The sequence below is a fragment of the Panicum virgatum genome, chromosome 7N (assembly GCF_016808335.1).
Source record: "Panicum virgatum strain AP13 chromosome 7N, P.virgatum_v5, whole genome shotgun sequence".
Lineage (NCBI taxonomy): Eukaryota > Viridiplantae > Streptophyta > Magnoliopsida > Poales > Poaceae > Panicum > Panicum virgatum.
In genome coordinates, this window is record NC_053151.1 from 39,954,804 (window position 1) to 40,092,359 (window position 137,556).

The 137,556-nt window shown below is 47.9% G+C and overlaps 13 protein-coding genes, 1 long non-coding RNA gene and 3 pseudogenes across 19 annotated transcripts in view; 8 read left to right on the forward strand and 9 right to left on the reverse strand.

Annotated features, from left to right (window-relative positions):
• Positions 1 to 506: 506 nt before the first annotated feature.
• LOC120683607 (ethylene-responsive transcription factor 6-like) lies at positions 507 to 1,812 on the forward strand. Its single transcript, XM_039965695.1, has one exon. It carries the CDS (start codon positions 651 to 653, stop codon positions 1,689 to 1,691), a length of 1,041 nt encoding a protein of 346 aa, XP_039821629.1. The 5' UTR covers positions 507 to 650; the 3' UTR covers positions 1,692 to 1,812.
• Positions 1,813 to 10,615: 8,803 nt separating this feature from the next.
• Positions 10,616 to 13,163, forward strand: LOC120682790 (nudix hydrolase 8-like). Its single transcript, XM_039964801.1, has 9 exons — positions 10,616 to 11,108; positions 11,215 to 11,522; positions 11,627 to 11,692; positions 11,814 to 11,951; positions 12,048 to 12,125; positions 12,208 to 12,258; positions 12,362 to 12,396; positions 12,501 to 12,609; positions 12,749 to 13,163. The coding sequence occupies exons 1-9, from the start codon at positions 10,991 to 10,993 to the stop codon at positions 12,953 to 12,955; spliced, it is 1,110 nt and encodes a 369-aa protein (XP_039820735.1). The 5' UTR covers positions 10,616 to 10,990; the 3' UTR covers positions 12,956 to 13,163.
• A 2,681-nt stretch (positions 13,164 to 15,844) lies between these two features.
• Positions 15,845 to 18,339, forward strand: LOC120683479 (annotated as a pseudogene).
• Positions 18,340 to 19,279: 940 nt separating this feature from the next.
• On the forward strand, positions 19,280 to 20,513 carry LOC120680745 (tuliposide A-converting enzyme 1, chloroplastic-like). Its single transcript, XM_039962273.1, has one exon. The coding sequence runs from the start codon at positions 19,384 to 19,386 to the stop codon at positions 20,344 to 20,346; it is 963 nt and encodes a 320-aa protein (XP_039818207.1). The 5' UTR covers positions 19,280 to 19,383; the 3' UTR covers positions 20,347 to 20,513.
• Positions 20,514 to 22,879: 2,366 nt separating this feature from the next.
• On the reverse strand, positions 22,880 to 25,278 carry LOC120683753. The gene is made up of 9 exons (XM_039965832.1): positions 25,249 to 25,278; positions 25,064 to 25,145; positions 24,833 to 24,965; positions 24,573 to 24,727; positions 23,989 to 24,480; positions 23,820 to 23,886; positions 23,631 to 23,725; positions 23,445 to 23,531; positions 22,880 to 23,151 (listed from the first exon to the last, which is right to left on the reverse strand). The coding sequence occupies exons 3-8, from the start codon at positions 24,860 to 24,862 to the stop codon at positions 23,456 to 23,458; spliced, it is 915 nt and encodes a 304-aa protein (XP_039821766.1). The 5' UTR covers positions 24,863 to 24,965; positions 25,064 to 25,145; positions 25,249 to 25,278; the 3' UTR covers positions 22,880 to 23,151; positions 23,445 to 23,455.
• Positions 25,279 to 25,688: 410 nt separating this feature from the next.
• LOC120683754 lies at positions 25,689 to 32,565 on the reverse strand. 3 transcript variants are annotated; one of them, XR_005678910.1, is made up of 5 exons: positions 32,473 to 32,565; positions 32,323 to 32,388; positions 32,112 to 32,196; positions 26,050 to 26,182; positions 25,689 to 25,950 (listed from the first exon to the last, which is right to left on the reverse strand). It is a non-coding gene; the product is annotated as an uncharacterized LOC120683754 (long non-coding RNA). The 3 variants fall into 3 exon arrangements; XR_005678908.1 differs by having other exon boundaries at positions 26,050 to 26,199; XR_005678909.1 differs by lacking the exons at positions 25,689 to 25,950; positions 26,050 to 26,182 and adding exons at positions 31,171 to 31,248; positions 31,358 to 31,405.
• Positions 32,566 to 34,314: 1,749 nt separating this feature from the next.
• On the forward strand, positions 34,315 to 37,166 carry LOC120682275 (deSI-like protein At4g17486). Of its 2 annotated transcripts, none has more exons than XM_039964096.1 (4): positions 34,315 to 34,683; positions 35,745 to 36,032; positions 36,121 to 36,201; positions 36,802 to 37,166. In XM_039964096.1, the coding sequence occupies exons 1-4, from the start codon at positions 34,569 to 34,571 to the stop codon at positions 36,930 to 36,932; spliced, it is 615 nt and encodes a 204-aa protein (XP_039820030.1). In that variant the 5' UTR covers positions 34,315 to 34,568; the 3' UTR covers positions 36,933 to 37,166. The 2 variants fall into 2 exon arrangements, with proteins under 2 accessions (XP_039820030.1, XP_039820031.1); XM_039964097.1 differs by having other exon boundaries at positions 34,336 to 34,683; positions 35,745 to 36,028.
• Positions 37,167 to 48,311: 11,145 nt separating this feature from the next.
• Positions 48,312 to 56,267, reverse strand: LOC120682102 (annotated as a pseudogene).
• LOC120681254 (protein FAR1-RELATED SEQUENCE 5-like) lies at positions 48,574 to 49,132 on the reverse strand. Its single transcript, XM_039962765.1, has 2 exons — positions 49,019 to 49,132; positions 48,574 to 48,939 (listed from the first exon to the last, which is right to left on the reverse strand). Exons 1-2 carry the CDS (start codon positions 49,130 to 49,132, stop codon positions 48,574 to 48,576), a joined length of 480 nt encoding a protein of 159 aa, XP_039818699.1.
• Positions 56,268 to 60,954: 4,687 nt separating the features above from the next.
• Positions 60,955 to 80,730, forward strand: LOC120682788 (uncharacterized protein At3g06530-like). 2 transcript variants are annotated; one of them, XM_039964800.1, is made up of 39 exons: positions 60,955 to 61,245; positions 61,664 to 61,877; positions 61,960 to 62,055; positions 62,148 to 62,265; positions 62,354 to 62,527; positions 62,765 to 62,935; positions 63,059 to 63,114; positions 63,219 to 63,308; positions 63,388 to 63,530; positions 63,706 to 63,788; positions 63,907 to 64,035; positions 64,238 to 64,312; positions 64,427 to 64,598; positions 64,990 to 65,129; positions 65,212 to 65,319; positions 65,666 to 65,849; positions 66,265 to 66,362; positions 66,441 to 66,590; positions 66,684 to 66,837; positions 73,335 to 73,492; positions 73,603 to 73,684; positions 73,918 to 74,092; positions 74,183 to 74,258; positions 74,430 to 74,600; positions 74,716 to 74,787; positions 74,861 to 74,965; positions 75,554 to 75,643; positions 75,814 to 76,019; positions 76,096 to 76,303; positions 76,399 to 76,578; positions 76,867 to 76,962; positions 77,054 to 77,121; positions 77,199 to 77,532; positions 77,650 to 77,859; positions 77,977 to 78,660; positions 78,762 to 79,165; positions 79,372 to 79,615; positions 79,860 to 80,030; positions 80,184 to 80,729. In XM_039964800.1, exons 1-39 carry the CDS (start codon positions 61,089 to 61,091, stop codon positions 80,412 to 80,414), a joined length of 6,477 nt encoding a protein of 2,158 aa, XP_039820734.1. In that variant the 5' UTR covers positions 60,955 to 61,088; the 3' UTR covers positions 80,415 to 80,729. The 2 variants fall into 2 exon arrangements, with proteins under 2 accessions (XP_039820734.1, XP_039820733.1); XM_039964799.1 differs by having other exon boundaries at positions 66,265 to 66,590; positions 80,184 to 80,730.
• A 1,943-nt stretch (positions 80,731 to 82,673) lies between these two features.
• LOC120683321 (putative kinase-like protein TMKL1) lies at positions 82,674 to 85,426 on the reverse strand. Its single transcript, XM_039965392.1, has 2 exons — positions 84,582 to 85,426; positions 82,674 to 83,529 (listed from the first exon to the last, which is right to left on the reverse strand). The coding sequence occupies exons 1-2, from the start codon at positions 85,090 to 85,092 to the stop codon at positions 82,949 to 82,951; spliced, it is 1,092 nt and encodes a 363-aa protein (XP_039821326.1). The 5' UTR covers positions 85,093 to 85,426; the 3' UTR covers positions 82,674 to 82,948.
• Positions 85,427 to 88,581: 3,155 nt separating this feature from the next.
• LOC120680688 lies at positions 88,582 to 90,426 on the reverse strand (annotated as a pseudogene).
• Positions 90,427 to 94,765: 4,339 nt separating this feature from the next.
• On the forward strand, positions 94,766 to 98,572 carry LOC120680491 (adenylyltransferase and sulfurtransferase MOCS3-like). The gene is made up of 11 exons (XM_039961986.1): positions 94,766 to 95,197; positions 95,339 to 95,431; positions 95,585 to 95,640; positions 96,050 to 96,114; positions 96,204 to 96,278; positions 96,371 to 96,449; positions 96,713 to 96,751; positions 96,839 to 96,938; positions 97,441 to 97,559; positions 97,737 to 97,859; positions 98,074 to 98,572. Exons 1-11 carry the CDS (start codon positions 94,933 to 94,935, stop codon positions 98,458 to 98,460), a joined length of 1,401 nt encoding a protein of 466 aa, XP_039817920.1. The 5' UTR covers positions 94,766 to 94,932; the 3' UTR covers positions 98,461 to 98,572.
• Positions 98,573 to 102,063: 3,491 nt separating this feature from the next.
• Positions 102,064 to 103,533, reverse strand: LOC120680492 (homeobox-leucine zipper protein HOX17-like). Its single transcript, XM_039961987.1, has 4 exons — positions 103,254 to 103,533; positions 102,886 to 103,079; positions 102,679 to 102,758; positions 102,064 to 102,560 (listed from the first exon to the last, which is right to left on the reverse strand). The coding sequence occupies exons 1-4, from the start codon at positions 103,351 to 103,353 to the stop codon at positions 102,236 to 102,238; spliced, it is 699 nt and encodes a 232-aa protein (XP_039817921.1). The 5' UTR covers positions 103,354 to 103,533; the 3' UTR covers positions 102,064 to 102,235.
• Positions 103,534 to 115,069: 11,536 nt separating this feature from the next.
• LOC120681779 (probable isoaspartyl peptidase/L-asparaginase 3) lies at positions 115,070 to 119,402 on the reverse strand. Of its 2 annotated transcripts, XM_039963370.1 has the most exons (7): positions 119,243 to 119,402; positions 118,973 to 119,144; positions 117,653 to 117,717; positions 117,110 to 117,547; positions 116,980 to 117,038; positions 115,827 to 115,931; positions 115,070 to 115,540 (listed from the first exon to the last, which is right to left on the reverse strand). In XM_039963370.1, the coding sequence occupies exons 1-7, from the start codon at positions 119,315 to 119,317 to the stop codon at positions 115,321 to 115,323; spliced, it is 1,134 nt and encodes a 377-aa protein (XP_039819304.1). In that variant the 5' UTR covers positions 119,318 to 119,402; the 3' UTR covers positions 115,070 to 115,320. The 2 variants fall into 2 exon arrangements, with proteins under 2 accessions (XP_039819304.1, XP_039819305.1); XM_039963371.1 differs by lacking the exons at positions 118,973 to 119,144; positions 119,243 to 119,402 and having other exon boundaries at positions 117,110 to 117,558.
• Positions 119,403 to 119,765: 363 nt separating this feature from the next.
• On the forward strand, positions 119,766 to 122,630 carry LOC120681780 (probable transcription factor MYB58). Its single transcript, XM_039963372.1, has 5 exons — positions 119,766 to 119,777; positions 119,888 to 120,081; positions 120,262 to 120,929; positions 121,197 to 121,455; positions 121,670 to 122,630. The coding sequence occupies exons 3-5, from the start codon at positions 120,679 to 120,681 to the stop codon at positions 122,198 to 122,200; spliced, it is 1,041 nt and encodes a 346-aa protein (XP_039819306.1). The 5' UTR covers positions 119,766 to 119,777; positions 119,888 to 120,081; positions 120,262 to 120,678; the 3' UTR covers positions 122,201 to 122,630.
• Positions 122,631 to 137,140: 14,510 nt separating this feature from the next.
• Positions 137,141 to 137,556, reverse strand: part of LOC120681255 — a 516-nt gene continuing 100 nt past the window's right edge. Inside the window, exon 1 of the mRNA XM_039962766.1 lies at positions 137,141 to 137,556. This exon is cut by the window's right edge and continues 100 nt beyond it. Within this exon, the coding sequence (XP_039818700.1) occupies positions 137,141 to 137,556 (416 nt within the window).

The following is a 137,556-nucleotide window of genomic DNA, read 5'->3' on the forward strand; positions in this document are numbered from 1 at the left end:
TTTCTGGTAGAACATACATAGGAAGGGCGGGGGAGGGAAAGGAACGGAATCTAGGAAGGGTATGGACTACGGAGAGCGAAGGGGGAGCACAGCTTTTGGTGGGGCTGGACATGTGCACATCGCGCGTTGGTTTCACTTCCAGCAAGCGAATGCTAAATTAGCTTCGCGAGGGTAGCTCGATCAAGTCCGATCAATGCTCCGGACGGTTTATGCTGGATCAATGCCGGTGTACGTAAGGTAGGTTGTTTGTTTGTTAAGTAAATTATGCCTCAGCGCTAGTTCTTCTTAATAAAAAAATCAAAGCTCCGGATGAACTCACTAGATTTGGAGAATCAAGGTTAATCATAAATTACGACCCAAAAGACTGGACCCAGTCTACCACTACTACTCAAGCTACAGGTTCGCAAAGAATTCACCAGCAGAAAATTCTTATAGTCTCTGCCTCTGCGCCCGTTATAAATACGAATTGAGCACCGCCCAAAGCTTTGTCCTTCGCCTCACATCGAGTAGCTCTCGCCGACAGCGCACGCAAACAGGCTCACACACGGGACACACCTCCATAGCGGTCACTTCACCCGAGAGTGAGTTCGAGTCGTCGTGAGATTCCTCCTTGCTACGTACAGTCCGGCAGCTCCAGCAAGAAACGGGGCATGGACTTCGCCGCAGACTTCGACGGCTTCGCCCTCAACTTCATCCGCGAGCACCTGCTCAGCGGTGATTGCGGCGGCATCGCCGCGGTGGATAGCCCAATGGTTTTCGACGACGTCACCTTCCCCGAGCTGCCGCCTCAGCCGGAGTTCGAGCCCATGTCGTTCTTGCTGCCGCCGCAGGAGCAGCAGCATCAAGTTATCATGGGCACGGACCTGACCCACGAGTACATGGGCGGTGCCCCCGCTGCACCCGCGGTCGGCGAGGCGGCGGCGCTCCAAGAGCAGGAACCAGTGGCACCCGTGATCATTAAGTATGGGACCGAGCGCTCGTCCGCCGTCAGGAAGCCGCTCACCATCTCCGTGCCCCCAAGCTCGTACGGGTGGGCGGCAACGGCGTCGGCGTCCGCGGCCGCGGCGGCAGCACCGGCGCCCGCGGCAGTTGTCGAGGACTTCCGCATGTACCGCGGCGTCCGGCAGCGCCCCTGGGGCAAGTACGCGGCGGAGATCCGCGACCCGAAGCGCCGGGGATCGCGCGTGTGGCTCGGCACGTACGACACGCCCGTCGAAGCCGCGCGCGCCTACGACCGGGCCGCGTTCCGCATGCGCGGTGCCAAGGCCATCCTCAACTTCCCGAACGAGGTCGGCACCCGGGGCGCCGACTTCTGGGCCCCGCCGCCCGCTCCGGCGACGAAGGCCGCCGCCGCGACGAGCAAGAGGAAGCGGAAGCAGCTGGAGGACCCCGACGACGTCGAGGTGGTCGCGGTGGTGAATAAGGCAGTGAAGGTCGATGCGCCGTGGTCATCGTCGCCCCTGGTGTCCTCTTCCATCTCGCCGTCGTCCATGTCGACGCGCGAGACCACCGCCTCATCAACAGTGACGTCCACTACATCAGAGACGGGCGCCGGTGCTGAGTGGCTTCCCGTGACGCCTTCGAGCGGGACCTGCGAGCAGTACTGGGAGGCTTTGCTCAGCGGCCTGCCGCCGCTCTCGCCACGGTCACCGATCCCGACGTTGGGGTTTCCGCAGCTCCCCGTTAATTGAAGACCCCTGTTTATTTGGATTGCCAAGGATTTTGGCCTAACCAAGGAAATTGTCTCAGCTCCCTTCCAATCCTAGGGAATCGGCACTAAACCTCATCCGCCAAGATGCTAATAAGCTTTGTATAAACGAGGAACAATCTGAAGAAACATGCCGAGAGGTACATACGTGCAGATCGTTCGATACTTGTAAAGAATAAGTAAAGGATGTGGCGTTTATAGGATCTACACGACTGCATTGTAAGCCGACTTAAATTTACATCTTTTTTCCACCAATGTAATTCATGGCTTCTACTCTTTAGTCATATGTATTCACTAGTATAAAAGGGGCAATTAGCACCGGTTTTCCAACCTGTACCACAAGACTAAGTCTCGATCTTCGTCACCTGGTAAAACACTTGGTACCAAAATATTTTTAATCAAAAAATATATTTGACCTAGGTAGTGGTCCGCGATTTTTCACGCGAAATACGCGAGTGTGCGGTGGCCGAGATGCAAATCCATGACTAGGGGTGGTAAAGAGCCTTAATTTTTAACCTAGATAATCTAAAGGTCAGATCCTAAAAGAGCTGAGCTCTAATCTTATACAATTTTGAGGCAAAAATATTAAGGGCTAAGTTGGATTATGAAGAGATTATTAGAACCATGGCCTATTACCACCTTTACCCACGACCTCTTGCCTCGCACGTACCTCCATTATCATCTCACCTACGTAGCCATTGTGATTGGGGAGGGATACTTTCATTTTGATTTGAAATAACCAGTGGAACACCCTTTTAGTACCGTGTGGTAACACCACCCGGTACTAAAAAGGATCCGGACCCTTCGATCCATTCCTAAAAATACTGCTATGGACTATATCTTAGATCTAGTACTAATGTCTAATCCATACCGGTACTTTTGGGGTGAACCAATAGCCCCTTTTCTACCGTATTATTTCATTCTTTGAGGTTATATGAACTCGTCGCACTTGCACACCAATGCTTATTTTACACATGGTAGTGCAGAGGCTGAAGAATACCCCTATTGTCAGTTTTGAACTAGTAGTACCACCTTTGCATGGTAAAAGATGTTTCAGATGCGAATTATTGTAGAGTTCGCGGTCATTAATATTTCATATAGGACAACCCACAATAAATGGTTGGTAGCAGAAAAAAATTAAGGCCAATTTAGCCGGGCTTCAGGGGCTCCCGCTCCTCCTTTTGCCAATGCATTGTAGCGTACAGTGGTGTCAGAGGAGCTGAAGCCAAAGGAGCTACAATTGTGGCTCCTCTTGCTCCTCCTCCAGCTGTGAGAGGGAGGGAGAGCGGAAATGAGCTTCCATGAACAGTGATGCTGCAGTACCGTGGCAGGTGGGTGTCCGGAGGAGCCGGAACTAGTGAGACCTGCACCAAACATGCCCTAACTTGGGTAGCATAGAAAACTAAGAGCCTGTTTGGGGCTCCTTCGGCGGCTCCGTGAGCGGTTTCAGGCGAAGCCCTCCCAAACAACATTTTTTGCTGCGGCTCCAAACCAGAAGCCAGACATTGAGTCAGTTTGGGCTTCCACACGAGAGGTGGAGCCACGCAACCAGCTCCACCCCCCTCTGACCCGCGATACCCCTCCACCCAGCGCACACACAGAAAGAAAAAAAAGACTCGCCCTCTCTCTCCCTGCAGACTCCCCACGCGAGGGGCGGAGCATGAACCCGCTCCGGCGACCGGCGGCGGCGCGTAGGGAGGGCCCTCCGGGCGGCGAAATCGACGGATCCCTTCCGGTGGATGCCGATTCGGGGATTCGGGGCGGCGGAGGATCCCCATACAGGCCGGATGGGAGCCTGTGCCTGGGAGGAGCTTCGGCGGGCGGCCAAGGCACGCCGGCGCACGGGGTGCAGGCTCCGTGGGGTCGGTGCACCATTGCCGAGCTCCCCAGCGGCCGGCCCAACTGCCATCCCAACTGCAGGGGCCGGCGTCCCGGCCTCCGGTGTGGGTGCCGGCGGGCTGGGCATAGTGGGTGCCTTCCCGGATTGGTGGACCAGCGTAGCTGCGCCGTGGCCGAGCAGCAGCGAACGGAGCTTGATGCGGGGCGGATGACGACGGCCTTGATGAGCGACCGGAGGAGGCGCAAAGGGGTTGGACCTGGGGCGCGAGGAAGGAGACGGGGCGTCGGGAGAGGAGCGAATGGATAAGAGGAGAGGAGGAAAAAAAGAAAAGGGAAATAAAAAAATGGAGAGGAGAAAAAAAGAAAAGAAAAAATAGAGAAGGGCAATTTAGACATTTTACAACCTCAATCAAACAGGCGAAACTGTTTTGCCAAACGTTTTACAAAACGGCTTCAGCTCCAGCAGAGAAGCCGCTCCACCAGAAGAGCCGGAGCCGGAGCCGTTTTTGAAGGAACCGGAGCCCTGCCAAACAGGCCCTAAAGGAGTGCACTTGCCCACGGATGAACATTATGTGGGCCTATCTATTAATATCACCGTATACTGCCACTGTTTTCTTTAAAATATTAGTATAAGTCACTCATTTAATATTAGGATGATAAAAAAAATCAAATACATAAAGGATTTACCCAGCTTTATTAGGTAGCTTAGATTCTTATCCGCTGTATTTTTTAAAATATCTTCTAAAAATTCTATTTAAAATAAAGAATAGATTATTTCCCAGGTAACTAGGAGGTTGTAGATATGAAATGTTTTCGGCTTGGTATATATCTTTATTGGGTACTAGTAGACTCACACATCAGAAACTTTGAACTATATATTATCTTTCGCTCCCTTGCAGATGCAGCGAGCATCTCGGTTCAGATATATCCAGAAGAGATTAGGTGTTGCTATTTATTAGCAGGTACATCACTGAACTAAAAACATATCTAATATTAAGAAAAAGTGCTAGACACGCCGATGACCTTGATCCAGTTCACCCTTCACGCTAGAACAGGGGGCATGTCAAGGCCGTGTTTGGTTGGTGGTGAAAAAGTTTTTATAAAAACTTTTCGGCTCTTTGACCACTAATTAGGGGTATTAAATGAAGTCTAATTACAAAAACACCTCCACAATTATGGTACTATAGCAGTTATTGTAGCTAATGAGGTCTTTGACCGTATGATTAGAAAATGATTAGGCACAGTTACTGTAGCATCACTGTAGCCAATCATGGTAGAACTTAGCTCATTAAATTCGTCTCGAAAAGTTACACTCATTCATAAAAAAGTTTCACAAATAAATTTCGTTTAGTACTCCATGCATGCATTCGTTTTTTTTGAAATTTTTTTCATGAAGTCATCCAAACACAGCCCAAGCACATCCAAACTCACAATATAATAGAGAAATGAGTATTATAAGATGGAAGGGATTAGCAATTAGGAAAATCGAGGCACGTATAATGGTATAGGAGTTTGAACCGATTTCAAAATTTTATTAAGGCCCTGTTTAGTTCCTTTTACATGTGAACGCAAAATTTTTTTCTTGGGAATCTTGCCAATTTAAAGTACTAAATGAAGTCTATTTACAAAACTTTTTGCACAAATGGGTTGTAAATCGCGAGACGAATCTAATGATGCTAATTAATCCATGATTAACCGATAATTAGTGGATGGTTACTGTAGCATTACTATTGCAAATCATGGATTAAATAGGCTCATTAGATTCGTCTCGCGATTTACAGTCCAACTATGCAAAAAGTTTTGTAAATAGGCTTCATTTAGTACTTCAAATTAGCAAAATTCATTTTCACTTTTTTGCGTTTACGATTTTTTTTGTTTACGGGGTGGGAACTAAACAATGCCTAAGGTCCAAAGATAGTATAGTAAAGTCAGTACGTGCGGCTGCGGAAAAAGCTGGTCAGCTCCCTGGCGATGTCGACGTGTTGGATTCCACGTCAACAAATGGCACACCTGCCCCGGAAAAAAAAGATTACCGCACGACCATTAAAAACTGGTAACCTACGCTTGATGCACGCGCTAAGAATTCCACAGGTAGCTACAGAAAGCAGTGACAAGTTAGAGCATCTTCCGATTTTTACTTTGACAGTTTACTCTTCTTTCCACTGATTAAGACTGTAGCCTGACAGTTCGGCCGGTCATCATTATTACATGGTCGTCGTATATCTGTGCGTGCCTCGTCCACAGGATGTGTATAGTTTGCCCTGCTGGCCGGTCAGTCCCTGTACTGTATAGCGTACAAGTGCAGGCCTGTCGACCGCATCGATCGGCTTGACCGACGACATGCGTGCGTGCTTACTGCAAACGGCATGGCCTAATCACTACTAGTACTGATTACTAGTTTTATTAATCGTTGCAAGTCTGTAATTGTAACCCAGAGAGATGGGAGAAGGAAAACCCTGATCAAATCAGCGAATTTCAATTTTCGCTCCTTCGAGCTCCTCTTTACACGACGCATGCTCGAGGTGGAGGGGCTTACTGTCTGGCAGAAGCTGTCGCGGAGGACTCGCGGTCTCATTCAAACTTTCTGGAACTATGTTTCCAAATCATATTATCGAGTCTAGTCGTAAGAGCACTGATAAAAAATATATAACTAATTATAATTAGTCGAGATTAGTCGAATCTAGTCGGTAGTCTAATCGTCGTCCCATCTAAATCTCCTGATACTTAGGCCAGTCTCGTGGAGAGTGTCATCGTACAGTTTTCCAAGACCTGAAATTTGGTAATTGTACCGAAGATGACACTACACTCTCATCCAATGAAACTCCCCTCATAAATGACTCTGCAAATTTGCTGATGTGGTATGACATTTAATACTCATGACACTCCTATTGAGATTGATGTATATATATTAAATAAATGATCGATTATAATTTACAGTAGAGAATAATAAGTAGGCAAACAATAAAGATTAAGATTCAACTATGGTTGGTTGGTCGAAACATGTAAATATCTCACTGAACGAGTATCTCTAAGCAAATTTTCAAATGCTAATATATAGTTGCGAGAGATTAGTAATGGATTACAGATCCGAAGGAGTGTATTATGAATCAGATAGTAGTCATTCTATGTCTAATTGGATGACTAGTTATGATTAGTCAATGACTAATTGGAAAACTTGCAATCAGTCGAGCTAATCGAGTTGGTGGGCAAGAAATAGGTTTAGGAATAGGGCTAGTGAAGGAAGGGACCAAGGAAGAAATTCGTAGCCCAGAACCTTAAGCAGGAGCTCATAACTACTACGAATGTAATCGGGACTATGGAACCAGTAAGGATGGACGATCTGATAATATTGCTCTGGACGATCTGATAAGGCCAGTCTCAGTGCTAGTGTCATAAGTATTAAAGACTATGACACATCAGCAGAATTGTTGATTTGGCGACAGAGTTAAGAGGAGAGAGAGATGATCTAGGTCATCACCATGACCCTCTCATGGCATGGTTGACAAGTCATAACATAGGGATGACACACTCCCCACTGAGGCTGGTCTTCGTTGAGTCATGATATATTTGATCATACAACTATTGCACTATTAATGTTATAAGTTGTCTGAAATTGTACTATGACATTATGCATTGAGAGTGACTATATCATTTCAGTGTCAAATTGATGTGGCACTCTTGGCAACTGTGCGATGATACTGCTCACTAAGACTAGCCTGTATTGCTTTGGAATGCTGCCGTGCTGGCGACAGAATGTGACTGCAATGGAGTAATTAAGAGGGCCTCGATCGGCTGAAACCAACAAGAACCACAATTTTCAGGTTCCAAGTTGGCCTAGGACCACGAGTAGCAACCTTTGCGACTTGTGAGTCGGAGGTTCTAGTAGCTACTATAGCTAGCAGCATCTCTATCTGCAGTTCAATAAGGTTGACCACCCGGTAACCGATCGTCCAGACCGGATCAAGCAATGACTCGACTGGCCGGACGAGACTTGAAGGGAAGCACGAACAAACAGCGGCGGCGACGGCGATACGTTGCTGGAGCACGCATACGATACGATGGCAGAAACCGACGAGTCCTGCTGCAATGTACGACCAGACGCCACCGCTCCCGTCGCTGTCAAACAGAGGATCGAGAGAGAGCAGTTGACAAAGACACAATGCAGTTGCCAAACGAAGGTCGACGGTAGCGGTAGACGGACCTCGACCGGCTCGTGGCTTCTTACGGCAGCAGCTCGCGATGGCCGGCCAGACTTGGCAGATTCACTTCTCTCTTTTTTCCAAACGGGACTTGGCAGATTCTTTTATTTGAACAAAAACCTGGCAGATTCAAGAGCAGACTGGAAACCAACGCCTGCTTGGTTTTCCTAAGAAAAAAACTTGCAGCATGTAAATGATTGGCCAATGGGTTGACATGCAGCTCGATCGCAGGCCAGACTTGGCAGATTCAGAAGCAGAGATCGAAAGGCCAGAAGCGGTCCGTGGGACGCAAGGCGAAGAAAGAGAAACTCCTGGTGCTTGTTGTAAATGATCAACCCTGATGAGTTGACATGCCTCTCGCAGGCGTTGCACGGTCGAGACGACGTTACCATCAACTTCTGAACAAACCCGCTCGCCATCAACGCTCGCAGGCGTTGCAAGCTCGGAAGCATCTAGAATTAATTGATTAAATTTTCCGCTGTTTGGTTTGAGAAGCTTTCGCCAGGCATCCCGTCCGAACGGGGAAACGCATCGCGCGCGGAATTGAACGGTGGCTCTCCGTCGTCAAGGGTGAAAAAGTTTTCCAGTGTTGCAGTCTGGAAGAGGAAAATTGACGAGTTGACGGTGACGGCCTGACGGTGTTTCTCCAATCCGCCGGTCGTGCAGAGAGTGGCCCCAACCTCAAGCATGGATGAGGATCTCCTCCCCGGACGGCCTCGCACTCACCTACGACTGATGCTCGGCACCAGACGGAAACTCGCGAGCGGGAAGATCACAGAAAGCAGTTCAGTAGTTTCGGCCCAACGTTCTAGAAAACCAATTAGCAGTGGCTCCAGCTGCAAAAGAACTTGGGGCCGTATTCTTGACCCAACGTGTAGGCCCAAAAGGCATTCGTGTGTGAGAGACAAATCTCTGGCCCAAGAAATATTTTCTACAAAATCCTAGAAACCCAATTAGCAGTGGCCTCTAGGAAATAAAAAGAAGTCTGTTAGATAGCACACGGTATGGGCTTAACAACCCAACCAAATGACTCATAGTTTATGCCAGTGACATTGATTTGAACATGGAGCCGAATACACGAGGAAAACGGTAAAGAATCCAATCAAAGATAGTTGCGTGTTAGGCCATTTCCAGTGGGGTGTCATAGAAATTTCATGCACATTAGCATGTCATGTAGGATTACATGATGACATAGAATTTGAAAAGAGAAAGAAGAAATCAGTTTCATCTAGATAAAGCTCTCCTTACATGAATACTAACATTCTACGAGTCTTGAAATTAAATGCAATACAGATTTTAGAAAACCACAACATAAACTTATACATTGGAGTCATAGTTTCAAATATTACTCTCCACTGAAATTAATTTTGTGTACCATCCTTGTAGCAAAGCAACTGAAATCTGTTGCCGGGGGTCCATAGTTCACATGGATAAGTTTTGCCCCGCAAACTACAGTAAAATTCCGTATATCTCGTCGCTTCAGGCCTTTTATGCCTCGTCACGTGAGTGTGACCAGTGAGTGCTTTTGTTCGGAACACGCCAACAGTGCCGCGACCCGCGAGTGCTCGTGATGCATGTGCCGAAAGCATGGCCTGGCCGGCCCGGCCATCTGGTGGAAGCCGACGCCCGTGGCTCGCCGCCACCCTTCTATCCGAAACTCGGAGCCGATCGAGATCGGCCCGCTGCTTTTGAGCCCTGAGCCCCTGACCGACCTGAAGCCGTCTGAGCGGTTCCCTTCACGCGGCAGCCGAACACGTCGCCGGCGTGCCGGGCGGCCGGGCGCTCGTGGCGCTGGCGCGTTTGCGGAGGCAGGCAGCGCAGGCTCCTCCGTTCCCGGAGCAGGCCGGGGCGTTCCCACGTGTTGCCGCGTTGGCGCCGCGCCGTCGCCTTCTAGAGCCGTCGGGCCACCGTCCATTGACGTGGCCCGCAGGCCCCGCCGGGCGCCGGCACCACGTAATGAGGCACGGAGCAACGCCCAAACCACACGAATCCGTGGCCTGCGCCCTATCCGCGGCACACCGGCACACGCCTCCATCAGTCACGGGCGCCCTTCCTGCGACTCTGCAGCACGCTGCAGGCGATGCAACAGAGACATGAACCCGTTTCATCAGAAAAAGAAAAAGAACGGAAAAAGAATCAGACTCGATCGGTTCGCTTTTGCTTTCGGGAAAACGGTGCTTGTTTTATTTGATTGGCTGTGACTAATAGCTGATGTTGATTTATTATTAAAAAAATTGCAAAATAATAGGTGATACTGATTTGATACAAGAGAATATTACTGCTAACTAGCTAGTTAACAATCTAGCTAAACAAAGCGAATGTTCGGAGAAAATCTACGTAAATATCCTCTGCATCACTCGCGCAGTTACCACGTGCCTCTATCAGCCTGTGTGACTGTGACCCACGAGGGATATACGAAGATACAGCGACGCTAGCTATGATCTTCATCGGTGTCGGTCGAGGTGAAATGGGAGAAAGCTCAGTTCGGATTTCCGATGAGGCAGCCAAACCAATCAATATCGATCCGCTTATCGCACTCTGACTCGGAGCACAATCACGCGGCAGGGCAGGGGAAAGCAGAAGCAGCCGTACCCCCTCTACCTAATCGCGCCCACTAAACCAAAAGTGATGCGGCGCTGGGGCAGCGGCCTAACCGGTGATCAGCGTGTCCCACCCCCCGGACAGCATTTCTAGGTAGCCTGGATTATCCACGGGCCCAGCATCAGAGATCGGGATAAGAGCGCCCCCAAACCCCTCGCTAGCAGTGACGACGACGCCGCACTGCTGCTAATGGGGGTTGATTAGCTGACGCAGCCGCGAGCTACTGGGTGTTGTTAATCCGCGGGAGCTCGAGCTGATCGGTGTCGTTTGCAGGGACGCCGGGCGGAATTTCTAGTGATCTGAGCCGGGGCGCGGGGGTGGTGGTGTGGTGGTGAACTGGTAGTCCTTGCCCGCTCCGGAACGCGACAATCCCCACGCACCCGGCGTGTCCTGCTCCGGGCCTCCAGCCCCGGGGCCCGGGCCCACGTGAGGCCGACGTGGACCCAGCCTCCCCGGCGATTTTTTATAAGCTCCCGGCAGCGTCGTGTGGAGCTCAGCCATTCGGCGAGCAGGTAGTTCAGTTCAGGGACCGGTAGCGCGGGCAACAGGCGCGCAACACGGTTGCATCAGTTCGTGTGGAGCTCAGCATCCCTAGCTCGCTTGGAGTGTACTACGAGTCTACGTCTCTACGACTGAGCTGAGGATGGAGAGCAGCCTGCTCGACACCGCCGCAGCTGCCGCTAGTCTCTGCGCGGCGGCGGGCGGGCGCCGCCGTGCCGGGAGCACGGCGAGCTTCCTCAGCTGCTCCTGCTCCCCAAGAGGTACGTACGTGCACCGTTTCGTCACCGGATCGCTCTCCGGCTCCGTGCATTCGTTTCAAGCAATCTGACGACGGAGCTGCTCGTGCGTCCGGTTTTGGCGGTCCAGACTGCAGGGTGAGCGCGTCCTACTCCCGCTCCATCAGCCGGATGCTGAGCGGGGTGCGGTCGGCGGCGCGCAGGAAGCTGTTCAGGGCCGACCCGGCCGACCTGCTGGGCGTCGCCAACTGGCCCGAGGCGGGCGTCGCCGGGCACCACCAGCAGCAGCACTGGTGGGCGGCGCTCGAGCACAACTTCGTGCTGGAGTCCACCGACGACGAGTACGGCGGGGTCGTCGTCGACGCCGACAGGCTGCCGGCCGACAAAGCCGCCTTCGCGCGCTCGCTCGCCGCGTCGCTCTCCTACTGGAAGTCCGTGGTACGGCCCATCCTCCCTCCTCTCTCGCGCATCCAAGCGAGGAGCTAGCTTTCAGTAGTTCAGTTCGGTGCCTTGGCTGAATCGCGACGATTCTGGTGTTGCAGGGGAAGAAAGGGGTGTGGTTGAAGTTACCGGTGGATCGTGCCGAGTTCGTTCCCTTGGCAGTAAAGGTACAACAAAACTGGTCTTCAGATTCTCAGTCCCAACAAGTCCTGCCATGTTAAAATTCAGTGTTTTAAAGTAATAAAATTCAGAATTTACTTATGATTTTTTCTGAGCCGCTGTCTGCAGGAAGGTTTCAAGTACCACCACGCTGAGGAATCGTACTTGATGATGACGTACTGGATCCCTGACGAGCCAAACATGCTCCCAGCAAATGCTTCTCATCAGGTTGGAGTTGGGGGCTTTGTGATCAATGATCAAATGGAGGTAAATCACATGTACACCGTGCTTCTGGTTCGATGGGGACTGATATCTGAAAAGCTCTGTCTTTCTGAATTCTGATGGCATTCTCGTGAAAAACAGGTCCTAGTTGTGCAGGAGAAGTATTGCGGTTCGTCGCTGGATGGTGTGTGGAAACTCCCCACAGGTTTCATTCTTGCGGTAAGAATGTGTTCAAGGTCGTCCTCACTGTAAACTAAGCACGATACGTGTCGCTGTTACTGAAACTTTGTTTGGTCACAAGTCGGAGGAGATCTATACGGGGGCTAGCAGGGAGGTGAAGGAGGAAACCGGGGTAAGAAATGGAACTCTCTAGAATCCAGTACTTCTCTCCAATTTGTCTTCCTCGTATGGATCGATTCTCACAAGTGATGCTGTGATTGCGATGCGCTATGCAGGTCGACACCGAGTTCGTTGATGTCGTTGCTTTCAGGTAGTTAGTTACTGTACTTTCTTTGTCCAGCGATTATCCCGATATAACTGTATCTTGGTATCCCAAACTCTAGTCTGAATTGTTTGCCCCATTTGTGATGCCAGGCATGCCCACAACGTCGCGTTTCAGAAGTCCGACCTGTTCTTCATCTGCATGCTGAGGCCTGTATCGAGTGAGATCAAGATTGATGAGACAGAGATTCAGGCAGCAAAGGTGCATCATCTTTGAACTGAACCGGCCCATTAAAACATCTCATTTCCAAATACTTAGTACGATGTTCACTTCAGAGCATCAATTTGGGTCAGTGACATCTGCGAACAAAATTACTGACACTGCCAAACGGTTCTTTCAGTGGATGCCGCTGGAGGAGTTCGTGAAGCAGCCCTTCATCCAGGAAGACCACATGTTCCAGAAGATCATGGACATCTGCATCCAGTGCCTGCGCAAGTGCTACTGCGGCCTGACGCCGCACCACGTCGTCTCCAGGTTCGACGACCGGACGTCGACACTGTACTACAACGTCGCCGAGCCAGAGGACGTGAACTGCAGCGCCACCTGACGAAGCGATCGCCGCCCAGCCTATACCTTAGTAGTACGATTGCTGCAAGTGTGCAAACAGCTGAAACTGCAAGGCAATAGTGTTGCCGAGCCTGTAAATATATTTGTAGGATGACAGATCGGTAGCTGCAGTTTGGATAGTGAATATCTGTATTCAGATCCTCGGCAATAAAGAAGTCCGAAACTGTGCACCCGATCAAAAAACAAGAGTCGTCCTCCCGTATCAGCAAATCAGCAGTTTACAGCTCGAATTCAGACGGATCATTGCACGTAAACAAATCCAACGCGAATCGTAGGTGATCCAGTTTGTGCAAGTAAGCAGTTTCAGTCTGAACTCTGAACCAACTGGAGAAATAGTTGTTCGTCGGGCGATTTCTAGGCCGGATAGGACGTCGTGATTCCGGCCGGAGCAGAGGCCCGGGGGGGGACAATTTTTTTTTATCGGAAACAAAAGCAGTACGGTATTTTCAGAAACGAAAACAGCGCCGGTATTCTGGTAATTTCGAAAACGGAAATATACGGTCGAGAATACATCGATAACGGTTGAAACCCATCAAAACGGTATTTAAAAAACGATAAACATATCAAACAATAGAGCATGACATTAACTATATGACTTGACACATCTCATATGCAAGTAGTGAAGATTCGATTAAGATATTAATCCAAATATCGAACCAATCCGTGATAACTGACACATAGTAGCATGCACGATATATGGCACAAAGTTGTACACAGCGACATAGTCATACATGATCATTAACCATATTCAAATAGAGACTTAAACATATACTAGCATGTCATTAAGAATAGTACTAGTGCAGAGCCGCAGATATAGCAGGGAAGCCCGCGAGCTACTGGGCCGAGAAAATATGTGTTAGGCTTGGCTTCAAATACGATAGGATCCCTAAAATACGGTAATATCGGCGGTAAATTACCACATAAATACGGTAATTTTCGAAAACGGTCGGTAGAGGCTGAAATCATTTTTTCTTTCAGTTTCGGATAAAAATACCATTTTCGTTTTTGTATTTTCAGTAGCCGTTTTCATTTTCATTTACACCAGAATCTCGATAAAATCTTGAAAACGGCTCCCGGTAATCGAAAATTTTCGTTTTTGTTTTCAACCCTAGGTGTGAGGGGGTTGACGGGAACGGCGGCACGCAGGGCATAGGGCGAAGCAAATCCTCTGCCGTGGGGTCACTGATGCGTGGACCCAGCCCCACACATCAGTGACCAGGAATGGCTGAATGGAGGAGGAACCAGGGGTCTAAGTGCAAATATTCGGCTCGCGACTTTGGATCACGATCCAAATGAGGGGGTAAATAAAAAATACAGAGAACTTTATGCAAATATTAATATCTTTCTTAAAGTTTTGGAGGCCACCTCCACTCATGCAGCCAGCGAGATCCGGCCGCCTCTGGCGATCTCTGCCTTCCCCTATTTTATATGCTGTAAAAAATCCGAAGCCTGATGAAAAACTGAACTTCATCTGAAAGTGATATTGATCTTTTACATCGAAACAAGAACTGTGCAAAGCTTCGCTACTACGTCGCCTCAATACATGATCAATACGCCAATGCTATATATATGTAGAAATATAGGGTTTTGTATTAACAAGGATATACCAACAAATGATTACATAAACTATATATGTAAATACAAAAAAGAATATGCAATAATAATATAGAGGTTGATATCTATCTATTATCTTATTATTTGGCCAACAAACGGAGCCTCCACGTTCGCTCTCAGAGCTTAGAAATTCCCACGTTAATCGGAGAAAAATAGAAAAAATTAAATTACCCATCACTGCCATTACGAAAAAATAGCCTAAAATACCCATGTGCTTAATTAAAAATTACCCACCAATGCCATTATAAAAATAAAAACTAAAACTAACAACAATCAATCAAAATAAAACAAAAATAAGAATAATTGTATGCATAATATTATTAAAGCTCAACAAATCAAATTGTTATTATAGGTAGATCATATTTGAATTGTTTTAACCAACAATAAGACATAATTTACGATAATGAACAGGGTGATGTATGGTAAAAAAATAGTATATCTTTAAGTAAGAATATAACGACATACGAATTTTTAAATTTTTAGTACTAGCCGCGTAAATGCGCGGGCTATACGCCTAGTTGAAATGAAAATAAAATATTTTTTGACCTTGGCCCACGTATGCTAATAAACCTCGCTACATGAAAATAAACGACACACATGACATTATGGGACATGACACGCCCATCAAAAGCTGCGATCAAATAAGTCCCAAAGGACTCGTGAAGGAACAGTAGTGAACGTCTCATTTCTCAAAATGAAAACACAAAAAATGAAAATGTAAAAAAGGCAGTGGAGGTAGAGCTACTATTGAGTATCCTCCACTGTGTCTGTGTTCATGCACAGACAAAGCCAACGGCAGAGAAAGAAAGAATCTTTGTTCGTCAGTCGTCACCGCCAACAATTTTTTTTTGCTACTATGAATAAATCGCATCCCTGTCTAACTTAAATTTATTAGGATAAGAGCAAGCATTGGCTCACATGCAGGTTGATAATAGATTATATCCATGTTTTAAAAAAAAAGAAAGATTACGAGCATTAGCAATTTAGCAACTTTGGTCTCCAGCAACACAAGGAGCAAGAGCAACTGCTCCATCCCTACTACTACTCTACTAGTAGTGACTAGTGGGAGAGCTGTGTAGTGATCACTTCATTCACAGAAACCGGTGATCACCAGCGACTAGCTCTAGCCTCCCGGCGATCTCCATCGATGGAGATGGCTGGGGCTGGCCCTGATCAGCTGGTGGTGTGGACGTGGGGAAGGTGGCTGGCCATCGCCCTGCTCCCGCCGCTTCTAGCGCTCGCCATCTGCCACGGCAACGACGCCTTCCACCGCGCCGCGTTGGTGCTCAAGCGCTGGCTCCACGGCAGGCCGCGCGCGAGGCTCCCGCCGGGCCACATGGGCCTGCCTTTCGTCGGCGAGAACCCCGCCCTCAAGCGCTACTTCAGGCGCGCGCGCCGCCCCGATGGCTTCGTCCACGACAAGAAGCGCAGGTACGGCGACGCCACCGCGGGCCTGTACCGGACGCACCTGTTCGGCTCTCCCGCGGTCCTCGTGTGCTCGCCCGCGGCCAACAAGCTCGTGCTGCAGTCCCCCGACAGCTTCGGCGTGTGCTGGCCCGCGCCGGATCTCGTCGGCGCTTCGTCCATCCTCAACGCCGACGGCGCCCGCCACGCCAGGCTCCGCGCCTGTGTCGTCGAGGCGGTGAACCGGCCCAGCTCGCTGCGGAGCATCGCGCGCGCCATCCAGCCGCGCGTGGCCGCGGCGCTGCGAACGTGGGCGCACAAGAGCACCGTCACCGCCGCTGTCGAGACCAAGAAGGTGAGCGAACGATCTGATCAACCGCAGCTATCACGAATTTCGTTTCAGTAATCTAGCTAAACCACCTCTTGAATTATCGGCTCTCACTGTGCAGGTCACGTTCGAGAACATCTGCAAGATGTTCATGAGCATGGAGCCGTCGCCACTGACAGAGGAGATGGATGCGTGGTTCGCCGGCTTGCTGGGCGGCCTCAGGGCGTTCCCGCTCGACCTACCTGGAACTGCATTCCGTCGAGCTCTCAGGTACGGACCTACATTTCTACAGTCTTGTTAATCGAGATCGATCGATCTGTCATGTACTGATAGCCATAAGCTACTTGGTTTCTGAATCCTGACATGGAATGGTGTGCCTGGCTGCAGTGCCGCCGCAAGTCGAGCGCGGTGTTTAGGGATGAGCTGCGGAGGAGGAAGGAAGGGGCAGACGGTGGCGAGGACCTGATGAGCGCGCTGATGCGGACGGAGGACGAGGGAGGGAGGCTGCTCAGCGACGAGGAGGTGGTGGTCTGGTGGACAACATCGTGTCGCTGGTGCTAGCGGGCAACCAGTCCACTGCCTCTGCTCTCATGTGGGCTGTCTACCACCTCGCCAAGACGCCACATGCCCTTGCCAAGCTCAGAGTAAGCCGACTGCTCCCGAGCTTCGTCTTCAGCTGTTCCTTAGTCAGAGCTCCATGTGAGCTGAGCTCTAAGATAGCTGTGCTGTTTTTTAGGAGGAGAACGCTGCGATCAGCAGAGACAAGAATGGGGAGTTCATCACCCCTGACGACATCCCAAAGATGAAATACACTGCTAAGGTAGCACTGACTATCAATGCAACTTCCTAATGCCGCACAAATAATTTTACTACTATATTTAGCACTGAAAATTTTGGCACTCCCTTTTTCTTTACCTAGTCGAGTATCATGATCAGAGGAATCTTGCTGTCTCAGGTTGTCGAAGAAACACTTCGAGTAGCCAACATCGCGGCAATGGTTCATCGTGTAGCACTCAAAGATGTCGAGTACGGAGGTTATACCATACCTCAAGGGTGGAGGGTTGTGGTCTGGCTGCGGTCACTGCATACGGATCCCAATTACTACGACGATCCGCTGAAATTCAGCCCCAACAGATGGGAAGTAAGTTCAGTGTCTCCTTCGCTTCATACAAAACATACAGAACACACAGAGTTAGCTAGCTAATAACACCTTTGATATGTGTGAAATGAGCAACCATGATGATTCGACAATTGCACATTTTTTAGAAACCAGCCAAGCCAGGTACATACCAGGTGTTCGGAGGGGGGCACAGGATGTGCGCGGGGAACATGCTCGCAAGGCTGCAGCTCATTGTCATGCTGCATCATCTATCCGTTGGCTACAAGTAACTCCCTTTAATTTGTCTGCAAATCGCTGTTCGCCTGGCGAATTTATTTACAAAAATTCAGTCACATCTGCTTATTGTTTTGGTTGGACTTGTTTTTCAGATGGGAGTTGCTTAATCCTGACGCGGAAATCGTATACATTCCACACTCATATCCTTCCGATGGGGCTCTCATTGCCATCAGTGAACTATGAGTAGCAGCAGAAGGCGGTCTCATTGCTTCATTGCTTCAAATTCAAAGCATCGATTCAGATTGAGCTATGCATGTGCCGACTGCCGTGCATGAATTGAGAAAAGCAACGGTCCACTGCACATAAAAGAATCTCATGCCACTCTGCAATCTACATGCCTTGTCTGGAATGTATGATCAGGTCAGAGATTCAGACGCCTTCAAAAAAAGCTCAGAAATTCAGACTAGTTCGTGGACCCGAAGCACCTTTTGATGCTAATTTTTTTTGTAATATCTGAATCACCATATGATTTTGCTCTGAATGCACCAGCACACCTGGGAATGCAAGTAGCTCTGTTAGGAGCAACGGGATTCCTCTGACGTTGAGGACACCGTGACATGGGAATGTTTTTTTTTCTCTATAATTGGCGGTTACTAAAATGTCAGAGGAACTGCTTGCCTGATAGCAAAAGTGCAGCAGTACAATTGGTCGCTACTATTCTACTACAAGCACTGTTTGCTTACACAACCGTTTACACTGTTTTATACAATGTGTAAATGCTACTCGATGGGTAGCCGTGTAGGCCGATTAGCCATGTAAAACCGTGCAAAACTGTTTTGATCGTTTAAATGGCTGCGTATTATAACTTTTTTGCTAAACGATGGGTGACCAAGCGTTCACCGATTAACGTTTAAACTAATATTGGCTGCACGTCTTCTTCGTCAATAACTTCACTGTAGGTCACCCGATACCTGGAATTTAAATCTTTCTCTGGCCTTGTCAAACAAAAAGAATTCAAACATTTGAACAAGAAAAAAAAGGAATAAAGCCCTAATCTATTTTGGATTTGTGCTGCCACACTGTTAGCATTATCCCCGAATCTATTTTAGACGTAGGACCCACATAGCAGTGCACAATCATGGGGGAAAAGATAGGACGGGGAATTGAACCTAACATTGTAGTTCATATGAAAGTGGCATTTGATGTACCAGCAGACTACCAGTGTACCACTATCCTGGCGCTAGACTTTCCTCCGCGGTTCGTGAAGGAAATGTTCAAATTTCCGGTGAATCCAAATCACCCATGTCCATTTGAGCATAGCATGTCGCATTTCTTCCATCACAGACACAGTTCAGCATCATGGGGAAAAAAAACAGTAGCTATGAGCCATGTAACTGTTACATGGAAGCCATTTGACGTGTGCCTGCTGAATCCACCTAACTCCCTTTCTGCACTATCAGCACAAACTTGTTCATGAATAAATTATCTGAGTACATTGAAAAGAAACTCACGTTTGCCATCATCAAAATTAATAAACAGTGATGTACACGCTCAATGGGCTACACGCCAACTAACCCACCCGAAACCACGAAAAACGTACTAAAAGCAAATCAAATCCGCTCATATCCGTCGACGCCTTCCTTCTTTCTTCTCTGACCACCCCACCGCACGCAGCGCAGGTGCAGGAGGTGAGACCAGCGCGCGGAAACCTCACCTCCAGCCATCCATGGCCGCTTCCGGTGCCTCAGACGACGGGGTCGTCTTCGAGGCCGCGCACCGCATCCGTATTTTCAGGAGCGGGCGCGTCGAGCGCTACTGCGGCTCCGACCCCTTCCCGGCTTCCATCGACGCCGGCACCGGGGTCGCGTCCAAAGACCGCGCCATCTCCCCAGACGTCGCCGTCCGCCTCTACCTCCCGCCGGCAGCCAAGGACAGCGGAGGCAGGCTCCCCGTCCTGGTCTACTTCCACGGTGGCGGCTTCTGCCTCTTGAGCGCCTTCAACGCCATCATCCACGGGTACCTCAACTCCCTCGCGGCGCGCGCCCGGGCCGTCGTCGTCTCCGTGGAGTACCGCCTCGCGCCCGAGCACCCCATCCCCGCCGCGTACGAGGACTCGTGGCGGGCGCTCGGCTGGGTCGCCTCCCACGCCTCCGGCGCCGGCGAGGAGGCCTGGCTCGCCGACCACGCGGACTTCTCCCGGCTGTCCCTCGCCGGCGAGAGCGCCGGTGCCAACATCGCGCACCACATGGCCATGCGCGGCGGCGCCGAGGGGCTCCCCGGGGGCGCCCGGATCAGCGGCGTCGTCCTGGTCCACCCCTACTTCCTGAGCGACGCCAAGGTGCCCTCCGAGGAGAGCAACCCCGCCATGGCCGACAACTTGGCGAGGATGTGGCGCGTCGTGTCCCCGGCGACCACCGGCCTCGACGACCCGTGGATCAACCCGCTCGCGGTTGGCGCGCCGGCGCTGGGCGGGCTGGCGTGCGGGCGCGTGCTCGTGTGCCTCGCGGAGGAGGACGTGCTCCGCGACCGCGGCCGCGCGTACTGCGAGGGCCTCCGGGCGAGCGGGTGGGCCGGGGAGCTGGAGGTCGTCGAGGCGGCCGGGCAGGGGCACTGCTTCCATCTGTCCGACTTCACCTCCGGCGACGCCGTCAGGCAGGACGAGGCCATTGCCAGGCTCCTGAATCTGTAGAGACCCGTGTGGCCGTGTCATCGTTCGTGGGCCACTGGGTCTTCCTGCGTCGCATTACGCGAGCTGCTTGTCTACATGTCGTCTATCTTATACAGTATTGAGATACTGTTGGATTTGTTTGGTTGAAATAATGAAATGTTACGAGATCATGCTGTCATTTGATACGTTGTGAATTTGTGGTCGCCGGTTGCTGTGAGAAGGTTTAGCTTTGTGGGGGAGAATGTGAACAGTGAATATGTGCTAAATCAAATCCATGTGCGCAAGCACACTGCAGGTTTGCAGCGGCCATTTGGCCGGCATTCTTCTTCGACTAGTGGATCCGCGAATTGTGAACTAGTTATCGCCATACAACCTTCATGTGCTGTGTTCGGCTGGCTGTGGACTATTGCTGGTAGTTGATATTGAATTGTTGTCAGAAAAAAGTACTGCTGACTAGCTACTGTTTGGTAGCTAATGTTGATTTATTGTGAAAAAAAATACTACTAGCTAGCTGACAAGTCAGCTGAACAGAGCACATGGTGTTCTATTCAGTCCAGTTTACGTGCCATCTTGGGCAGCTCCGCGTCAAAATGCTCAAATCCAGAATTCCCAAGTGCACACCTGCAGTTCAGGATCCTGTTGATGGTCCAGGCTCCCAGCGTGCGAAGCTTCGACGTTGACGAGAAAAAGTCAAAGCGTGGTCGTGCCTCTTTCCACACGGGCCCGCACGTCAGTTCGGCCCAACGCCGGGCTCACGCCCACTTTGTGGCGCCCCACCACAAAGGCCCCGTTCGGTTGGGCAGCCCAGCTGTTCGGAAGTTCATGTGCAGCCGAACGGCTGGGGGCATAAGGCCAGCTAGCGTGTTCAAACCAGCAGACCTACCGTTAAACTAGCGAACGAGCCGTTATCAGCACAAACAGTAAAAATCTTTATTTAAAAAAAACCGGATTTATATTTCATATAAAGTTTTTGGTGGTTACATCCCAAAACATACAAGAACACCTTTGAAAGAAAAGAAAATTACAGCCCAGTTCTTGTAAACTCCCGGTCTTTCTCGCCACCGGCAGCCGGATGACGCTACCTGAAACCGACCACCTCTCCGGCGAAGCCACACAATTTTTTGTTGCTATCGACTTGCTTTTTTTAGCTGAACGAGCCGGTTGGATAACATCATCGAATACCGAGGAATACTGAGGAATCTGACGCCGCAAGTACCAGAGTCCCCAGCACACCGGATGTGTGACGACGACAAACCCCGAGGGGGACCAAAACCACCAGAAAAAGTGGTAACCAAAGACCAACCCAGCATCTCATCGAGCTGGTAAACATACCTTCCAGAGCTATTGCCGACGACGACGAAGGCAAGGAAGGAACCAAACCTGATGTTGCTGCTGCTCACGGTAACGGGGAAACCACCAAAGATGCAGAAGACGCCCACGCCAACGAACGATCTGGCGTCGACCTCTGCCCACCTCCGGCGTCGCACGCGGGAGCCGCAGCAACACAGGGAGAGACACACCCACCTCCAGGGCAGATTCAAGCAAAGATCGACGAAGACGCTAACCTTGCCAGCACCACCGAGGAGGGAACTTATTTTCCGTGGAGCAGCACCCAAAAAGAAAGCATCAGATTCACCGATGTCACCGGATCTAACGACACCACCTCCATCAGCTCCACTCCATCGGACAAAAGAACCGGCGGTCATCCTCACAGCACCACCAGAAAACTACCCTACTGTATGGCTAATATACACAAAGGAAAAACGGATCCGCCGCCGATTCAATCGAACCCCCTCCTTCTCCGACGCCAGCAAGGGCGGCAGAGACGAGGGAGGCGACGAATCGGCAGAGGAAAATGAGAATCGCCTCTCTCCCTCTCGCGTCGCCTGGATTTACTGTAGCGCCTAGAAAGAACGAGAGGAAGAAGGAAGAAACTGTATTGTTTACTTAGTGCTTGACGCGCGCTATCGCGTGCGAGCCTGTAAACGTTGTGTAACTTTTTGTTTAGTAGATGTTATATCAGCCGTATATATTTGTGTTTTTAAATTGGTTGTTGTACCCACAATAATCAATAGTTGGTAGAGTTTTTTTATTAATATATTTGGAGTCTGTTTTGGTGAACGGCCCACCGAGGTGCTACATATTGGGCTTAGCAAGAGAATGGGCCTGATCTGTACTTATGAACAGTGTTCGATTTTATCGAAAAGAAGAGAAATAGAACAGATTGTTAAACAGATTTTCTTTTTGGCGGGGAAGTGTGATGAACGATATTGTAAAATTTATGTTAGTTTTTTGTTTATACCCACAATAATCAATAGGCGGTAGAGTTATTTTTTTTATGCACAGTATGACTTGGTAAACGGCCCACGGAGGTGCTATGTATTGGGCTTGCCAAGCAAATGGGCATGAATTGTAAATATATACTACGTTCGATATCTTTTTAAACAATTTTTTGGTTGTTTATGTAGACTTAGGCATATCCATTTTTTTTCCCACAAAGGATTTGTGTTGCAAGACATTTTTGATTGGAACACAAGCTAAGATTTCTCACGCAGAGGATAAATGTTCAAGATACATAGACTTAGGCAGCATAGTTATAGAGTTCTTGAGCATACAGACATAGCTACTGATATCTATTACTGGACAGCACATACATATTAATAGTAGTTCTAATAGTCGTTTGCATACTTCATAAGTGATGCAGACAGTTATTGCAACCCAGCTCAAGTTCAGTTGTTATAGTAAACAACGTTTCATCAGATAGTTTGAGCTGTTTTGTGAGCAGCATCCTTGTAGGCTGATGTAGCTGAGCAGGTTGACAAAAGGCTGCATTTAGAGAGAAAATAATATAAGTACAAATTCAATTTGTAGAATGATAAGAAATGTTGTTGAGGAGTCGTCCGGGCGGCGGAGGAGAAGGGGAAGGAGCAGCGGACGCGCCATGGCCGCCGCCGCCGTGGCCCCGTGGAGGACTCCGCCAGCACCGCCGAGCGAGGAGGGAGGAGGGCGCAGGAAGAGATATTTTTTTTCCACCGTGAAACGGGATGAGAGGGGGGAGCGATTTTTTAACCGCGGACTGCGGGTTGGTTTCGAAAAAACATGAGGGCTTAATTTAATACCTCAGCAGTCATCATTTCTTGCTGGATTTTGTTCCTTTGCCATAAATTGTCTTTTCCTGATTGATTGGCTCTTGTTTTTCAGCCATCCTAAATGTTTAAATAATTTTAGCAGAGAAGAAGAAATGCAATCGATGGATATATGAATAATAAACTTGGATGGTTTGCTTTGGAAAAGAGCATGCTCACTTTGTAGATAGACTTGGAATGGCGGCATCATTTTTGGCAAGTTCAGTTGGTATATCAGGCATGTCTTTGTCTGACGACTTATTTGGAACTTTGGACTACAAATGATAGAAATGTAAATATCATGGCCATGATACATGGGTTATAAAGAACTGATAGGCATTACAATGTTCAAGGCGAGGATTTTCTTACCTTTTCTGCCTCCATAACAGACGTGTACAGACGTTCTTTTGCAGATTTATTTGTTGCTTCAGCATCCCTATGTGCAGGGATAAAAAATTAGATGGCAGCAGTGGTACAAACTAATTAGTGGCAAGAAATTTACGGCATAAGAATTAATGAAGTAGTATATGAGACGTACTCTACAACTTGTACATCAGCATCCTTGGAAGATAGTAGGACACTTTTTTCTGGTGTCTGTAAGTGCATGGATTGTATAGGGAGCGTCTTTGTGGGAGTAAGGAGACCATACAGCTGACTGCTTGAAGGACAACTTGCTGCAGAGATAGTTTCTACTTTGGCAATTTCTTTATCAGATGTTCCTATGTCCTGAGATGATTGTGGAGCATTCTGAGAGAGGCTTGGTGTGATCTTTTGCTTTCCATAGGCGGTAACAATTGAAGTTATTCGATAACTTTTCTTCGGCACCCGATAGCTCTTTTCAGTCATTAATACAGTAAATGTGAATTTGGAAGAGACAATGCTGGCGACATCTAGAGGTAGTAAATCATTTCCTTTTGGGGTGCGCATAACTGTTTCGACTGGCTTTCCTACAATCCGACGGCCGATCTCACCAAAACATATCATTTCAGCTTCTTCTGTACCGTCACTGGTTATAAAGTTTAGCTTGTACCTTTTTTGAAAGTATAAGAAAAGCACAGCCATATAAGATTTCGTTATTAGATGAACTTAATGGTGGTATAATGTAAAGGGGTGGCTACTTACTTGTAAGAAAATTTATTAGTAGTCCCACATTCATAACAGATGAAATCACAACCTTCTTGCTTACATGACTTGTTGCAGAAATTGCATGAAGGGAACCACCATGTTGAGGCGTCTATCAAGCGAGTTATAGTAACGGTACACATACAACCTTTTTCCTGCATAAGACCAAAGTGACAGAATGTACAAATGCGATTATTTTTATATAACACCAGCGGCATAGCATGATTGTTTTTTAAAACAAAAAAGATGTTGCTACTTACTGGGAATTCATAAGGATCAATATCTTGCATCTCCCTAAGAGTTAGGTGTTCTTTGTTCTGTTGAGTCTGAGGAACTGGAAGATCCTCCAGAGGCGTTCCTGTCTTTCGAACTGTAATATTTTGGCTCCCGACACTGCATATTTATTTCTATTGTCATTCCAATACTGACGAGCATTCACATGTTTTCGGGCAAAATAAATATCTATTAAACAGGCATTAATGTAATCGCACCTTTGGAGCAGAGTCTCAGATTCGGGAATTTCAGGATTTATATACCAGTGACAAGCAGAGTGGCCGCTCAGATAAAGTTGGCCTAAAGCAGAAATAAGCCACACTTTTATTTGTTGAAATGCAGCTGGAGGTAAGACTTTTGAGTTCTGTAGAGTAGGCAATGTGAACATGAATGACAAGCATACCTTGGAATGTTTTCACCAGGCAGCCAGTTAACAGAACTGTGGTTGGTGAAGGTCCACTTGAGTCGTTTAAATTGTCAATGTTAAATGCGGAAGCTTTTTGGCCCCATAGAGAAACTCGTACCTCATTACCGCTGTCAGAAAAAAATATTTCTAAGTGTAGTAGATGGAATGGAAATTATGAATGCAGCAAAGAATTGTGTTGGTGTTTATACAAAGATATGAGTAGCAGAGACTTACGTGGCATCTCGCAGCAAAATATTTCTACGAAGGTTTGGTTTAGGTTGATTGGAGAAAGATATCCATTCAGGTTCAGCGGCCTCAATCAGTATTCCGAGTACATCTATAAAAAAGACCAATTTAACATGATTCACTATAGCTCAAGAGTTATTAAATCCAAGACTACTTTCATTTAAGGCGTATTTACAACTTACCGTGAAATTTCTTTCTGTCACCAACGAATTGTTGCAGTTCAGAAAATGGTGTCAAGTTGTATACATAATTGGGAAATGAACCAGGCTCTTCAGTGTGTGATACACGTGTATGGCAGGTTAATTCAAGCATGTAGGGAGCTTGAACAGATTTGTAATAGTCTTTGGCATTGCATATTCTGAACCTGCTCATGATATAATTTTGACAAGGTTGTATGATACGACCATGTTTTTCAGCTTCAGTAGGTGGTATCTCAGCATAAATGGCGCTTCCCTGGTGATGTTTGTTTAGTCAAAAAAAAATGTAGGCACAGGTACATAAATTATTTGAAGTATTAAGTGGCAAATCAGCAAATAAGATTATAGGAATAACCTGAGTGTCTGCTAGAATGAGGTCTATATGCTGCAGGGGACCATCATCATTTATGCCTCTAAATTCCCATTTGCGTATGACACGGACAAAAATTGTTTTCAGCCGATCTTTTGGGGTTAGTGAAACCAATGGGCTGTAAGACATTTTGTCCTGCATATTAGACAATGAAAGTTTAGATGCAAATTCAAGTGTAATGGTAGTGCTTGAAGGGGAAAATAAGATCTAGAAGCTGTTGCTGCTAGTAACATGTAATTAAGAATGTAAGAAGGAAACAATGGGAAATTGACAAATTAATAATTGTTTAGAACGTCACCTTTGTTTCTTTTGTTTAATATGTTTTCCTCTGTTTCGGCAGCAAATAACTGATTATTAAGCTGGCAATACAAGCTGTCAGAATGTTCATTTGGAACTGATTGAAGTGAAGACTTCATTATAGACGACATTTTTAGTTGTATCACTGATGTGACCATCATCATCCTCAATAAGTATCTTAAGTCCGTTCTTTGATGTGACTCTCGAAACAGCTACATATAGTTGCCCGTGACTGAACACAGGTTTTTTAAGATAGATACCGACAGTGTCCAGTGTTTGACCTTGGCTCTTATTTATTGTCATTGCAAAGCATATTTTTATAGGGAACTGCCGCCTCTCCATAACAAAAGGTAACTTTGTATTCTTCAATATTAGACTAATCCTTGGTATTAGCACTGTGTGACCAGCATGTGTGCCTGTGAGTATGTTAGCTTGGATTACTTTACTGCCCAAGCCTGTTATGACAAGCCGAGTTCCATTACAGAGACCTATAGATTGTTTCAAATTTCGAAGAAGCATTATAGGTACACCTTCTTTTAGTGTCAGTTCATGGGTTGGAAAATTATTTCCATTTAAGGAATTCAGAAATTCAACTGGGTATAACAAATCAAATGAATCATGAAATCCTGGGGCTTTAACAATTTTGTCGCAACTAAGATATTGCCTTTCCTTCCCTGGTAGCAGGCTTACAATATGCCTATTAAGTTCATCGACTAACTCATTAGTTGGTGTGAGTATTGCGCGCCCTTTCAAATAGGAAGCATCAAGATATCTTGTAGGTAAGTCAGCATAAACAAAATTAATAATTGAGGTTATCGGTTCATCACATGGCTTGAGGAGTAGGTCTTCTGGAATTCGAATCCATGTTTTCTCAACTTCACCTTCTTTAGCATGAGCCTCAATTTTACCTTCACCTATATCAAGAATCCATTTACTGAAAGAAGATAACTCTTCGAGTGTTGTTTTGTCTAGGTCTGGCGATTTTAGGCGCATATTAGTGTGTAGTTCCAGGAAAGTCACAGATGACCATAAAGGAGAATTTATAATAGCTGCATTAACTATTTGTTCTCTACTGCCACCTTCTATAACAGGAAGTATTTGGCGCGGGTCACCACCTAAAACAACCACTTTCCCACCGAATGGTATATTTTTTGCCTCCTCTGAATGGGCAGAAAGAAGGTCTCGAAATGACCTATCTAGACTTTCTAGGGCCATACGATGTGTCATTAGAGCCTCATCCCAAATCACAAGCGATGTCTTCTCAATTAATTCGGCTAGCATTGAACCCCTCTTGATGTCACAAACAGTTCCTTCATCTAAATCACAGGGTATTCTAAATCTCGAGTGCGCTGTACGACCCCCGGGCAGCAATAAGGAAGCAACGCCGGAAGAAGCAACAGTTAGGACAATCTTTTGATGAGCTCTTATGTACTTTACTATAACATTCCATAGGTAAGTTTTTCCGGTTCCCCCATATCCAGACAAGAAAAAAAACCAGGCTTATCATTGAGCACACATTCAGTGATGCTGAAAAATGCGTTTAATTGCTCATCATTCAGGCTTGACATATCTGATTCTGCTTCAAGTAGCAATTCTGGACCATTATAGGAGAGCTCTTCCTCTATTAAACGGTTGCCGCAGATTGTGGCAGAATTATTTTGTTTGGAAGGTAGATCATGATCTTTAATACGACCGCCGTTTTTTTCAAACAAAGTAGATAAGTCATCAAGTAGTAGGTCTTTAAGTTGTTTTTCTGGTATGAAAAAACATGGATTTCCAATAGTTTCGCGTATGCGATACTGGATATCATCAGCAAGAACCCTCCAGACTTTTTCGAAGAAGGCATACTCATCAGTAACTTCACAGAAAAGAAGCATCGTAACGAATAATTGTCTTAACTGAGGAGAAGTAGCCCAAGCAGCTGCTTCATCAAATGCTTCGTACCATTCTTGGTCATTACCTAGGAGACCCCGTGCATTACAAGCTTCTTTAAATGTGCGGTAAGTATGCCCGTTATATGTTCTAACATCTTCATAGCTTTGTGCGCCTTTAACTGTCATGAGTAGCATTCTAAGATAGTACCTTTCTCCAACGGATGGATGTACGTAGTACAGACGGCCAATTTTATTTCCAGAATGACGTGGTTCCCATATTCTTTTATCCTTTATCCAACACCACTTGCTTGGGAATTCCAAATATGTCAAATCCCTAGCTGAAGGATTGTTTTTGTTACATTCGAACCATTCAGTTAGCATTGTATGGCGAAAAAAATCATTGGTTACAATTTCAGACATGTTTGCATTTTCATCGTATAAGATATTATTTTCATCTGGTAGATGTACAGGAAGCCTTTCGACAGAAGGATAGTGTCTATGGATGTCAAAACCAAAGACACGCCAGCATGCATCTTGCTCACAAATATAGCGGCAATCCAAATACTCTTTAACTTCATTTCTGGTTTGAGTTTCCTCGTCAATAGGAACTTCCTCTCCGTTTCTAATTTTTTGTAGATATGCTTTGCTGCAATCTGGGCCTTTTGTAACATATTTGAATAGATATTTGATAAAGATGCCCTTGTTGCACCACTCAACATTTATGTGAGCTTGAAATTTTTTCAGAAGGTATGGATTATAGGGTACTACCCATCTATTGTCAAGACAAACATTTCCTTTCTGTACAAAGCGGACGTTGTTTGGCCGTTTGTAAACAACAAACCCATTTTCGTCAATAGTGGTTTCTTCTTGATATTTTTTTGGATACCCCTTTGAACATTTTCCGTTTTTCATACAAGGACATTTAGGGTTGTCCTTTCCACAAGGACCATGCATCATGTGTTCAGCAACAAGGACATATAATAGTGGGTCTTCCTTAGGATCAGGAATTTCAGCACTAATAAATTTGTCAATCATAGATGGATTTGGATTTGTTGTATCCTCTAAAGTCCATAAGATTATATGGGCATGAGGAAGGCCACGTTTCTGGAATTCAACTGTATGTAAAACTGTCATAAATAAGAACAATTAGAAATTGTTTATTGAGTATAATGTACTGTGAATGGTGTGCATTTACAAAATATTGTTTTAGTAGTTTAAGGAAACGAATTATGTCTTAAGTATTAGGTTACAGATTTTGTACCTGCAACAACAGGCCCAAAAGCTTTTCCATCCTTTATATCGGATAGCATTTCTTCAAGTTTCATATTGTAAACACGTACAACTATGTCTGCTCTATCTGAAGGTTTCTGCCCATGTTCTAGAATTCCAAGTGAAATCTCAGGCCAATTGACATCGCACGTGAAGGTGACGAAAAAATCTGGTGGCCCAAATACTCTGCAAATTGCCATACCATCATGGTAGTTCTGGACCATATAGCGACGGCCTCCGGTATGGGAAGCAGGCAAGACAGTTAATTTGCCTATTTCACTTCCATCTACACATCCTCTTCCAACAGCATCTGCTATACCTTGAAGACTCTCAATGCGTAGACGAGATTGGTTCCTAAGAATAAACCATAACCTATTCTCATCAATGGCAGCACGAGCATCTATCTTAGCTTGGCTTGATAAGAGGCCGTAATTTAGGTAAGGGTTTGGCTGGTTGCGCCTGTAATGGAAATGATATCGATAATATTCATGCATTGTTACAGTAAGGCGTTTCTTTTTCCTGTGTTCAGTGGCATCACTGTAAAGAATTCCAACTTGAAAACCACGTTCACCATAAGGAAACAGTAAAGGATATTGCAAAGGCATATAAGCAGGATGTAGAGATGATATATGTCTCAATTGTCCTGACTTGGTTTGGATTATAATATCTCTTTTGAATGTATCTAAAGAAAAGTCTCCAACAATGAGCATGGCAAGATGATCGGTTGTAGGGAGGTTATATTGAACAGGATCTCCTTCTTGAGCACCGATAATCCTTATGATAAATTCATCTTCACTGTTAGACTCAAGTCGATCACGGGCCATTGTAAATTTTTTAGCAAAAGGATTATGATCGTCTAACATAGTAGTAAGACTCTGAATAATAGCTGGATCAAGAGTTTCTAAGGACCCATCATCTGGATGTAGTGCTTTTAGACGATTGGAAACTTCATTAGAAGTATCATAGATATAAAGTTGTAGAAATTTTGGAGCGCTACCATCAGGAGGCAATAAAGAACCAATACGATGGTGAACTTGTCCATTGATTTTGAAAATCGGAGGACCCCTTCCATCATTTACAGATCGGTCAATATTTGCACCCATAGATGTGAAAGCAAACAAACAGTTGTATTGACGTATATTCTTCATGAATTTGTTGGGTCTAGCACCTCCATTATGCGTAGTCAAAGAAGCAAGAGGCTCTGGTCTAGGTCTAAAAGCTGGTATTTGTATCTTTCCTTGTTTGCAGCATAAATGATATTCAATTTTATTAGAATGAGATCTGGAGCTGAACATAGCCCGTTCACGGAACCAGAACACAGCATGGCAATGTGCGCATTCATAATCTGGCGAACCATAATATGACCTGTCTTTATAGGATGCTAGAAAAGGAAAGATTTGTTGTTGTAAGTAGTGTAGTTTTTTTTAAAAAAAACATAGGAATACCTATTCATACTTAAATTATACTATACCTTTTAGAGCATCTATATATTCTTGCGGGAACCGACCGCAGTGTATTGATTCTTGGGTCACGACTCGAGCAGCTGTTTTTTTTTTTTGGTGGCGGAAGATAGAAGGGGAAAATAAACCATTTTTCCTTAGAAATTAAATTGAAAGGTAAGCTTAAAAAGGTTTGTTAATGTTATTACCTTCATGAGCAAGTCGTTTTTGGGCCATATATTTCCGGTGTTTGTTACGATTGTCATATGGATCTGAACCAACAGGATTATATGTGGAAGAGCCACCTAGAATCAAATCAAATGTGAATCATTTAGTTCGGAGCTTAATATTTTTATATTAACTTACAGCTACTCTGTGTACTTTCTTTTTAAGAAATTTCAGTAGATACATTACATTGGATTTGCGAACGGGAACGTTTATTGCTGGACGACTGTAAAAATCCTGTCATGCATACAACGTTTAGTTAATTCAGTGTGATTAAACGCATATAATCTGCAGCAGGTCATATGATTACGTACCAGAGTGTTCATGAGGATCACTCATCTTAGGAATAAGTAACTCAAACAAAATGGTAGATTTCAGTGATACAATCCAGCAATTTTAGTCTCCACTTGCAGGTGCTGTATTCATTGGGATATTATATGAAGGATAGGCCGCGTAGGTAAAGGTAAAAGTAAGCACATTCTTTAATGTTGGATTTGTAAAATAATAATTATTCGGAGATAATTCGAAGGGTGCGAGGCAGCCCCATTAAATACATATTAGTTTTCCATTAGAGGGAGGACGCCTCTGACGGTACCTTCAATGCACATTAATATGGGTAATATGTGCTCCTAAAATACTTATTTGAAGTGTGCCTCTACGTAAGTCTTCGTCTATATAATTCTCTCTATTGTGAAGCATTCTAACAACTTTAAATGTATCACATCTGAGTACAGTTCAGGAGGTGTAATTTTAGGATAAGAGAGTATTGGTTTGACTTATTTGTAAGTGTTCTTTTAAGTACTATAATTTGAGCTTGCCGTAAAAGGCATATACCAAGAAGTAGTTCGTTTGACAGGAAGTACAAATGTAGCAAAATATAGTGCAACCCATACGGCATACTAAGATTAAGCTAGACAGAGGTGAACGGGAAAGAGAATAGTACCTCAGCAGTAAAGAGGATCAAATCAGTTTCTCGCAAATAACTTTTTGTAGATAGAGCAAGATCTTTTTATATCATGCGAAGAACTCTGTAAGCATTTGGAAGGAAGCATTATAATAAGTTTGAGAATTACTGAGTTGATAGATGTATGAGTTTCGCAGGTCAGAGATAAAGAATGCTTCGAAACCTACGGCAAGTCATATGTAACACGTACCAGTGACTTCCGAGAGGGAGAGCAAAGCGAATGTCTGAGATGCAGTTGCCGGGTGAACAGAAATTCCTTGAAAACCAAAGATGAGTTTAATAGAAATGTTTAGAAATCAGAGGGCGCAAATGTCTTGAGATCTCTTCCAGTAATACTCACCTTCTGATGGAAGAACTACTCAACCTTTCCAGCGAAGGGAGACGCGCTTTAGTTAGTAGTTGGAAGATTTGAAACCTTGGAAGAGCGGATGAGGGCTATCTCCAACCATTTCCCCCATCCAACTCTCCTCAAACGTACTATTTACTATATTTTACTACCTCCCTCCAAAAGATTCCTCCCCCTATAACTCCGTCTCTCCAATCATTCCCCCATATCTATTCCCCCTATATACTATCACTCATTAACTAACTATTTATTTAACATTTTTGAATTTAAAAAAAAAATCATACAGTATTTGTACTGTCATAATACGCATTATCATCATGTTACGGGACTCAAACGGGATTAATATCGCGAAGAAACGGTGTGATTAGAGATATAGGGGGAGTTAGAACTCACACTATATGTGGGGGGAGTTTCAACTCCCCCCGTATATAGGGGAGCTATAGGGCGAACCGTTGGATCGGATTTCCCCCTATAGCTCCCCCGATATGGGGTGGGGGGAGGCATAGGGGGCACCGTTGGAGCACGCCTTATGTGGCAATGGCGACGAGCTGAAGGCGCAGAGACGAAGGAGCTCTAGAAATGGTTGTGCCGGGTTCGAGGTGGCTAGGGAAAGGAGCCGTTGTAGGCGGCCAACAGTAGCAGCAATAATTACCGGGAGGAGGATGAAGACTCTTTTTTCTACGCTGAATAGTGAAAAGGACAGACGCATCATGTGTGCACACTGACATGAGCGTGTTGAAGAAGCCACTGGCCTTACGTGTGAACACAAACATGAATTGCAGCAAGTCTTTGATGTAGGGGGCGTTTAGTTCCCTTCCCGAAATATTTTTTGTGTGACACGTCAACACTTTGACCAGATATCGGGAGGGCGTTTCGAACACTAATTAAAAAATTAATTTCAGAACTCGCTTGGAAACTACGAGGCGAATCGTTTGAGGCCTTTAACCACATTATTTGAACATGTGGGTTACGGTAGCATTTATGGCTAATCATATACTAATTAGGCTCAAAAGATTCGTCTCGACGTGTACATCCAAATTGTGTAATTAGTTTTATTGTTTAATTACATTTAGTGCTCCATATATGTGTCCAAAGGGAAAGACATGTTTTTCGAGGTGAAAATTTTTGGGAACTAAACGGGCTGTAGCAGAGATCGTCCGATCAGAATCGAATGGTGTATTTTTTTATAGACGGGAAGATTTAAAACCTTGGAAGAGCGGATGAGCTTGTGCGGCAATGGCGACGAGCTGAAGGCGCAGAGACAAAGAGGAGCTCTAGAAATGGTTGTGCCCGTTTCGAGGAGGCTAGGGAAAGGAGCCGTTGTAGGCGGCCAACAGTAGCAGTAATAATTACCGGGAAGAGGATGAAGCCTCTTTTTTCTACGCTGAATAGTGTAAAGTTCAGACGCGTCATGTGTGAACACTGACATGAGCGTGTTGAAGAAGCCACTGGTCTTACGTGTGAATACAAATATGAATCGAGGCAAGTCTTTGATGTAGTAGAGATCGTCCGATCAGAATCGAATGGTGTATTTTTTTTATAGACGACGTGGAAGGCCTACCCTTACTCCGTGGGAACAACTTTCATCTATAGAAATACAGCCAGCCATCCAGCCCAGCCAGCGAAAAGCAGGGCATCCGAACGGGCTGAAAATCAATCACCAGCCCTGCTTTTAAAGCTCAGCAGTGTCCATCAGATCATCACTATTGCAACCTCGTTCCCTCTCACCAATCGCACGACCCTTGCGCCTCACTGAACCCTCGGCCCCACATTTGGCGGGCCCCACACGACGGTGGCTCCAACAGGCGCAGCGCCACCGCCAGGCGTCAGCGCCCAACGGAAAAATATCTTCAGAGGTCAAAGGCTGGGAGCGTGCTAGTTGTTCCCCGGTTGGTTAGCGCTCTTTCCCTTCCTCGCTTCGAAACAAATCAAATTCGGAGCAGCGAAGCGAAAGATCCGCAAGCGGCCAGCCAGCAAAGCCTCTCCCCCCTGCCCTTCGATTTCGATCCAGCTCAACCCGCGCACTGATCGGGAAGCTAATGCCGCGGGATCTGTAGCGCCACCGGGCTTCTCAGGCACGCGCGGCGGGTATGGAGGCGCAGAACGGCGCCGGGGCGCCGGTGGTGCTCAACGTGTACGACCTGACGCCCATGAACAACTACCTCTACTGGTTCGGCCTCGGCATCTTCCACTCCGGAATCGAAGGTGCTTAGTAGGTTTCGTGCTTCCTTTTTGCCTTGGGCTGCCGGAATTCGAGTTTGTTTGTTGTGCTGCTGTGTGCCTTTTATGCTGTGTAGATTCTCATGCAGTAATCGTTTCGAGTTTGTTCGATAACTGCGATTCGTAGTTATTGCAGTAACTTTAGCAAATTCAGAAGGCTGGGTAGAAGAGAGGGCGAGGGAATTCCGTGCTAGGTTTGTTTGTGAATTTACGATGTGTTACCAACTACTACTGGTACTTTTCAGTGATTTATAGATACACTTTAGCTCTCCAATCCATCGCCGTCTCTCTTCCCATCCGCTGTGTTCGCTTGGCTTGTCAGCCAACCAGCCAGCAGTACTATTTTCTCATACTAAATCAGCACCAGCCACCAGCCACCAGCCACCAGCCACCAGCCACCAGCAGTCAGTGGCGGACCCAGGGCCCGGCGACCCTGGGCACCTGCCCGGGCTCCGATGCACTCGTTGCAAGGTCAAATTGTTCATCATGGTCGCAACCATGTTCTACTCGGGATAGGAATAGATTGCTATTGTAGTCTTTGCCCAGGCTCAATTTAATCTCTGGGCCCGCCACTGTCAGCAGTACTGTTCTCTCATAATAAATCAGCACCAGCCATCAGCCACAGCCAAGCGAACACAGTATTCTCTCATTGATGGATGATTAGGTAGCTATTGAAGCTTCTAGGGCAAAACTGTGCTCAACCGATCCAGGTAAACTCTGAAAACCAAGGACATTTAAAGACTAGAGAAAACGTGGACGGATTTTGTAGCTAGATAGGTGTATCAGGTATGAATTGGCAATTGTTGGAACAGAGTTGCTCGTGAGGTTTTGTTGTAGTGTGGGCCCTGGTAGGAAAACTAAAGCCCCTGATTGTAGGTTGTTGCCAAACTAAAGAAACTCTGCTCCATTTGCTTGTAAGGTTGCACGATTCAGTTTTCACTTACTCTAGAGTCTTAGCCTGCATTTGGTAGCTTGCATTGTTCTAACCAACTGATTTATATGGGCTTATACTCAAAGATTATTGTACTGTTTGCTCAAATGAACAGTCCATGGCATGGAGTACGGATTTGGAGCACATGAGTTCCCAACAAGTGGGGTATTTGAGGTGGAACCAAAAAGCTGCCCTGGCTTCGCGTATAGAAGGTCCGTGTGGATGGGCACAACTGACATGTCTAGGGCAGAGTTCCGCTCATTCATTGAAAATCTTGCAGGAAAGTACAATGGTAACACGTATCATTTGATTTCAAAGAATTGCAACCATTTTACAGATGATGTCTGTAAGAATTTGACCAGGAAGTCAATCCCTGGATGGGTGAATCGGCTAGCAAAAGTAGGTTGGTATCACCAGTTTAATCTATCTTTGTCCTAACTTGATTGATACTCTAGGTAGCTGATTTTTTTTTTATGCCCTGACAATCCTAGGTTCATTTTTCAACTGTCTCCTACCAGAAAGCATCCAAGTTTCTACAGTCAGACACGTCCCTACTCATCCTGCATTTTCTGGTGAGTTTGATGCCTGAATTTCACCTATGATGATTTCTGACGTAATCTGAGTTTCTTCTTTAAGAACTGCATCCAATTTTTAGCTACACCTTGTTCTAGAATCTTACATTTTTCTGGCTTGTATGCATCAACTGATCTATATTTTAAACAGCTCTTTGACATGATTACTTGGTGTATATTTCGAATGGCCATAAAAATCTACTAGCAAGTAATCATATAGCTGTTTGGACGTTTTGTTTATGTGCAAAATGACCATCAGCCCAGTCACACTGCTTTTTTATCTTTTCACTTTTGACTTCGGTTTATTGCACATCAGTCAGATTTTGTGGGTGCTGTGTTTGCTTCATAGCAGCTGGTAAACTGACACTGATCATGTCTGCCTAGGGATTTAGAGAGGGTTGAATCAAGAACACTACAGATCATTGCTTTCTATGAATTCAGTTTCCATGGTTATATCGTGCAACTATCTTCTATAAGCCACTTTGGATTCTGAGATCACAAACAGCGCTAGCTAGCTTATACCTGCTGTGTCATTTTGTATGATTGTCTGTTGTCTTTTGTATTGACATTTATCTGTTCTTAATCTGTTTCCTTTCGTAGATGATGATATGGATTCGATATCTTCATCTGTTATTGGGGACAGTGATTTGGAAGAGTTGGACCAACACCTGCTGCCATCAGACGTCCATTCTATAGATGTACCGCGAAAGCTAGCCAAAGATCTTCTCTGAATTAGTCCACCCTTTTGGATTCCATATATCAGTATAACTTCAACTGCAGCAGCTGGCGTCCATGAAGTGATTCTCCATGTGGTGTGACCGTGTGGGAGTGTAGATGAATGTTGCTAATTGTATTGATTCTTTACCACTGAGTTTGTTGCATACCCATATACAACTCGACAGCAATGACATGCTTTCTGATTCTTTGCCGTCTATGATCTTATGGTCATTTGATCATTAGTGTCTTGTGTTTGGGTGATGTTGTATGGTCCTGATGAATACTTATATTATCAAGCCAATTCCCTCGGTGCCATAGAAATTAACGTGGCTTCCCTCGGTCCTATAGAATTTTCTGAAATTTCCTTAATGCCACGGCTTCAAAATTTTATTCCCTCAATGCCAATTCTGTGAGTTAGCATCTCAGGTTTGTGTTGGATTGATCCGGACTCGGATTTCTTTCCAAATAAAATGGCGCACCACCTCTCCGCACCACCTAATCTAATCTCCGACCTATTTTATCCACTGTGTTCGCTTGGCAGTGGCTGATGGCTGGTGTTGATTTGTTACGAGAGAACAGTACTGCTTACTGGCTGGTGGCTTTGGCTGATAGTTGGTGCTGATTTATTATGAGAGAATAGTACTGCTGACTGGCTGGTAGCTGGCGGCTGGTGCTGATTTAGTATGAAAGAACAGTACTGCTGGTTGGTTGGCTGACAAGCCAAGCGAACACAGCGATCATGGGAAGAGAGACGGCGATGGATTGGAGAGCTGTCATGGAAGTGCACGGAAACGAAGTCCTGGATTTGTGGGAGGAAAAGGTGATTGAAGGAGATCAAGCCCAGCAATTCATGGATTTGGAGACAACGATGGGCTGCGAATCGAGGGGATTGGGTGGCATCCTGGATTTCATCAGGGAGGATCCTATCGAAGTCACCATCTACCCCGCGTCCCTCGGCCGCCGCCCGTCGCTGCCGGCAGTACCAGAGGAATTTAAAGTTTTGCCACCGTTACAAGTGGCTCGCACCCTCCCCTCTTATGTTTGGTGCCACCGTTACCCGCGAGCAACCTGCTCTCCTGGGCTCGCTGGACCCCAACCAGGCCACCGCCGCCACCTCCCTTCATTGTGTTTTGCTGGCGGGAGGTTGAAGAAGGCCCTGACTTGTGGGAACCACATGTCTGCGAGTGGAGGGGAAGATAAGCCGCAATCAGAAGGGGGGGGGGGAGATAAGCCGCAATCAGGGGGCAACAACATCTTTTGCCATGCCCTGGCCACGCTGGCAAGCTGAGGTGACCTGCCACGGGCTGAAAGTGGCAAGAATTAGACGTTTAGAACTTTAATGGTGGCAATTTTGTTAGGTGCAAGATAAGAGGGGTAACTGGGCTAGAGACACTGGTAACTGTGGCAAAACTTTAAATTCCCCTAGTACTGGTGGTCTAAGCAGCAGCAACTGGGCGCTTCTCGATCTCAAGGCGTACATCGCCAACCGCCCAAACGCATCCACCGCCAAGGACTTCACGAGGGGCGGCCATGAGATCCAGGCCACTCTCTGCATCGCTCGTCAGCCTCGCATCTCCCACCTCTACGTCCATTGCCCCACCCTCACGCCCGGAGGTTTCGCTAGAGAGCCCACCATCCTCGCCGCCTGCGACGGCTTCATACTCTTCAATGCCGCCATCTACAACGTCTCTATCTGTCACGAGCAAGCTATACAAGACTTCTTCGTCTACTGGGTGCCCCTCTCCAGGATGGAGGGAAGGACGTCGCTCACGCGGCTTCTGCATCCTAGCCCCTCCCGCTACATCACCAGCTCCATGGTTGACCTCGTGCGATGCAGTGACGATGTGGAAGACATGGACAACGACTAAAGTGGTGGCTGCACACTGCGCCCCCACGGCATGATCAACAACATCACGTCATCGCCGCCCTCCGTCGTTCCAAAGGCAGCGGGGACTACACGCAATTCGACCTCCACCACTTCGACTCCAGGGAAGGCCAGTGGACCATTGAGGTGCTACAGCTTGGGCCCATGGAGCAATCTCCAGGCCTGACCTTCTTCTGCAACCACACACACAATATATCATCGCACTGGGTGGTGGCTTCATGGGTTGGGTCGATCTCTACCGGGGTATCCTGTTCTGCAATGTGCTCATTGACCACCCGAAGCTCCACTACATCCCCCTACCAGTCTCACCTGAGACCAGAGGGCTCCGCAAATGCCTTTCGGGACATTGTTGTTGTCCAAGATTGCATCAAGTATGTTGACCACCATACTGAGGTCGAGCCGTGGTCATACAACAACAACACATACATCTCTAACAATTGGACAGTCATCGTGTGGAGTCGGAAGTTCACCCCGAACTGTTGGCAGAGGCGTTGGACACGGTTCAGCCGTGATGCTTCTATTATATCAGGTTCACTCCATAAACTACAATGCTTTAAAGAGACTACACCTCTGCCACCACTACAGAAGTTGCACACAGGTCATCTCATACTAAGCTTGGATGAATTGTTTACATCTTGGCCAAGGTTGACCACCGGGACAGCAATCATGAGTGCTTGCTGTTAATGTGCAAGATGGAACACTGCAAGCAGCGGACTACTTTGGTGTTGAAAGAATAGTGGGCCTAAGTTCCACCTACACATAATATAGGACATCTATTCACCTCAAAGTTCCTCCAAGTAAAAATCTTTTTTTGAACCCTCACATGCCTACTATTGTCTTTGTGCTCTTTGTACTTGGTGAAAATGTAAACTTACCTGGTGCAGTCTACTCTAGTTAGAATTAGGCAGATTGGCATTATTTTAGGACATGATATTGATGTTACTAGGCGAGACCATGTTAACCATTAGTAGATACTCGAAATTAAAGAGCTAAATAATGAAAGACCGAAGACCAAATTAACGAATAAACTTAATATTCTCAAAGTATAATGTATGCATAACTTGATACACTTTAGAAAACTGTGATTTGACTGTTAGTTCACCTATGGTACAATGTTCAGAATGGGGAAATATAAATCTAATGAAAGTATGGTTTTTTCTGTCACAATGTTTACAAAATGTCCGACTGATTGGTAGTTGAAATTCTTAAAGGTTGAATTTTTAGATGTGTGCACAATTTATGTAATCAGACAGGTAGTATTAATCATTATATGGCATGGCATGCATAGTCATAGTGTTTATTACTCTGATGGCACATATGTGTCTTCAAATGTTTTGAAAGACCAAAATTTCTCCCTCCGGGTGTCAATACTCAATAACACTAAAATTCACACAAAAAAAGAGAGTGGAAAACCAAGGTGCTTTATGCCTGGACAAAAAAAGATCCTACCAACAAATGAATCTGGCTTTCCAGAGCCTTCCTACAATGAAACCTAACCCTTTGTGATCCCGGGTGGTAGTGCCAGCCTACGATATATCACAACTTATACACTAAGTACTTAGAAACTGAGACTCTAACACTTACAAAATACTTGTTTTATTACAATACAATAGTATTACACAAGAGTACACAACATACTCTCTGTGGCTATCCTAGCACTCACCTTTCTTATCTACCATACTCTTAAAAGACATGGCATGAAAAGTAGGGGTCCTCTATTTATAGGCCAAGACGGATAATAGGACGGTGACATGTGTCCCCCTTCTAGAAAATTCCTAAATATTACAAGGTTTTCTAATTTATTTATTACTAATTCAAGAGTACTCCATGAAAATACCTTCTTATTTTCTTGTAGAGAATACTCTAGAAGGTTGCCTTTCATCCCCCTCGAGGCAAACTTCTATCCAAACTTGTTTTGCAGACCATGCCGAGTGCTTCTCGAAACTTCTCAAATTTTACCTTGTTTAAATCTTTTGTGAAGATGTAAGCAAATTGCTCATCTGTCTTTGTAGGCACCATCTCGATCTTACCTTTAAAAACCTTTTCCCTTATGTATTGGTAGTGGACTTCTATGTGTTTGATCCTTGCATGAAAAATTGGATTTTCTGTTAGGCGTATAGAGGATAAGTTGTCACACAAAATCCTTAGTTGATAATCCGTCGACTGATGAAGATCTTACATCAATTGCTTAATCCAGGTGATTTCTTGAGCTGTCATTGCTGCTGATCGATAATCACTTCAGTACTTGATGGAACATCCCAAAAATCTACCCGAATAAATCACTCGCTAAAAATATTTTTCAAATTCCTTTCATCGCCGAGCTCGAATCTTTTTCGGCAATCTGCCGTCCCGACACCAGTACCAATCACCATCCCGTCTCTCTCGATCCGCGTGCACCGCTTCCCGGCCAAACTCCGCAGCTCACGCGCACGGCCGACCGCCGCCGCAAATCCCGCTGGCGTCACCTTTTCTTTTTCTCCTTTTCCTCTTTTTCCCTTCTCTCCTTTTCTTTTTCCACTTTTCTTTTTCCCTTCTCCTTTCTTCCTTCTTCTCTTCTTTTCTTCCTCTCCCTGCTCACGCACAGCCCTTGCCCATGCGCTGCACGCGCACGCCACTGTGCGCCCCACGCGCACCACGCGTCCGGGATGCCCGGCGCACCGCTCGGCCTCTGCCCGAGCCGTCCCGTCACCTATACAGCCGCCGCGAATCGCGACGCCGCTCCGCGACGCCATGCCGACTCCAAGCGCCATTAATGGCCGCCGAGAAGCTCGCCGGCCGCCGGCCACCGCTACCGTCCTCTCCACCGCCTTTCCTCGCCTATAAATAGGCCGGCGCGCAGCCCTCGACCACCACAAGCCGCCCAGCTCCGCCGCTCATCGTTCCCCTGCTCCAATTTCGCCCTCCTCTATTTTTCCCCCAAGAACAAACCTCCCTGTCGATCTCCTCGCCAGGGCCATCTCGGTCCGATTCCTCTCGAGGTGAGGATCCCCAAACCCTCCTCAACCTGCCCCCAAGCCGCGTCTTTCCCTCTCCATGCCACCAGTGAGCTCCCCACGAGCTCCCATGGCCACGGCCGTAGCTGCTCGGGGCGGACCACCTTCGACCCCTTCTCCTATGCCCAGAGTCACCTGAACGGAATCCCCTCTCCCTCCCCTCCCTCCCCATGCCCTCGGCTTCGGGAACGGTGGCCGGGAGCGCCGTTCCGGCCAAGCTCCTTGAGCTGGTGCTCCAGCCATGGAAAGGGACGGCGCCCCTCTGCCTTGTTCCCGTAACCTGCTCCCCTCCTTCAGTTTTCAGTTTACAACCCAACCAGCAAGCCCACCAGCCCATATGCTGTCGAGCAGCCCAAAAGACCCATCCTTGCCATCATGTGAATGTGTTAATTCAATTACGCAGCTTAATTATCAGCCCACTTTGTCATCCACTATCTTAGTCATCCAAACTCCGATTCATTTAATCCTTTTTACTAAATTTCTATAAATCATATCCTATCCATCCATCCTATTTTTGTCTCCCCTTGAACCTTCGTTTAGCCCCTAAACACCTCGTTAACCCATGCGCCAAACATTCCCCGATTGCCTTGAAATTCGACCACGCCATTTCCAATATAATTTCAGCCATACCATTAGAAAATCTTCCGAAAATATTCTTTATATCTTCCTATCTTAATTTTTCCCAATTCGAGCTCAATGGTAAAACCATTATTTACTTTTGAGTAAAATGCACTGTGGGTCCTTAAACTAGTTCTCCCGTTCTGTTTAGGTCCATGAACTTTGAAAATACATTTCTAGGTCCAGGATCTATTTAAGTGAGCCATTGAGGTCCAAAACGCCCTTAACCTGCTCTGACCGTCTACGTGGATCGCCAAGTCGGCTCTGAGGTGGATTTTCTTTTTATTGTTCACCCCTCTCTCTCTCCCCCCGTCCTCCCCCTCCATCACGCCTCCGCCTCCCTCTAGCCGGCGGCGCCCCCTGCTCTCTCGGCGCCTCCTCCCTCTCCAGCGAGCAGGGGCCCGGCCCTCCCTCCCTTCGCCTCCTCTCTCTCCCTGCCGGCGAGCCGCCCCAGCCCTCCCTTCCTGCCCCGGCCGCGAGCCGTCCCGTCCCATCCGGCGGCAGGGGCGCGGGGTGGTGGCGAGCGCGCACGCTGCCAGCGGCGGCGGCACGCGCGCCCAGGCCCATGGCGGCGACGGCGGCGCGCGCAGCCCCCTCCTCCCTCCTCCCTCGCCGCGCGGAGCCGCCCCCTCCTCCTCCCTCCCTCCCGGCGCTTCCTCCCGGCGGCCATGGACTTGGGCGGCGGCGGGCGGGCCGGGGCGCGGCTGCAGCCGCGGCGGACGCGCGGTGACCTCCTCGACCCCGAGCTCCGGCGGCGTCCCGACCCCCCTCTCTCCGTCCGCTTCTCCCCGCCCCTCTCTCTCTGTCGGAGCTCTCCTGCACGCCGCCGCTCCGCCCCCTGCTCGCACGCCGCTACTGCTCGCTGCTCGGCCCGCGCGCGCACGGCAGAACAGAGGATGAGAGCCATGGCATGGATCCGCACACCACATTACTATAGCAGGGAAGGGTGTACTTGCAATTTTTTTGCGCCTCCGTCAGATGCCATGTCCACGTCATAGCCGGCTTGGTGATCCACGTAGACGGTCAGAGCAGATCAAGGGTGTTTTGGACCTCAAATGCCTCACTTAAATAGATCCTGGACCTAGAAATGCATTTTCAAAGTTCATGGACCTAAACAGAACAGGAGAACTAGTTTAAGGACCTACAGTGCATTTTACTCTTTACTTTTTCTTGATTGTGTGCTTGTTTGGTGCGCTGTAGACCACGGTGTGAACGAGGAAGGAACCATGGACGAGCAGTACAGCGAGCAAATGTGCGAGGACCAGTACCGCGACTCCGAACCCGAAGAACAGTACCTCGATCAGGACTTTCCGGAAGGCTTTGTGAATGACAAGTTCAATCTCACCCTTTGATGCATATTTTGTCCCAGTTTTATAAATACAACATATTGGCCTGTTTCCAAAACTGCATATTATTTTGCTGCTAAAACCCGGTTGGATAGCCACTCCTTGATTGCTTTGACCATTCCTTGATAATCTAGGTCTATTTCTGAATATGATTTACTCTGTTTGGATGATAAATCCTGCTAGAGCGCTTAGGACCCGATTACTCATTGCACTTCAAATATTATTACAAAATATTTCAAAACAAAGAAAAGCGTGAGTATCAAAATGGGAAAAATGAGATTTTTGGAAAATAAACGAAAGACATGTATAGATGAGATGGATGGTGATTCCTGTGTGGGACGCCAAATAGTGTGCTCGTACCTGTGTGGTTGAGCAAGGTTGGGAGATATCCATCTTTTCACAATTAAGGACCGAGTTATTGTGTCATCTTGCCTAACTCAACTATCGTGCAAACCACTCGACCGTTGTATGTGGCAACGGCTTAGCATAAACCCCACTAATTAGTCTGATAGTCATCAGGAGAGCTGAGAGCAACGGGTGATCAAGTAGAAGGGATAAGATCGTGGTGACTTATGCCCCGGTTAAACCTCGGTGATAGGTCAATGACCCCTTGGTGGATCCCGTGTTGGCTAGTCAGATCTAGCTAAGGTGGGTAATAGCTTTGTTGGGATCTGCACCGATACTAAGGTAATCGTGATGTGGTACTCCGCTTGTGGGTAAAGTTGCACACCTCTACAGAGTATAAAATCTATTCGAATAGTTGTGCCCACGGTACTGGGCGAGTTACGGTTTGGTCACACAACTAGCGTTTCTTCTGAGAATGGATGGGTTGGCGTGAGTTGTTTTGGAAAAGTGTCCGGCAGCTGTGCTGTGTGCTACGGCGGATGATGAGTCTGGTAGCAATTTAAAACTTAGATTCTTTGTGCAGAATCAACTCCACTCGGTTACTAAAGATTTGTTTTAAGAAAAACACTGTTTCAAATAAACCCATGCATAAAAATTAGCTTTCCACAAATTAAACCCTAACCTTATCCTTGATTTATTCTGTGCATATATTCTGTTTATACCCCCTCCGTGGGTGTGGTTGAACTTACTGAGTATGTTTGTACTCACCCTTGCTTAATTTTTACAGAGAAAGATCCAGACTTTATTCCCGAGGACGTTGAGTAGGGGTTCCGTTCTGCACCCAACCTTGCCTGTGGATAGGGTCACCCGCAGGAAGCTAAGTATGGCGCAAGACTCTGATGACATCTTCGTGATTCACGTTCTTATTTGGGTTGTAGTTGTTGTCCTCGCGATAGTGGCGCTTCACTGCCCATTACCTCGTAGAGTTGTACGGTGATGTACCATCTGATGTAATAAATGTGTTATCAGCCTCCTAAAACTGATATTTGTATCACATTTGAGTCACCTCTTATGGGAGATGCTTCACTTGATAATGTCACAGTGGGTTGTCTCTTACTGCACCATGATATGGGTCATGACCCAAGACTGAAGAAGTATCCTGTGGTTGATCGTCGTGTGCCACAATCTCTAGCGTAATCTGCATCGCAATATCACATCACCAAGCAATTCTTTGTCTCCTTGTATAGAATACCAAAACTGATGGTGGCTTTAACGTATCTGAGGATACGATTGACTGCATCAAGTTGAGGCTTTTTTGGATTCCTCATGTATTAACTGACCACTCCAACTAGATAGAAAATATCTGGTCGAGTCAGGATAAGATAGATAAAACTCCCGACTAGCTGTCGGTACATAGTCACATCCCCAAGTCTTTCACTTCATCTTCTTGTAGCCTCTTATTGGGATCCATAGGAGTAAACATGAGCTTGCAGTCAATCATCCCGTACCTTTGTAGAAGATTCTTGGTATATTTCTGTTGATTTAGAAATAGTCCTTCTTTTGTGCGCTCCACCAAACATTGATATTTTTAGTGTAAAGTTTTGAGATCTAAACACAGCTTAAGTGCATCTTTACCCACAATCGGCTCCTAATGCCATATCGAGATTTGAGTCTGTTTCTTCTCCACGCCGCAATCGCAAGCACGCCGCCGTCGGGCCTGAAGCACTTGCGCAAGGGGCTGGCCTAAGGGGAGGGCAGCCAAAGCGACGGTCCGGGGCTCACGGAGGAAAGGATCCAACATCTAGTATATCGTAGATAGTGGTATTTGGTCCAACTCGAAGTATACAAGCAATCAATTAGGTACACAGTCAAGCACGCAGGTCTTCTGGCAAATATTAGGAGTTACACGTATAACTGAGAGTCACACTATCACATAATGGAACAATTTTTTTATTACTAGAACAAATTTGTTCCAGCTTCCAATTTTTTATATTACCCACGAACTGATATAGCGAACTTAACTTCTCACTTCGGGCCATCTAAGAAGAAAATAGCTCATCATGCCTAACATCTACTTGGGTCCGAGTAGCGCCCAATGTTCTGGACTTTCACACTTCCATGCCGCGATGGCGACTCGGAGTTCGGCATTTCGTTTTTTCATTTGCTTTCGTTTGGCCCGGCGCCGAGTGTTCTCCTTCTCCAGACGACCAATATCGACACTGAAGACCGGAGTCCGACGCACTCACGCACATACACGCCAGCCAACGCGGCGGCACCGCAGCCCGCACGAGCATCTGCTCCCTTAGCGCTAGCACTAGCGCTCTAACAGGTTGCAGGTAATTCTAGGTTTATATTTCTGTCATTTTAGTTTGTAATATTAATATTATTTTTCATTAATTACATATATTATTTGAATTTTTATTTACCTTTTAGTTACTATGACAAATAAAAAATAGTGTCTGGCTCGTCCTGTGCCCTTGACAAATGAGCCGGCATATGCGCACCACGCGGCTGGTGGTGGAATTCTTCGCTGTCTGGCTAGGTTCCGCGTGCCACTCCTCTCGCTTCTTCGCCACGCACTGTTGCCGTCAGGCCTCAGCCGGCTCCAAGAACAGCTCGCTCACCTCCGCCATGGACGCATTAGGTACTGACGACCGCATCGTCGAGGCTATGAGCCCATGAACGCTTAGCTGCAGCGGCCAAAGCACCCCTGGGCGCGTGCTTCCTCCGCTACGCCGGCCCCGTGTGTCATCCATGCTCGCGGCGCCGGAAACCTGCTGAAACCCCGCTTCCATTCAGCCTGTAATGTTGCACATCGCACATTTTCTTTTGAGCAAATGCTATTCAAGGGCACCGGAAAGATCAGCTCCAATCCAACAGTGGCTCCTCCTGCAATCGTAAGTGAGAACCTGCAAAATGCTCGACCAAATGCCATGCCCATGGGCCTTGGCAAATTTTGTTGGTGTATGTCTCTCACGTCTAAACACCCCAACCCTCCCAGCAAACACTGATGAAGTATTCATATATCCTCATTTTTATTTGACTTTCACAGTGTATTGCAAATATATGCATGATTTAGTACTTCAACCATTTATCTTTTTTATTAACACCAATCTGATCATTGGGATATATTATTAAAATTGTGGTCTGTGGATTAATGGAAGGTACGTTGAACTTATATATGTTTAACTATGAAACTCAGCATCCTATAATCATTTAACAAATTTCATTCAAATGTTTAGGGCTGAGTACTCAGATTAGCAATAGTTTCTTGGAATTAGGTAAATATATCTCTGTATATATTCCAATATTTTCCTTAACCCACCAATGCCTGACGAGTAGCAACACTAACAATGACAGGAAGCCTTGAAAGCTCTTTTGATAGACAGACCCTGATCAAGAACTTCAAGGTTTGATATCTGAAACATATCTCTGGACAATCTTCTATTCTTTACCAACAATATTATCCAAAAAGCAATATATATTAGTTGTAGCTCATTATTTATAGCCAATCTCTTGGTGATGAGTAACAGTCTAATCTTATTTCCACAGGCGTTCTTTCAGAGGCAATTAAAGATGCTCGATGTTATGCATAGACAATTGGTTACAAACAAAAAAATACGCCCACATCAGGAACACCAAGCTGGAGGGACTGTGACAGCAAGCCTGCTATAAGATGGAGGTTAAAGCGTTCCGAAGAGCGAGCAAGCAATGCGCACATGCAGTCTGTAGTCAAAATGCTGGGAGCAGTGAAGTTGAAGAGCAAGCTGGTGTTTTTCGTCCCTATGGAAGTCGCTCAAGAGTAACTGTCGGATTGTCGGATGTTGTCGTTTCCATTCTGTTAACACTTAACAGTGAGTTGTGACTGTAAATGTTGTCATGATACTTGTTGGAGGTGTTGGATGTTATTATTTATTAACGTTAGTTAAGTCAGGGCTCTCTGTGCCGCTGGTTAGTTAGCTGGTGTGTGTTAAAAACTTTTAAAAACTGCTATAATATAATTATCAGGGTAATGGAATTCAGGTTTGCATGTCGTGGAAAAACAAAGAATATTGTATGTTCTTAATTGTATAATCGCCTTTTGTAATTAATCCTCCTGTGAACAATGTTACCCATGTGAATCATTTACAAGAGTTGGGAGTGATTCGATCTGTAGATGTGGGAGCCTGGAGCCACCAATCTAGTTATGCATTATCATCAAACCCATTGACAAAATACGATACTGCTATTCTGATTGCAAAAAGATCTCGGTATCCTTGTTATATAATACAGATTATAGGCTTAATTGTGTACCCTATCTGGTTGCAAAAAGACCTCAGTATCCTTGAATGCAATTACACCAAAGAAAATGGTCGATCAATTTCACCACCAAGGCATAAGAATAATGGAGATAGCAAATTTATTCGTGGAAAGACAATACGTTCCAGAATATGGATTAATTATGTTTGACCTTATGAACTGCTGCTTTTTAGGGGGTCACAAGTGCATGTGTATGGACTTCCTCAAATTTTATCACCATGTACTTATCATTCTCAGTCCGCTTGATAACAAGCATAGCTCCACATCCACACCTAGTGATTGTTTTCTCATACTTCTTCCGCTTGCTACCAGACTCCAAATTCTTCTCATCACGAAAACCTTCTTTTGCACATAAGAAGCGCTTGTACATGACCACTCCATCAATAGCCTTGTGCTGCCCCTGCCCAACACGAACTGAAAATCCCACATGATGAGCATAGCATTTGTAGAACTCCTTGGTTGAGTCAACATCTGCGAAAGTCATCCCGATCTTCGGTTTCATGGTGTCATCACAATCAGGAGTATAAGATGAACCCTACAACATACGCATTAGATGTAAAGTAACACATGACAGCTGAAGATGTAACTTTAAGTAATGGTCACGAGATACTTACACAGAATGGGATGCTAAAGGACTTTTGTGGTGTTGTACATTCTTGAGCCAGAATGATCGGGGCAACTGACTCCGCATCAGATTGTACATCATTAAACTCCAATCGTCTTGCCATGCTCACTTAACCCTCGAGGATCATAGATTCATAGTAGGTACTACAAGATTATAGAATCGATGGGAGAAAACAGCTGAAGAATCCACTAAATCAGCAAGTGGCCTGTTAGCATAGGATTGCAAAATGAGAAAACAAAAGTATTGCAAATTTTAAAACTTAAGTCAGTGGTTTATATTTCTTTTTAGTAGAATAAAGATTTACCTCTTTAACATAGCCTGTCCCTAGCAGATTGTATACTCAAACTCACTACCCAGCAAAGCAAAAAAAATCATGATTTATACATTTGCGTGTATGCTAGTAAAAACATGAGAACCTACATTACTTATGTTGTGGACACCTTCTTTGGCAAGAAGTACCAGCGCAAGAAGGAAAGCGTATCTCCAGCTGTGGCATAGTTAGTTTTGATTTAGTTTCCTTTTTATTCGGCTGTAATTTAGGAAGTCTTGGATATTCTAGAGACTCTATATATATTGTAAGAGCTGCGGCTCCTAAGAGGTTATGCAGAAAAAGTTAATCCTTGTGCTCAGAGCCTCAAGCGAGGGCGAGCTAGGGCATTATCAATCTGCTATTCGTGCCAATCTCCACAAGCCATAATAACTCTGGTATCAGTCTAGGGATCCTCCTTGGCCTGATCTGCACTCCGCCACCCACCACAACCCCACCATCCCCTGCGCGCCGCTAACCCTCATCGCATCCCCGCCATGGCCGACGACAATGACAACCCCATCACCAAGGCGATCCTCGACGAGGTGGTTGACAAACTTGTCAAGCTCGTCGGTGACAACGGCAAGAAGCTGGACACCGACATGGTGGACTTTCGGCAGGTACTCCGCCTCCTCTCGACATCCATCAAGAACATCCAAACCCAAGTTTTGGACCGCCAGGGCCGCTTCGACACCGACGCCGCCTCGGCGTCTGGACCCGCGCCGGCGCCGACCCACAAGCTTCGCTTTCCCAAGTTCGACGGCTCGGACGACCCCATTACCTGGCTGCACAAGGGGGAGCAATTCTTTCGTGCCTATGGCACGCCGGACCACCTCAAGGTGCCGACGGCGGCGTTCTACCTCTAGGGCGCTGCTAGCCAATGGTACTATCGCCTCGAGCAAAACCAGGGTGTCCCGACATGGACGCAGTTCGTCGACGGCATCAGTCGCCGTTTTGGGCCACCGCTTCGCAGCAACCCTCTCGGCGAGCTTACGCATCTACGCCGCACCACGACCGTCGACGACTACCAAGAGCGCTTCCTAGTCCTGCTGGCGCGTTGCGAAGGCGTCACCGAATCGCAACAGATCGCGATTTTCTCGGCAGGGCTCCAACAACCATTGAGCACGGACGTCGAGCTCGCGAAGCCAACCACGCTGGAGGAGGCCATGGCCTTGGCGCGAGCGTTTGAACGCCGCCAGTCCGCATCCACGGAGGCACCCGCTGCTACTGGCCGCCTCCCGGCATGTCTCCCTCAGCGTTCCTCGACATCGTCCTCCAGGACGCCGGCCCCGACTAGCACGCCGGGCTCGACATCAGCACTGCCGGGCACATCCAAATCGGCGGCCCCTGCCGACGGGCGATTCAAGCGTCTGTCCCCAGAAGAGATGGCTCAACACCGTCTCGACGGCCACTGTTTCAACTGCCCTGAGAAGTTCTCCCGTGACCATCTCAAGCACTGTACCGGTAAGGGCATCTACCTCCTAGAGATGTCTGCCGACGAGGACTCGCAGGACGGCAGCGAGTCAGACGAGGACTTGAAGATTTCATTGGCGGCCATCACCGGTATTCAGACGAGCGCGACGTTGCACCTGACCGCTCGCGTCTGCGACACGCACGCCACGGCCTTGGTCGACTCCGGCTCCACCCATTCGTTCATCAACGAAGCTTTGGCGCAACGCCTCGGTCTGACACCGGATCCTCGTCCCGGTCTCTCCGTGGGCGTGGCTAATGGCGATCGTGTGGCCTCGGCTGGACTGTGCAAGGCGGTGCACCTCCTCATCGACAAGGAGGAGTTCACAGTCGACCTCTTTGTTATCCCCCTGGGCGGTTTTGGGATCGTCCTTGGCTGCGATTGGCTTCGCACTCTTGGCCCTATTCTTTCGGATTTCACCAATCTCAGCATGGTATTCTGGCACCATGATCACCATGTCCAGTGGAGCGGCAACCGCACCCAGATCAACCCACGTGTGACAGCAACTGCGACGCACGACTTCCTAAGCGCCCTCCTGGACGAGTTTGCGGATTTGTTTGCTAAGCCCAAGGGACTGCCGCCACAGTGCACGTTCGACCACATGATTCATCTGCTTCCGGGGACACCGCCGATTGCCGTGCGTTCATACCGTTACGCTCAACTGCTCAAAGATGAAATTGAAGCTCAATGCCAAGCGATGTTGGCGCAAGGCATCATCCGTCAGAGTACATCGGCTTTCTCATCGCCGGTGCTGCTGGTGCGCAAAAGAGATGGCTCGTGGAGGTTCTGTGTGGACTATCGCGCCTTGAACAGCAAGACAGTGCGTGACAAGTTCCCCATCCCCATTGTTGAAGAATTACTGGACGAGCTCAAGGGTGCAGTATTTTTCACCAAGTTGGACCTGCGCAGTGGGTATCATCAGGTCCGCATGCACCCCGACGACATCGCCAAGACGGTGTTCTGGACGCATCACGGGCACTTTGAGTTTCTCGTGATGCCGTTCGGCCTCACCAATGCGCCGTCCACCTTCCAGGCGCTGATGAATGCAGGCGCTGATGAATGCAGTGCTGCAGCCGTTCCTCCGGCGGTGCGGACTTGTTTTCTTTGATGATATTCTCATCTTCAACAGGACATGGTCGGAGCATTTGCAGCACGTCCGTGCGGTCTTCCTTGCTCTGCGTGAGCACGGCCTAGTCCTCAAGCGCTCCAAGTGTTCCTTTGGGGAGCAGCGGATCCACTACTTGGGTCATGTCATCGCCGACGGCGTGGTGGCGATGGACACTGACAAATATGATAAAACAAAAAATCCCTGACGCGGTGGCGTTCGGGCCCAGTACTGTAGCGGCTACTGTAGCACGCCTAGGGTTAGTAGTCTATTTAAGGAGAGATTAGGGAGTCATCAAGGATAGGCTTAGAATAGATTAGATCTAGCACCTATTATCCCTGCCCTTGGAGTGTGGCCGCCGTCGTTGCGAGGCTGCACTCCTTGGGTTCAGGTTCACTGTATCCAGATCCATAACATAAAAGAAATGCACACATAAAACCATAATGCTTCCAAAAGACAGACAATGTTATTACTATTGGTTTTGATAAGAAGTTCAAGAAATTTCAATGACTAAATGTAGCTAATCTAGCCAATAAGATTTTTTTTATAATATTCTGGAACTACTCGTACATAACTCTGAGAATAAAGCTCTATACCAACAGTTTCTGCAGAAGCTCTGGCTATAGAACGATAGGTACCACTTCATGAATATTGTCCATAAAGCCAGACACATATTCCATGCCTGCAAAATACAAAAAGCAAGGTTAATGGAAGGTCACACATGTAAACATGTAAGTACCATGCCTTATATTTCCACAGACCTAACAAGCAACTAACAAATGGCTTCATATCAAAATGTATCAGGACTGCAGGAAGATAAGAAGTATTAGACATAAATTGCACGACTAAGTTAGAGGGAAGAATTTTAAATAAAAGGCAGAGATATTCTTCAAAACCTTCACGCATCATAATTTGGTTGTTCTTCCTCAAAGAAATTCACAAAAACATGAAAATTTTGTTATCCTAGATTCCTAGTTTTGACCCTTTTATGAAAGATTATTTTGATTGACTTCCCCACAGCCACAAATCACCCATTTCTCCCATGTCAGATTAGAAGCCGCGGCACATATTCTCCATAAAAAAGCAAGCACCATTGTGTAAAAGCAACCACAGAGGACACAATTTCATAGCAGTTGAAGAAATAAGCACCATCCTTGTAATCTTTTAAAGATCACGTTGTGGGGATCAGTAAACAAACAACTTTGCACCACTTTTAATCATGCACTACAAATCAAATGACAGTTGATAAATTGATAATCCAGTTGATAAGTTGAGAAATCTAGCTACTCATAGAGTAACTCAAAATTCATTTTGTATGTGTGCGCGCGCACTTGATCACCTGCAGGATTACTGAGATTACTTTCAATATGTCTATCAGGTTTAGAACACGCTAGCTAACAACTGAAGAAATCTTGGTGTAGGCTGAGGATAATATGTCTAGGACTCTAGGTCAGTTGGTTGATCATGATATGATGTACAACATGAACTGTCATATTATATACCTGCATTGAATATGACCCATGATCATCACCAAATTCAGAAGTAGGGGATTTCAAATGCTACTGCGTCCATCTTTGAATCCTTGTAATGTGCATAAGTTGGTGTTAAATTTTTTCTCCAACAACCACCCGTTATGCGTACGGATGACCTTGACAATTGTAGTGTGCCAAGCATCTTGATATTTCCCCTCTGATTCTTGCCTCTCCTGTAACTTTTCTGTAAGCTCAATTGGCATATCACGAAGCTCCAGGTTCTTGAGATGCATAAGGTTCTCGATGCCTTGGGGTATTTTAATTAGCTCAGAACACTGGCAAAGCATCAACTTCTCTAGAGCTAGAAGGCTCCCCTTTTGAAACTCTAGGTGAGCAAGGTAAGCTAAGTCCTCTAATCTTAGATTTCTAAGTACAGGTAAAACACCTGCTGCAAATGTTAAGCTCTTGTCTTCATATGCATCCACAAGGCTAAGATCAAACAATCTAGGGAGCAACGACAACAATCCAATTGAATCTTCCTTGAGTTCAGAAGAATGCAACTGCAACTTCATCAGGCTACTAAGGTGGCCAAACCATGAAGGTAGCTTACCCCCTATTAACCTCCCTGTTAGGGTTAACTTCTGTAGATTCAGAGGTGGTGGTGAGAATGGCTCGAGGTCCAGTTGTACATCAGAATTCCGACTTACAATTCCCAGGCATAGAAGGTGGCTCATCTTGGAGATGGATGATGGCAAATGAATAAGATTGCCCTCATGCACACCAGATAGCTCTAAGCTCCTCATCTGCTTCAAGCTTCCTAAGGATCTGACTGTATTCTCATCAGCTTCAATGTATTTCAGAGTCTGCAGGCAGGTCAGATTTTTCATCCCATTTGGAAGCACAACTGCTTTACCAGGATGCATAAACCTAAAATCTGCAGCATCACGTCTAAACAATATCAGGTGACGCAGACCTTTGAGTTTTGTAATGCTGCCTGGCAACCTCTGGACCATGGACCACTTGGTATCTAAAGTTTGCAACTTATGTAATCGTCCCAACTCATGTGGTAACTCTTTGATTAGAGTGGAACGGATGCCAAGATAGCGCAGATTGAAGAGATTTGTCACTGAAGTAGGCAGCTTAGCTATTGGAATGTACCATAAGTTCACAACAGTTAATAATCTGAAGCGAGACAGCAGTGAAGCATCCAACTCTGTTTTAAATCCATGGAGGGATCGAAGCGAGACCATCTTTGGAGCTGGGAGGTCGCTCCTTGTGCATCGATCAATTACAAGATGACGGTAGTTACTGTTTGATTCAAATGTTGGTGTGCACTTCGAGAATACAAAGTGTCCCTCCTTTGCCGACCTACTCAGAATCAACTCTCTGATCAAATCATGGATTTGGAACCGCTTGGCACGTCCAAACTCATTTTTCATCACGACTTGCAGCAGGCTACGTTGCGCTAGTTGGTTCAGGTAATCATCAGCGACATCCTCCATTGTGGCATGATTTTTTTCCTCAACAAAGCCTTCAGCAATCCACATCCTGATAAGAATCTTCCTTTTGACAAAGAAATCCTCAGGGTATATGCTGCAATAAAGGAAACACCTCTTCAGGTGGTACGGCAGATCATCAATACTCAGATTCAGTATGCTCGACACTTGCCCAATTCCATGATCGGTGCTTCCATCCCACACAAGACTCATGGACGTTCTTCCATGCAAATTCACTTTTCTCCTTCAATGCAAGGAGATTGCCGACCGACACGATCGCCAATGGCAGACCACTGCATTTGTCCAGTATCTTCGAAGCCCAGTGCTCCAGATGCCGCGGGCACTCTCGATCAGCCATCTCCCTGAAAGTTGTATTGCAAAATAAGCACCATGCTTCCTTCTCGGGAAGTGGCTTCAGCAGGATAATCCTTGTGGAATTTGCCAGATTAGCCACGTCTTGACTGCGTGTCGTGATGATTATCCGACTCCCGGTTCCATTATCAACAAATGCACTGCGGATCTCATACCATGCAAGTGCATCCCAGACATCATCCAGTAACACCAAGTACCTCTTCTTGGACATAATCCCTTGCAAAGCCTCGACAAGGGACCGGTAGTTCATCTCTTCCACGTTCCTCGGCGGCGCGCCGGCGTGAACGTCACGCTTAAGTTCTTTATAGACTTTCCTTAAAAGGTCTTCCGTAGTGAAGTTCTTGGAGACGGGCACCCATGCGCTACAATCAAAGTAGAAGCTTGCGGCGACTTCCTTGAAGACATTGGGCACTAGAGTGGTCTTGCCAACACCGCCCATCCCCCAGACCGCGATCAGCGTCCGCCGAGGCTCCGCGTCGTCGGTCAGCCATTCCATCAGTAAGCTTCTGTGCGCCGCAAAGCCCACGATCTCCTCTTCTGCCAGAAAGTGTGCTGCATCTGCTACCTTCCGGCTGATGACGCTCGCGCTGCCGCCAACAGCAGACGATGTCGCCGCGGAGGAGACGTCCGGCAAGATGCCGTATTCCTCCTTGGCGACCAACAGCTCGCGAAGCCTCTCCCGCGCCGCCCGTAGTCGCCTCGAGAGCGCGAACCAGGCTCCTAAATTGGCACAGCCGCGGACGAAACCCCGACCGGATAGGTAGGAGTACTCGTCCGCGACGTCCTCGAGCTCGAAGGCAGCGTCGCGGACCTGGTTGATCCAGGCGGCGGCGAGCGCATCGGTGCCGCGGCGGGAGTCGGCGGCGCGAAGGAAGGTGCGGAGGAGATCGACCACGCGCGCTGCGGCGGCGATCCCCGAGCGGATGGCGAAGAGAGAAGAGAGCTCTAGGGCTGCCGAGGCGGACAAGGATGCGGCGAGCTTCTCCGAGAGGGATACAGCGATCATATCCGCCATGGAGGTAGGGCCGCGTTTAGTTGCGCGTTGTAATGTTTTTGAAAAGGTATTTTTCTACATTTGAAGTATTAAATATAGACTAATTACAAAAATAATTACAGAACTCGTCTGTAAATCGCGAGACGAATCTAGCGAGTCTAATTAATCCGTCATTAGAGGTTATTTACTGTAGCATTACTGTAGCAATTTAGCATCTAATTACAGCATAATTAGGTTCATTAGATTCGTCTCGCCATTTACAGACAGCAGTCGCAATGTGTTTTTTATTTCGTCTAGATTTAAGTCTCCATGCAGATGCCGGAAAAAAATTTTGAAATTTTGATTTTTGTAACTAAACACGACCTAGGAGGGGAAGTTTAGCGAGAAAATGAGAACTGAGAGTCAGACTGCCTCGGTTGGTGAAAGCCAAGTTCCCTTCCAATTGATTGCAGGGAGCTGTCTTACGGAGACACTGGACCGACTGTGCTTTTTTTAAGAGAACCAAACAAAACAGTGGAATTTTCAAAAAGAAAGACAGCTCACGAAAGCACAAGTTCCCTTGCAATTGATTGCAGCGAGCTGTTTTTCTTTTGACTATGGGAGATAAACATAGTCCGCTCTATTGGACCAATCAAGATGTGTTTAGTTGGTGAAAAAATTTGGACTTTGATATTGCACATTTCGTTGTTATTGACATATAATATTTAATTATGCACTAATTAGATTTAAAGATTCATCTCATACTAATCAGTTAGACTATGTAATTAGTTATTTTTTCAACTGCATTTAATATTTCATGTATGTGTCCGAAGATTTGATGTGACGGGTAATTTAGAAAATTTTCACCAACTAATCAGGGCCTAAATCACGATTGCAGTGAACTTGTTAATTGGGCTAAACATAGACTATGGGAGATAATCAAGAGCTAATGGGCTGTCCAATTAGTCACCATACGTGTAATTGGCTTAGCATTTTTTTTAACGAACCGGCATAAGATGGTGCCCATTTCATTAATAAAAAAAGAAAAAATACAAGTAGGTAGTCATGAAAGACTACATACAGGAAAAACAAAGATCACAACCAGAAAAAAAGACAACAATAAGGCGCGCGACGTCCACCAACATGCACTCTTAAAAAGCCGCCGCTGAACTCCCACTGTGACCTCGCGCCAACAGAAAAACCTAGAGAAGAAGACCGCACCGCACCAAAAGGCAACCGCCGTGCGGGACCCATCGCCGAAGTACCGCTGTAGAACCACACTCCAACTGACAGGATGATAACACCAGATCCGGACCTCTCGCAGGCTGCCTCGCAATCTTGCAAAGTCACAAACGCGCGGGAGCCTCGCCACATTCGCCGTTGGATTCCACCTCACTCTCGTCGCCTCGAAGAAACACCGCACGCGGGTGCCTCACCACGTCCGCCACAGCCCGCCGCACTCCACGTCACAGATCCGTTTCAAAAGTCGCCATCAGGATAGAGGCGGAGTTGCCCTGCTTCCTAGAGCCTCCAAAGAACAGCCATGCCCTAACCGAAGACTGACATCACCTCGTTGCTCCACCCGCGCAAAAGGCTCCCACCGCCATGCTAGTAAGCCAAGGTAGTCGCTTGCGCCGTCTTCCGACGATGTATCACACCGGAGTAGTCCAGCAGAGCTGAGCCACCCGCCGCAATCCGCTGCAAGCCAAGTCGTCGCACGATGTCGATGCCGCAAGCACTGCCGCCTGACGTTGTCTCGCACCGCACTGACAGTTGCCTAGCAACACCAGTCACCACGGTTCGCTGCCAGCCACACCGACAAACTGAGATAACCCCTGACCGCCACCAGGGGTGCGAACGCCACCGCGCGAGCTTTGCAACCCCCATGAAGCTCGCCAACCTGCACTAGACTGCTCGACACCACCACCGAAAGGGGCCTTCCATGAGCCGTCGTCACCGGCAATGCCAGAGCAGAGTTGGCTCTCAAGAGACGACGCTTCCAAGGAGGGGACGACGCTTCCAAGGAGGGGACGACGCTAGTGATGCCGTCATCGCTTGTCCAGAGAATTGGACAGGGTTTTCACCCAGAGAACCCGTGCCGCAGGGATGGAGATCTAAGATGACGCCCCCAACGGGGAAAAAACACCCTAAGACGTCGCCGTCATCACTGCCAGCAATACAGGCAAAGGCTTTTGCCCTGAGCATCCCATCCGCACCACAGCACGTACCCCACCTGACACTCCCCGGACCACGACTGTGGAAGGCCTTCCGGGGGCGGTGCCAATGGACGTGCCTCCTTGCACCTCGCGCAGACTGTCTTTCTGCTGCCGCTGCCGCACGCAAGTCACCGAGGCCCTCGCCGGCCACCGTCGTCTTCACACGCGTCTATGAAGGAGGCCCATGCCAACCCGCGCCGCAAAGTGGGACCGCCCGGCGCCCCACGGACAGCCTGACGTCGCCAGAGGCGGGCACGAGCATGGGTACGCCGGCCCGATGTCCGCCACTGTAGACCTCCTGGCCGCCGCTTCCCTGGCACGTCGCAGCAGGCCACCACCGTGGGCGCCCGCTGCTACCCTGGCCCGTCGTACGCCGCTGTAGGTCGCCAACACCGTCGAAACCGCCAACGTTGCCCCAGATCCGGCCGCGGAGGGTCCGGATCCGGTCATCTGGCGGCCACCACCGACGCCAACGTGTCCTCGCGGGTCTGTAGCATGTCGTAGAGCAGCCCCATCCGTCACACCCGTCGGTACTAGCTGCTGCGCCCGCCGCTTAGCCGCTGCGGCCAAGCCTCCGCCAGAGAAGCCTGGCTGCCGCGCCCGCCGACCTCGCCGGGTCCTGCTGCTGCAGGCCCCCAGGAGTACCCCGCCCTCTTCGCGCCGACGGACCATGCACCCGCCTCGCCAACCGCCGTGCAGAGGGCCGGGACCACCAGATCCAGCGGCACAAGGGCCGGGTCCGCACCGACGATGCACCGGCGCGCCGCCATGCCGAAGCCCCTAGCGCCGTCCCGCCCTGGTGCCTGAGCCCCCCATGGGCCGATTCGCCCCGCCGTCGCCTTCCTCGCCGCCCGCCGGGCTTCCGGTGACCTGCTCGGGCAACGGCAAGGGGGGGGGGAGGCGGCGTGGACTAGAACGACGGCAGGAGAGAGCCCCCTGGGTTGCGGGAGCGTCGGGAGGGGGGGTGTTGGGTGGGGTAGTAGTGGAGTTTTGGAGAAGAATTATATGAATGAGTGAATAGCATGGCTTAGCAATCTTAAAACTCTCAGAACCTTCAAACTCACCACTCCGTAACATGCCAACATGATTGATTGATTTGTCCATAAATCATGCTATTAATACTAGTGCACCACCTGTTTCTATATTTTAATTGTTTTTATTCTTTTTTAATACGGAGTATGTTTCAAAGCTAATTTGACACAGAGGAATCAAATTGATCGCGCGCTGCTGTCATACGCGGCCACCATCTCGGATCCGAATATTGGACCAAGTGCCCATCCTCCTCAATAAACGTTGGGTCACTGTCCAGCGTCCACCCTAGTGATCACCTCGGTGTCGGTGGCGGTGCGCCAATTCAGGCCCTCACGACACGAAGGATAGGCCCTTGTTTAGTTGATTTTTTTGGAATTTTGATACTGTAGCACTTTCGTTTATATTTAATAATTATTATCCGACCATGAGTTAATTAGGCTCAAAAGATTCGTCTCGCAAATTACAAATAAATACAATTAGTTATTTTATTTAGCTATATTTAATACTTTATACATGCATTCAAAGATTCGATGTGATGAAAAATCTTGTAAATTTTTGAAACTTTGAATGCAAATATGCAACTAAACAAGAGCTAGGATGGCCGGAAGGTCTTGCATGCCCATTTTGCAGGTTCCCGGCGGCCAATCAACGATGGAGAGGGACAGCAGAGCAGAGAAGAAAACAACGGCGGATGAGTTGAAGACGGTGGCCCCGCCCCCCGGACGTCTAGAGCATTCCTGTTTGAAATGATACGATATTATGAACTAGTAGCAGATTTTTATACTGAACCAAACTAGAGTTTCTTTTTGTGTGTGTGTGTGTGGGGGGGGGGGGGTGGCCAATCGCGTGACTAGCAGCGTAGTCATCCCATCAGAATATTGTAAGCCGGCCTAAACGCTACCTTCCGATAAGATATACAAAATAAAGAGATTTGAAGTAAGTAAATTCATATTTTTTAACTGAAATATCCAAATTAAATTTGGATTGCACCATCGATGAATTATTTATTATAGAATATTAAAAATAAGACTCCAATTGACTCTATTTAAATATCTTTTAAGGTGGAACATTATTTTCTCAAAGGGGGAACAATTATTGTGAAGTTGGAACCATTGTTTCTGATTCAAAATAAAATTGTTCTATCTTAAATTTCATTCAAACATAGTTAAGTGCAGTCTTGTTGTGAAGATTTTATCGTTAGAAATATGACAATGTCGGAATTTAATTTGAATAGTTGATTTAAAAGTTACATATTCATTCCACTTGAAGCTTTAATATTTACACGGAACCTCGTGCAGGCATCACGAGCCAGTGGAGATAAGGCTTTGCGAGTTTAAGGCCTGGCAGAAGAGAGGAGACAACGGGCCTTTTCCACCAGCCTCATTTATAGGCCCAGTGAAATAGCAGGCCGGGTACTGGGCTGCGTGAGCGCCACCTGGCCCACTTATACTTTTCTAACACCACCACCACAAAAACGGACCACTTCCACTATTCCCGTCCCGAGACCCTCTCGCCGCCGCCTCTTCGCCTACCGCCGTGCAGGGTTTAGGGTTCAGCGGCGGCGGCACCAGCTCCCATCACCCGAGGCCAACGCCAACGAGACGAGTTGCCGGTGATGGCGTCGATCGCGTCGCAGCTGCAAGCAATCAAGTCGGCGCTTGGCGCCGCGCCCGAGCCGGCGCGGCGGCCCATCACCCGGCCGTCGGTGCTCTTCGACGCGAAGGAGGCCGCCGATATCGACCTCCGCGCCATCCTGCCCGTCGCCCTCACTGGTGCTTACCACACCATCCGTCCGATCGTTTCCAGGATGCTGCTACACTTTGCCTTTCTAGAGCAGCTAAACATTTTTTTGAACATCATTTTGGTGGAGTCTTTGTTCGCTAACCCGAGCGTGCTAAAATCATGATTCTTTTCGGCTCTTATTCGAGCGCCCTAGTACTCCAGTAATTTTCCTCCCTATTTCCGCCTGGAATTTAGCTGCTATTTGCTGGTTAATGTTACCGAATTGCAGGCTTCTGCAGTCGTTCATCTGTTTTGTTAATCATGTGATTTTCTTAAAACTTCACTAGCATCTCATATCAAACTCTGTGTCACTAACATCTCGAATCAAACCAAGTTAATCTGGCATATGAAGTGCATCAATCAAAAGGATCCCTTCCGTTACAGTATTTGATTCAAATTACTTTGTAGGGTTGGAGCACCTTGCCAGTGTGGATGAGAGGTTTGCTAGGTACAACAACACTCTGTTCAGGGACACTAGCCTTGAGGTGAACCGTGAACAGTTAACTCCCAAGGAGAATGATAAACTCAACAAGTCCATCTCCACCTACCTTCGCCTTCTAGCTGGTTACTTGCATCTTCCATCTGCCCTCAAGACCCTTGAGTACCTTATACGCAGATACCTGTATGAACTAAGCTCAGCTACTTTTAAGATAATCCTGTGACCTTTAGCTTATCTCTTTTTGCTGGTGGAAATGTTCATTTAGGGTGCATGTATACAATTTGGATGAGTTGCTTCTGAGCGCACTGCCTTACCATGATACACATGCATTTGTTCGGATTGTGCAGTTGGTCAACTTAGGGTGAGTGCGATGGTTATGGATTGACACTCTTTCAACCCCTTTGTCTGCATTGATAAATTGAGGTCTGCTCGTGCTCGATGATATGTTTTCAGGAATAGTAAGTGGGCATTTCTTGATGGCGTGAAGTCCTCAGGTGCACCGCCACCCAGGAGTGTTCTAGTGCAGCAGTGCATTCGGGATAAAGCCGTGCTGGAGACCCTCTGTAACTATGTAAGTCTAAAAGTTATTTCACTTTTTTCATGTTAGGCTTCCCCTACGCTTTTGGAGCTTTCTAGTTGATGATTCTGTTTACTTCCAGGTTACACCAACAAGGGAATTCAGTCACTCAAGGACAGTCGTTTGCTTTTGCACCGCTGTGATTGTGGAGTGCTTGGGTGCTGTCCCAAAGCTTGACACAGATTTAGTGCAGAGGGTCCTGGGATTTGTGTTTGACTCTCTTAATCCTGAAATAACGGGAGATCAGGATTATAAGGTCAGCTTGATTTTGCAACTTTCGTGGCATCTAAAATTGATTGTCTTTTTAATGTTGTTTTATTTTCTTCTTTTCTTTTATTTTGCAATTCTTGATTGAATTGTGTGTGTACACTTATCATTGACCACCTTATGAACCTTTTATTTGTGTTTTGTGTATCCACTTAACCGCATACTTATTGACATCTTGCTTTCTGTGCTATATCATAATGCTGTTGTGATGGATCTTTGTGACCAGGCTGGCGCTCTGATGATTGTTGGAGTACTTGCAACGCGGGCATCTCTAGCGCCAAAACTTGTCCAAAATTTGATTTTCTTTGTTGCAAGGACTGCACGACATGATGCATTTGAGTCAATTGACTTACCATGGCTTCGTGTCACAGTGATGGCTATTATAAGTCTTGTTCAGGTATGGACTTTTAACTAATTGCCATACATATCCTTAAGAAAGGCTGTCGTACTATGGGAATATTGAACCCAATACAGGTGATGCCAAGGTAGAAGTATTGATAACTTTCCTTTAATTTTGCAGTCACAATCGGTCCATGGCTTCCCTAAGAAGGCATTGATGATTTTGAAAGACATCAGGTTTACCGATGTTTTGTTTGTAGCATACACAGTATAATATTTGTTCTTTTCTGCTTCTCCCTTCTGCCATCAACCGTTGAGTTCTTGCTTTAAATTTTTTTCAGAGATTTTTCTGGTGTACTTTCCGTATTATCCAGCGAGTACAATATTGAGAGATTTGTTAGGCTTTATGTTGAATCATTGGTTGACTACAGGTGATTTGCTTATCAATGTGATCATTTTGCATAGTTTCCCTTGTGTTTTATGAATATTTGACTCTCAGCATGTTAACAGTACTTCTGATGATTCCTGCCATACACACCTCATTGAAACTATTGAGACTCTACCAATGGAGAACTCTGTTGAAAGAATTGCGAGCAAGGTTCTTGGCAGCTGTAGCAAGGTATCTCGGGCCACTGAAAACCCAGATATAAAAGGTACATGTAACACCACCTTCAAATCTTTTTTGAAGTAATTGAGCAATTTTATGTTGTTCTTTGTGCATGTATTTATTCCAACTATATCATGGTGTTCGCTACAATCAGTTTCATATATATTGTATCATCTATGGTAAGATCGTTTCCCCTTAACTAAAGTTCTATTATTCTTCAGGAATTTGGGCTAAGAAAATCTTGAGCACGATTGAAAGAAAATATCCACTGGAGCTACATGATGCTATTCGTAAATTTCTTGAGGTACATTATGATAGACTTTCCTCTAACGAAGGTTATCAGTTCTTATCGCTGGAGTTTGACTGTTGTTTCTCCTGTTCTTGTTAACCTTCTTTTGGAAGTTGACATTTTTATTTATCAGAAATCTGAAATTAACTCAACTGGAGGGGATTCTTTATCTGAGGTGTTCGGCTTAGTGTTTGATGAAAGCAAGAAAATTCCAACTGAAATAGCTGACTCAAACATTTGGTTCAGCCTGGACCATCCAAAGGTACATGTTGACTGATCTTGGTGTGAATTTACTGTTTGTATAAATTTTGGTGAACTTATCAGTCTCTATATTCAAGAAAAATTACTGGCCCTGGTCCACATTGTATTTGTTGAATTGGGTACTTTGCTAGCCCTTCCCAGTGTTAGTTGGTCTTGTTATCTTTTCTAGCCTTTAATGAAGTAAAATTTTATCCACGATGCAGGCTATGGTACGCCAATCGGCTCTCTCAAAAATTGCTACATCTGGCATCTTCAACAACAGTGCTCTAAATCCACAGGTAATCTTCTATATTGTTGTCTGGACGTGTGTTTGGTATTATAAGTTCGTTGTTTGTTTGAAGCTTTCCCAAAGTGATGATCAGGTTTACGTTGTTATGTCTGATTTTCTACAGAAACTTATCAATATGCAAGATGCAATATTGCGCAGTATGTATGATGATGATCTAAGTGTTGTCCAAGCTGCCTTATCCATAGAAGGACTAGCAGCTGCTGTTGCATGTCCTGATAGCCTTCTAAAAGCATACGATGACGTGCTCACCAAATGCATCAAAATCATTAACAAAGGTGAGTAATATTTCTAATGTCTACTTCGTTGCTAGCGGTCCAAAGGTGTGAAGTTATTTTGTGACTTCTGTGAAAGAGGTTGTGCAGAATTATTTTATATGGTTTGGCTTCTTACTGTGCCCACAAGACATCATAGCTAATGTGTGCACTTTGAATATATAGCCATAAAGTTAGCACTAACTGGCCTATTCATGTAAATTGTTAATAAATAGATATAGAGATTGGCAGAAATTGCAACAAGTAGTCTGGACCACTGCTCAATATATTTATTGAATCTAAGGTTCATTGGTTTGTCTTCCTTTAGTTATCCTTCTTACGATCCTGATACTCTGATATGCTACATGGGCAAATGTTTATCACAACTCAAGGAATTTTATTTATGTTACTGCAGGTGGTTCAAAAGCATCAAAGGCTTCTGATGTTGCTGTTTCTTGCTTGGAAAAGATGGTTATTGAATATCAATCCCATCATGTGGAACATGCCAAGGACATAGCTGCAGTAGTTTTTCGTCTGCTTATTATTCACCCAAAGGTTAGCTAGTTAACTTATTACAATATCTCCCATTTTTATTTTTTCTGCATTTATTCTCACTCTCAATGTTTTAATGAAACAGACCCTTAGAGTGAACTTAAAGGCCCTGGAGCTAGCTAAGAAATTACAATGGGAATTCTACACAAGTAGTTCTCTTGTATGTGATGAGGTCACTGTTCAGAAAATGAAGGTGAGGTTTCCTACTTGCCAGACAGCTAATCTTGTCTGTACGTTGATCTTTAGTGTAACTCTGTAAGCATATTGGATGAAGGCGATTGATTTCCTTTCCACAATTGGCACATTGTTGCACATATTTGGTTCAATATGCCAACATACACATCTTGAACCCCATACACATGTAGGGTTAGATATGTGAGGATGTAATGTTTATATGGTTGAAATGTCTCTTGATATTTCAATCAACAACCTGTTCGGCTGGGCTAGAAAGCGGCTGGGCTGCAGCTGCAGGGCAGCCAGCGTTGATCTGAATCTGTTCTGTTTATTTCTAAGTAATTCTTGTGTTCATTATGTTGCAGGAGAACATGAGTGCTGACTTCATTGCTTCCATTAACATGAAGAATATCAAAGCTTTTGCTGAGACTTTCCTAGCTAACCCAAATAAGCATGTAGAGTGGTTGGCTAACTCTGGAAATGGAACTAGATTTTCTAGAACTTTGTTTCTACTTGTAGTATTGGAAACACTTGTTGTTCCCTCAGAAGGTAAGCTTGTCTTTGCTGTTATGCTTTCATATACTATTGTGACAGCGGTTATGATAGTTGCAATAACAAATCTGTGCTATACTACTTATCTTTTGTTACTGATAATTGTTTGTTGACTTCTATTATTGAAACATCCAAAAAAAAAACTTGACCCCCCGCATTATTGAAACATCCAGAAAAATGCTTATTTGTACTCTATAAAGTTCTTAAATTGTGTTTTATTTCTCCTGGTGACTTTATAGCATATAGCACCTGATGTTTCTAACTTGCGCGCATAAATCTACCCTAAAACATTGTGTCTTGAATTGTCCTAAGTGCAGTATATAATGCCTTCCAGTTCTGTCCTGCCTGGAAATGCTGGCTACTCTGGTAAGAAAACCACATAGGATGACTGTCTTTTCTTGATCCTTTTCAGCTTTGGACAAGCAAGTGAATCTCTGTAAAGCTTGTTTGCCTGCCCTGAAGGATGAATGGCATCACATACAGCATGAAGATAATGGTGTTTTTGATGAGGTGTTTACAATTTACCATTCAATGTTGAATGATTTGCCTGTATTCTTTGGACTTGAACTCCCGTGTTTTGCTTTGCAGATAAGCATTGATAAGCTTGAGAAGTGCAGTCTAGAATTGGTGAAGCATATTTTCAACAGTGATACAGAGGCATTGAATGCTAGAATCCTTTCATGTATATTTTGGGGACTTCTAAAGGTGCAGTCCTCCTATATTAAGAAGAATTTTAGGGTATGCAACTGTTAAGCAATAGCTACATCACCTATTCTTCTCACTTCACTTTTGAGAACATCATGATCTATGCTGTATTTCTGTCATGTGCAGATTGGCAGCGGTGAAAATGCAATCCTCGATGATTTGTTTCTCTTCTTTGTTACATCACCTGGCAAAAATGTCTTTCAGAAGCACTTAGAGTATCTCGTCATTAATTGCACTGGAGCACCTTTTCAATTTATTTCGAAGTACTTTCTGGATGAAGGTTTGCTACTTTTGCTCTGTTAAGCAAAGATTATTCTGTTACTCTACAAGGCTACGCCTGTGCCTACCGAAGAACAACTGCCATATTTCTTAGTGTAGTGCTTTTATTTAACCTTGGCATTATGCTTTGCCTTTGTTTTTTACGGGCCTATTTTTTTTATTTGTTTCACAATCAGCCTACTTCTATATGTCCTTAACGGTTGTTCTATCAGGGTGTGATTCCCCTCTTTGGAAAGTTAGCCAGGCCTGGATTCCACCTCCCCAACTGCAAGTGGTGCATGATGGGTTGTTAAAAAAATACAAAAAAAAACACAATTGTTTTGTGGATTTATCACAATCCATTAAATATGCAACGAAGAGTAGCAGACTAGCAATCATGATGTTATGGATTGGTTGGATCCTTAGCGAACTCAGATTCAGCTGTCCTACCTACAGCCAGCTGTGAGATATATACCATATTCGTTGCTTGATACTTCTATGTCTTGGCTTATCTAGCACTTCCAAATATAGTCATATGGTACCTGGTAGTAACTAGCTTGTTTAGTAATCAATCAATTAGTATTCTTCAAAAGGGTTTTGCCCACCAATACGGTGTCTATCAGAACCTCAAGTCGCACGGGACTAGCCCGCAACCATAGTGTGACCTGCCCGTACGTTGCTTCTGTTGTTTCCTCCTATTGGTGTATATTGAGCCCATATATAGAGGCCCGTTTAGAGACCCATGTATAGGAACTATATATCCCACCCTTCTAGGGTTTGGAGGAATACAAGCCATTATTCTCTCCTATTCTCTCTCTTACATGGTATCAAAGCCTAGCATGGCCGCCGCCGCCGCCTCCATGGCCGGCCGGCCACCGGCGCCGCCCCTCCCTTCCCTCTCCTCCTTCCCTCCCCTCTCTTCCTTTCCCTCTGCTCTGGGCGCGAGCTCCTCCCTCTGCTCTGGGCGCGAGCTCCTCCCCTGCTCTGGACGCGGGCTCCTCTGCCCTGGGTGCCGCGCGGGGCTCCCCTGCTGTGGGCGCCGCCGCCGCCCTGGTTGCCCTGCCTGATTCCTCTGCCTCCGCCGCCCTCCCTGGGCAGGTCGCGGGCGCCACGGGATCCGCCGCCGCAGGGGATGCCGCCGCTGCCGCCCTTGCCGCTGCCCTTGCCGCCGTCCGCGGGCAGGGCGCGGGCGCAGGCGTGGCCCCTGTACCAGGCGCGGGCCCTGCCCCCGATGGCCCCCTGCAGTCGGTCCTGCCAGACGTCGCTGGCGCTACCGGCCGCTGCTCTGCTCCCTACCCTAGCGCCGTCCGCTGCTCCTCTAGCGCCGGTTGCTGGCTCTGTCCTAGGCGCGGGAGCCGCGCCCTCCTCTGCTATTGCTTGGGCGTGGCCACAGGGGGCCGCCGCCGCCCCCACTGCTGCGCGCGCGTGGCCCGCCGCCGCCTCCTCTCCGCAAGCGTGGCCCGCCGCCGCCGCCGCCGCGGCCCCTGGCGCGCCCAATCCGCCCGTCCTGGCCCAGCTGGCCGTGGGCGCGGGCGTGGGGGGCGCAGCCGTGGGCGCGGGCCCGGCTCCTGCGCGCGCGTGGCCTGCAGCCGCCCTGGCCTGGCGCGCCCCTGCCGGCGCTAGCGCTGCAGCCCCCGCGGCCCATGCTGCCACGGCCGGCGCTGGCCCTGCTACTGTCGCCCATCCTCCTACGCCGAGCACATGGAGCCCTCCCGCGGCCGCGGCCGCCGCTGCCGGCGCGGATGGCTCTGGCGCACCACCTGCGGCCCATGCCCCTGTGCCCGGGATGCCCACGGCGCCCATGGCCGCGCCCGCGGCACCTCTGCCCGCGCCCGCGACACCCGTGGCCGCGCCCGCGGCGCCTCTGCCCGCGCCCGCATGGCCTGGGTTCGGTATGCCCCCCGCGGATGCGCCGTTCGCCGCCGCCGCTTTCCGCGGGCAGAAGACCGGAGGCCGCGGGCGTCGGCGGCGGGGTGGACGTCGTGGTGGTGGTGCTGACGGCACTACTCCGGCTCCGGGTGGTATTGGTGGAGGTCGTCGGGACACTACGACCCCGACTCCGGCTCCCACTCCTGCTCCTGCCCCTGGAGGTACGCCCTGCCATTCTTCAGCGCCTCATGGCCAGGGCGCGTCCTGATGTGGTCGTTCCAGGGTCAGGGGGGCTCCTCAGCCCCAGCCGGCGGCCATGCTCGCCGCTGCTGCTCCCCTGTTCGCGCCGTTTTGGAACCCGCCCGCTCAGCTCAGCCAGCAGCCGACCTGGCCTGGGGGGTGTGACCAGGCCGCGCTGGCGCAGTCCTTCGGCGCCATGGGGCGGACGCCGCCGGTCAGCACCGAGTGGATCGCCGACTCGGGTGCCTCCTTCCACACCACCCCACATGCCGGTATCCTCTCTTCTGTTCGACCCCGACACCCCTCTTGTCCTTCTTCCGTCATGGTTGGTGACGGGTCATGCCTTCCTGTCACCGCCGTGGGTTCTGCTCCTGGCTCATTTCGTCTTCCCAATGTCCTTGTTGCTCCTCAGATGGTTCATAACCTCCTTTCCATTTCCATTCATCAGTTTACAGCTGACAATTCTTGTTTCATCAAGTTTGATTCTTCTGGCCTCACTGTAATGGATTCGGCCTCCCGGCTTCCGCTACTCCGGTGTGACAGCACGGGGCCCTTTTACACCCTTCGCCTTCTTTCTTCCGCTGCACTACTCTCGCCTTCTTCGCCCTGGCCGTCTTGGTCTGCCGCTTTTGCCGCGACACCGTCTTCCACCACCTGACACCGCCGTCTTGTTCACCCTGGCCGCGACGTTCTAGCTCAGCTCAGTTGTAGTACCGATGTTCCTGGTACTAGAGCTCCTGCCGAGTACCTCTGCCATGCGTGCCATCTCGGTCGTCATGTTCGTCTTCCTTTTTCCTCTTCTTCGCATGCGACGCATGCTTTCGATCTTGTTCACTGTGACCTGTGGATTTCTCCTGTTCTTAGCCTCTCTGGCTACAAATACTATCTGGTGGTGGTCGATGATTTCTCACACTATTCTTGGACTTTTCCTTTACGCGCCAAGTCTGAGACCTTCCCCACCCTCCACTTCTTTGCCTGGGTGTCCACTCAGTTCGGCCTCACCATTAAGGCCATCCAGTGTGACAACGGGCGTGAGTTCGATAACTCCACCTCCCATTCTTTCTTCCTCTCTCGGGGTGTTCAGCTGTGTATGTCTTGTCGGTATACCTCTCAGAACGGCAAGGCTGAGCGGATGATTCGCACGACGAACGACGTCGTGCGCACCCTTCTGATCCAGGCCTCTCTGCCCCCGCGCTTCTGGGCCGAGAGCCTCCACACCGCCACCTACTTGCTTAACCGCCTTCCTTCCACTGCTTCTCCTGCTCCCACTCCACACCACGCCCTCTTCGGTATCCCTCCTCGCTACGACCACCTTCGGGTCTTCGGGTGTGCGTTACCCTACCACCTCCGCCACCGCTTCTCACAAGCTGGCGCCCCGCTCGACTCGTTGTGTGTTTCTTGGGTACTCCCCTGACCACAAGGGGTACCGATACTTTGACCTCACCTCTCGCCGCGTCCTGATCTCCCGACACGTCGTCTTTGACGAGTCGGATTTCTCCTACTCCACCTCCTCCACACCTTCTCCTGACCTCGAGTTGGAGTTCCTGTTTCCGACTGACCCGGTGGTTCAGCCACCGTTACCTGTCTGCCCTTTCCCGCAGGTTTTCCCGGTGCACTGGCACCGCTTCCGGAGACCCCTGCTGCGCCACGCGCGGCCCCGGTGCCCACTATCGCACCATGCGCGGCCCCGGTGCCTGCAGTCAAGCCACGCGCGGCCCCGGGGTCCCCTGCCGCGCCACGCGCGGCCCCGATGCCTCCCCCTGCACCTGTGCGGTACGCTCAGCCGGTGCAGGTGTACCAGCGTCGTTCGGCGCCAGCACCGGCGCCGCCGCGGTATGCTCAGCCGGTGCAAGTGTACCGGCGTCGTTCGGCGCCGACACTGGCGACGCCTCCGGCTCCGGAGGCTCTTGCGACGCCTACACCGAAGCCGTCGCCACCGCCGCCGCCGCCTCCACCGGCTCCCTCTTGAGCCGAGCCGGCGGTGTACCACCCGCCAGTCATCCATCGGGATCCTCGGCATATCCATCCCATGGTGACTTGGCGGATGGCGTTTTAGGCCGCGACTCTCTCCGCCACAGAGGACGAACCGCGGGTCTCTCCGGTACCCTTCTCTGTCCGCAACGTCTTGGCGGATCTTCACTGGCGTCGCGCGATGGAAGAGGAGTACGCGGCTCTTCTTGCCAACCAGACGTGGGACCTCGTGCCGCGTCCGTCTGGTTGCAATGTGGTGACTGGCAAGTGGATCTGGACGCATAAGCATCGGGCTGATGGCACACTGGAGCGATACAAGGCTCGCTGGGTTCTGTGGGGGTTCACACAGCGGCCTGGTGTGGACTATGACGATACCTTCAGTCCAGTCGTGACGCCCGCTACGGTGCGCACGGTGCTCTCGCTTGCGCTCTCGCGCTCTTGGCCTGTGCACCAGCTAGACGTGAAGAATGTGTTTCTTCACGGCACTCTGTCAGAGACAGTCTACTGCTCTCAGCCCGCGGGATTTGTGGACTCGAGTCGTCCGGATATGGTCTGCCGGCTCAACAAGTCTCTCTATGGTCTGAAGCAGGCTCCTCGGGCTTTGTACTCTCGGTTCGCCACGTTCTTGCTGTGACATTGGGGTTCACCGAGGCCAAGTCTGACACATCTCTCTTCATCTACCGCCGTGGGGATGAGACTGCCTATCTGCTGCTATATGTCGATGACATCGTGCTCACAGCCTCCAGTCAGCGATTGCTTCAGAGTGTCATCTCCTCTCTGCAGCAGGAGTTTGCTATGAAGGATCTGGGTCAGCTCCACCACTTCTTGGGCGTCACTGTTGAGCCTCGCCTGTCTGGTCTTCTCCTTCACCAGCGGCAGTACGCACTTGATATTCTGGAGCGGGCTGGGATGACTGATTGCAAGCCCTGTTCCACTCCTGTCGACACTCAGGCGAAGCTGTCTGCTGATCTGGGTGATCCGGTGGCTGATCCTACTGCCTACCGGAGTCTGGTCGGCGCTTTGCAGTAGCTCACCTTCACCAGGCCGGACCTCACCTACGCGGTTCAGCAGGTCTGTCTCCATATGCATGATCCCCGGGAGTCACATCTTGCTGCGCTGAAGCGTCTCCTCCGCTATGTCCGTGGCACTGTGGACCTCGGCCTGGTTCTTCACCGTCGTCCTCTGCTGAGCTGGTTGTCTACACCGACGCTGACTGGGCTGGCTGTCCGGACACTCGTCGATCCACTTCCGGCTACGCCGTCTTCCTCGGCGGCAACCTGGTCTCCTAGTCGTCCAAGCGGCAGCCGGTTGTCTCCTGCTCCAGTGCCGAGGCGGAGTACCGTGCTGTCGCTAACGGCGTGGCGGAGGCGTCCTGGCTACGACAGCTCTTGGCGGAGCTCCACCGCCCGCTCGCCAAGAGCACGCTTGTCTACTGCGACAACGTCAGCGCCGTATATCTCTCCACCAACCCCGTCCAGCATCAGTGGACGAAACACCTCCCGGTTTGCTGACATCTTCACCAAGGGACTACCCTCATCGACCTTCTCGGAGTTTCGCTCCAGCCTCAACATAGCAGGTGGCTAGTTGTGGCTGCGGGGGGGGGGGGTATTTGCCCTTTGTACTTTCTTCTTGTCCAGTCTTGAACACCGCTGCGTCGGTAGCTCAGACTGCGCGGGGGGGGGGTGTTAGCTTTCTTGTTGTTCAGTCTTGAACACCGCTGCGCCGGTAGTTTAGAATGCGGGGGGTGTTGGTGTATATTGAGCCCATATATAGAGGTCTGTCTAGAGGCCCATGTATAGGAACTATATATCCCACCCTTTTAAGGTTTGGAGAAATACAAGCCATTATTCTCTCATATTCTCTCTCTTACACCTCCTATGCCATATGCCTGTATCAAATTTCCGGTACTGGTCTTATTTGGTTTTAGGTATTAGTGAAGGATGCAGAATTGAACTTCTGCATTGTTCACAATTTTACGTGTCCTAGCCTTGCTGTTTCTTTATGTTTTTGTTGCAATGAAGGGATGGACGCCTGGGGTGACACTCTTATGGAATGTTCGTGCTAGTGTTATGGATTTTATTATTATTATTATATAATAAAAAGCACATTACTCAACAATTCAACATGTTCAGCTGTTGACTCCGAGTTTAGAGACTGCAAACTCCAAGGGAGCCCACATTGGACACTTGCTATGGTTCTCGGCCTCTACAGTTCTCCATGGCTGAGTTTATTGTGACAAGCATTATACCTCTGTTGCCATGCAAAGCCTTTCACTGTTGTAACCAAGTTCATTGATGGCCATGATAGAGTTAGCAAAGACATCATCTGATTTCTCTTCTAGTTTTTTTTTTTCAGCTCATTATCCTGTAAAATAGCCTGTCCATACTCCATCTTCATTTTTTTTGCCAAGTATTGATGAACATTCTTTATTTGATATAGATTCATCAGATAGAGTTCAAGTGGAGAGTCTTCATATGCTTGCTTCTATATGTTCTAAGTGTGCTTCCTCTGAAAGTAGTAGCTTGGATGAAAGCATATGGATGCAGCTTTTACTCGGCTTTCCTTCTGTTATTCTCCCACTTGCTCATGAGAACAGGGTATGAATCTGTTCATACTTCTTATGGTTGGCAATCTGCAAGCTACTAAATTCTGCTGGCTAGTTCGTCTATTTAATGTATTTTACATGTTTGTTTTTGTTACATTGTAGGATATAAGGTCCTCTGCTATTAAGTCTGTTGAGGGGTTCTATTTGGTGTGGCAGCGCTTGAGCACTTCTGTACCAAGAAATGGTCTGTCAGCACTCTTTTCATATTTATTTTTCAACCTGACCAGTTTTTGATTTAGTGTTTGAAATAGTGGGGTCTATAGCGGTTTACAATTATGACAGCTGCCGCCACAACAGTGTTGTACCAAATAGCAGACTAGCGGGAGCTGAGCAGAGCTCTCTGCTAAATTTTATAGTCCGCTATTTAAAACATTGATTTGATGTCATTGTTTCTTATCTTATCTGCCATATCAACAGGTAACGCCATCAAGTTGCCGCAATGCATGTCATCTCCAACTTTTGGTGTTTTCCTCGAGTCGTTGGTTAACCAAAAGACCATGATCTCCTCGGATGCAAAATTTCTTCCTGCATATATTTCATCAATGCTATGCCCACGCCAAGACATGATAATTCCAGAGAACCTTCATGAAAGGTTGCCATCATTTCTTTCTTCTACAAATACATTTTTCTTGTATTCTTAATTTTAATGGGATGTAAGTCTAACTTCTGTTTCTATTATCAGATTTGATCAGCCTACAAAAGATGCTCTCCTTCATTTCATCTTGCACTCTGCTTTAAAGCTCACTCCTTACGGAAAGGTCGGTTGACCTGCAATCTTGAGTAACTCACTAAAGTCAGCTTAGCCCATTGACACCAGCACAACATCACACACACCACCCTAATCACTACCACAGAAAATAAAGGCAGATGCATATGCATGAACTTTAATGATTGTATTTTATGCGTGTTGATATTGAGATGTGTTGCAGTTCATGGTTCTGTCAATCCTCAAAGGAGTAGGAGGTGTCTTATTTAAGGCAGAGGACGTGAAGTCTTTGTTCTTTGATCTTCTGGACTGTCGTGATCAATATCGGAATCAGCGTGATTCTAGGCAAAGCTTATCTACCTATGAAATTCAAATCCTTTGTTTGCTTTTGGAGGTACATGTGGTCATGTTTTTACATATGTGTCCATTCATGCTCTTTTATACAGTTCAATAGATTAGCATTAAATTAAATTTGCTGTCCATGTGGTTGATTCACTGGTGTTCTGTAGGTTTTGTTCTCACTGCCAGATTGTGCAAATATTGGTTTTAACATGTCTGAACCTCTGTTGAGAGCATTAAAGGTGAGCAAAACCTTCTATTATGTTCATATTTGAAAATTATCTTCTGGATTCAACTGACTTTATAAACCTTCAGGTTGATGCTCTGTCTCCAGATGATCCTGTTGTTGTAATGCCGTGTCTTACTGTCCTGCGTATTCTTCAACCAGTGTTCTTCGATAATTTGGAGACCGATACTAAGGTTTAATTTTATGTCATACAACCCCCATGTTGCATTGAATTTTCATTAAAAAAAACTGTTGGTGCTATTTCCATTTTTTTCACATCTTAATTGGAGAATCTAGGGTGTGCATAATGTCCTTGCCTTTTTACCTTACAGAAAAATTTTCTTGTATGCTGCCGAATTATTCTGCATAGTGATTTGCTATTGTATAGCTAACATTTATGCTAAGCATACTGCAAAGCACTCCAACAAAGGCCTCATGTACTATATATTATAGGTGTCGCTAAAGATGATATTGTTAGCAGGTGATGTATGATGTTCTACCATGAGCCTATGAAATATCAATGCACTAGCTAATAGATAATTTATCTTACTGATTTATGCACTCTTTCTGTATAACTTGCCGGGTCTCGCATCTTTGTCGCATGTTTGATTCCAATTTTCCAACATCTTCTGTTCTTAAGTTAGTTTACTTCTTAGCCATCTGTCTGTACCTGTTGATATTAACATTTCAGCCAGCTATGTTTTTCCCCTTACAGAAATCAGTAGATTGGATAAACATAACCGTGATGAATATTATGCTAATTTAAGTAATGTATTTTGCAGGAAAAAGTTTTTGGGCGCCTTATTTCTTTGTTTCGAACTGACAACACCCAAATTCGAAATGCTACACGGGATGCTCTATTGCGAATTAATGTTTGTATCTATATCCATTTCTTCCTTGAATCCTTTCTTAATACAAGCCATTTTACATTTTCCATAAGTGAAATCCATCAATTCTGTTGGGCAGTCTGCACTTTGTGTCCTGATATTGATCTACTCTGTATCAGTTTTGGTCAATGCTTATGTTATTCTACTCATGGTAGGTTGATGCTTCCACTGCGGTGAAATTTATTGAATTAATTGTTGCACTTGGTGATGCAAGAGGGCGGTCAAAAAGAACAAAGAGAAAGGATGATCTGAGTCCTGATTCATTTAGCAGTTTTGAGGAGTTATTTGGAGAAAGCCCTATAGCTTCTATTCTGGTTTCTCTTCTAGATATTTTGTTTCTTAAGAAAGATGTGAACCAAAGGTCTGGTATTACAGAACTACCATTTTTTTTGTTAGTACTCTGGGTTGCGTATGTCTGACGTTTGACCCTCGTGCAGGACGTGTTTATTACAACCGCTTTTCCAGATTCTTTCAAAGCTCCTTTCTGATCAATGGATTTCAGGGATTGTTTGTCAGTATACTGACCAACATGATACCTCATCCGAAACCCTTGATTTATCCAACTCCATGAAAGAAGCTCAGCACTTGATACTGCTGCTCCTCAAAGATATTGCAGATATGCTGGATTCGCATTCGCATCACCAGGTACTTAGCTATGCTGATTTTCAACTGCATATTCCAATGATGTTTTAAAGGCCACTTTCTTTGTTTGTATTCATGGATTATATATCTGTCTGCAGGATGCAATGTTCAGAAGCTCAGATGTTGATCTTCTTATTAATTACATACGGTCTGTCAAGGATGTAGCAACTCGGAATCACGGGTTTTCCTTGATAGCTTCTTTGGGAAAGGCTTGCCCACAACTGTTGTCAGATAGTATTCTTGATTTATTTCTGGTCATTGGAGATGCTATAAAACAGGTTAGTGTAAATATCCTTTGGGGACATATCTTTGTGCAGTTTGTTGTTGATTGACCTTCACTATGGAGTTCCTCAGGAGTTATTTCTTGTATTACTTTTACAAGGGACTTAGTTCTAAAGTGTCATGAACCAATTCGTGCTCATAATCATTGCCTGGGTTTATTTTATTAATTTATTTTTAAAACGGGTCCAGTATTTTAAGTGTCTTTTTGAAGCCAGTGTTTTTGTATTTCTTCATGAAATCAATGCTACTTGTTATTTTAGTCTTATGTTTTCTGAATTTTGTAGTATGACAGCCATTCTCAACGTGTTTTGGAGGATTTACTATCTGTCTTGGTTCCATGTTGGTTATCGAGGAACACAAGTATAGAAAAGCTTCTTCAGGTTGTATAGTTTTCCTCGAAGTTCCATTCTGCTTTACATTTTATTGACCATAAAGCCATTGAATTAATAGACTGTACTGATGTTGTTACAGATATTCATTAAAGCTTTAGCAGATATTCCTGAACATAGGCGGTTGACGCTAATGGTTTACCTCTTGAGGTATTTTCTATCTTACATTCTTTAACATCCTTGTATTTCCTATATGGTAAGCGGTCTAATTCGTTATACTGTTTCAGGACCTTAGGAAATGAAAGCCATTTGAGTACTGTGATCATGCATCTGCTCCAATCATTGGTGAAGAGGATTTCACTATCTCTTTCTGATCATCAAGGAAGCCGTTGGAGTGCTTTGTCACAGGAGTGGGAATATGGATTGGCAGTCAATGTTACTGACCAATATTCCTATAAATTATGGTTTCCTTGTTTCAGTATGCTACTAAAAGAAATCAGGGTGCATGGGAAGCAAGGACATCTAATGCTACGTTTCGCAATGAGGCTCCTTCTGTCTAAGTTGCAAGATACAGAGTTGATTTTTGAACTTGAATCTGATGAGTCTTCTAATTTTATCCAGGTTGCTCATTTGTCCAAACTGCTGCTCTTTTAATGTGTCTATCTATGCTATGTTCTATTTCACTCTAGGAGCTTAGTTTGTAAATATTTATTGTCGTATTCATTTTCACTGTTATAGGGTTCTCTTGGAGCACTTATGGAGGAAGTTGTCCTGTGTACTGTGTATACTAAAAATAAAAAAAGAGATTTTTCTTCTGATACTATAAAAGAACTCAGAGAGTCTGCAAATACAGTACTCAAAACGATTACAGGGTGGATGAGTGCTTCAACATATTTCAGAGGAATTACTCAGTTGTTGGATCATTCGGACAACCTTGTGAAAAGAAAGGTACTTTTTGTCAGATGAACTTTTTTTTATTGGATGTGCAATACCTTTTAACTAAGAGTTCCTTGAAACCATAACCTTTTATGCCCTGTGATTATTGATCTGAACTTCTCTACACAGACACTTGGGATATTGTCTGAAACTGCCAGAGGAAACAGTTTGGTTCAGAACAAGCAAAGAAAAGAACGAAAACTGAAGCATAGCTCTGTTATAACTGTTATCAAAGTGGACAAGAGCTCTGGTCCATATTTCAGTAACTTGTGCTTAAAGATTCTTGAATTAATTGACAGAGTGGTTGATTCGGACACTTCAGTGAAACTTGCTGCTATTTCTTCGCTTGAAACGCTAGTGAAAGAATATCCCTCTGATTATCCAGTTTATAGCAAGTGCCTCTCAACAATCATCAATCACATTGGCTCTGCAGATGCAGCTGCATCTTCTGGATTGATTCATACTGTTGGCTCTCTGATAAACGTGCTTGGATCAAAAGCATTACCAGAGCTCCCATTAGTTGTGAACAATATAATGCTAATAGCACATCAAGTTTCATTTTGTCCTTGTGGAAGTTATGCCCATGGTTCTACTATAACAGCCACCAGACTTTCTAACCAAGATACAGCTATACTGCTATCTTCACTGACCACGATTCAAGTGATTGTGGAAAGGCTGGGCGAATTTGTTAATCCATATTTGAAGGAAATACTCGATCTGGTGTTATTGCATCCTGAATGTTGTGCTCATATGGATGCCAAATTAGATGCAAAAGCAGCAGATGTTCGGAAGCTACTGACAGAGAAAGTTCCAGTATGTTTTCATCTAAATTATTCAGTTTATTTCTGGGTTCTATGAGGAACCATGATTGCTCGAATTTTTCCTTAGATCTAATCATGTTATTCGCATTGCAGGTGCGGCTTATTCTTCCTCCTTTACTGGATCTATACTCCATTGCTACTAATTGTGGGGAAGCAAGCCTTTCGTTGGCATTTCAAATGCTTGCTAGTCTTGTTAGTACAATGGACCGGCTGGCTGTAGGAACTTACCATGTGAAAATATATGAACATTGTTTAGCAGCACTTGATATCCGTCGCCAACATCCTGACTCTTTGAAGAATATAAACATGGTTGAGCAAAGTATTATTCATGCCATAATTACTCTCACATTGAAGCTTACAGAGGGCACTTTTAGGCCACTTTTTCTTCGTACTCTGGAATGGGCTGACTCTGAAGTTGATCAGTCTTCATCGAAGAAATGTTTAGACCGTGCAATTGTTTTTTACAAATTGATCAACAAACTTGCTGAACAACACAGGTATATCCATTTATGTAATGTATCTGAAAGTTATGCTCAGAGCATACTCGGAGAAATGATACCCGCTTCAATTATTCTACCTTTTTGTTTTTCCTGCCAATACCTATTTTGGGGCAGCTCGTTGCTCTTAGCAACCCGCAACTAAAGCGTTTCTCAAATATGTCCTGCCTTATGACACTAATTAATTATTTAATTTGTCCATGCAGGTCCTTGTTTACACCTTATTTCAAGTACCTACTTGAGGGATCTGTACACTATCTGTTAGAAGATGATCCTTTGGTTGGTTCCAAGCAAAAAAAGAAGAAGGCTAAGCTTGATGTTCAAGTCGAACAGAAGGATAACTTATTTGGACTGAAACTGTGGAATTTAAGAGCTCTGATTTTGAAGTCCTTACACAAGTGTTTCCTTTATGATAACGAACAGAAGATCCTAGATGCCTCTAATTTCCAGGTTAGTTGGCTCATACTTAATAGTGCATGTGCTTCCTTACCACTGCCGGCACTTTCATGTTCTGCTGTAATTTGAATTTCCAACTACTTAGATTAGAATAGGCAATGTCACTGTTCCTGTATGATATTCAGGTTACTTGGACAATATGCAAATATTGTTCAACTGAACCATATGTTCTGCCTTTGTTTTTTGCGTGCAACTTTTCAGTGAATGCTGTTATATTTGATATATTTGGTGTTTGCAGGTTCTCCTGAAGCCGATAGTTTCCCAATTTGTTGCGGAACCACCAGAATCTATTGAATCACTTGTGGATGCTCCATCGGTTGAAGAAGTAGATGAAGCTCTTGTTTTGTGCTTGGGGCAAATGGCAGTCACTGCACGCTCAGATGTTCTTTGGAAGCCTCTTAACCATGAGGTGGGAACCTAACAACACACCCAGTATTTCATAAACTAGAGATGCACCAAACATGATGTAAAAAAAAAGTTCATCCAAAACCCTGAGGCCTGGTTCTGTTAGAGATCATTGTACGCCGTTCCTGTGCCTTACAGATTTGTCATAAAACTGCAGGTGCTGATGCAGACCAGGAGTGATAAAGTTCGCCCCAAATTGTTGGGCCTGAAGGTTGTCAGGTACATGGTCCAGCACCTGAAGGAGGAATATGTCGTTCTCCTCCCAGAAACCATCCCATTCCTTGGCGAATTACTTGAGGATGTGGAGCTTCCTGTGAAGACACTGTCGCAGGAGATCTTGAAAGAGATGGAAACCCTCAGTGGCGAAAGCCTCCGGCAGTACCTGTGAGGCTGGTTGGCAGAGGCTGCTCAGTGTCAAATCTTGTCCCATGCGCTGAACTGTAGAACATCAGGCATGCTCATTTCCTGTAGAAACATCGAACAAATGCATTCAATCTTTAGGCAAGATATCCTTAAAAAGGTGTGTAAAATACAGTTTTGAATCTGTTTGTCTGTGAATGATGTTTTGACCTTTCGGGATGACGTTGTCCTATGTCAAATCACGCGTATAGCAATTGATGACCATCTCTACTTTAACCTGTTGTAATTTGTAAATTTGTATTGTAACTTGTCTGTCAAAGATTGGTTGGCTGTGCGTTTGGTGACTTTTGGGTGATCTGCACCGCACCCTCCGCACTAGGGCACCATGTTAGCACGTGCCAGGAACAACAGCACATGGAGTAATTAATGATTCTGGAATCCTTACTTTTTTATTAATTCGTTGGTGTAAATCAGTGCCCCGTGATATTCTGTCATTCTGAGTGGTGGTTTTTCTTTGCTCGGCATGATTGTCGCATTGTTTGTATCATTACTTATGATAATTGGATTGGTTTCTGAATTCTGACCGCCACAAGAAAACGCGAGGCGAGGCCACATGGTTGCAGTAGATCTTCGGCCCTGACAAAGGGTGGCAGGTCCCTTTCACACCGAATTTGGAGCCTCGATTTGTCCCCAAGCTACGCGGGGAAAAATTGAGATCTGGAAGTGAAAACCTACCTTAAAGTACCTTACCGTCGATCAGATGATGATTAAATTTTCTGAATGCCATTGAAAAATATAACTCATCTTTTGTATGTCACTGAATGGCATGTAGTGGATTTTTTTTGTGTGTCTATGACGTGTTTTTTTGTGTCTATGACATGTAGGGCTAATGGCATATAAGAAATGGTTATAATTTTCAGTGGCATATAGGCATCAGATGATCCGTTACTGAGCTACCATCTTTTTGACTTTCTGTTAGGTCGGAAGTGCAATAACAAACCGGTGGGGCGAATTCTCCAAAAGTTTTTGCAACGGTGCCGCGAAAACGTTCGCCAAATCGAATGCTTATAGGCAACTTTGAAAGATAGGGTTAAATTTAAGGGAAAATTCGATTCATGCCACCACAACTCCGTGAAATTGGGTTTCACGTTGAAAATCATGCCACTCAATGGCATCGATTTCAACATGAAATCAAAAATCGTGAAATTGTAGTGGCATGGATCCAACTGACCCTAAATTTAACGTTGCATGTAGCCGCGCTACTGATGTCGACATGCCTGGGACCGCAAAGCTATGAAGTTTCGAGGCCAACAGTAAAGAGACGTTCACAGGATGTCACTAGGCGGTGCCTCCAAAAGAGCCGACGTACTTCATTGCTCAGTCATGTTTCTTGTGGAAAGATGAAGGATTGTTGATGACTGGGAACCAAAGGACCAACAAACCCTAGGCGGAGAGGCCTGGGCATCTTTTGACCAATAGTCCTCTTGCCTCTTCAGTTGGGTATAGTACGAGAGCATGAATCATTGCTGTCACTGACTTGCAATAGTAGGCCCTGTTTAGTTGCTGAAAAAGTTTACACAACAACCGTCACATCGAATCTTCGGACACACATGCATAAAGTATTAAATACAGTTGAAAAAAATAACTAATTATATAGTCTAACTGATTAGCACGAGATGAATCTTTTAAGCCTAATTAAGTCATGATTGGACATTATTTGTCAAGTAACAACGAAATATGCTACAGTACTAAAACCCAAATTTTTTCGCCAACTAAACACACCATGGCCATGTTTGGTTAAATTTCATGAAATACTGTAGCACCTTTGACCACTAATTTAAAGTATCAAATGAAGCCTAATTACAAAACCACCTCCACAACCCCCCGTAAATCGCAAGACGAATCTAATGAGGCCTTCGACCACGCGATTAGAGGTTGGTACTGTAGCATCACTGTAGCAAATCATTAATTAATTACCGCCATTAGATTCATCGCGAAAAGTTACACCCGTCCCTAAAAAGGTTTTGCAAATAGACTTCATTTAGTACTCCATGTATACGAGATTCTCTTCTCGAAAAACGTGCCGAAAAATTTTCTACCGTAACCAAACACGGCCCATAGTAGAACATAACCTGTTCCTTGGTCACGACTTTGGACAAAATTCCATCACCAGTTTACTATCAGCAATTCAGCACATACTGTCTGATGCATGGAAACTGAAATCACATCCGGTCACTTTCAGTTTCATGCAAGACACGCAATTGGCAAAATCTTCAGGAAAGACAGATGCAGTTAAGGAAATCTTATGGAAATTTCCACGTAGAAAGCACCCACGTTATGTGCACTGATGAGTTCCTATATAGTGGCGTGGAAAGTATACTATGCTATACATGCTTGTTGCTCCTAGCTTAGGTTTACCATCATTCTCCAAATGCCCCGATACAAACTCTGTTGTATGCAAGAAGTAGCAGACAATAGAAGAGACAACCAAGCTATTCTGCTGCTATAACACCACACTTTCTAAATAGCATTGGAGCCACACCTCGCAGACCCACCTATTATCTATCTTGCTATGTCTTCAAGCCGTTTGAGTATTTTCTTTGTATCCGGTCTCAACGACGGTGAAGGGTTACAGCAAGCTGTTGCCAATTCAAAGTAGGCATTTAGATTCTCCTCCTTCCCAGAATTCTTGCTTTGTTTGATAAGCTCGGAACTGAAAGCTTCGGATATCTTCCTCTCGAGAACAAGATCCCTGAAAGAGGCTGGCAAATGGATGTCGCGGGCATTTGGTGGTTTATCATTTGCAATCTCCTTTTGAGCAAGCATCTCCAGCATAATCACTCCCAAGCTGTAGATATCGCTCTCCCTTGTGGCATCCCTCATCTTGATCAGCTCTGGAGCCTTGTACCCCTGCATTGCAGATGTCTCAAGCATCTCTTGTGCAGCAGCAGGATTCAGGAGGAGGTAGAGGCCAAAATCTGAGATCCTAGGCTGGAAATCGGCGTCAAGCATAATGTTGTTTGTTTTGAGATTGCCGTGAATGATTGGTTTCTGCGAAGCTGTGTGAAGGTGGTCCAGTCCTTTGACAATGCCGATGGACAACTTGCAAATTATCTCCCATCTCTGTGAATCATTGATTCCCTCTGCAGGTCAGAAGAACAGATAAAGATGAGAATTGCAAACGAGAAAAACAGCGAAAAGCAAAAGATATAGATAAATGAGTGAAGAATCGACAGAGACGAGCTACTTTATTGATTGACACTAGTAATGGATGAAATTCCTTTGTAACCAAAAACTGTCCTCTTCAAGACCTTGATGTTACGAAATGCAAATGACCCAAAGTTCATTGCAATAGAACTGCAAGTTGATTTGTGCATGCAAGCAATAAGGACTATTACAGAAGTCTTTCTCTACGTGACTAATTGATGGCTCAACGATATACTATATATTTAACCAAAGAATATGATCCAACAACTCCCTGAAAACGAGAGGTGACAGATGCAGGAAAACACAAACATTTCAGAAGTGCCACCATTCCACCAACATAATGCCCGGAAGTAAGTCATGAAAAGACTTAAAAAAAGAAAAGCGTTTCTCACTCCGATAATTAAAGAAACATTAATTATGCCTGGAAAAAGATCCTACTTTCCTCCAAAGCCTTGATTTGATAGAGGACTTGCATCACCCATTTTATAGAAGCGACAATTAAAAAGCTTGAAAGTGTTATACCATTGAAAATTGAAATGAAGTGAGGTTGGCACATGTAAACCCACGATCTTACGCAACAAGAAGAAGATGCTCTGCTGAAGTGTTGGAGCTAACAACCAACCAGGAAAATCTTACCAAGTAATTATGAACTGTCCCTTTTACGACAAAAGCACAATGCGTAACAGTGAAGACACATGGCTAAAAGGAACAAAAAAAACACCCTGTAAGGCTGTAACAGAGTACCCACCCCACAACAATCTGCATAGTCCGCGAAGCATCATTGCCTGCGAACCTTTTACCGCAGGAATCGGATGAAAAAAGCAACTTAATCATCTAAATCTGAGGCGAATTTCAAATTCCGCAGCAAATCCGCGCAATGGAACACCAGCACTCGAGTAAGCAATCAAGGAATCATTTCGCATGATTAGCCTTACTCGGAGCTGGCTTGGGTCGAAAGCAAGCGACATGGAGGGAAACGGGCACCGACCTTGCAGGAAGCGGCGGAGCGAGCCGGCGGCGTAGAAGGGGTGCACGAGCAGCTTCTCCCCGCGCGGGCCGACGTAGAGCGCGCGGATCGGCACGAGGTTCGGGTGGCGCGCGGCGCCGAGCACCCGCGCGGCGGCGGCGGCCTCCTCGGCGCCCGCGGCGCAGGCGGGGCGCACGAAGCGGAGCAGCGCGACGGCCTCCCCGGCGCTGAGCCCGGCGCGGTACAGCGTGCTGTGCGCCGACTTGGCGACGACCTCCCCGGGCGCCTCGAGGATGGCGGCCACCGTGAGCGCCTCGCCGCCGGGGAACCGCACGAGCGCCTCCTCCCCGCCGGCGACGTACCCGCCGGAGCCGCCGGGCGCCTGGAGCCGGTCCGCCCTCGCGCCGGCGCCGTAGGACGGCAGCACCGAGCGGCCGCGGCGGCGCCGGCGGCGGACGAAGTAAAAGACGGCGAGGGCGAGGACCACGGCGAGGGCCGGGAAGAGGACGGCGTTGACGACTGCCTTGCGCATTGCTGTAGATCGGAGGAAGCAGGGAGCGGGTGCTTGGTTGCTACTGGAGGGCAATGGGGGTGGCCAGTGGGGGGAATGGGGGCCGGCGGGCCGCGGTGGTAGGGTTTGGAGTTTGGGAGAGACCGCCGACGCCGAGAGGGAGAGAGAAGAGGTTTGCTTGTGCAGTTGTGCGTGCTTGTTTGGGGGCGGCTCTGCTCCTGCTTTCGCCTTGCGCAGCCTCTGCTATTCTTGCCGTTGGGATGGAGGAGAGCCTGCAGCACTGGACAGGACAGGCAGGCTAGCTTCAGATTCGTTTCGTTCCGGGAGGAAATTTCTTTCTTTTTTTTCCTGGCAAGAGAGGAAAGTTGTGTGGGAAAGGTGAGAATGTGGTGTGACTACTGACTTGTGAGTGAGACGGCGAGAATGTGAGGGTGTTCGTTAAAAAAAAGAATGGGGGTGTCTAGGTGAGGATGAATGCTTTTTCGATGCCCTTTTATTATGGTCATATTTGTTTTAGCTTATGGCCAATTTTAAAAGGTTCCACTAAAAAATGAAAGCTTGATTTTGAGAAGTCATCTGATTTTTAGATATTTTTTTTTCAAATTTTTCAAAATCGAACCTTCAAAATTGACTACAGGCTGAAACAAATAGAGCTTAGCTTCGGCTTTTGTAGTTTGGACTTGAAACAAGCCAGTTGTGAGTTTGAGAGGGACTTGTGAGTTTGAAATGTTTTGGTATAGGAAAAAGCCCGGTTTAAGGTGTAAACCATCGCAAAAAGTCTGATTTTCAATCTTAAACTACAAAACCGGATAAGATAGACCATTCAACTATCGAAACCGGGCAAATTTGATCCTTAAGGTGGTGTCGAAGGTGGTTTTGTATTTTCAGAAAAAATAAAAAATTCTAATGAGATCTATAAACTCAAAATCAAAAGTAATTCATTTTAAAATAGAAAAATACGAAACTAGTTCAATTTTTTTAAAAAAATATAATCTATCTATTATTGCTCTATTTAAATCTTATTTATTCAAAAATAATAGGCATAACTACATGCAACAAAATACTATGAACATAAAAATGGATTCAAACAAATGACAAGTACAGTGCCAATAAATAGGTTATATTTTTAGAAAAAATTTGATACCCATTTCATATTTTTTAAATTTAAATTGAATTATTTATTAATTTTTTAATTTAAATTTAAATATTTTTAATTTTTATAAAATGAAAAATCACCTTCAAAACCACCCAAATAGTCAAATTTGCCTGGCTTTGATAGTTGAATGGTCTATTTTATCCAGTTTTGTAGTTTAAGGTTAAAAATTGAACTTTTGTGATAGTTCACAAGTGTAAACTGGACTTTTCCTTTGGTATAAGGATGCTTTGGTTTGAAATCAGTGAGGGTGGTTGAAATATCAGGTGACTTTTATGAAACTTGGAAGACGCGAGGGATTTATCAGTCTGTTCGCTGTGCTGGTGTTGGTGGCTGGTGCTGGAGTGGTGTGAGAGAAAAATACTATTAACTGGTTGGTGACTAGAGGCTGGTGCTAGAGCTGTGTGAGAGAAAAATGCTGTTGGTTGGTTGGAGGAACCAAACAGCGAACAGAGAGTGTATGTGTTTTCTTGCGATCACCACAAATAGAAAAAGAATGCCATGGACACAACACCACACCTCTTTTTCCCGTATGAAATGTCGCTGGAAAGTTGAAATGTGATATGCGGAAATAGAGACCAAGTTCATGCCATGCATTTTTGCCTAGTACAGTACGAAAGTAGATTATAATTCATAACACCAACTGCTCTTGGTCATGCTGTTTCATCTCACGCATGAAAAGGAAAATGCTTCTACATCTGTATCGTGGGAACGGCTGATTCTGACGGCTCCTTCTCGACCATCACGGCGTCAGATGATATGGGCCTCGCGTCCGCCCACTCCGTCATCAATAAATCCCGCAGGCCGGCGGCGTGTGGTTGGAGCGGGCATTGACTTTACACGCCGCTCTTTAGCTTTTGCTAAATATAAAGCGCGAACATATGCCCTGGAAAACATAAATGATGCTTTTTTTTAACTCAAAAACAGAAATGATGCTACTATGCAGAAACAAATACTAAGGGTGTGTTTAGTTGGTGAAAAAGTTTGAATTTCGGTACTGTAGCATATTTTGTTGTTACTTGACAAATAATATCTAATTATGGACTAATTAGCCTTAGAAGATTCAGCTCGTACTAATCAATTAGACTATTTAATTAGTTATTTTTTTCAACTGTATTTAAGGATTCATTAATGTGTCCGAAAATTCGATGTAACAAGTATTATACAAAATTTTTTTGGGAACTAAACAGGCCTGAAATCCCTGTACTAGACCCAGTACCGGTCCTTGTTTTCTACACTCGGCGCTCGCCTAGTAATTCTCTCTCTTTTTTTCTAAAAAAAGAAAACAATGTATACTCCTCCGTACCTAACGAGTGGTGTGATACTGATACGTCAACTGTAACCGACGGGCAGCAGACGTATACGTACGTATTTCGCCGATGTGTACGGCATACCGGCAACACGCCAACACCGCTCAATGGTCAATGGATGATGGCACGCTGTGCGCGGACGCAGTCTACGGCGGCGGGGCGGCGGCGGCAGCCGGCAGCTTTGCACGGAGAAGAGCACCATTTTTTCCCCCTTTCCGCCGCGGCTACCGGGAAGGGACGGGGATCGGAAGAACCGTATGACCCGGCGACCTGCACGCACCAGCAGCGTGCGCGGTTCCCGGCGTGCCGGGCGAGGCGTCGCGCACGCGCGTGGGCATGGCGCCATGGCGGCGCTAGCAATAAGCGTGGCGTGGGAGAGAGACGAACGAACTCGGTGGGCCGCCCTGCGCGGCCGGCCGGCGGGGTGTGGTGGTGTGGCGTGGACCGGCTTGGAGGCTCAGAAGTCTGCGGGGCGGATGCAGACTGGGCCAACCATCTCCGTTTGTGCTGTTAGTTCCCATGGTCTAGGCCGCCAAATTCAGGCAGCCTTTGAAGGCTGTTTTTACCTCCTGCGGAAACGAAACTTCTAGTTCGTGTTCACCAGCATTCAGCATTGGATGAATGGACATGTTCAGACTTCAGACTTTCAGAGAGTGCAGAAAGTCGCCAACTGATGATCAACGCATAACGATAATCCTAATGAAACAGATTGATTTTCTCTTTTTCTCTTTCTATTTTTTAGTCATAAAAAAATTTAAGAAAAACAATTTACCTCCAACAGATTAATTTTCTCTTTTCCCCTTTCTTTTTTCCCCTTTATTTCCCTCCCCTCTCCCTATTTTAAAAGGGAATTTTACTTTTTTTCTTTTCCTTCTCTCTTTCTATCCATTCTTTCTTAGCCATAAAATTCACATAAGATTCTGACCACTCATAAATTAAAGAGGAAATAGAAAAAATCAACCTGTTGGAGCACATCTCCCTAATAAACTAAAATTATGATGGTGGATTTCCCTATAAAATGAAAAAAAGAAAAAGAGAAAATTAATCTGTTGGAGTTACTCGCCCTGGCTCCACTTTGTTAATAATTTACACCGCTGCTCATCTTGTCGTAATTACATCGGGACACCCAAAACGAAACAAAAGGGGAGAAAAATACGTCGTCGTACACGAGGAACAGCACGGCGAGCGAGCCCGAGCCTCGCCATGATCTTGCAAGCAGACCGTCGAACCTGTTGCCCTGCAGGGTCACCTCCTGGTGGTGGCCGCCGGCTCGACCCTCTGCATCCTGATCTGCTCCCTGAACTTGGCTATGAACTCGTCGGCCTTCCGGTCCACCTCGTCCTCCTCCTCGCCCTCCAGCCCCGGCTTCGTCGCCAGCTCGAAGAGTTCCTCGTCGCACGAGCTGCTGTCCACTTCCTCCGCCACCTCCTCATCCTCCTCGAAGATGTTCTCATCCTCCTTGTCCTCGTCGCCGTCCGTGACCATGTCGCTGCTGAACGAGCTTTCCGACGACGCGACCACCTCATCTAACTCAGCATCATCGACGGCGTCATCGTCGTCGCCGATTGGTACCACGGGGTCGTAGCCGACGAAGCCGCGCCTCGTCGCCTGTACCGCCGATTTGGACCGGAACTGTTTGCCGTCGATGCCGTGCAGGCCGAGCCTCTTGTTCGCGCTCTTGTTGCCGATTGCCCCGAATTCATTGAAGCTTCTAGCTTTGGGCTTCCGGAGACTGCGGCGTTCGCGGCCGAGGAACGGCGGCGGCGGTGGCGGAGGGGGAGGCGGGAGCAGAGGCGGTGAGGACGGCGAGAGCGTGAGGTCGGCGTCGAGGACGGATGATGGCGACGGGATGGCGCGCTGGCGGACGCCGTCGTATCCTGCCTTGGGGGCAAGGAACTCCTCCTCCTCAATGCCGTCGCTGATATCATCTGTTATGGCCGCCGAGTCCTCGGTCGCCGGCTTCAGCTTCCTCATCGGCAGGAGGAGCGGTTTCTCGCCTGCGTTGCCGTCGCCGTTGTTGGAATCGGCAACGATCACGAGCGGGTCGTCTGGGAGGTACTGAGAGCTCCACGCCTGGACGCCGTCCTTGCTGGCCCCACCGTCACCGCCGTCGCGGTCGCAGTCGTTGTCCTCGAATACCAGCGGCGAGCCCTGCATCATCTGCGAGACGTAGGCCACCACGGACGCCTCGTCGTCGACGACGGGCCTGGCGTCGGCCACCGCGGCCGCGGCCACCTCGGCGTCGGCGTTCTTCTGGCCGAAGACGCCGTAGGAGATGATGATGCCGAGCAGGAGCAGGTGCGGCAGCTCCCAGATCCTGGGCGCCTGGCTCGTCGGCAGCAGCGGCAGCAGCGCCACCACGCGAACAGCGCCGCCTTCGCGGCCAGGTTGGACGGGAACAGCAGCGCCAGCACCTGCTGCAGCCTCGCGAAGACGACATCGCCGGTCGCCATCGCAGTCTGCTGCTGCGCCGGGCCCGTGCCGGCCGCCTCCGCCATTACCGCGGACGCGAGAGCAAGGTTGTTGTTGGCGCGCGCGCGCGCGCGCCTCTTTCGTGTTTGCCGCCGGCTGTTTGTTCGCGGGCTGGATCGCCTGCAGCCTGCTCCTCGTTGTTGGATGTGGAAAGCTTGGACGAATGATCCTTGGCTTTGGGGCGGGGAGAGGAAGCCACGCAAGACTTGGTCGGGACGCAAGCCACGAGAGGGAGGGAAAGAATTTGATCGCGGATCAGAACGAAGAGCAAGGAGGGAGAGGCCGGGGCGCTGTCATTTTAAATCTGACGGCAGCAAATAAAAACCCGCGCGCTCCGGAGAGAAATTAACCGTCGACGAACGAAACCGCCGGAACGTGCTAGATGAAAAGGCGAAATCAATTCGAGGAAAAGGAAAGGAGCTCGCGTGGCATAGCAACATCTAGAACTGCATGTGCGTTGCGGTCTGGAGCTCTGCCGCTCTAGCTGCTTGGCTTGCCACCCAAGGTGGTGGAGCCGGGCCGGTGTGCAACTGGGGCCCTGGGTCTGTTTGGTTACGGTGTGAAAAAAAATTCATGGAAACATTTCCACATGTTTGGTTAGGAGAATTGAATGCAAAGGCTGTGTTTGGTTTGCTGTCAAATCAAAATTACACAACAAGACGAATGTCCGCATGAAGTACTAAATAAAGTCTATTTGCCAAATCTTTTTAGGGATGGGTGTAATTTTTCGCGACGAATCTAATGACGGTAATTAATTAATGATTTGCTACATTGATGCTATAGTAATCATTCTCTAATCACACGGTCAAAGGGCTCATTAGATTTGTCTCACAATTTACACGTGGGTTGTGGAGGTGGTTTTGTAATTAGACTTTATTTAATACTCTAAATTAGTGGTCAAAGATGCAAACAGTTTTCGCAAAAAATTTTTCCAGACAAAACCAAACACGGCCCAAAAAGTCAAAATTTGCTACATTTACACACCTATGGCCCCATCCCGTGGGCCCAAATTCCCAACTCTTCCAACCAAACACATGAAAAATTTACCAGGAAATTTTTTCCATCCCCTAAACCAAACAAGGCCCCTGTTTGGTTAAGTGGAGGGAAAAAAATTGGATGAAATAGATTGCATATGTTTGGTTGTGGCTGGTCTGACAGGATGGGCTCTCTGGCGGAACTCATAGCCCACCGAGTTATGCGTACCCATGCTCATCTCCTCGCGCCGCGCAATTTTTTAACCAAATACGGGGGAAATTTACATTGCTTTGACCAAACATGGATCGTGTTTGGTTAGGGTTGCTTTTGACCACTAATTTAAAATATTAAATAAAGTCTAATTACAAAACCACCTGCAGGATCTCTGGTAAATTCGCGAGATCAATCTAATGAGTCCTTTGACCACACGATTAGAGAATGGTCATCACTATAGCAAATCATGGATTAATTACCGTCATTAGATTCGTCTCGAAAAGTTACACCCATCCGTAAAAAGATTTCGCAAATAAACTTCATTTAGTACTCCATGCATGCATTCGTCTTTTTGTGAAAAAAATTTCGTGGTGTTAACCAAACGCGGCCCGAACTCCTAACCAAACAGGCCCAGGCATGGTCACTGCCGGAGCACACACGGCATGAGGGGTGGCTTCGCAAGGTCAGGCGATGGGCCATGCATGGCTCACCAGCCAGGCGGATTGTAATGTTTGGAGGATTCTGACGGTCTCGTCCCGTAGACGTTTCTAGTAACGGCCGACCATGCAGGGTTGCGATGAGCTGACTGCTGCAATGGGCCGGGGACTTGAGGATCCGTTCAGAGGCATTATTATTGGCTCAACAGCGAGGCCTTGTTTAATTGCGTAAAAATTTGGGTGTAAAACACTGTAGCATTTTCGTTTGTATTTGATAATTATTGTCCCGTCATGGGTTAACTAGGCTCAAAAGATTCGTCTCGCAAATTACAATCTAACTATTTAATTAGTTATTTTATTTAGCTACATTTAATACTTCATGCATGCGTTGAAACATTCGATGTGATGGAGAATCTTGTAAAGTTTTGGAATTTTGAAGGAAACTAAACAGGGCCCTAGTTTCACTTCCGTAAACATATTAAAGTCGTAAACATATTAAAGTGAAAAGAAATCTTGCTAATTTGAAGTACTAAATAAAGTCTATTTACAAAACTTTTTGCATGGTTGGGCTGTAAATCACGAGACGAATCTAATGAGACTACTTAATCCATGATTTGCAACAGTGATGCTACAGTAACCATCCGCTAATTATTAATTAAATATGGATTAATTAGCATCGTTAGATTCGTCTCGCGATTTACAACCCATCTATGCAAAAAGTTTTGCAAATAGACTTCATTTAGTACTTCAAATGACCAAGATTCCTTTGCAAAAAAATTTTGCAAAATGAACTAAACAGACCCTAGCTCAGAATATCCTTGAATATACTACTGTAGCTCCCAAATCAGCAAATCCCAACGGTCGGCGTGCGTGATCTGAGATGCGAACGCCAACTTTCTGAAGAGGTGTGTAGATTTCAGGAGCGGAAAGGTAGCTCCAGCAGGCAGGCTTTTCTCTGCGCATCGGTGGGTTATCCTTTGCTTAATGGGGGCAGCTATGCTTTACCTCACCCGGGAAAGAGATTCTATGCGTTTCCTTCCTCCGCTGCTTAATGGCGGCCGTGTTACGAAAAGATAGCTGAAATTACTGGAGTAATCAAGCGGGCAGTAATATTCGTCTTCATTCTAGTTTCTCCCGGCGTTGAGAGGAAAAAACAACTTTTAAGATGCAAACAAAGAACTGTTCCATTATCAATTGACTGCAGCTATTGTTGAGGCTACGACGCTACGTATATATCACGGAATGCTTTGCAGTAGAGACTGAGACGATTGAAACCAGGAGATTTGGATCGTGGGTCTGGGGATTTGTCATGCGCTTCAACGGCGATGGACTGGGCCACAATTTTCTTCCAGGACCACTGCTTATGGGCCAAAATTGCAGCTTGACCTTCCGTTTTTTTTTTGAATTTAGACCTTCCGTTTTTAGTACTGGGCCTGTTACCCTCTTCTTTCCCGGCGAGGCAAAGGTGGTTTTGAGCTTTGAACGAACCCATCGCTGTACACTCATCCACCACGATAGCTACCTACCTACCCCTACGTTCACGCGCAAGCAGCAACGACAATCATTTAGAAGATTCCAATCGGGAGCTAGGGCTTTGAGAGCACGCGCGGGAACAACTCTGCGCCAGACTCCGGGAGAGGACCGGCGGCGGCACATGTGCTAGCTGGCGATGCCCGGCCGGAAAGCTCCTTCCCGGTCCCGGCCTCCCGCCGCCCGCGCGCAGCACCCGGCCGGCGCTGTTTCGCCGGGGCGCCGCCGCCGCCGGAGAAACGCGGGCGGATCGTGCACGCGCAATCTTCTTCATGGCCCTCTCGCTCGCCGTCGTCGCGCGCGGCCGTTGGATGTCAAACGACACGTTGCGCAATCACACTATGACGACCTAGCGGCTAACCCCCCGAGTCGCTGTCCTCCCGGACCTTGACCGTTGAAGCGGCCCGATCACACATCACTGCACCGGTAACCACAAAATTAACCACAGATCATACTCGTATTATACGTGAACTTAGTCAACAAGTCAGCGGTATTAAACGCCAGTTTCAATTCCTTGTTCTGCGGATAGCGGGCTGGTGTAGGTTCATCCATATATAATACGTGTTTCTTCGACGTACTATATAGTCGCCAACTACTGAAACAACCCGGCCCGGGATAACGGCTAAGATCTACTCTACACTTTGAGTAAATCACACCTGCTAAATAACTCTCTTGCCCATGGGCCATGACAACTACTACCAGGCCAAGAACGAAACATTTATTGGTTTAGTAGGCAACGATGGTACCGTTGGGAACCCGCCGCACGTGCCAGAAATTTTAAGAGATACGACTATTATAGATTAACTCATACTATATTATAGTGTAGTTCTCATGTTTGCATGCACCCAGTTGTGATGGACTTTAGAAAGCAATAATATGACTTGTAGAGTTGTATTGTATAGTACACTTCTTTCTTTGTCCATTTTCAATTTTTTTCTTACTTTTCATCGCACTTCATATATGTTTAGCATTCATGTGCTTAACTACAGCTATCCTTAGTTTGTGATTTGAGTTTAATAGCTTATGAATTGGTATTTCTCATCGCTTCCTGCTTACATGTTACATACCGTGAAACACATCATTCATGCATACCTTAACTCCTCAAGTTATTAGTATTTTCTATATACTAAGTTATTAACAATACCAAAAATTGATAATTTTAATAATCAGTGACACGATATTGTTGGTCCAATGACAATAACAATGAAATGATATAAGCAGCTGGATATCATGGGTGACGTAATCGCAGAGCAGATACCTACGTACCTACCTAAACGGTGGTCCTCCTGGATCCATCTGACTCTTCTAAGTTCTAACTTCTAACCGCTGATGACTCGGCGGCGGCACCTTCGGCTAACGCCGTCACCAGTAGGCCTTGCAGCTTTATTATTACTTGAGAAGCAGTCAACATACATCGAGTCCGGCCGGTTTGGCAGTCAATATTGTTTCTAGTTGCTGCTAGATAGGGATACGTGGTGGATGACGTTGAATATACGTACTGTAGAGTCTGTCGTAGTAGCAAAAGGTTGCCTTGGCGACTAAGTTTATTAATCGAAGTAAGGCAAGAAACGCGGGAGAACATTCACCAGCTACGCTCGAGGACTTGTTCACGAGGCGTTGCAGCAGGGTGGGACTACTGGGAGCTCTATAACTACCACGAGCAGCCTCTCGTCTCTTGCTACCTGCGTTCGTCTTATACCTGGGGAGGCGAGCTCACCCTAGCGTCCTAGCGAGCAGCGCTTCGTGCTCGTGCGTGCGTGCGTGCGGCACAATGGGCGCAGGCGACGGGAGGACGGAGGCGATCATGCGCGAGATCGCGAGCCTGCGCGCCCAGAGGGACGAGCTGGACAGCCGCATCCGCTTCTTCGAGTCCCAGCTCCGCGTCGGCGGCGCTGCGCCGACCACGCTCCCTCCCAGCCTCTCCACCAAGCTGGACGCCATGGGCGTGCATGCAGCCGCCGCCGGGGGCGGCCTCAGCCCCGACATGGTCCGGCGCTACAGCCGCCACCTCCTTCTCCCCGACTTTGGCGTGCAAGGTTGGTGGCTGCTATCATGATCGATCAGTTGCTTTGCTTGCCCGTTAATGGTCGATCGATCAATTTTTTGTTTACCCACGAAACAAAAAATTGATTTGTTGTTTTTTCTTTTTCTGAACAAAATGTCAAAATGGATGGCAGGGCAACGGAGGCTCTCCCGGTCATCTGTTCTGGTGGTCGGAGCCGGAGGGCTGGGCTCGGCCGTAGCCCTGTATCTGGCTGCATGTGGCGTTGGTAACTAAATTTCCTATCGTCTTTAATCTATCTTGCTAGATCGATCATTTCTAATGTTTTATAATTACATAACGTATTAGCTGCGATTTTGCTAAAAAACTTAAGACAGAAACTTAACTCAGTTTGCTCTCTTTGCTCACTATATATATTTAGGTTCCTTAGGCATTGCTGATGGAGAAAACGTTGAACTCAGCGATCTCCATGGACAGGTATATTGTGTAAACTGTGGTATACATACTTCATATGATCCATTCATACTCGTAGGACAGTAGTCTTCTGTCCTTATCACGTACTGCCTCAGGTGCAACCTCAAGTTGGCTACCAATTTCCTGGAACTCAGACTAAGTCGAAAGGACAATTTATTGCCCAAGTCGCATCATTGTATAACTCAGTTTAATCAGTTATATTCAAGCAATTTTGCACTTCCTAATATCTTTTCCACATGGCCATTTTGACAACAATTGACCGCATCCTAGAAACTTAATTATGGGTTCTCAGTTTGCACATGAACTTCCACTACAATATATAGTTATGTTCTTTTATGTGTTGTGTGTGTTTTTCTTTTCTAAGTTTGCTTAGATATATCCTTCACCTGATTACCCTTAATTTACTTTTCAGGTTATACACGTAGAAGCATATGTTGGGCAGCCAAAAGTGAAATCAGCAGCGTCTGCTTGCCGGGCGTAAGATATATTGTTGATAGTTTGTTGTATCTATATTTCAAACATTTATGTGGAACCAAGTAATTGAAATACTTTTTGATTGGTATCAGGATTAATTCCTCTATCAAGTTGTTCGACCATCATCTCAAACTGAAGTCCAAAAATGCTTTGGATGTTGTGAGACAGTATCCTTGAGAATGTGAAAAAGGAATTTAATCCATTCCCTTTTGGTTATTGTGTACATACTGTACTTGTTTTCAACACTACATAATCGCAGATATGACATAGTAGTTGATGCGACAAACAGCCCTGCTAGTCGGTACATGCTTAACGATTGCTGTGTCCTTCTCCGTAAGGTAATATTACTGTGTCAACCTTATGTTTTGGGAAAAGTGTGAACGCATAAAGGAAATTTGATACCTCATCATTTGACAATGCATACCTTGTATTCTGTTTATCTGAGAAAATGCTAAACAACTGCATCTTTATATATCGAAATGTTAATCTTTTGTCAAAAATATTTTTTAACTGATTGTGTGCTGATTTGTTTGCTACCTCTATATATATATATATATATATATATATATATATATATATATATATATATATGACTTTTCAGCCTCTCATATCTGGTTCAACAATAGGTCTAGAAGGGCAGGTAATTCTTAATGTGGCAATGACTGAAATTTCACCATATTAAAACTCTATGTTCATTTTAGTGACACTTTTCAAACTTGTGTAACAGTTAACGGTTTATAACCATAATGGAAGCCCCTGTTACCGGTGTCTTTTTCCAAACTCAGCAGTATGCCAGAATGGTTCAGATAATGGAATTCTTTGTGTTGGTAAGTATCAAAATTCTCCATAATACCCCATTCTCAGATCCTCTTAGTGCCCTAAACCAAATTGAGTGACAAATTAATTAGGGAATAATTTAAAGGGCTATATATTATTTTGCTAGTAAAGTTTGTGATTCAGCAATATCCATGCTTATATACTGAAGTGCACACGAACCCAATGGTGGGATTGTTAATGGTTTTGTTCTACATTATACATGACACATATATAATATTACCGAGAATTTCTTTCAGACATTGATATGAATTACATTCCCTTATGAGTTGAACTCTTCATATCTTCCACAAATCTTGCAGTAGTGCAAAATCCTCAAGATATATAGCATACCTTTTTTATCGGTCGCATCATACTAGTACTAAAAGCTGATGGTATGATATATATGCATTAAGTATATTTATATGTTCATACCTTGTTTCTCAGCTGGTACTGGATATGATATTGGTTTCCATATTGTTTGTGCACGATCTAATAATTACGTTTACTGATCAGTTCCAGGAGTGATTGGCTGTCTACAAGCTCTTGAAGTTATAAAGGTCGCAACTCGTATCGGTGAACCTCTTTGTGGAAGAATGATACATTTTGATGCATTGTCCTCCCGTTTTAAGACTGTACGTCACTCCATTCTATGCATTCGTTGCTTTGCTACAATTAACTGATCAACCTTATCATGCTCTAATACTTGGAACGTGCTTAATTATTACGTGCTTGTTGCAACATGAAATTGTTCATGAGAATTATTGTCTCACTCATAAAGCTCATACATTGTTCTACATTATTTTCTGAAGGTTAAAAAGATCCATCAAAGGTCATCAACTTGCGCGGTTTGTGGAGATCATCCTAATTTGACTGAAGATACTTTTACGATGTTTGACTATGACAGCTTCGTAGAGTCTTCAAATCCCAGTAAGGTAAGTACATATCTTTTTTCCTAGATAACAATTTGTTTACCATGTTCCCTTTTATTTAAAGCTAAGGTAAGCAACAATCGAACATGAATTTTATACCTTGAAAATCCACAAACCGAAATATCGTATACATATACACTAGCTCAAATTAGTACTCACGAACACTGTTCGATCCAGCTCAGTTCACAAACATTTCTAACCTGACCCTATAATGCAGCCGCCGCCAAGCCAGAACCCGCTCCCACAGAACGCCCGGATCAGCTGCAGAGAATACAAGCGGCTGCTCGACAAAGGCCGGCCTCACCTGCTGCTGGACGTGCGGCCGGTGCACCACTTCCAGATCGCCTCCATAGCCAACTCCGTGAACATCCCGCTGCAGGAGCTGAGGGAGAAGCTTCCCCGGCTCACGGACGCCCTGAGCGAAGTGGCGGACGTGTCGCACGGCAGGCACCGCCCCGTGTACTTCATCTGCCAGCGCGGCGAGGACTCCCAGGTGGCCGTCCACATCCTCCGGGAGAACGGGTTTCCTTATGCCAGCGATGTGATTGGCGGCCTTGAGTCGTGGGCGCGAGAAGTCGATCCCGGGTTTCCTGTCTACTGGTGACATGCCAATTTTTTTTTGTTTTATTTGGTTATTAGACAAATCTGTATTCTCCACTCAAGGTCCTTAGCTACCGCAAAATTAGAAAAGAGGTGCCTAGGTAGTACTTAATTTAGTACTAGTTTCTTTTATATATATATATAATTTTGTGGGACCACCTGAGGAATGTAAACCAGCCAATCTTACTCCAATGTAAAGCTTTTTTTCGAGGAACCAATTAGGCCAGCAGCCCACTTAAACTTTGTATTTCGTCAATAATCTGAAACAAGTACACTGTGATGGGTTCAGAGTTTACATCGATTGCAGTTTGCAAACCTAGTAGTCCAATATTGTCGAATTTGTGCGCGAGTCGAGCAAGATTTTAATTCTTACATGAAAATGTGGCAAGTGATCTAAACCAGTGTAGTGATTAGTGAAGACCAACTAAATCTTCTATTAATGAAAAACGTGCTCAGCCACGGTCGCGAAAACAAAAACCAACTACGCCTAGAGAGATATAGGATATGGTGGAGATGCGTGATATACTTCATCGCTATTGATTATTCTTCTTTGGTAATAAATACGTGTGCCAACTTATCATGCTTCCTTCGCATGGGTTATCTATTCCTTGGTTGCACAGTTATTCTTTACCAGCTCGGGGATGACGGAAGGAGAGACTTCCTGTGTTTTCTGCTTGAGGGTTACTCCTGGGGGCTGTTCGGGTTACTCGCGTGACCTCGAGATCCATCACAGAAAGGCTCGGAGGGAGCTGGATCGCGAATTGCTTTTGTGCCGCCAGTCCACAGCTTTCCTCCTGATTGTACTAAAATTGTTCCGTTGGAACAAATTGTTTCGTTGGAAAAAAATCCGTTAGAAGAAAAAAATAAAAGTTATTCAATTGGATCCGATCCCATCTTTGAAAATGAAAAAATGTTCCACTGCAACAAATTGTTCCGTTTGAACAAAATGAAAAAAAATATGTTATTAGAACTTCCAGGAGAAAAAAGAAAAAAACTGGACCTTAAACACGACAGTGGACCGATGAACCACCCACCAGCTAGCGGGCCGTGTGCGCGGGCACTTGTGTGACAGGTCCGCACGCGCGCGTGACACCTAGTATTTGCGTTACTCCTTACTTTCCTGGTGGCATGAGGAAGCTGGAGTAACCAAGGCAGCAGGAGGCTCGTATAGAACAGCACCCAGAAAATATATTGGGCCGGATTTCGAGTTCTGGGCCGTAGGACGGTGCTGGATTTCCTAATAATTTTACATTTGGGCCTACTATCCTTTAGCCATAATATAAGCGATGGGCGCCTAGGCATTTCAATACCACGACAGTACACTTTTCGTTTCAAATTATAAGTTATTTTAAAAATTTTAGAGAGTCAAACTATTTTAAAGTTTGACCAAAATTATATAGAAAAACACAAAAAATTATAACATCAAATAGATACACTATAAAAATATAACTAACAAAGAATCTAATGCTACTTAATTGGTATCGTAAATGTTATTATCTTGTTGTATAAGTTTGGTCAAATTTAAAAAAAATTGACTCTCCAAAATATTTGAAATGACTTATAATTTAGAACGGAGGGAGTAGTACATAACTGGCCCCAGTCCAAAACAACTCTTTCTGCCCCACTGGTACGCACTGGGTTTTGACTCCTGATCAGTCGGTGATTTTGTTTGCTTTGGGCTCCAGCAGAGCAGAGCAGTGCAGGGACAGTGCCGCGACCAACCACGTGAGGACACTCCCCCCTGCGAATCATTGTGCTAGCCAATCTCGTAAAAGCCGGGGTTCTCCGATACAATGAGCAGCAACACACGGCACGGACCAATTCTTATACAAACTATACAATGAGCAGCAACATGCGACATGGATGGATGGAGCTGAGAGCTCAGAGATGCCCCAGCTTTTGCTCCACAAGTTACGGTGGGCGCGCGGCCGCGTGATCGAGCTAGCACACCAAAGGCCTGGCGCTCTGGCCTCGGTGACTAGCTAGCACTCCTTTCGTTTCAAATTATAAGTCATTTTAAAAATTTTGGAGAGTCAAACCATCTCAAAGTTTGACCAAAATTATAGAGAGAAACACAAAGATTTATGACATCAATCAGGTATACTATGAAAATATAACTAATAAAGAATCAAATGATACTTAATTTGTATCGTAAGTGTTATTATTTTATTGTATAAATTTGATCAAACTTGAAAAATTTTGACTCACGGAAGGAGTAATACTCGTGCATGCATCGCCCCCGGGTGCCTGAATGTGCCGGTGCTCTGTTCAGGTAGCATATACCACAAACCTGAAAAGCTCATGCTAGCAGTAGCAGCCTAGCTACCTGCTGCAGCTGGGTTCGTTTGATCACGCACACTCGATCAAGTGGGAGCTGACGGCGACGGCGCGCGCGACCAAGAAAACCGCTGCGCGCATTGTCATTGTCTGCGTGCAGAATATTCACGCACGCACGTTGGAGAGACAAACTAGGCGTAACCTACTAGTAACTACTACCTGTCTTATTACAACAATACAATGGCCCACATGCCCGAGTTGGGGCACTGGATGCTGATGGTTTGGCGAATAAAGCGGCGAGAATGCAGCAAACCGGCAGGCTAGGAGATCGAGATGACGACGAGTTTGACCCCGCTATCTGGTCGAGGATGAGAGGGATTATTGTGGAAGGATCGATGTCAATGTGCCATGCATGCGCGCTAGCTATGTGACCGGCCGGGATGAAGGCATGAAGCAGCTATTCCTGCCGGCAGCCGGGATGCCGAATTCGTCTTCCTAGACGACACACTTCTTCCGATCCTACCACCTGCGATTTTATGCTGGTAATGACCACCTGCTGGTACATGCATGGTACGAGTGCTGCCGATCCATCAGTCTCTGGATATTTCGATACGGATACATATGCTACGAATGGCATATATACAGTTCCTAGGTTCCCAGGACTACTGTCCATCGACAGAGACCAAATCCGTCACTGACGGGCCGGGGCAGCTACCTGATGTTCAATCTCCAGAATGGACAAACAGCTTGATTTATTCATTCATTCCAGCCGCGTGTTTTCTCAGGACACAGGCTGATCAGCCAACGCCTTAATTATGATTATTAAGCTGCGAGTGCCCATCGCCGGATTAATTAAGCCAGCAAGAATAAAGCCCATCACGATACCGAGATTACAAAGGCGATGGGACATGGCTATCCGTGTTAAATAACGCTAGAAATCAATATATAATCAGGCTTCACGGCCACCGGTGGACGACGGCGACCGGTCGCGCACCATCGCCGGGAGGGGGGGGGGGGGGGGGGGCGCAGGTCGACAGGGCAAACCACCGTGCCATCCCCTTGCGCCCCACCCTCCCTACACCCGTATCCCACCATATCCAGCCACCCCGCTTTCTCACAGGACCAGCTGCTCGACCGATATTCCTTTGCTTTCTTCTTCAATTCCCTACACACACACGTACGCCGCCGCTCCAGTTCCCGGCCGCCCGGGAACATACACCTCTTCAGCATAATCTGTTCGCTGTTCATGTCCTAGATGGCTGTCTAGCTAACCACTCGACGACTAATCAATAGTACACACACAGGAAGAGAAGAAGATTAACAGCGAGCGAGCGAGGAAACAGTTGGCACGATCGAATAAATGCGCAGACTGCTTTGTCGGCTTACACACCTACGGTGCACAGCTAGCTCTAGCTAGTGTAGAAGTATGCTGCCTAGTAGAAGCTACTGGTGGTGGCGGTGGCTCGACGCCACGGCCGATCGTTTTCGTCGATCGGCCGTCGTCATGACTGCTGCGGCCGGACGGCGATCGGGCGGTGGCAGACGGCGGCGCCCTCGGCGGCGGGGGCCGTGCTGATGACGGCGCCGCCGGCAGAGCGGCGGTCTGACGACGCGGCGGCGGAGTTGGCGCTGGAGGAGACGCGCTCGCAGGAGGGGCACATGGTGAGGGTGGTGGGCGGGGACATGTGCATGTAGAGGTGCGGCGAGACGAGCTTGAGCGCGCGGAGCTCCTGCACCTCCTTGTGCAACCGCCGGTTCTCCTGGGTCAGCGTCTCGCAGCAGCGCTTCAGGAACTCGCAGTCCACCTCCGTCTGCTTCAGCTTCGTCCTGCGCGACACGAACACGAGACCAGCTGAGGGAGGGCAGGCCGGCCGGCTGCGGATGGGAATCAAAGGCAGCTGCGTGCGGCCGGCGACACATACATATATCGCATGTGCCAACGTACCTGGCGCGCCTGTTCTGGAACCACACCTCCACCTGCCGGGGCCGCAGGCCGAGCTGCTGCGCCAAGGCTGCCTTCTGCCGCTGCACGCCATTAAGCAGCTCTGTTTAGATCGAGATCAGCCAGCTTGTTGCTAGCGAATGATTGAGCCCCGCTGTTCATCCATTGATGAGTAGTCTGCTCTTGCCGGGCAGGATGATGGTTACTTACAGGGTTGAGAGTGGGGTGCTCCCGGAAGCTGTCCTCGAGCACGGCCGATTGGTCCTTGGACAGCCGGAGCTTCTTCCTGGAGCCGTCGAGGCCGCAGCCGCCGTCCTCCTCGTCGCTGCCGCCCCGCAGGCCCTCCTCCGGCGTGACCTCGCTCCGCTTTGCCGGGAGCAGCGGCATCTCCAGGAACCTCTTCTCTGATGATCAAGAGTATGTCACAAACAGCACTATTAGCTAGTTACTGATGACGACTGCTCTTGTACATCAGCTTGATAGTAGTGTGCCTAGCTGGAGCTGAACGAAGTAGCTAGGTACTACTACTCCAACACACAAGCTGCATACATACAAATAGCAATTCTCGGTGCATTTACCTGGAGATCGGAGCAGCATGGCGGCGACATGAGTGCGAGGGGCGGCAAGCGACGAGCTGAGGCTGAGGCTGAGCCCTAAGTCCTCGGCCCTCTCCATCATTGATCTCCCCTTGTATCTTCTAGTCTCTCTTCTCTACAATCGACCACCGCGTGTATGTCAGTGTGTGGAGCTGGAACTGGGGATGGGGATGGAGCTATAGGGAGTTGGGATAGATGGAAGTGATAAAGAAGTGGGGGAGAGCGAGGGTTTTAAAGAGGCGGAGCTAGCACGGGGCAGGCAGACCGGGCGGGATGAGGAATGTTGGATCTCACTTCACATAGTTTCTGGGACAGCAATCATTAACTTGTGGGGCGGGCTCCTTAATTGGTGCAATCATAACTTCCCCACCACCACCTCCTCCTCCTAAAAGCAGCGAAATATATATTGCTGGCCTAGCTAACTTCAGCTATTCTCCACCGTGACCAAACTAAGGATTTCTTTTCGGTGAAAAGGCAGGCGGCCATTGTATTTGCCCTTTGTTGACGATCGAGCCAGCGTTTCATTCCGTAATCTGACCACGCCGGAATAATGTGCATGGAGTATGTATATGCATATATATTTATATCCGACAAAACTGTAGCTAGTGCGTGCCTTTTCACCTATGTGGCTCGTGAGCATACTATATGCTGCCTGCGTGTGGTGCAAAAATAGATTATTGTGTCTGCCGTATAAAATAGCACCTTCTCTAAAAGTTTCAGATTTGGGACCACTTAGATTATTACACATTTTCAAATGATTATTAGATTTTTAGCGTATGACAGCTGCGGAGCTAGCATGGGGGCTAGGGGGCTCAAAACCCCCGCCCCACCCCAAGAATTCCATGGAAATTAGAGGGTGGAAGGAGGGAGATGAAGAGAAAAAAAAGAGATGAAGAGGAAAATGAAGGACTTGGAGGAAGAAGGGAGATGAGCCCCCTTACTTCTAATTCCTGCATCCGCCCCTGGTGTATAATTGTAAGTGTTAGCATCTTTATCCTTCATTGATTTATATGGAGTTTTATTCAAAATGTTGCCACTAATTGAGGAATATAATATACCAGCGAATGAAAAAGTAACTGCGATTGAACTGTCACTTCTTCATGTTTTGACTGCAGAATGGGCATATATGGATGTCGATCGTCCTAGCTAATAGCTAGACTGGGATCGATGATGCGCACATCTTATCTAGCTAGTATAGTACCAGTACTTGCTCGCTTTGGGCTAGCTAGGACCGGAGAACACTGAGCTGCACACCAGGCAATGATCGCGGCACGTAGGAGCAGTGCATGAAGAAATGACTGGCTTTTCGAGTTGGTACCAACCGAGAACGCTAAAGGCTGCCCCTGCCCGGCCCGGTTCGAGGTCGAGGATGGCCGGCATCATTGCAGAGGGCGTGCTGTGCTCCCATTGGTATACCGTAGGGTAGGGCGCACACCACGCAAGAGCTAGAGACCACAGGATGGGACGGAGGAGAGGGAGGACTGGCCGGCCGGGGAGACGACGAGGCGAGTTCAAGTGCCCATTCATTCATGCGAGCGCCCGGGCGCATGGCCTTTCTTCCCCCAGGCCCAAATCATCGTGTCCCGCTTTGCGCCGGCACGCACCTATCCCCACCCCACCCCACCCCACCCGCGCTCGGGCCCCGCGGGGCGCGCTAGCTATCTCCCCACCCATCATCATCCCATCATTACATGCCTGCCGCCCATCGATCCAGCCTTTTGACATGGCAACGCGCTTGTCCGCAGCCGCTCCGTCTACTCTATATGTACTTGAAGCTAGATAAGCCTGCGGTTCATACTAGTTGCGTACGTGATACTCCAACTTTTATTGGCCATCTCTCAGTTTTATTTTTTATAAAATAAGCCTATCAACCCGTGCAACTGCATGGGCAAGTAATTTATAGTTATATATCCCTAGTTAATAATTACTATTTTAAATTATAGTGTGTTTCATCTTTACCCTAAAACATTCATCTAATTTTAACTAAGTTTATGAAAATGGACCGGGATATATTTTAGTTTATTTAGTGAACCTAGTTTAATAATGTAGATAGAGTTCAATTTAGAAAACTAAAATGACTTATACTTTCGAATGCAGGGATTAGGCAAATAGAGTTTTTGTTTATACACCATAAGACATAGAATTTAAATAGAGTTTTTATTTATGCACCATAATGCATAAAATTTGAATATATTTTAACTATTATGCAAGTAAATATACTTTAACATATACATCAAAATCGTACTAATGCGTTGGTAAGCCCAGCTCTATCTTAGTGCCAGTTATCTAGGTCAACACCACGGCATGCTGCTCATCACAAAAGCATCAAATTTTGTTTTTGGACAGGATGACAGCTCTCTTTATATATTGATAGATGGTGTTATCAGTGATGATTACCATATATTGATTGACGACAAGATATTTGACTTTTTTTTATAGAATTTCTAGAGTTTCTGTCTTTTTCTAGGATGTCCACCTAGAGGTGGCCTCACATGGAGACTTCAAAGAACCTCTAATTAGTAGTAAGATATTTAGGAGAATGAACATTTAAATAGAGTAAACAACTATTAAACAAGCTAAGTGAGTGATTAAACGAACATGAACTAGCTACCGTGTAAAATTACACGACGTGTAAATGGGCTAAACCTCCATGTAGCGAATGGCAAACATTGGTCCAAAGCAAGTACCTCCACATATCCCTGAAGAGATCATTTGTCATCACATAAAATATCTGGCACAATTCTTACAATATACCACATGAACATATCGCATGATTGAAAGTAATTCTTCGATTATTTAAAAAATAAAAAAATGGTCGTCATTTTCTCTCATAAATATTTGAATTGGAGCCCGTTAGCGGTCTCTCCTAATCAATCAAGCCTACTATACCACGATTAAGATTTTCACCGATCGAGCATCTACCGGTTCCCCTTTTGCCTCGATCCCACGTAATCAACGGCATAATCTTTCAGACATTCCATCCACTCGTCCGCGTGAAAAAAACCAAGGTTATCTTTCCACAAAGGCAAGCTTAACTAATTAAAGCGCCGCGACTTCGCAGCTGCAAAGCAGTATCAGCTGGCACAAAATTAACACCCTAGCTCCTGACAGGAAAGTACTAGTACGTCCTGAGCCGACAATCCGTCTACCTGTGGGCTGTGGCGGAGACATCCATCGCTTGCTCGCTGCCTCAATCATGCGACTCCACTGTCCACTCCGGCGCGCGCGCGCACAGCGACGCGGGGGCAAAAGAGAGGAGGCAGCCGGACACGAGGGCGCGACGGCGACGAGGCCACGAGGGGGTGGTGTGGTGGTGCGCATCCTCCCGACATAGGAGAAGATCACGGGGGCCGGCCCGGGGGCGATCACGCGGGATCTAGTCACGTGGCCCGGTCCGACACGGGCGCGGGCCGGCACGTGGGCGCGCGGGCTCTCCCTCCCGGCCCCCACCGGAGCACCACCTCCGTCCGGCCGGTCCGCCGCAGGCGGGGAGGGGAGATCTCTCGCTCTCGCCTTGCAGCCAGCGCCCAATGCGAGAAAGGAGGAGGAGGAAGCCCAGGTGACGGAGGGGCCCGCTATACCGCCGCGGCGGGCCCGGCCGGCCTCTCCCAGCAACCCGCCCTCACGCGTGTCGTCCTGTCGCCTTCGGCAGTCATCCCACCGCCGCCAATCATTGTCGAGCGCCCCAAACCAAATCTTCCCTCGCCGGGAAAGATATCTCGTCGTCATATCTTGGTCTCGTCTATCCCCCGACGAGGCGATCGACGGCGCAGCCGTGTGCCGGTATTTTCGTGCCTGTCATATGAACGTGCTCCGACGATCCGGATGGATGAGGTCGCATTTCGACCATCGCCGGCCCTGCTGCTTGTGGGATGGATTGTTATTCTTTCGGAATGCCGATCGAAAGCGGCAGCGGGGGGTTGAAGTTTCCCCGGTCGATCCATTGGGCTCCCGGTCACGTCGGCACGTTTTGGCATCCGGTACCTTTGAGCCCTGGATTGAGACCTCCATGCGGACGGAACCTCTGATGAATGCAAAAGGAAAAAAAGGGATATCTATTTCCGATCTGGTTCTGACGGGAACTGATGGTTGACATCGGTGCTACTAATAACGATGGGTTCGGCAAGCAAATTAAAGCCCCCCTGGACAGAAGAAAAACGAACGAGCACTGGCGGCAGGCCTGACAGGAAGCTCGATCGATCTCGATGGCGAAAAGTTACCACCACCAGACCAGACGCGCACTTTCACCGCGTGACGGAGACAAAGGTAAATGCGCGCGCTGTTGCTGTCCGCAGGAGCGAGTGTTTTTTGTTTACCCCGGCCCGCACGCTATAGGTTCAGTGGCGTAGAAGCGACGGCGGCGGCGCAGGACACACAGTAAAAAGGCCGGCGGATTGCCGTGCGATGTGCCGCGCGGCCTGCAGCCTGCCGGGGCGATCATACACACAAACACACACCTTGCAGAGCCCGTATTGGCAAGCAGCTAGATAGCCATGCTGCAATAACCGCCTGCGGTGGCGGTGATCCTGCACGCATGCATTGCCATTGCCATGACATCGCCATTGCCATGGCGCGCGCGCCATGCCCCCACAACCAGGCCATCACCGTCAGAATCATGCATGGGCGCGCAAGCCATTCAGGCGGGGCCAAGTATCAGGTGGCCAGTTCAATTCCATGATTACAAAACGAGTGAATGCTGCAAACTTTTGCAGTCAAGAGCGCACCAAGGGCAGAGCTGATCGATCGAGCAGACAGTTTCGAAAACCATCGGGTCGGATCCCAAAGCTGGGTTCGCGGCGAATCGGAGTAGCTTGATTCGCAAGGGACGCGATGATACATACGGAGTGAGTATAGCTGCAGCCTGCAGGCCGCTGCTAGCTTATAGCGAGCGAGCACCTGTCCGTCTCGCCATGAGTGAGAGACCACCAAGGAACGGCAACAATCCGGAAACGGGCGGATAGGAAGGCGGGAGCCCTGCCGGCCTGCCATGTGTGCCTGCACCAGCCACCGGTCGCTGCCGCAGTGCCGCGCGCGCGCCATCATGCGCGCCGCGCTAGCCTAGGTCATCATGGCTGTGGCGCGCGCGCGATCACCATCATCATCGCCGCCGGGGATCGGAGACTCGCCCCGCGCGGGAGCGCGCGCTGATCGGTTGACCAGCCGCGCTCTCGGGGCGGGGACTGGAGCTCGCACGCCGCGCGCGGGCGGACGGAATGCCCTTGCGCAGGTGCTGTCTGCGTTCTCGATCGGTCGCCGGCCTCTCGTCCAAATCTGATGAGCCGTGGGGAAAGTGGAGGCGCGCGCCGAAGTTTCACTGGCATGATGCTGCTGGGAGCCTGCCGGTCTCTGCCTGCCTGCTGCAGGGTCTATTTTAGCGTCCCCTGAGGCGTGAGGGAGCGATGATGGCCGCCGCAGGCCGCGTTTTCGAAAGGGCTTATCATTGCCGCGTTGGACGGATGGCCCAGTGTCCCCCTCCCAGCCCAGACATGCATTGCGTAAGGAACGTGTTGCCGTGCCGTAGCAGCGAGTGCAGGATGGATGGCTGGGCCGAGATGCGTAGTCGGTCAGGCTAGGCCTTACGGCCCATATAATATAGGCTTCTCTCTCTCTGCCTCAAACCAAAAATAATTTTTCCAAAGGCCTACATGGGCCTTATTTTGCCCAAGTGTCCGGCCGGCCTCTCCGGCTCTCCTTCTTCCTTCCTCCTGTCGTAACGAAAGCCCAGTCAAAAGATAAACAAGGCCCAATCCGATCCACAAGCTTGAATACCTCTTCTTCATTCATTCTCTCTCTCTCTTTCAAAAAAAAAACTCTCCTTCCTGTATGCGCGGCGACGAGATCAGAGTATCTTTCCGTCAGACCGTCACGTCTGACGCTGACAGGTGACCGGGGATCAGGAGCGTCGACGCGGGGGAGCGGGATGTGATTGCTGCAGCAGGCGTGCTCCAACGGCTGCTCACCCGTCAGGCAACTACCGCAGTAGCAGTACTCCCTCCCGCCTCCATGTTTATTCGAACGTCTGATTTTCGGTTATTTTTCTTGATTATGGACAAATAAAATATAGAATTTACTATGTAAATTTATAGCCTTATATTTAACATTGATCTTGTAAAGATTAATAAAAACTAAACCTCAAATTTATCATATATATTCTCAAATAATAAATATAAAAATTCGAATACGGATTCAAATATTTTTTCACCTTTTTAATTGTAGGGAGCAAATAATACATAAAAAAATCTATACAAAATTTTATTCTTATGTGTAATAATATGCTTGATAATATAAAAAAAGATTAGCATAAAATTTTAAACATATTTATTTTAAAATATCAAATTTGTTTTAAGAATTCGGATGTTTAGATCCATCCTTAGCCTCCAGTACCACACACATGTGGATACGCACGCCATTATCGCGTGTCCCGCCGCAGCGAAACTCTGCTTTTTAGCCTTTGATAACTAATTTAGAGTACTAAATGAAATTTAATTACAAAACCACCTCCATAACCCCCTTATAAATTGCGAGACAAATCTAATGAGGGTTTTAACGCGTGATTAGAGAATGGTACTGTAGCATCACTGTAGCAAATGATCAATTAATTACCGTCATTAGATTCGTTTCGAAAAATTACACCCATTTCTGAAAAGGTTTTACAAATAGAGTTCATTTAGTACTCCATACATGCGAGATTATCTTCTCGGAAAACGTACGTAAAATTCACTGTAGTAACCAAACACGGCCATGTTTAGTTCACTTTGTATTTTGAGCCCGTTTAGTTCCTAAAAATTTTCACACGCTACAGTAACTTGTAACGTTTGACCACTAATTTGGAGTATTAAATGTGAATAACTGACAAAACCCATTCCATAACCCCAGGGTGAAATCACGAGACGAATCTAATGAACATAATTATGCAATTGATTAGACAATGTTGTGCTACAGTAACCAACCTCTAATGATAGATTAATTATGCTTAATAGATTCGCCTCGCGATTTCCCGTCCATCCGTGTAATTAATTTTATAATTAATTTATAGTTAATACTCCTAATTAGTGGTCAAATGGTCCCAAAAATTTAGAAGGGAATCTTCAATATTTAAAATATTAACTGTAGACTAATCACAAAACTAATTACAGATCTCGTCTGTAAACTACGAGACGAATCTAATGAGCCTAAGTAAGCCATCATTAGACATTATTTACTGTAGCATTACTGTAGCAATTTAGTGTCTAACCGCGTTCTAATTAGGCTCATTAGATTTGTCTCGCGATTTACTGTCCATTTGTGTAATGCGATTTATTTTTTAACTATATTTAGTACACCATAAAAGTGATTTATAAAAAATTTACATTTTATGTTTTGGAATCTAAACAAGTCCTTAGTGCCTGGCAACTCTATGCACTGAGAGTGAAGGGAAGACCCATAAGGGTACGGAGCCTCTGAATAATGTGCGTGAGTTGTGATTTTTTCTTTCCGAAGATATGAACAGAGTTTAGGTACAATACAATCGAAAGGAAAAAAAAACTCTTCCCCCCTATACAACTGGGGCCGGGCGCTCTGTTTCCGCGAGATATCAAAGGAAACCCAACGAACAAGAAGAGAATCACTGGACAATCCCTCTCTACTGAATGCCTGGTGACAATCGTGACTACAGAAAAATCTGAATGTTTTTACAGTACAGGACGAGCATTGCGGAATAACACCCAGCAGAACGAAGAAAAGCACGACCGGAGTATACTGCTGCTACAACATACGTACACACAAAAGGCTGCACAGATTATGAACAAGGGCCGGCGATGGCGAGTTACCCGGAGGAGGCTCCCTGCCTCGATCCCTCTCACCTCGAATGTAAAAGAAGTGAAGAGGGCCTCGCCTCGCGCGCACCTCCATTTGCAGGCAGGCCGCAACGGATGGAGGAAAGGGACCTGAGCCGCGCGCCTCCGCCGCGGAGCACCCGAGCAGAGCTCCTCACATCATCATGCTCATGGTGTGCAGCCCCCCGACGCGGCCCCACGCCCAGGCGTCCGGCGGCGGCGACCGCGGCCGCATGATGCACTCCTCCAGCTCCTGCAGCCTGGCCACCAGCACCACCAGCCGCCGGCACGGCACGAGCACCAGCGTCACCGGGATGACCCAGATCGCCAGGTCCAGCAGCAGCATCTCAACCTCTCGCGCCGCGCAGCCTGCAGGCTTCCTCCCGAGCTCCTCTGGTGGCCGGCTGCGGCCTGACCTCCACGGCCGCGGTGGGGAAGGATGGATGATGGCCGGCCGCTTCCTTCTCCTACCCTTCTTGCTCGCTGCACAAGCGTTGCTCCTCTGCCTTGCAGCCGGCCGGGGAGTTGCTTGCCGTGATATATAACCCCCGCTGCATTATCTGGCAAGCCATCTTGGATGCTTATCGAGATTCTTATCACAGGTGGCGCTAGTTTAGTGTGCGCTAACAGTGCCCCCGCCCATGTTAGACAGTACGGCCGAGGGGGCTGGAAGCTGGATGTGTCTCAGGTCCACTACTTGTGACTTGTTGGCGGCAGGCAACGTTGCCGTTGGCGGGGGTGTCGCATCGCCCAGTCGGAGGCAATGATTTGGGCATGAGTTTTAGGGGTATTTTGCTTTTTATTTCGGGCTAGCTGCCGTCATGGACGGAGATGGGATCGCGTGATCGCGTCGCGCGTCCGGCCGAAGACGGTTTTGGACCCGTCCCCGATCGTCGAGCACGCGGTAGCTATCGCGGGGCCTTCTTCCTCGGCGGGCACTCGCCCGTCCTATCCCCTGCCCGGCTGCCCCCACACACGCACACACACCAGAGATGCCTGCTGCAAGGCTAATGCGACGCCTGCGCCTCCGTCGTCGCGTTCTCGTCCCCATCCGCGGCTGTTCTTCCATCGTGGCCTTACGCCATTTGTAAGAGGGAGAATGCCGCTTGTAATTTGTGATTGGATGCTTGCGCTGTGGAAGTTGGCCTGCTACATCGAGTTTTCAGTGGCTTCTGTCGAGATCTCACCGTTTTTGGCTCGTGAAGATATATGCTCCTGACTAGCCTTCTTTTTTTTTGTAAAAAAAAAATATACAGGCTTGCTTTGCTTGCCACGGCACACCAATCACCCTCACCGACAGCCACCGCCACGGCGCAGCATTTGGAGGACTCCGTAACCTGGCTACGAGTAGAACCATTATATTTGTCGCCTGATCACTCTGGTTCTGTAGCCGCTGCACGTACCTCTGAAGCTAAGCCGCTAGATTATCAAGAATAAAGCCAAGGCAACGTAGGCGCGCGGGAGTACTCCCTCCGTTTATAGATAAGTGCACTTCTAGAGTTTGAGTGAAAAGATTAATATCAATGTGAAATTATATATATGCATCTACAAAGATGTAATCATTGAATCTCGAGAGAAGATAAAGTAAAAATAAAGACAATTAAAGTTAGCTTATTCTATTTGTAGATTTAACACATACCTTATGATTCTAAGAAGATATAATAGCACAGAAATGGCTCTTCGGGGACCCGGGGGCCATGGCCCATGGCCATTGCAGTTTGCAGGAGCCCGGACCCGGAGCACACGGTGGCAGAAACTCATTATTTGCCGTGTTTGGTAAAACTTCTCGTAAAAAGAGGAATACACGCACGAAGTACTAAACAAAATTTATTTGCGAAACCTTTTCATGGATGAGTGTAATTTTTCGAGACGAATCTAATGAGCCAAGTTCCACCATGATTGGCTACAGTTATACTACAGTAACCACCTCCAAATTATCCTCTGATCATGCGGCCAAAGACCTTATTAGCTACAGTACATGCTACAATACCATAATTATGAAGATTATTTTATAATTAAACTTCATCTAATACTTCTAATTAGTGGTCAAATGGCCGAAAAGTTTTCATGAAAATTTTCTCAGGACCTAACCAAACACGGCCAAAATGAGATCAGCCAGTAGCCAGGGGCGGATCCACATGGGGGGCTAGGGGGGATTAAGCCCCCTACCTCTTTAATACCCATGGATACCCCCCTAAGCCCCTCCTTGATTTTTGGGATGAAATAATGAAGAGGAAGAGGGGAGGAAGAAGAAAGTGGACATGATCCCCCTCTACATTTTCGGGTTAAATTCGCCACTGCCAGTAGCCCAGGATGTGACAACACAGCATCGTTTGGATAACGCACATTCACGTCGTCCAGGCGTGACTGCAGAATGATAGTCCAAAAAATAGCAGAAAAATGAAAGAAAACAAAAGGTGAAGCAGCTACAATCATAGCTAAGGGTATAAGTGGGTATCCAATAGTTTTTTGGGCTAGCTAAATAATTATGACATTCCACTCTAGTTTATTTTATCAATTATTTACATAGAATGTTATTCTAATTTATTTTATCAATTTTTTAGATCTAACTGAATAACCCAAAATATATATACCTTGCATCCCTAATCATAGCCAATGGGCAATGGCCATCGTTGACCACAGTTAATTAAGCTGGACGGACAGTTCTTTGCAGCTTGATGCGCCGGTTGGCCGGTAGGGAAGATACCCAATTGGCTTGTCCTTTCCGGATATAATAAAAGATCCTTTCCAGATATAATAAAAGAATAGAACTACTGTTGACGAAAGACCTCGTGCTGCTGGAGTCTCGTAAAGAGATAAGACAGACTATTACATTTTTATTAATGTAACTAACTCGAACGACTCAAAAACCAAATAAAACTATTATGCTTGTTCGGCTCGCTGGTCAACCAACCAGCCAGATCAGCACCGGTCACTAGTCAGTCGAAAGGATGATTGACGAAAGAGCGCACACTGCTAGTCTCATAAAGAAATAGGACAGAGTATTATCTTTTTGTTGATGTAACTAACTAGAAGGATAAAGCCCGGAACGAAGTTATTCGGGATAGGGTCGGGGTGGCACCAATTGAAGAGAAATTTATCCAGCATCGGCTGAAATAGTTTGGACATATCCAACGAAAGCCTCCTGAGGCGCCTGTGCGTAATGAGGTTTTTGAGCGAGTCGATAATGTAAAGAGGGGTAGAGGTAGACCTAAACTGACGTGGGATGAATCGGTTAAGAGACCTTAAGGATTGGAATATTTCTAAAAAAATAGCTTTGGATAGAAGCGTTTGGAGACTAGCTATCAATGTGCCTGAACCTTAAACTTATTTCTTTCGGGTTTTATCTCTAGTCTACCCCAATTTGCTTGGGAAAAAAGACTATGCTGTTGTTGTAACTAACTATAATGATAAAGAAACAAAACGATTGAATGCAGAAACAAAAACAAAGTGGCAGGCAGAGATCCCTCTCAGCATTCAGGAATCTTGAAATGGAACACCGTACTCCTCTTGGGGAGCGGAACCACTAATGGTCTGCGCAGCTTTAAATTTTGTTCCGGTACACAAAGTGTTTAGTTGCCCCTCTAAAGTTTTTGAAAGAGCATTTTTTTTATATTTGAAGTACTAAACATAGACTAATCATAAAAATAATTATAGAACTCGTCTATAAATTGCGAGACGAATCTAATGAGCATAATTAATTCACCACTAGAGGTTGTTTACTGTAGTAATTTAACATATAATTACAACTTAATTAGGTTCGTTAGATTCGTCTCGCGATTTACAGGCAGCGGTCGCAATGTGTTTTTTATTTCATCTAGATTTATGTCTCCATACAGGTGCCAGAATTTTTTTTTGGAATTTTGATTTTTGGAACTAAACACGGCCCAACTATTACATTAAACATGAATACATGATAGCCGGTCTGGGTGATGAAGTTGACTATATGCAATTCTAACTTTTCTATAATCAAACTCTGAAACAGGGCAGATCCAATGGAAGAGGGGTTTGGAGGCCTCCTTTCAATGACTTTAAAACACAACTAGGGTCAATGCGCTACATATAATAAGGTCCCAGTTTCAGAACAATCGGCTTAACAATACTATCGGAACAATCAACACAGAACATTGCTACATCATCAGTGAGCATCAATGAAGAAAATAATGTCCATCACCACGAGTGAAATACTCTGAATGCCGACGAAGCGAGCTTTTGATTTCCAGGAACCGCCACCGCTAAGGATATACTGTAATGACCTCCACGTCATGCATGCTGGAATTCCTTACCGAGTACTGGAATGTCCAACCACGGCATGCCCCAGCATGCACTCCTTTCTTGTTGACTGCAAATACAGCACCAACGAAATTTGGGAATTTGCTGGCAATTCTTGATATAGCATCCATGGCGGCGTCCCGAGGTTCCATTCCTCGTCTCATGCTCTCGACCACTTGATAACTGCAACAAAATTAATGGTAAGATTGACTTGAAGAGCAAGAAACTAGGGCTAGTGTCATCACGGACATCTGTGTAAATACACACTATATGTACTAGTCTTTAAAGGGATGTGAAAGATGCATGGTATTGCATGTCATAAGATCCCAAGAATCCAAGAGGCAGCTCTGACCAGAATACAACACTCCATCTTTCTTTTTCTCAGCGAGGTTATAGTTGAAGCTAGTCATGACATTGATCCATCTTTTTATGGACAAGGAACTTTTAATACTAGTCATTTCTTCATTACCATGGAAGGAAGCGCATCATAATATCACCATCGCCAGATGCTCCACAAGCTCCGACCTCATCATCACCATATGAAGAAGATCCTGGTATTGGTCCATCACCGACCCTGGGATCAAATGATCAGTCAGTAATTCCCATCAAGAGAAAAGCTAGAATTTGTTTAACCAGTACACCATTTTGTTGTCAAACATACACAACATTTTTTAGGTAGACTAAGAAAATAGTCTGCACCTTGTGGCAAAGAAAATTCCATTGGATGTTTTACAGGATGGTTATAAAGATGGATAGGCAGGACTCAGGAGCCATGCCAAGGTAAAGTGGCCTAAAACCTATCTTAAGAGAAGTTCCTCGGGCAAGATATTTAGGGGCATGCTATTTGGTGGTGCACTACTTAGATAACTAGCGGTCACAGTCACCCTAAAAAGGAAATTATAGCTCCTTTTATTTATTATAAAATATTGAACCACTAAATGTTGACTCAACAAATCTGTAAAAAAAAAAAAGTTGAGTCGCCAAGAAAAATGTTGAACCAACAAATCTCATAAGTAAAGAAAGTTGAGTCAACAAAATATACAGGGAAGAAAAATAATAAAAATGAAAGATCCAGGAAGTAGTAGCCCAAAAAGGAAGAGATGGGAGAAATGCTAAAAAGGAAAAGATGTGGAAAGAAATTGGCCAAAAATAGAAGTTGACCACAACTTAGTGGTGTATCACCAAATAACAAAATCCCATATTTATGTCTCTACAGAATTAATGAATTCAACAGATTCAGCAGCTAGTCTTGAATGTTTCAGAATACAGTAAAATAACTTTGTACATGTAACAAAAAGCAAAAATGCATGAAATAGATGCTAAATAGAGGTGAGGACATTTAGTGGATTAACATCATTTTCCAACAGACCAACACAGAGTAATTCAAATACAGTGTTACAAGACCAGAGGCTGTGACTAAATAGTAACTACCTCACCCAATGGCCGTAGGAAAGATGCACCAAACAGTACAATGGCATGCTATGTATGAATTAGAAGCATTGAGTAGCTGGAGAATAGCATGAAGAGATACAGGGAAAAACGAAAAACTAGTAATTTAGCTTAAAGATGTGCCCATGCTAGATTGCTATGTGAAATGGGCCAACATCACGGAAAATGCTCACCTTCCTGGAATTTTAAATGTAGCACCATTGGTTGATGTCCCAACAGCTATATGACCCATCTAACATAAAACAATACCAATATAAGTATTTCAACAACAGAAAGAGTCAACCAATATTGAATATGAGCTACCTTGTCAATCACCGCCATAGAGATAGTGTCATGGTTGTGGTGATCAATAAACTTCAAATGGGAGTTTATTGGCTCCAGTAAACTATCACTTTGGAACCACTCCTGGCAAACACCTCCTTGATTCTGTTCTACCTCATGCTTTACAGAGTCCGAAGCTCGTGCTAAATTGATAGGACGATATGGGCCACAGCTACCGGCAGGAGCAACATTTTTCCAGAAGTTGGGTTGGCAGTGATTCTGTCTCCAGTTTGCCCATTTCTCAAGTGACTCTGGAGAACTTAGATTAATTGGTCCTGGAAGGCCCATTGAAATTGCAAAGTCTGTTGCCTTCTCGCCAACAAGCAGAGTATGCAAGCTGTGCTCCATTACCAACTTTGCTGCCTTAATTCCATCCTTAACATATCTCATGGCAGCCACAGCTCCAATTTCCATTGTTGCCTGCCAGTTTCCTTAAGCAAAAATAGTGTGGTGTATCACATCCACTATGAATGCTGAAACAAAATATCAATATGTAATTTGGCAAGTAGGCAAACCAACTGTTACCCCATTCATGATAAGAGCATCTAGCGTAGTTTCACCATTCTCATCTGGACTTCCACCAGGACCAACTGTGTGAAGTGTAAAAAATAGTCAATATCATCAGAACCAGGTTTATTCATGAGGCATACTAAACACAGGCAAGTTGTTCCAATAGATTTGTTGTAGGTAAGGAAAGAGTTCTGCATTAGGAGATGAGATAGAACACTAGGAACAGATGGGGAGTATTTCTGAACACAGTAAGCCTAATATCTAAAGTATCTACTACACGATAGGAATGATACACAGCTCTCTTGCGTATTCGAGAAAAAAAAATGTCTACATGAGTAGGCAAAAACATTATATTTTTATTCCAATTTCCAACTATCGTTTTAACTTGGTAAGATCAAATTAGTGCAGTTAATGTAAAACCTCACATATATATCTCACTACTTGGGTTAACTCTTCATAGTCACAGATATTTGGTTTCACTGTCTCAAAGTAAACTTAAGTCCAAGAAGAATGCAGACCGGTACATCACTAGAGTACACTCTGCACTTTCCAAAGGGGAAAAAAAAACTCCATCAAACCTCAGGTATCACACCCATGTTCAAAGAATATTCTGCTACGATCTTTAGTATTGTCAAGTGTCAAGAACAAGATGCCAAATAATTGAGAATGGTTCAATTTTAGCCCAACTCTTGTATTATACCAATATGTTTCATCACATTGAAAGAACATAATCCTGAATCAATGTACAGCTAGGGGAACTCAAATGGCACCAGTGATTTATGAGAAATATTATTTCCATGAACGCGTTCAAGTGTTGTGAGACTCAATGCCAGCAAGCGTATATCTGGTCTATGGAGAAGATGTAATCCACTTTGTTATACTGCTATAGTGCTATACAAATTTAAAACATTTCCATCTATTAGCCAGATTATGACAGTTAAGAGACCTCATGAACCAAGCATTGATATATGACCACTATCCAGCACCAGTCAGTTGAGAGTAGCACAAAAAAGCAATTAATGGAACTGATATAGGAAGCACTACAGAACAGAAGTGCAGAAAACACTTGTGCATGTAGCAATGACAGCATAGATATACAGATTAAAAAAACAACTGCAAACGGAAAACAATTGGAGTGTTTGAACATTTGGGTTTCCAGTCTGCTTGGGTGTTCCTGATGTTCGAAGCTTGCGCGATGCGCTTCCAGTCTGCTCTTGGGTGTATCAATATGCTTCAGAAAGCAACACCACTGTTTCCACCCTCTCGACCTCGCGAGCGACAACTGTGGCCTCGCTCCATTTGCTGTAATCAGAATGACACGGGCAAGCGACTGACCTGTCCCATCGCAGCGGAGCACCTCGCAGGCGGAGCAGCCGGCGACGACAGCGTCCACGGCCGAACCCCCTCCGTCACCGGCCGAGACCACATCCCACGCCGCCCTGACCGCCTCCCGGAACGGCCAGGTGCTCACCACCAGCGGAAACGCCCCGCCTCCGCCGTCCACCGCCTGATTGAAACCCCCAAACCCCAACAATCCAAATCCATCAACGATGTAGAAAGCCAATCCAAACTACATAGACCGAATCGAATCGAATCTCCGCTTACCAAGCACCTGTTGAACCGCAGCACCAGGAGCCCAACCAGAAGACTCACGGAGCTCCGCCCCATGGATGAATCCATGGGTGCTGGTGCGCGATTGGCTGGTTACCGAGGCGGGTTGCCTTGGTGAGGTCACCGCGATTTGTCCACACAGACACAGGCGTTTCGGTGGAGACCTGTCCCACATGTCAGTGGGCTTGCAGGTGGCTACTTCCAAGGGGGTCCCACCTGTCGGTGAGATTCCGCGCTTGTAAAGGGTGCCACTCCCGTAGCTGCGTGCTGACCCCCCAGAATACCCTAGTGCGCGGCGGCGATGGACGAGCGCGGAGGCGGCGGCGGCGGCGGCGTGGCGGCGGAGAGGTGGCCGTGGTGGGCGGCGGCGAGCGCGGCGCAAGCGGCGGCCGGGGTCGCGTGGTTCCGACGGGGCAAGGGCGGCACGGCGGTGGCGATGCCGTTCAAGGCGTTCGCCATCGCCTCCCTCTTCGTCGGCGCCGGCGCCACCGCCGCCGCCGCCGGAGTGCTCGCCGCGGGCGTCGGATCGGTACGTCGCCGGCGCCGACATTCCGCTCCTGCGCGGTGAATAACACTGCTGTTTTGCTGCACGGATTCGCGCTGATCTGGTGCGCCCGCGGTGGTGCCCGTGTCCTGCAGGTGGAGGACATGAAGGGCGTGGGCGCGAGCATCCGGAGGTGGATGGGAGCTCCTCCTCGGCGAGTGGGAGGTGACTAACCAGCACGCCTCGACCGTGATCTGGACGAGAATTTTCAGCCCTGCGCCCCTGCTAGGAAAACTAGAATTCCGAGAGGTGGATGTGATCCTGAGGATGCTTCACATTTGGGAGCTAGGTGTGTGTCACTCTGAATTGGTGTGCAAATGAGTAATAAGATCACTCTTGTAATGCACTGCTACCTTGTATCACAAGCTTATTTTGATCAAAATCTCCTTCGTTCCATGGTCTACATTGTACTTTACTATCTTTGTTGGTTTTCCCCAAATGCAAACTTGCTGAAACCAATTTTTACCAGATCGGCGATCGGAAGGACCGCAAGTTCGTGACCGGAGCCAATAGAACACCTGAATTCCGGCCGCATGCGACAACAAAATGTTTGATGTCAAAATGCGTACGCACACGGCACGGGGCGGCTGGACACGAAGCATACTTGGCCCGCGGGAATCGGAGGTCGTGGGGGTGGAGGAGCGGTTAACCGCCCGCGTTCGAGCGCCCCGGCCGCGCTCCACCGCTGCCTGCGCCGCTTCGGGAATCAAACCCGCCCGTCGGATCGCCACCGGACGCTCCCCGTCGCGCCACGTGCGCCACGCGCTCCCCTGGTGGGTCCATAAGGAGCAAGACGATCGACGACGGCGTACGCACGCAGCGCTTCTCCGGAGCAGTTCCCTGAGGAGCGAGCGAGAGACAGAGGTCGCGCTCCTGCGGCGAGGCAATGGCTCGAGCGCCCGGCGGTGGCCGCCGGCGGGGCGGCGGCGGCGGCGGCAGGAAGAGGGACGCGGCGGGCGGCGGGGAGGCGGTGCGGAAGGGGCCCTGGATGGCGGAGGAGGACGCGGTGCTGCTGGAGCACGTGCGCGCGCACGGGCCCCGCGACTGGAGCTCCATTCGATCCAAAGGCCTCCTGCCGCGCACCGGCAAGTCCTGCCGCCTCCGCTGGGTCAACAAGCTCCGGCCAAACCTCAAGACGTGAGCGCGATCCCTCTCGTCTTTTTGCCCCCACTGATTCGCTTCTCGTCTTCTCTGCTTAGTATGAGCGCACGGGGCATCATGACCGAACTGCATTTGCTAGGTTTTAGAGCTGCATTTTGCTTGGGTTTAGGCTGCATTGATCGCGGAGACTTGAACCATATAATCCGCATTCTATCTTCTCTGCACCGCGCGGAATTGTTGCCGTCCGCATTTTGCGCTCGGCTGATCTCGAATTTACGGTGGCAATTGAACTTTCTGCGACAGTGGCTGCAAGTTCTCTGCCGAGGAGGAGCGGGTGGTGCTGGAGCTGCAGGCGCAGTTCGGGAACAAGTGGGCGAGGATCGCCACCTACTTGCCGGGGAGGACGGACAACGACGTGAAGAACTTCTGGAGCACCCGCCAGAAGCGGCTCGCCAGGCTGCTGCGCGCACCGCTCCCCGCCCGGTGCACCAGCAGGAACACCGGCGCCGCCGGCAAGGCGCCTGCAGCCGCCTCGTCTCTGGAGTCGCGACCGGCCACCGTGGTACGCGCATGCAATTCTCGTTGGTCACTCCTTCCATTTCTTAAGGCCACTGATACTTTTCAGGGAAATGATCACGAGGAATTTGGAGTCATTTGTGTCCAGAACCAGAATCTTTCTTTTAATAAACATCTGTGCCCAGTATGAAATTGCTCTCTTCTTCGTGTATTAGTGTAAATTTTTTTTGATGAAAATGTGTGCTGTCAACTATTATCAGGGTCCCTGCCTGGACCGAGTTCCATTCGGGAGCAGCTCCTCCGGCGTCCACCCGTGCAGCGCAGCAACACCATTCATGGACGCCCGGAATGCTGCACTGGTCCCGTACGATCAGTCGGCCTCTGGACTTCTCAGCTTCAACGGAGCGCTGCCGCCGTTCGCGCCGGGCATCGATAGCCAGGAGTGCTCGTCGTCAAACGCAGCCCCGTTGCTTCAACAGTCGCCGTTCGATGAGCCTCCGTACCCTCTGCTCGACTACCCAGGGATGCCGGAGTGCTGGAACATGGCTCCCGGCGGGTTCGTCAATGCCGGCACTATGGACTATCTCGCCTACCAGGAGCTGCTTCCGATGATAGCGCAATCCGCTCCGATGATGTTCCCGTTCTTCGGCACGGAGTGCGCGCAAGGTGGCGTCAAGCCAGAGCCCCCGGACGCCCCTGACTTCTTCGACGACCTCCCGCCCGACATGTTCGACTCCCTTGATCAGGTGCCCCCGCCGTTGTCACCGCCTGCGACGAGCTCTGGATTTTGACGTTGGCCTTTCCAATGGACGAAATCTGCCATTCATCGTTCTTGTCTGGTATGCATTTGGACTGCCTGTTCTGAACAGTACTAGCCATTGCTGAAAGTTTTAGCCTTTGCAGCCGGCTTACTTAACCTTGCAATGATTCAGAGTCGAGCTTTGTGCTGGACATGGAAAGTGCAATACTTCTAACCTTAGATGCAGAATGTAAGATGCATGTCATGCAAGTGTTGATCAAGTGGTTGTGGTTGTAATGTCTGTAAAGCTTAGCATGCTGTAAGATCGGTATCAGTCTAGTACAAGATCGAGATGTAAGAAGTTTAGCATGTAAGAGTGTCTGTGCTAATTGGGCCTGGTGTTATTATTGGGCTTGTCACGAGGAAAAGGTGTGCTGTTCAGAATCTTAAATTCTTAATCTAAGTTGACAGGTTTGGTTGGAGTCGAGGTGACACGTCGTAAGTATACATGACTGCATGAGATTGCTCTCATCTCAGTCATGACTCTGAAAAAGGACGGTCGAATGACTCAGCAATGTTTAAATTTGAGTTCTCGTTGTACAAACAACAACCTAAACCTTGACTGTTTCTGATGACAAAACAAGTTGGTTTTGGCAATATGAGGTAAAACTTTGATCAATGATTTCTATGAAAACATGCTATTAAACTTTTATGAAAGCTTGCTATGTCATCATATTAGTAGAAGAAAAATAATTTGCCCTCTTGATGAGGGAAACATGACCCAAAACCATATACACGATTACAAGTATAGTGGGTGGAGAATTGCATTGTCGAGCACACTGACACACTACATGGTTTTTAGCGGGTGAAAACAGCAAAGCTGCACTACACAATTTTTAGCAGGAGAAAACCAGCAAACCTGCAACATTTAAGGATGACAATTCTTCACAGTGCAATTGCAAACCTGCCGCAGCTCCGCGTTACGGTCTGCTTTGGTTTCGGGCGTCGATTTCGTTCTCCTGCAGGAGTTCGTGAATCGTGAGCAACCCGACACAGCAGTGCAATCGCTGGTCGCCAGTTCGTTGCTGAAGCTCTAGACAGAATTTTTGGCTATGCAGGCAACATCTTTTGGGACTGTTGTTTTTCTGGTGCTATCGCTGCTCGTTGTATCGCACGACAATAGTTCTAAGCTCATCTGGTTTTCGTTTTGCAATTTATCTGTTCCTGCTGCTGCTACTTTTTTGTTAAGTGAGTTCAGTGTTCTGCAGTTTCCTCTCTCCCTCTCCCCCTCTCTGATTTTCAGCGCCAAGTGCAGGCAGTGGCGGATCTAGGCCCTGTTTGGTTTGTTCTAGGAAAATCCTAGAATGGACTTTGACCGTTTATTAGAGATGTCAAACAAAAACAGTTTATAAAATCAACTTCAGAACCCCTGCGTTAGGAACCCTGAAGAATCTAATGAGGCCTTTGACCGCGTGATTGGAGGATGGTTACTGCAGCATCACTGTAGCCAATCATTAATTAATTACCGTCATTAGATTTGTCGCGAGAAATTACACCCATCCCTGTAGAGGTTTTGCAAATTGTCGGTGTCCAGACCTCGCGGCCTGGTGCCAACTAGTAATCGAAGCTGCGTGTCCCTAACCCTAGATGGTTGATGCAAGAGGTAACACAGTAACACAAGGGTTTATCCTGTTTCCGGCCGCGGGGCCGTACATCCAGCAGAGGTGTGCAAGTGCACTGTATTATCTTGCACCGGAGTGCCTGTAGTAGGGGAGTACAAGCGAGGCGAGAGAGGGAGGGAAGCTTCTAGATCTCTGCTAGAGGAGAAGATGATTGAGGCTAGTGCCAATATCGTGCTCTGGAGAGCGGGGTGTGTGTGTGTGTGTGTGCTGCGGGATGAGCGAGATGAGCTGAGAGTCCATCCCCTGGAAGGAGCCCGCCTCCTCCTTTTATAGACACAAGGAGGGGCGGAGTACATGTATGGAAAACCCCCGAAGTCGTCGTCTTCTCCCCGAATCGGAGGTGTGCGGCGGATGATCGCTGTTGGAAGTACACTGTGGAGTACTGGAGAACATGGCGTCGGGTGTGGCAGTCGTCCTGGGAAGCTCTTTAGCCTTGCGGGGTTCGTGCCGGCGTCCTGCGGCTCCAGTGGATGGAGTGGCGGTTGCTGTAGAGAGTGCCGTCCTCCGCGCTTCACCTGGCGGAGCGCCGAGGGTCCTGTTGACGGTGGTCTTGCGCTGGTCAAGGTCCGTACATCACCCGAAGGTTGCGCCCATGCTCGCCGAGGGTCCTGCGGAGGAGGAATGTACGGGGAGTTGGCGGCATAGTGGCGGGAACAGCGTCAGGCATGTCTGCACAGGGTGTCGCAGGTTCCCACAGGGTCGGTACAGTGCCGGGGATGGCGGCACAGCGACCGGAGTTGGCAGACGGGACTCTGGTCACTCCCGCTGTGTGGCATGGCGGCCTGACGCCGTCTGACTCCCACGCTTTGCGGTGGAGCAGTTGGCATTTAATGCGTCTGTCAGTTGGGTGGGTGAGCAGATGAGTTGCTTGTTTCGCCTGTCGAGGGTGGCCTCGAGCGAGGCGGAGTTTCCCCCGTGCCGAGGCCCCGCGGAGGGCTCAGCTGATGGGGTCTCAAGCGAGGCGGAGTTGGCCTGTTCTCCGTGGGTAGGGCTCCTACTCTCGAGCGAGGCAGAGATGTAGCGCACCGCTGGAGGCCTCGAGCGAGGTGGAGATTGTTCCGCAGGTTCGAGGGGAGCCTCGGATGGGCTGCACCGCGGTGCTGGGCCGTGGACCGAGTACGGATTGGGCTTCTTTGGGAGACTGGGGAGGATCCGGATGCTGTGTGAGAGCTGGAAGAGTTTTATGGTATCCGGATGTAGAGCGACGACGGAGTTGTCGTCATTGGTGGCTTCGTTCACCTCCAGCCAGTTCGGCGACTTCTTCCTCTCCAAGATCGCTGTCGAGTAGTCCTTCTTCCCCTTGGGATCGGAGGAAGACGACTTGCCTTGGTTCGCCATGACCGCAGAGTACGGCGAGGTGGTTGGCATTGTGGCCTGCTTGCCTAATTGCGTTTTGCGCTTTTGAGGGCGTTCGAGTCCCTAGATTAGGGTGCCCCTAATTACGGTACTCGACAGTAGCCCCCGAGCCTTTGGAGGGATGAGTATCAGTCCTGCAGAGGCTTGACCCCTCGGAGTTGTGACTCGGATGCTAATTGTTGGGATTTGGTTCCTCGAATGTGTGAAGTTTCCTCCGTGGGGGCGCGTCAGCGCACCCACGGGTGTAACCCCCGAGGCCTTGGAGGAGTGGAGGCACTCGTCCAAGGGCTATAAACACCGCGTTTGTGTGGTCGACCAGGTGAGGCAGCCTACCTAGCATTCGTTTCAACCGGCCTCGGTGTTCCTTTCAGCCGGCATCGGCATTCTTTTCAGCTGGTAGGGTGGCTCTTGCCCTCTGCGGACCAAACCAAACGGCTTATTGAGTGTACAGGGAGATTTGTTCGGCACGTGGAATTTCACAATCGGCGGCAACCGATTTATTCGAGGGTACGGCCTTGGCCGTGGGTGCGAGGAGCCCCCGAGGCCTGGCCCATGTGAAGGCGTTCAGGGGAACCCTCGTCTTAGCGTTACGACCCTCGTCGCTCTTCTGCAGGGAGGAGGGGTGAAGCAAGCCATGCTACCCATGTCCGGGCCGCGAGCCATGGATGCTTCGGTGAGCTGTTAGCGGGTAGTTCAAGCGGACGTCCGTGCCTCGTTCGATAAGGGTCGGCTCATGGTCTGTAGACACGTCACATAAAGCGTTCACAAAGGTTCGCTAGGCGGGGCTCGGTCCCATTAGATAGGGCCCGAGGGCTCGATACTCTCTCTCTATGGGATCCCCCTTACTAGGCACCCTCGGCTGGCCTTGAACACTGCGTAGGACATCTCGAACTCCGCATTCGAGGGTAGCTTGTACGACACGTCCACACTGTCCCTGACTCTGGTGATCTGGGGCATCTGTCGAACCCTCGGTGGGCCAGCCTTCGAACCCCTGATCAGTAAGGCCCCAGAATAAAGTTCCTTCGATGGTAAGGAACCCCTCAGAGGGAATATTCTGTCACAGTCCGCGTACGGCGCGGAGTCGTGGGTCACGCACGGGTCTTCCGCTGGTCGTGGGTGACGTGTCCCGGTGCAAACGGTGCGGGCATGCCTTTTCAGGCAGCAGCCTCGGGTAGACGGAACGGCGTGGGCGGCGACCGGTCGATGGGACGGCGCTACAATGTCGCTGTTCCGCATCGGTTACCGCACCGCAATAATTACTGCGTGCGCGCGTAGGGATTCACAGGTGTGGGCCCAACTGTCAGTGACCGCGAAACCTACCGCATTTAATGCAGCAGATCCGGGGCTGCTGCGGAGAATCTGCTCGGCGCAGCGATAAAAGAGAGGGGGGATCGGTTCGGCTTACCTTGCCATCGCCTTTGCCTCCCCTACTTTCTCCGCCTCCCCTGCATTAGAGCCCAGAGCCAAGAAGCGAGAGGAGAAAGAAGAAGAGGAGAAGCGAGCGCACCTTTCCCTTCGTTCGAGCCCTTTCACCTGCGTCCCCTTTCATCGAAGTGATGGCGCATCTTGCTGATCCGACGCCGTGGGGAAGGTCCACCGCCGACACAGCGTTCCTGGAGTCGCTGGTCGCCGACGGGCTCTTGCCGCCGAACACCGACGAGTCGTGTCCGGCGTGGATCGCCCCGATGTCGAAGGAGAGGGAGCCACAGCCCCCGAGCGGCTACATCGTGAGCCTCGCGCGGCTGCACGACAGGGGCGGAGGCAGCTGGATTCCTGGGTATTCCCAGGAATACCTAACTTTTTTTGCACCACAACAAGTATATACATTAAGTAATACATATATACATACTATATTGAGTCACAATTTCCATTCTTGAGCTCAAACATAGCCCAAATAGACGATCCAACCCACAAACGAAATCCTCCTCCTACCAGGCCAGCTTCGGCCCACAAATCACGGCCCACAAGTCACCAATAGGCAACGACCCACCGGCCTGCTCTGTTCTCTCGCTCAATTCCTCTGTGTCCCGAGTCTCTGTCCCTCCCGTAGTCCCGTTCGGCATTCCTTCCGTTGATGGTTCCCCAAAATCCAAAGCACCGAAAAGGCAAAAACCTAGATCGGCAGGTGGGCGGAGGCCGGAACCGGGAGCCGCTTCTGGCGACCGCGAGCGCCGGCAGGGGGGCGCGGCCCGCGGGCAGGCGGCCTGTGCCCTCCCGCTGCTCGGCAGTTGCGGGGCGCTGGGCGGCGGCACCGTGGCAGGCCGCTGGAGCCTGGGGCGCAGGTCGCTGGGCAGCGGCAGGCGTTGCCGGCTGCCGCGCTGTGCCGCCTGCCCACGGGGGCAAGGCCAAGGGAGGCAGGGATTCATAGTTCAGGTGTCGGAGCAACCAATGACCAGGGGGCAGGCAGGGGACAGAGGTCAGAGGTGAGCAAGCAGAGCTTTGCAATTAGAAATTTTGTCTTCCAATTGATATACCATTTTGCTACTCTTCCAAGCCATGAAGGCACAGGAACATAAAGTTAGAGTTAATTTGCAATTTTCTTTATGTATTTTGTAAAAACTTCCCTAATTCCCTTTGTTTCATGGATATATTAGAGTTGAACAGCTTTGTACCTTTATTTTCTCAAATACTACGTCTTGCGAACCTTTTACTGTTCACATGGCTTTTTTTAGTTGTTGGGAGATGGGAATACCCTACTCTAAAATCCTGGCTCCGCCACTGCTGCACGAGCGGGGATTCGGTGTCCCCGCCGGCCGGTTCATCCGTGCGCTCTGCCACCACTACAAGGTGGAGCTGCACAACTTCGCCCCCAACTCCATCTCGCAGGCGGCGGTATTCGTCGCCATCTGTGAGGGTTATCTGGGGTTGGTGGCGAACTGGGAGCTGTGGAAGCACCTGTTCTGCGGGGAGCTCTACACCGAGCGCGCCCAGCAAGGGCCGAGGAGAGCCACCTGCGCCAGCGACCTCACGCTTCAAGTGTGTGAGAGGAGGGGGGATCTGTACATACCCTGCAAGATGACGACAAACAACACCGGGTGGAGCCGAGGGTGGTTTTACCTGTGCAACGACGGCGGACGGCTCCCGACGTACACTGGCAAGATCCTGAGGGAGAAGCCAGACAGGTGGGGGTACGGGGTGTTGCCCCCCAAGCGCTAGGCCAAGATCGGGGTGTTCACCGACGCGCTGCAGCATCTAGCGTGCCGGGGGCCGACCGCGTCTGCCGTCATAGCCAATTTTCATCGGCAGAGGGTGCTCCCCCTTATGGAGAGGAAGCTGGCGATCTACCAGCTGACGCCCAAGGCCGCACCCGAGGGTTCGAGGATGTCCAAGAGATTGTTTTCTTGTGATGCTGCTGCCCAGAGGGCGAAGAGCTCGGTGGCGTACTACCCCTCCGACTCCTCGGAGCTCTGGGCGATCAAGATGCGCCCCGCGGAGGGGCACATCCAGCTGGTAGGTTTTGCTTTTGGTTGTCGATGGTTTTGCGTTGCTCCCCTTCCCCTTCCTAATCTTAGTCATGTCCGCAGGGACTGACTCACACCGGGTACGCGTTGGACCCCCCGCTCCCCGAGATCCGCAAGGAGAACCGCCTGCGCGCGCAAACGGAGAAAAAGCGGAAGGACAAGGCGAAGACGACCGTCCTCAGGAAGAGGCTGAGGAGGGAAGCCCATGAGAAGGAGAACAAGAGGAGGGAGAGGGAGGGCCTCTCGCTGGAGACCACGCCCGAGTCCACCCCGGAGGCAAGTTCCTTGTCCGGCGAGGTGGACTTCTCGGAGTCCGAGGACTACGAGACGGAGACGGCCAGAAGCCCTCCGCCGGTCCAGCAACGGGCCGGCGTTGAGGCCTCGGCGCCGGCGGTGGGCGGGGAGGGCCCTGCGCCGGCAACGATTGAGAAAGCGCCTTCGCCGAGGGCGGACAGGGGGTCGCCCACGCCGACAGTGGGCCGGACGTCGCTCGCGCCGGCAGCTGGCAGGAGGGTGCCTGCGGCAGAGGGCCAAGGAGCACCCGCGTCCGGGGCGGCGGCGGGCGAGCAGACATCTGCACCCGCGACGTCGGCGGGCAGCAGGACGTCCGCGGCGAGCGCGGAGGCCCTCGGGCAGACCGCCCCGAGGGTTCAGGCTAGTCCAAGGGCGACGCCCCCAAGTCGGTCGTCGGGAAGCGGCGGAGTGCCGCGAGCCCAGAGGAGCGGCTCGGGCAAGCGCAAACTGAGCGCCCTGTTGATGTAAGTAACTCTGATTCCGCTCTTCGCATCTGTTTGTTCGATTCTCCGGTCTTAGCTGGTCTCAGCTTTCTCCCCTGCTTTGTCCAGCCTGAAGGCCGCTACCCCGAACACCGCCCCGCTCACGCTGTCCAAGGTCCTCAAGTCCGGGGCAAGTGCTACACCACATTCGGTGGAGCAACCCCCGACCGGAGGGCCTCAGGCGCTAGAGGCGGCCGCTGCGAAGCTTCGGGAAGCACTGGTCCGGGGAGCCCAGAGGGTCCAGGCGCAGTCGGACGCAGGCGACGCCGGCCAGAGCAGCGCAGCAGTGGCCGCTCGGCCGACTGAGGAGGAGGCCGGCCGGGGCGGCGCGGAGGATGCCGCCCGGCCGGATGCTGGAGAAGACGCCGGCTGAGGCGGCGAGGAGGATGCCGCCCAGCCAGGAGCCAGAGAAGGGGAGACTGGCGGGGATGCCTCGGAGCGTCCCACCAGCCAGGCGGACGGTGAAGTCCTCGCTCCCGAGCCCGCGAGGGCTGGGGACGAGGAGGCCGCAGCGGCGGCGGCGTTGCAGACTACGCCGGTGGAAGAAGAGACCCTCTGTAAGGATCGATGGACCAAGAGGGGGGTGAATTGGGCCTTTTTCAATTTCTAAAACAAGGTAAAACAACCTTAACCTATGCAATACTAGTAGGGCACCAATTCACCAACCGGATAACTAAGCTACCTACACAAGCTAAGAGAGATAAAAACAAAGTAAAGCCTAGCAAGGTAGAGCTAAGTTATGATTTCTAAGTCAAGCACATGAGTAAATTGCATGAAAGAAAATGCTTGAATAAAGAGAGTGGACTAGAGACGACCGGATTTTTTCCCGTGGTGTCGATGTGTTGGCACACACCCCTAGTCCACGTTGTGACACTCACTAAGAGTCTTGTCACCTCCCATGTCACCGAGACTTGGGCGCTCACTAAGAGTCTCCGTTCACCATCCCGGCGTGGTGGAGCTCAAGCCACGTACAATCTTCTTCTCCGGGCTCCCACAATCCTTGGCAAGCTCCGCGAGAAACACCCCGATCACCAAGATCGCCTAGGTGATGCCAACCACCAAGAGTAACAAGCTAAGGCCTTCACTTGAGCAAGAACCGATCACCGAGAACGGATGCACACTAGCTTCTCTCTACTCAAGTCCTTAATCTTGCTTCTTGATTGATTGAAAACACAAGTATGTGAAAGATGAAGCTCAATGTGGCTCTTGACTATAGTATGAGTGTATGGATGTTGCCTGGTGTCAAGAGTGGGCGAAATGACCCATTGGAGGGGTATATATAGGCAGCTCACACAAATAGAGCCGTTGGAGAAAAGCTGCCAGAAAACTGCGTAGCGCCGGTTAATCCGACGTCCCTCCAATAGTCATCGTCGATTTAACCGGTGAATGTAAACTGCCACTTCTGAAAACTAGCCGTTACCACTTGGGCAGATTAACCGACGTATCATCGGTTTAACCGGTGAGTGTAGTTGTCCACTGATCAACTGAAAAACCAAGTCTCTGGACAACTGCACCGACGTTAACTCAAACCTATCGTCGGTTTAACCGGTGAGTACAACTTTTGAATTCCTCTAAAAAACCATCTCACTGGTCAATTGCACCGACGTCTTGATTTAAACAGCGTCGGTTTAACCGGTGTATAGAACTTGAAATACCCTGGAAAAACCAACTCTGGACTAATGCACCGACGTTAATTTCAAACACGTCGGTTTAACCGGTGTATTGAATTTGTCCAGACTCTGCTGACTTCGTTTAACCGACGTATAGAAAATTGAGAGCATCGGTTAAACCGGTGTATAGACTTTTTCTGATTTTGTCTTTTCTGATTTGAGTCTTGAATGAAATCCAAATATTCTTGAGATATAGTTTGAGAACCACTTATTTGAACTTCTAGAAACCTGAGTGACCATAGTGTGCATCCATTTTCAAATGATCATGTCCATGCTCAAGTTACTTAGCCTTAACCCCTCTTAATAGTGCGATCACTACAAAACTATAAAACCTATACTAACCTAAGTGTCCTTCTCAACCTTATGACACTTAGGACTAGAAAGATCCTTAGTCTTGACATAAAATTGAGTTGAATACTGAGATCGCCTTTTTGAATAATGAAATTTGAGGGGCCTCTTTTGACATATGACCAAATGAGCGATAATGATCTATTTAGCTGCACAAACTCATTAGTCACAATAATGGTTGTCATTAATCACCGAAACATACCTTGAGCGCAGTACGAGGTTGGCTCTCAGATTCAAGCCGCCCTTGACCACGCCTTTCAGCTTCATCAAAAGACGGATTTTCTCACCAGCAAGGTAAGTGCCTTTCCTTGGGACTTGTCCGTTTCTAGTCGCGTTTACGTATCTTCCGCTCACGTCCTTCCGTTTGCAACGACTAAAGGAAATCTCGCGCGCCAAGAGCGCCGAGCTGGCCCGGTAGCACTCCTAGGTGCACTGGCTCGAGCAGTGCAACGCCAGTATGGTTGCACAGCTGAACGAGGCCAACATCCTGGTGTCCGACCTGGGGGTGCGTCAGCGCACGCTCGAGGAGGAGCTAGCGCGAGCCGTCGACGAGCGTGATGCTCAGAGAGCTGCGGTGGAGCAGAAGGCCCAAGAGGTCGAGGCGCAGGCTGCCGAGCTGCAGCGGAATGCGGTGGCGCTGGAGCAGACGGTCCAGGCGCTCGAGGCGAAGGAGGCCGAGCTCTAGCGCAAGGAGGTTGAAATCCAGCACGAGAAGGCGGCCGTCTCCTCGCTCACCGACACCCTCGTGGAAAAGGACGTAGTCCTCGCTGCGCGGGAGGTTGCCGTTCGAGACGCAGAGACCACCCTCATGGAGAGGGAGGCCTCCTTGTCCGCGCTCGAACAGTAGGCAGACACTGCTCGGGCGCTGCTGGAGAAAGAGAAGGAGCGTACCGAGGGTAAGTATCCCGAAATTCGCTTAAGTCATTTTCGATTCGCCGAAACTTATCTTCGTTTTTCTTGCTCAGCGCTGAGGAAGGCGGTGGCGGACGATACCGCGGCGAAGGAAGCTCTCCATGTCGTGTTCACATCAGAGCAGGAGGATCTCGAGACCTGGAGAGAGCCGCCGTGGCCACGTGCCAAGAACTCGAGGGAGAGGGTGGCTCGTCCGGCAGCTCGGTAGCCAGCCGTTTGAGGGCCTTGGGCAGTCGGGTGACCGAGCGCCTCAAGAGCGCCTTCCGCCTCGGCGTTCAGAGGACCCTTGGCATGGTGTCAACACACTACGTCATGGACCTCGAGCGGGTGGCGATGGGATATGTCGTCACACCTGGCGTCGAGGGAGATGACGTGGTGGCTGCTATGGAGCAAGCCGATGCCGCCATCGAGGGTGCCGCCTCCGCCTTGTCCGAGCTGCTCGAGGGTGACCTCCTTCCCGACGCCAAAGATGACGCTGCCGAAGGTCCGCACAACGCGGAAGGAGACCTGTAGATGTCTTGGGCCGTAGAGCCCGTGTAAATGAATTAGCATTTTGTCTTAACCGTGTTTCTGTGCAAGAAAACTGATTGACGTAAATTGACGGTGTGGCCGCTCGAGGCCTTGTGAATTCGTGTGCACCTTTTTTGCTACTAAGTTTTCATGTTCTCATATGCGACTTAGATTAATTTCTGCGAGGAATTTCGCGTTCATAAGTGACTTAGGCGTAGGATGGTGAGGGGGATGCCGTATCCCGGAGACGTAGGCGGTCCCGCGGCTCGGCCGGCCCTGTACCGTAGTTGCTTACGCCTCGCGTTCATTTTTCCAAGTATACGAGAAACTGAGATACAAAATTATTTCGAAAAATAGTGGCGTTTTTGGGGACGTTTGGGGGTTCCCCCCTCCCCCGTAGTAGCCCCGAGAGAGGCTTGGCTTTGCCGAGGGCAAAGCCAGTTCTACCTCAGTGTTCGTGCGCATCCGAGCCCCTGAGGGTTCAGAAGATTCCCGAAAAAGAAACAAGTAAATCATACTTCTCTATTATTTCAGGAAGTTCAAAATACAAGTACAAACTATGTATAAAGAGCTTGGAATTTCAAGGATAGCAGCAACGTAGCTGTTGAATGTTCCAAGCGTTGGTGAAGACTTCACCCTTCTCGTTTGCTAACTTGTACGTGCCAGGCTTGAGCACTTCCGCAACGATGTACGGGCCTTCCCATGGCGGTGAGAGCTTGTGGCGTCCTTTGTTATCTTGCCGAAGCCTCAGCACCAAGTCCCCTTTGTTGAGGTCTCGGCGCCGAACCCTTTGCGCTTGATATCTTCGCAGGGATTGCTAGTAGCGTGTTGAGTGTAGGAGTGCCACGTCTCGAGCCTCGTCCACTTGATCAAGTGAATCCTCGTGGGACTGCTGGTTCTGCTGTTCTTGATAAGCCTTGAGCCTTGGGGACCCATACTCCAAGTCAGTGGGGAGGATGGCCTCGGCGCCATAGACGAGAAAGAAAGGGGTAAAGCCCGTGGCTCTCCTCGGGGTCGTTCTCAGGCTCCAAATGACCGTGGGTAGCTCTGTGATCCACCTCCGGCCAAACTTGTTCAGCTTGTTGAAGATCCTTGGCTTGAGGCCTTGCAGAATCATGCCATTGGCACGCTCCACCTGGCCGTTCGTTTGTGGATGTGCCACGGCCGACCAGTCCACGCGTATGTGATAGTCGTCGCAAAATGCCAAAAACTTATTGCCTGTGAACTGGGTGCCATTGTCGGTGATGATTGAGTTCGGAACCCCGAAACCTATAGACTATGTCGGTGAAGAACAGAACAGCTTACTCGGACTTGATCTTGCCGATGGGTCTAGCCTCGATCCACTTGGACAATCTGTAGGTTGCCACCAGCAAGTGGGTGAAGCCCCCGGGCGCTTTCTGCAGTGGCCCGACAAGGTCTAGTTCCCACACGGTGAAAGGCCATGTGATGGGGATTGTCTGTAGAGCGTGCGCCGGGAGGTGTGTTTTCTGGGCGGAGAACTGGCAGGCCTCGCAGGTCCGCACGACCTCGGTGGCGTCGGTGACTGCAGTTGGCTAGTAAAAGCCCTGCCGGAATGCATTGCCCACGAGGGCGCGCGGCGCCGCATGGTGGCCGTAGATTCCAGTGTGGATGTCCCAGATCAGTTCCTTGCCCTCGGGAATGGGGATGCAACATTGCATGACTCCCGAGGGCTGCGCTTGTGTAGTTCATCGTCGATCAAGACAAAAGGCTTGGCTCGCCTTGCGATGCGCCGCGCCTGAGCGCGGTCCGAGGGTAGGCCCCTCGGATCATCTAGTCGAGGTACTGGGCACGCCAGTCTCGCGAAGGCGGGGCCTCGTCAATCTCCATTGTTTCAGCCTCGTCCGCCGAGGAGATCTCGGTCTCTATCTCCATGGCCTCGTACTCCTCCGCCGAGGGGTCCTCGGCCGTGGGTTCGGCAGGAGTAGCCCCCAAGGGTTCGGTGCTGCCCCGGTGGCCTCTGCTGGATTCTTGAAGTCGACTGATGGTTTGGCGAGGTCGCGGGCGAAGACGTTCGGGGGGACGGTGGTCCGCCCAGACACGATCTTAGCCAGTTCGTCCGCTTCCTCGTTGTACTTGCGCACGATGTGGTTGAGTTCGAGCCCGTCAAACTTGTCTTCAAGGGGATGTACTACATTGCAGTTCACCTCCATTTTCGCATCGTGGCAGCTTGACTCCTTCATCACCTGGTCGATGTCGAGCTGAGAATCTCCCCGGACATCTAGGCACTTGACGCCTAGCTCGATGGCGATGCGGAGGCCACTGAGGAGAGCCTCGGACTCCGCCATGTTGTTGGACGCCGGGAAGTGCAGGCGCACCACGTAGAGAATGTGCATTCCGAGGGGTGAGACGAAGAGAATGCCTGCGCCTGCTCCAGTCTTCATCACCGACCCATCGAAGTACATGAGCCAGCATTCTACTTGGATCTGGGGGGGGGGGGCAGCTGAGTGTCGGTCCACTCAGCAATGAAATCTGCCAAGACTTGGGATTTGATCACCTTGCGGGTGCATAGGTGAGAGTCTCTCCCATCAGTTCCACTGACCACTTGGCTATTCTACCCGTGACCTCCCGGTTGTGGACAATCTCGCCCAGAGGGAAGGATGAAATCACGGTGACGGGGTAAGCCTCGAAGTAGTGGCGCAGCTTGCGCCGGGCCAAGACCACTGCGTACAGCAGCTTCTGGATGTGTGGATACCGCGTCTTGGTTTCAGATAGCACTTCACTGATGAAGTACACCAGCCTCTGGACGGGCAAAGCATGTCCCTCCTCTTGTCTTTCCACAACGATGGCCGCGCTGACCACCTGGGTCGTTGCTACCACGTATAGGTAGAGGGGCTCGCTGTCCATTGGCGCTGTTAGGATTGGAGTGCTGGTGAGCGATGCCTTGAGCTTGTCGAGGGCTTCCTGGGCCTCGGGGGTCCATGAAAAGTGCTCGGATTTCCTCAAGAGCCGATATAGTGGCAAGCCTTTCTCATCGAGGCATGAGATGAAGCGGCCGAGGGCTGCTAGGCAACCCATGATCTTCTGTACCCCCTTTAGGTCTCGGATCGGTCCCATTCGAGTGATGGCCGAGACTTTTTCAGGGTTGGGTTCGATGCCTCGCTGGGAGACAATGAAGCCCAGGAGCATGCCTCGAGGCACCCCGAACACGCATTTTTCCGTGTTAAGCTTTACCCCTTTGGCCCTGAGACAATCGAACGCGATCTGGAGATCGGCTACCAGGTCATCTGCCTTCCTGGATTTCACGACAATGTCATCGACATATGCTTCTACGGTTCGTCCGATATGATCCTTAAATATGTGGAGTATACATCGCTGGTATGTGGCTCCGGTGTTTCTAAGGCCAAACGGCATCGTGACGTAGCAGTACATGCCGAAGGGAGTGATAAAAGAAGTCGCGAGCTGGTGGGACTCTTTCATCTTTATTTGATGGTAATCAGAATATGCATCAAGAAAGGATAAAAGTTCGCATCCCGCAGTTGAATCAACTATTTGATCAATACGTGGCAAATGGAAAGGAACTTTAGGACATGCTTTATTTAAATCGGTATAGTCTACACACATTCTCTATTTCCCATTCTTTTTCTTAACTAATAAAGGATTAGCTAGCCACTTAGGATGAAATACCTCCTTGATGAATCCGGCCGCCAAAAGCTTGTGTAGGGATGAAAACGGTCGGAAACGGTAATTATTCGGTAATCAGTTTTTTTGTCATTTTTCTTTGATTGCGAATAAATAGGATATAGAATCTTGTATACAAATTTGTATTCTTGTTTTGAGCATTGAGCTTGTAAAGATTCATAAAAGGTAAACCTTAAATTCATCCTATATTTTCTCAAATGATAGATATAAAATTCGGTATGGATTCGGAAACAAATTCGGTATTTTTTTCACTTTTTTTGTTGTAGGGAGCAAATAATGCATAAAATAATTTATGCAAAATTTTATTCTTATTTGTAATAATATGCTTGATAATATAAGAAATTATCACCATCAAATTTTATACATATCTATTTTAAAATATTAAATTTATTCTAACAGTTCAGATTACCACTTTCATCCCTAAGCTTGTGCACCTCCTCGCCGATTGCCCGGCGCTCGAGCTCGTTGAGGCGTCGCAGGCGTTGTTTCATCGGCTTGGAGTCGAGCTGGATGTCAAGGGAGTGCTCGGCGACCTCCCTCGGTATGCCAGGCATGTCCGAGAAGCTCCACGCGAAGATGTCTGCGTTGGCACAGAGGAAGTCGGCGAGCACCACTTCCTATTTGTCGTCGAGGGTAGCGCTGATCTTCAACACCTTGCCGTCGGGGGTGTTTGGGTCGAGGGGTACGTCCTTGGCACCCTCGGCAGACTTGAAGCTGCCCGCGTGCCATTGCGTGGAGTCCATGGCTTCGTTCGCCATCTTCTCCATGTTCGCGGCGAGGGCCTCGTCCACAGCCAGCGCCTCGGCGTGCTCGATGCACTCGACGTCGCACTCGTAGGCGTGGTCGAATGAGGGGCCGACTGTGATGACGCCCTTCGGACCCGACATCTTCATCTTGAGGTAAGTGTAGTTGGGAATCGCCATGAACTTGGCGTAGTACGGACTCCCCAGAATGATGTGGTACGCTCCCTTGAACCCCACCACCTCGAAGATGAGTACCTCCTTGCGGAAGTTGGCCAAAGTGCCAAAGCAGA

What these genes read in the sequence shown, in the direction of transcription:
- LOC120683607 (XM_039965695.1), top strand. Translation starts at nt 651, where the DNA reads ATGGACTTCGCCGCAGACTTCGACGGCTTCGCCCTCAACTTCATCCGC.
- LOC120682790 (XM_039964801.1), top strand. Translation starts at nt 10,991, where the DNA reads ATGGAGAGCAGCCTGCTCGACACCGCCGCAGCTGCCGCTAGTCTCTGC. An exon ending in TCGTTCCCTTGGCAGTAAAG is followed by an intron (nt 11,693 to 11,813) that starts GTACAACAAAAC and finishes CGCTGTCTGCAG; the next exon opens with GAAGGTTTCAAGTACCACCA. An exon ending in CCACAGGTTTCATTCTTGCG is followed by an intron (nt 12,126 to 12,207) that starts GTAAGAATGTGT and finishes TTTGGTCACAAG; the next exon opens with TCGGAGGAGATCTATACGGG.
- LOC120680745 (XM_039962273.1), top strand. Translation starts at nt 19,384, where the DNA reads ATGGCCGCTTCCGGTGCCTCAGACGACGGGGTCGTCTTCGAGGCCGCG.
- LOC120683753 (XM_039965832.1), bottom strand. Translation starts at nt 24,862, where the DNA reads ATGCAAGATATTGATCCTTATGAATTCCCA. An exon ending in TTGATCCTTATGAATTCCCA is followed by an intron (nt 24,728 to 24,832) that starts GTAAGTAGCAAC and finishes GGTCTTATGCAG; the next exon opens with GAAAAAGGTTGTATGTGTAC. An exon ending in ATTCCAAGTCTATCTACAAA is followed by an intron (nt 23,532 to 23,630) that starts GTGAGCATGCTC and finishes TTAAACATTTAG; the next exon opens with GATGGCTGAAAAACAAGAGC.
- LOC120682275 (XM_039964096.1), top strand. Translation starts at nt 34,569, where the DNA reads ATGGAGGCGCAGAACGGCGCCGGGGCGCCGGTGGTGCTCAACGTGTAC. An exon ending in GAATCGGCTAGCAAAAGTAG is followed by an intron (nt 36,033 to 36,120) that starts GTTGGTATCACC and finishes TGACAATCCTAG; the next exon opens with GTTCATTTTTCAACTGTCTC. An exon ending in TACTCATCCTGCATTTTCTG is followed by an intron (nt 36,202 to 36,801) that starts GTGAGTTTGATG and finishes TTCCTTTCGTAG; the next exon opens with ATGATGATATGGATTCGATA.
- LOC120681254 (XM_039962765.1), bottom strand. Translation starts at nt 49,132, where the DNA reads ATGGCAAGACGATTGGAGTTTAATGATGTACAATCTGATGCGGAGTCA. An exon ending in CCTTTAGCATCCCATTCTGT is followed by an intron (nt 48,940 to 49,018) that starts GTAAGTATCTCG and finishes CGTATGTTGTAG; the next exon opens with GGTTCATCTTATACTCCTGA.
- LOC120682788 (XM_039964799.1), top strand. Translation starts at nt 61,089, where the DNA reads ATGGCGTCGATCGCGTCGCAGCTGCAAGCAATCAAGTCGGCGCTTGGC. An exon ending in ACTTGTTGTTCCCTCAGAAG is followed by an intron (nt 65,850 to 66,264) that starts GTAAGCTTGTCT and finishes GATCCTTTTCAG; the next exon opens with CTTTGGACAAGCAAGTGAAT. An exon ending in AAACTTGCTGAACAACACAG is followed by an intron (nt 79,166 to 79,371) that starts GTATATCCATTT and finishes TTGTCCATGCAG; the next exon opens with GTCCTTGTTTACACCTTATT.
- LOC120683321 (XM_039965392.1), bottom strand. Translation starts at nt 85,092, where the DNA reads ATGCGCAAGGCAGTCGTCAACGCCGTCCTCTTCCCGGCCCTCGCCGTG. An exon ending in GCTCCGCCGCTTCCTGCAAG is followed by an intron (nt 83,530 to 84,581) that starts GTCGGTGCCCGT and finishes TCTGACCTGCAG; the next exon opens with AGGGAATCAATGATTCACAG.
- LOC120680491 (XM_039961986.1), top strand. Translation starts at nt 94,933, where the DNA reads ATGGGCGCAGGCGACGGGAGGACGGAGGCGATCATGCGCGAGATCGCG. An exon ending in TCAGCGATCTCCATGGACAG is followed by an intron (nt 95,641 to 96,049) that starts GTATATTGTGTA and finishes TTTACTTTTCAG; the next exon opens with GTTATACACGTAGAAGCATA. An exon ending in TGTCCTCCCGTTTTAAGACT is followed by an intron (nt 97,560 to 97,736) that starts GTACGTCACTCC and finishes TATTTTCTGAAG; the next exon opens with GTTAAAAAGATCCATCAAAG.
- LOC120680492 (XM_039961987.1), bottom strand. Translation starts at nt 103,353, where the DNA reads ATGATGGAGAGGGCCGAGGACTTAGGGCTCAGCCTCAGCCTCAGCTCG. An exon ending in CATGCTGCTCCGATCTCCAG is followed by an intron (nt 103,080 to 103,253) that starts GTAAATGCACCG and finishes CTTGATCATCAG; the next exon opens with AGAAGAGGTTCCTGGAGATG. An exon ending in TTCCAGAACAGGCGCGCCAG is followed by an intron (nt 102,561 to 102,678) that starts GTACGTTGGCAC and finishes CGTGTCGCGCAG; the next exon opens with GACGAAGCTGAAGCAGACGG.
- LOC120681779 (XM_039963370.1), bottom strand. Translation starts at nt 119,317, where the DNA reads ATGGATTCATCCATGGGGCGGAGCTCCGTGAGTCTTCTGGTTGGGCTC. An exon ending in ATGCTCTTATCATGAATGGG is followed by an intron (nt 117,548 to 117,652) that starts GTAACAGTTGGT and finishes GGAAACTGGCAG; the next exon opens with GCAACAATGGAAATTGGAGC. An exon ending in ATGATGCGCTTCCTTCCATG is followed by an intron (nt 115,541 to 115,826) that starts GTAATGAAGAAA and finishes ATTTTGTTGCAG; the next exon opens with TTATCAAGTGGTCGAGAGCA.
- LOC120681780 (XM_039963372.1), top strand. Translation starts at nt 120,679, where the DNA reads ATGGCTCGAGCGCCCGGCGGTGGCCGCCGGCGGGGCGGCGGCGGCGGC. An exon ending in CTCCGGCCAAACCTCAAGAC is followed by an intron (nt 120,930 to 121,196) that starts GTGAGCGCGATC and finishes TTTCTGCGACAG; the next exon opens with TGGCTGCAAGTTCTCTGCCG. An exon ending in AGTCGCGACCGGCCACCGTG is followed by an intron (nt 121,456 to 121,669) that starts GTACGCGCATGC and finishes AACTATTATCAG; the next exon opens with GGTCCCTGCCTGGACCGAGT.